We start from the raw sequence: 143,787 nt of genomic DNA, 5'->3' as shown, positions 1-143,787 counted from the left end.
CAACACCCACACCTCATGTTCACACAGGGACACTTACAGCACGATTCCAACAGTGGTTCCACCCAGAACTACATCACTGACATGGTTGTGGCCAAACCCCCCTCCCCCTCCACCAGCCAGGCTCAGCCCTGCACTCACTAGTGGTCCAGGACTGGAGCTCAAGCTTTCTTCCTCCTCTGCCATTGCATCAATGAACAGTCTTTCATTAAAGCCAAACTCCCTGTGCTTTCATCACATATTATTTAACTAGCTATTTCCCTAACAAACTGCCAAAGACATAGCTGACCAAAACATTTTTTTAAGACTCTGCAAATGTAGTGGGGGGGGGGGGGGGGGGGGGGGAAAGGAACACACTCACACACATGCCTCTCCAGCTGATGGAGGCCCCATGGGGACAACTACCAGTCTTTACCAAGCACCAGCCCATGGGCTAGGCTCAGGGCTTTGGAGGAAGATACTCTGCCTGGCTAAACTGTTGATAAGGGGCTGTGGTCTGAACATCATGAGCTGATGGCCAGGGGACTCAACCTTGAGGCAAAGCAATACTGGAGAAATGTACCAGTCCTTATACCAGTGATGTCACTGCAAAATTTTAGTTCTCTACCTCTGTCTGCTGGTAGGAGGTGCATACCACCCATTCATCTGGGTTGATCTAGCAGGATGATAAGGAAAGAGAAATGGCCAATGCAAGAAACAAAAATAGATATATCAAATACTGATAAGAGAAAGGGGAATGAAAAAGCAGTGGCAGTAAACTGTAGAAGAAACTGTGGTACCAGGATAATGAAGGAGCAATAGAACATAAGTGTTGCCATAATGAGACAGACCAAAGGTCCATCAAGCCCAGTATCATTTTTCCAACAGTGGCCAAGCCAGGTAAAAATAAATCTGAGCTTTCCAAACTGTGGGTTGGGGCCCCAAATGGGGTCAAAAACCCTCATTTGGGGAGTGTGACGTGGGTGAGCTCTCTACAGGTGCATCATTATTCTGTACCTCTGTGAGGGGGAGTCATGTAATTTTATTTGGCCAAGACCATGAGATCACAATCATAAAAAGATTGACAAGCACTGCAATAGTCAAATAAACTAACAAGGAAGGAGTGGGGACTGGAAGAAGAAATACAAAGGTAAAAACATGCCAACTCTGGTTCAAGGACTGACACCCTGTAATTTGTTTACCGTAGAGAACAGTTTACTTGCAGTTGTCTCACTATTAAACATATGTACACGTGGCTGCCTAATTATTCATGTGCGTGAATAATTTAAACACGTTATATACACAAAACAATGTCAAAGAAAATGCTATGAACTTTATTTTCAAAAAAGTGATGAGGTTTTTTATGCACCTTCATGACGTATGCATGTGTTATGTTTAATTCCATACTTGATATACCGCCTTTTCTGTAGATCGTGACATTATGAAATTATCAAAATATCCAAAACACGCCCATTAGCAAAAAAAAAAAAAAAAAAGTTGTGTTACCTGTAACTGAGCGTTATTGCTCATGTTGCCTCTCGCCTTTAATCTTGATGCAGTACACACTAACTGGCCTAAGCACTTGAGGAAACCTAAACAGAAACTGACAAGGTTCAATACTTTTTTCAAATACTATAGGGCTATTCTCTAGGATTGATTGCTAGCAATGGATTAACCTCTGATTCTTGGAAGGTTGGTTAACTTACTAGCAGCTCAAGGCAGGGAGGAGACAAAGAGAACAGCAGTAGCTCATCCTCACCCACATGTCCTCTCCTATTTACTTCCAACTTCACTTCCCAGTCTCTTGCCACACCGCCCTAAACGTCACATACATAACCTCCACCAATCACAGGTCAGCACACCAAACACTGACAGAGCAGAGCCAGTCACTACAAACAGTGTTGCCAGGTGGGCGGTTTTCCCGCCCAATTGGGCGGTTTTCCGCGACCCGCCGCGGGAAATTTTTGCCCGCGGCGGGTTGCGGTTTTTTGGGCTTCTTTTTCTTCTTTTCCGCGGTTTTTCGGGCGTTTTTTTTGCGGTTTTTTTCGGCCGCGGGGGGCGGGGTTAGTGACGTTGTGGGTGGGGTTAGTGACGTTTTGGGCGGGGTTACTGACGTTCTGGGCGGGGCCGGTGACGGGGGAGGCGGGGCCGATGACGGGGAGGCGGGGCCGATGACGGGGGAGGCAGGGCCGGTGACTGTGGAGGCGGGGCCGATGACGGCGGGGGCGGGGTTGATGACGGCGGGGGCGGGGGTGATGACGCGGGGGTGGGGGTGTCAGGGGCGGGGTTTGAGTTTGGGCGGGTTTTGGGCTGGTTTTTGGCCTGGATTGGGTGGGAAAAAAATTTTCCACCTGGCAACCCTGACTACAAACTGAACTGTGTCTTTCATCTTCCCATCAGGGTGCTGTGAATCACAAGAGTGGAGTGGAGTGGGGAAAATGATGGCCAATCACGATCCAGAAGCAGTCCGGCCTTTTCTTTTTATGTTTCAATCATTTTTATTCAAAACTTAAGAAGAAAAGTTAACATCATGATGTATGAACGTCTGATATTTTCCCCCCATGTGGCTAAACTAACACATAGTACTTCTACCCCAACAAATAGGACTTAACCTTCCCTCCCATTCCCTTCCCCTCCCACCCCCTTGTTTCCCTTGCTATGGCATCAAATGAACATAATAACGCAGGGTACAGGGCAATATCTAGAAGTTTAACAGTCTACTCCTGGCAGTTGGAGTCAGAGTATTCCAAAAGGGTCCAAGTGAGTTGGAAGCGCCCGGCCTTTTCTTTTAAAGAAACAGAGCTTAGTTACCTTATCAGACAGATAAATCAGTTTTCTACTACTACTACAGTGTTGTATCCATAAAGTGGAGAGCCAGACGTGTTTTAATTATTTAATACCACAGAGGTTAAAAATATGGAAGGAGACTTTATAAAAAAGAAGGGATACTAAGACAAAATTCGTCATAATATTTGAATTGTAGAATACTGTGAGGAAACTTATTTAACATATTTTGCTAAGTCAGAAATAGCAAAGTCCGGTCATGAGTCAGTCAAGTGATGACAAACTCAATCTTTATCTTTGGTAAGAAAAATAAACAAAAGTTCTTAGGAGAAACCTGAACAACCCAGAAACAAAGAGGGTATTGTGCTGTGCTGTGCTGCTTACACCTGGACTTTAAACCCTGCCTGATAGTCCCCCCTTCCCCTCCCCCCGCCCCACGTAAAGTTTAACTCATTCATTACATTTCCAGTACGCTCACTGGCAGCCACTGAAATAACTGAATTTTTCTGGAGACGTCTCCAGTACTTGTAGTCCTTTCATTCTCCATTTTGCTTGAATCTCCTTTAGTAGTTTCAGCCTGTGCTGCAGATTCAAGTAGAAAATATTCTTACCATCAGAAAACTTCCCCGATTGTGGCAGTAACAAAAGAGCGGGATTCAGATAGGACTCAAGTTAAAAATACAATCCAGGACCTTTGTGGCTTTTGTCTCCCTCGTCTGGACTTTGTTCTTGTTTACCAAACATAGAAAATACATAACTTTATCTTGGTGTTTTTACAGTAAGATGGCCTTGGGACAATCTGCAGAGACATTTTGACCAAGAAGCTGAAAAGGTAAGACAGCCTACATAGTGCTGAATTTAAAATTTTGCCCTGGGGCAAATGGAATAATGAGAATGGACATGATTTTAATAATCCCTTACTTAAAAAACCCTTTAGTGTCCAGTGTTCCCGTATCTGTTCCCATGTGGCTTATTAAGGGTTAAGACATACTTTAATAACATAATTATACATAAAACAAGTGTAAAATATTAATCGTGTGAAAATTAATAATTTTGCTAAATATATACATTTGTTTATTTTTCTTCTGCACGTTCAGGAACAGTACGTTAAGAAAATAACACAAAATCTTTACTATATTAACTTGAGAAAATTGTGCCAGGAGAAAAATATATAGTGACAGGTATCAAATGTAGCTTCAATTCTGTTTCTGTTCACCCTACTAACTGAAAAGACAATTATTAGGAAGAAGGGGAAAGCTAGAGAACAATTTTGAAAACCTATTTAGCAGGATGAATGGTCATTTATCTGTCTGGAGTTTGTCCACCCTTTCCACAGGTACAGATACAGGTGGGGCTCAACAGCATATGAATAAAGTAGGAAGGCTCAGAGAAGGGTTTGGTTGGTTGAGGGCTTGAGGCAATAATAGTGCATGTATTTTGCATTTTCAAAACTATGTATGTTATTTTAAACGATAAATATTTATTTTTTTTAAGTATTTATATACCGCCTATGCATATGTGGTTGCCAATTTCTTTACAGGTACTGGCACTGTCCCTAACGGGCTCACAATCTAAGTAGTATTAGTACCCATAGAAATACTTGGTGTGAATTCTGTAGGCAAGAGCAGTGCAACACTTTTGTTACTGATTCTCCAAGCTACCTATTTGTTGATGCTGTGTGGGGCAAAACATTGTCCTAGTGGCTTATCCCATTCTGCTGCCTATGTAAGAGTCTTTTATCCAGGTGGTTTTCAAATGGAAAGTATGCTAATGCTTTCTTCAGAACTGGTGCAAAGTTCATGGGTACAGGTACCTGCAGACTTTGCAGCTATGGGGACTGTTTTGAAAATTGCACACTTAAGCATGAAACCCCAGATTCTGTAAATCTGGGTGCCCAAATTTCCGACTAGCACTCAAATGTGAGTGCACAAGTTATAGAATAGTGCCAGTTATGCATTTAACTTAATTGTTAAATTAGGTGCCAATTGATTGGCCTTAAGTACCAATACTACTACTACTACTACTATTTAGCATTTCTATAGCGCTACAAGGCATACGCAGCGCTGTACAAACATAGAAGAAAGACAGTCCCTGCTCAAAGAGCTTACAATCTAATAGACAAAAAAAATAAATAAAGTAAGCAAATCAAATCAATTAATGTGAACGGGAAGGAAGAGAGGAGGGTAGGTGGAGGCGAGTGGTTACGAGTCAAAAGCAATGTTAAAGAGGTGGGTTTTCAGTCTAGATTTAAAGGTGGCCAAGGATGGGGCAAGACGTAGGGGCTCAGGAAGTTTATTCCAGGCGTAGGGTGCAGCGAGACAGAAGGCGCGAAGTCTGGAGTTGGCAGTAGTGGAGAAGGGAACAGATAAGAAGGATTTATCCATGGAGCGGAGTGCACGGGAAGGGGTGTAGGGAAGGACGAGTGTGGAGAGATACTGGGGAGCAGCAGAGTGAATACATTTATAGGTTAGTAGAAGAAGTTTGAACAGGATGCGAAAACGGATAGGGAGCCAGTGAAGGGTCTTGAGGAGAGGGGTAGTATGAGTAAAGCGACCCTGGCGGAAGATGAGACGGGCAGCAGAGTTTTGAACCGACTGGAGAGGGGAGAGGTGACTAAGTGGGAGGCCAGCAAGAAGCAGATTGCAGTAGTCTAAACGAGAGGTGACAAGGGTGTGGATGAGGGTTTTGGTAGAGTGCTCGGAAAGAAAGGGGCGGATTTTACGGATGTTGTAAAGAAAGAAACGACAGGTCTTGGCGGTCTGCTGGATATGAGCAGAGAAGGAGAGAGAAGAGTCAAAGATGACCCCAAGGTTTCGAGCTGAGGAGACAGGGAGAATGAGAGAGCCATCAACAGAAATAGAAAACGGGGGGAGCGGGGAGGTGGGTTTGGGGGGGAAAATGAGAAGCTCGGTTTTGGTCATATTTAATTTCAGGTGGCGTTGAGACATCCAGGCAGCAATGTCAGACAAGCACGCTGAAACTTTGGTTTGGATGCAAGGTGAGATATCAGGGGTAGAAAGGTAGATTTGGGAGTCATCAGCATAGAGGTGGTAGGAAAAGCCATGGGATGAGATTAATGAACCAAGGGAAGAAGTGTAGATAGAAAAGAGGAGGGGACCAAGAACAGAACCCTGAGGTACGCCGACAGGCAGAGGGATAGAAGTAGAAGAGGATCCACCAGAGTGAACACTAAAGGTGCGGAGGGAGAGGTAGGAAGAGAACCAGGAAAGGACAGAGCCCTGGAATCCAAGTGAGGACAGCGTATCGAGAAGTATGCTGTGATCGACAGTGTCAAAAGCAGCGGAAAGATCAAGAAGAATGAGGATGGAATATTGACCTCTGGATTTAGCCAGTAATAGGTCATTGGAGACTTTAGTAAGCGCAGTTTCGGTTGAGTGGAGAGGGCGAAAACCAGATTGTAATGGGTCAAGAATAGCATGTGAGGAGAGAAAATCAAGGCAGCGGCGGTGAACAGCACGCTCAAGTAATTTGGAGAGAAAAGGAAGGAGGGAGATGGGTCGGTAATTAGAGGGACAAGTAGGGTCAAGTGAAGGCTTCTTAAGGAGAGGTGTTACCACAGCATGTTTAAAGGCAGCAGGGACAGTCGCAGTGGAAAGTGAGAGGTTGAGAATGTGACAGATAAAAGGAATAAGAGTAGGAGAGATGGCATTAAGAAGGTGGGTGGGAATGGGATCAGAGGAACAGGTGGTACATTTTGAGGAAGAAAGGAGAAGTGTAGTTTCCTCAATAGTAACTTCAGGAAAGGAGGAAAGGGAATGAGGGGAAGGAGAGAGAGGGGAACGGACTAGTGGAGGGAGAGCTGGTGAGGTAGAGAAAGCAAGGTTTATCTTTTGAACCTTGTTGTGAAAGAATTCAGCAAGGGTCTGAGGAGATAATGAAGGTGGAGTTGGGGGGGGGCACCTTGAGGAGAGAGTTCAATGTGGTGAAGAGAAGTCGAGGATTAGAGCCAAGAGAGTTGGTCAGTTGGATATAATAATCCTGTTTGGCACGTAAAAGAGCAGATTGGAAGTCATAGTCATAGTAACATAGTAGATGACTGCAGAAAAAGACCTGCATGGTCCATCCAGTCTGCCCAACAAGATAAACTCATATGTACTACTTTATGTGTATACCTGACCTTGATTTGTATCTGCCATTTTCAGGGCACAGACCGTAGAAGTCTGCCCAGCACTAGCCCTGCCTCCCACCACCGGCTCTGCCACCCAATCTCCGCTAAGCTTCTGAGGATCCATTTCTTCTGAACAGGATTCCTTTATGTTTATCCCACGCATTTTTTAATTCTGTTACCCCTTAAGTATTTCTAATTGACATTAATGTGTAGCTACATGTGTCACTGCAGTACATAGTGCCTATATGATGTCTTGCACAACTACAAAGGGGGCATGCCCATGGGCAGTCAGGGGTGTATTTTGCAGTTGCGCATAGGTGATAGCATTTTTTAACTTGCATGTGCAACTGCCACCTTTAACCTTTGACATGGCATAAGCGCTCACGCCTAAATTTAGGCACGCGCATACCGACTTATAATCTATAAGAATTTCACTTCCAATTTCCAATACAGAATTGGTGCATAGCACCCATATTTTTTGCGCCCTTTGTAGAATCTACTCCATAATGGACATCTTCCAATCAATGATGAGAAAATAGAATACCGGTACTACTGTTATTGCTCTTAACTGAGGTTGTTTTATAATTCAAATAGAGGCCAACCAAATTTCGGTTTCAGACAGGCCCGAAATGCTTTGGTTGCATTTTCAGCTGAAACTGAAACTCCCCTTGTCATACTCTCTGCCTACCAATGCCAGAGCGAATCCTCCCGGGCTGGCTGCCAACCCCCTCCCCCTCAGGAGAGAGTGGGTCCCGCTGGGCCGGCCACCCCCTGCCCCGACCACAACCCCTTTGCCCTCTGTAAGGGGTCTGGGAAAGAGCCGACTGAAAGAGTGCTGAGCCAGGGGCTTGAGGAGCAGGTATTCTTAAGGAAGAGAAAGGTTCACTCTCAGGTTCCTAGTACACATGAGATTCGCCCCCTAGTGGCTAAGAGACCGATCAGAATATTGAGTAGGGGAAGGAACTACCATTCCCAGGATGCATCACACCCTAGGCAAAACTTGCAGGAACTGGAGGGTGGGGAGGATGATTGGGAAATGGTATTTGTCTGTCCTAATTAGATTGTAAGCTCTGTTGAGCAGGGACTGTCTCTTCATGTTCAAGTGTACAGCGCTGCGTACGTCTAGTAGCGCTATAGAAATGATAAGTAGTAGTAGTAGTAGTAAATGGTCTCTGATCAGGGTGATGAGGCGCAGCTGTGGAAACCCTGTGGGGAAGATGGAGGCAGCAGAGGGGCTTTGAGAGGAGTGTATGGAGATTTCAGCTCTAGCACGGACCCAAGGGGTTAAAGTAAAAGGTTTCCTGTCTGCTACACTACCAAAACTGTTTAGGACTGGGGAAAGAAGGTTGATGCAGTGGGGAAGAAGCCTGTGGAGGATGTTAGCCTGATGTATTACCTATGAGGAAAAGGAGCATTATGGAAGAAGGGGAGGTGGGGAGAAGCGAAATTAAAACTGTTCTTGTTGAATGATTTGGGACTGTGAGAGGGAATGCACAGAGGGTGAAAATCTGGTGGAACTGACAAACTGCTGAGGAGTTAAGTAGCGTCAGAAGTAGCTGGACACTTATTAAGACTTCCTAAGGAAGTGAGCTGGACTATGTTAGGAAAGGGGAACCTATAAGGGTGTGCCCTGTGTGACCAAGGATTAAACATAATAAACCTCTAAATTATAAGAAGCCTTGCAGTTGCTGTGCATTTTGTTGGAGCTTGCTGTAAAATACTGAAGGGTGACTGCCATTCCGAAAGGGTGCCAGAGCCAGCAAGTACAAAGCAAGGACCAGACGGTGGTTGGCGCCTTCTAGCCAATGGTGAAGCCAGGAAAGCTAAGCAGGAGCAGCCCAGGCCTACTGCTGGAAGGGAGACCTGGTGACACCTCCCACCACCAAAAGCCCATCCCTAGGCCTACCTTTAAATTCCCTAGTTGTCTAGTGGCCTCTTCGGGGCAAGAGCGATCCTAGGGTTGCCAACTAGCCAATTTTTAAATGGCCAGGCCGGTTTCCAGAGCACTAAAACTGGCATCAGAAAAACTGTTTGTGTTTCTTCTGCCTCAGTCTCCCTGCCCCCACAGTCTGGCAACTATTTCTCTCTTCCCTCCCTCTCTCCCTTGAATCCAACAGCTCAGTGTACCTATCTCTTCATCCCCAGGGTCCCACAATTTCAGAAGCATCTCTCCCTCCTCTCTTCTACCCTGTGGTCCTTCAATAGCAATGAGTCACTGGCATCCAGAAAAAACAAATACTTCCTGCTGCCCAGGACTGCTCTCTGCTGCTGTCCCTCCTCCTCTGATGCAATTCCTGTGGATGGGCCGGTTTCCAGAGCACTAAAACTGGCATCAGAAAAACTTTGTGTTTGTTCTGCCTCAGTCTCCCTGCCCCCACAGTCTGGCAACTATTTCTCTTTTCCCTCCCTCTCTCCCTTGAATCCAACAGCTCAGTGTACCTATCTCTTCACCCCCAGGGTCCCACAATTTCAGAAGCATCTCTCCCTCCTCTCTTCTACCCTGTGGTCCTTCAAAAGCAATGAGTCACTGGCATCCAGAAAGACAACTACTTCCTGCTGCATAGGACTGCTCTCTGCTACTGTCCCTCCTCCTCCTCTGATGCAATTCCTGTGGATGGGGCAGCAGCAGAGAGAAGCCCCCGGCAGCAGGAAATAGTGTGTCTTCCTAGCAGGGCCACTGAGAGGGTTGGGTTGGGGGAATTCCCTGGGTCCAGACTCCAAGGCAGGCCCGGTACCGGCAAGCTTCTTCTTGCTGCCTTTTTCTGGGTCTGTCCTTCCCTGCTCCTGTGTGCTGCCCAGGACCTAGATGATTTCATTAGCATGATATTGTGTTAATGCAATAGTCTGGGTCCTGACTCCTGGCATAGACAGGAGCAGGAGAGGACAGACTGTGGAGCAGGCACGCAGGAAGCAGCTTGCTGGCGCCGGGCCCGGGCCCCTCCTTGGAGGCAAAGACAGAAAGATAAGGGGGTGTGTGGGTGGGGGGCCAGCATGAGTGGGGGGGGGGGGGGGGGCGGCATGCAGTGGTCCGGATCTGCCCTGGGCCCCCTATGTCTCTCAGCAGCCCTACTTCCTGGATGCCGGTGACTCACTGCTTTTGGAGAACTGTAAGCAGAAGCAGGAGAGGGAGGGGTGCCAGATGTCAGGGGAGAGAAAATGAGATGGCAGATGTGGGGGGGGGGGGGGGGGGGAAGAGGAGAGAGGCATCTCTCCCTCTGTCTCCCCATACATGTGTGGCAACGTGTGGGGGGGGGGGGAGGGTGGTGAGAATCCAGACATATGAAAGGGGAGAGAGGGGATGAAACCAGACATGCAGAAGAGGAGAGAGGGGGAGAACCCAAACTCAGGGGGGAAATCCTCTATGAAGAAATGCCAGACCTCCAGGAGGGGAGGGGGAGGGAGAGATGCCAGACTGGGGGGGAGGAGTTTGAGAGTAAGGGGTGGAGATACTGGACCAGTGTGGGGAGGGAGAAGAAAGGGGGAGAGGTGCTGGACTCCAGGAGGGGAGAGTACAGGCAGGAAGAGAGAGTGAGACAGGACCAGGGAATCAGGGAAGAGAGAGGGAGAGATGCAAAACTGGGGGAGAAGGAGGCAGGGGAGAGAGAAGGAGAGATTCTGGCCCCATATTGGGGTGTGTGTGTGAGAAGGGGAATAGAGGATAAACTGGACAATGGATGGACCAGGGACATAGAGAAAAGATGTTAGGCATGGAGGGAGCATAGGGACAGGGATACAGAGGGACTGCTGGACACAGAAAGAGGGATACTCTGAGAGGGCAGATGGTGAACATTGGGGGAGGATAGAGACAGGGACATGGGAGACGCTGGACAGGACGCAGTAGGGACATAGAGGGAAGATGGATGGTGCACATGGAAATGGATGAAATGGACAGGAGACCCCTGACAAGAAAAAAGCAGGAAAGAGACATTGGGAGGGACCAAAGCAAATGCAAAAATAAAATGCTCAGACAACAGAAGTGAAAAAAACAAAATATATATATATTTATTGTGACTTTATTAATTGGAATATGTCAATTTTGGCAAATGTGCTTCTCTGATATCTTACATTTCAGTTTCTATTTCTCTAGTATTGCTGTAACATAGTAACATAGTAGATGACGGCAGAAAAAGACCTGCACGGTCCATCTAGTCTGCCCACGATAAACTCATATGTGTATACCTTACCTTGATTTGTACCTGTCTTTTTCAGGGCACAGACCGTATAAGTCTGTCCAGCAGTATTTCCCGCCTCCCAACCACCAGTCCCGCCTCCCAACACTGGCTCTGGCACAGACCCCGTATAAGTCTGCCCTCCCCCATCCTAGCCTCTCAACCACCAACCCCTCTTCCCCCCGCCACCCAATTTCAGCTAAGCTTCTGTGGATCCATTCCTTCTGCACAGGATTCTTTTATGCCTGTCCCACGCATGTTTGAATTCCGTTACCGTTTTCATCTCCACCACCTCCCGCGGGAGGGCATTCCAAGCGTTCACCACCCTCTCAGTGAAGAAATACTTCCTGACATCTTTCCTGAGTCTGCCCCCCTTCAATCTCATTTCATGTCCTCTCGTTCTACCGCCTTCCCATCTCCGGAAAAGATTTGTTTGCGGATTAATACCTTTCAAATATTTGAACGTCTGTATCATATCACCCCTGTTCCTCCTTTCCTCCAGAGTATACATGTTCAGGTCAGCAAGTCTCTCTACATACGTCTTGGAACGCAACTCCCATACCATCCTCGTAGCTTTTCTTTGCACCGCTTCCATTTTTTTAACATCCTTCGCAAGGTACGGCCTCCAAAACTGAACACAATACTCCAGGTGGGGCCTCACCAACGTCTTATACAGGGGCATTAAAACCTCCTTTCTTCTGCTGGTCACACCTCTCTCTATACAGCCTAGCAACCTTCTCGCTATGGCCACTGCCTTGTCACACTGTTTCATCGCCTTCAGGTCCTCAAATACTATCACCCCAAGATCCCTCTCCCCGTCCGTGTCTATCAGGCTCTCCCCACCTAACACATACGCCTCCCTTGGATTTCTACTCCCTAAGTGCATCACTTTGCATTTCTTCGCATTGAATTTTAATTGCCAAACGTTAGACCATTTTTCCAGCTTCTTCAGATCTTTTTTCATGTTTTCCACTCCCTCCGGGGTGTCCACTCTGTTGCAAATCTTGGTGTCATCCGCAAAAAGGCAAACTTTACCTTGTAACCCTTCGGCAATGTCACTCACAAATATATTGAACAGAATGGGCCCCAGCATCGATCCCTGAGGCACTCCACTACTCACCTTTCCCTCCTCCGAGCGAACTCCATTCACTACCACCCTCTGGCGTCTGCCCGTCAACCAGTTCCTAATCCAGTTCACCACTTCGGGTCCTATCTTCAGCCCTTCTAGTTTATTCAAGAGCCTCCTGTGGGGAACCGTGTCAAAAGCCTTGCTGAAATCTAAGTAGATGACGTCCATAGCACGTCCTTGAATTATTCTCCTGTCACCCAGTCAAAGAATTCAATGAGATTCGTTTGGCACGATTTCCCTTTGGTGAAACCATGTTGTCTCGGATCTTGCAACTTATTGGCTTCCAGGAAATTCACTATCCTTTCCTTCAGCATGGCTTCCATTACTTTTCCAATAACCGAAGTGAGGCTTACCGGCCTGTAGTTTCCAGCTTCTTCCCTATCACCACTTTTGTGAAGAGGGACCACCTCCGCCATTCTCCAATCCCTCGGAACCTCTCCCGTCTCCAAGGATTTATTAAACAAATCTTTAAGAGGACCCGCCAGAACCTCTCTGAGTTCCCTCAGTATTCTGGGGTGGATCCCGTCCGGCCCCATGGCTTTGTCCACCTTTAGCTTTCCAAGTTGTTCATACACACTCTCTTCCGTGAACGGTGCTCTATCCACTTCATTTTCAGGTGTACTTTTGCCAGTCCCTCTTGGTCCTTCCCCAGGATTTTCTTCAGTAAAAACAGAACAAAAGTATCTATTTAGCAAATTGGCTTTTTCTTCATCATTTTCTACATAGCGTTTTGCTGTATCTTTTAGTCTCACAATCCCCTTTTTAGTCTTTCTCCTTTCACTAATATACCTGAAGAAGTTTTTGTCTCCCCTCCGTACATTTCTAGCCATTTGTTCTTCCGCTTGCGCCTTCGCCAGACGTACCTCTCTCTTGGCTTCTTTCAGTTTCATCCGGTATTCCTCCCCGTGTTCCTCTACTTGAGATTTTTTGTATTTCTGGAACGCTAACTCTTTAGCCTTTATTTTCTCAGCCACTTGCTTTGAAAACCATATCGGTTTCCTTTTTCTCTTGCTTTTATTTACCCTCCTTACATAAAGGTCTGTGGCCCTGTTTATTACTTCTTTCAGCTTGGACCACTGTCCTTCCACGTGTTGTGCGTTCTCGCAGCCCATCAGCTCCTTCCTCAGGTATTCCCCCATTTTGTTAAAGTCAGTTCGCTTGAAGTCCAGGACTTTGAGTTTAGAGTGGCTGCTAACCACATGAGCCGTTATATCAAAACAAACCATTTGATGGTCACTGCTTCCCATGTGCGCAGCCACTCGGACATTTGACACACTATCCCCATTCGTGAGCACCAGATCCAGCGTCGCTCCCTCCCTCGTGGGTTCCGTCACCATTTGTCTGAGCAGAGCACTTTGGAAAGCATCCACAATCTCTCTACTTCTTTCCGATTTTGCAGAAGGAACCTTCCAATCTACATCCGGCAGATTAAAATCTCCCAACAACAGAACCTCTCTTTTCTTCCCCAACTTCTGAATATCAGCGATCAGATCTTTATCCAGTTCCTCCAATTGTGTCGGGGGTCTGTAGACAACACCCACGTGGACCAAGGTTCTATCCTCTCTTTTTAAGGTGATCCATATCGCTTCTTCCTTTCCCCACTTCCCTGTCATTTCAGTTGCTGCGATATCATCTCTCACATACAAAGCTACTCCTCCACCTTTACGTCCCTCTCTATCCTTCCTAAAAAGATTATAGCCTGGTATGTTTACATCCCATTCATGGGAACCATTGAGCCATGTCTCTGTGACTGCAACTATGTCCAAGTCAGTCTCCAACATCAGGGCTTGAAGGTCATGAATTTTATTGCTTAGACTGTGAGCATTTGTGGTCATTGCTTTCCAACTACATTTCCTAGTATGTGTTTTGGGTTTAGTGATTTGTGAGTGTCTTTTCTCTTTGGGTACCTTCTCCTCTTTTTGTTCCCTCTTCCTTGCTTTTTCTTTTTCTTCTGCTTCAATTTTAGTTTCAGGAACAGCACAGTGCTGTAGTGGAGCAAAAGAATTTTGTAGTGGCAACACTTGTGTGGGCGGATGCTTCTGTGTCACATGACGAATTCTGCCTGAGCCTACTGTGAGCCATCTGTTCCTTTGTGGTTTTATTCTCTGAGGCAGTGGTGAGAAGTTATGATTCTGCACAGTCCTATAAGTTGCTTTAATTGCATCTAATTCTTGCATTACTTTATAGAGCTCTTGTTTTAAAGTAGATAGCTGAAGACAGATAGGACAAGCTTTAAGTTTCCAGATGATTTGCCTTGAAACTAAAGCAGCACAATTATTGTACATTCAGCACCTGACTTTTAGAGATTTCCAGTTCAGTCTTTTTGTCTTCATATCACTATTACTGATGTGTGGTCTCTTGTTTCATATTTGTTGAGAGCCTATCTGTGTTTTGTACATGTGACCAAGGTGTGGTATTCTGCTAGTGTTTATTTTCTGTGTAGAGATCTGTATTAGTCTGATTTGTTCTGTATTTTCAGTAGGAAGTATATTGGTATTCTAGGGTGCTACCTTTTAATAGGTGGAGTTGTTACTATTTGAGTTCTGGACATTCTCTCTTTCGAGTCTCTGCTGCCAACAGGGAGCAAGCTGTGAAATACTTTTGGGGCCACTGTAAGTGTGATGGTTGACAGACCCTGAATGGGGTGAGGTTGCCAGTGCCATCCCAGGCCATTCCAAGGCAGTGGAGGGTTAAGTGGCTTAACTAAGGCCAGAAGGGGTTGTGATGCAATTACGATCTTATGCCCTCTGATTCCCAGTTTGTTGCTCTAACCATTAGGCTAGAAAAGATGCCCTTCCCAGGACATTAGTGCTGCTTTATTATGACAGGTTTCCTACAATATATAAGTCCGGAATGTGTTTGGTTTTTGCAGAGTTTGGTTACTGGAACTCTGTTTCTGTTATATAACTTTTGTGAAATAAATAATCATAGAACATATGTACATGTGGCAGTTTTTTCTCTTGAGATGCCAACCCTAGTGTGGACAGTTGGTTGTAGAAGGGCGGGAGAAGGGTACAACAGTAGGTGTTGCAAGGGACTTGGGGCATGGCATGAGGGTGGGACAAGGGAGGAGCATGGGCAGAGAATGGAGCGGGGCAGGTGTCGTGTTTTTCTTTGGCAAAAATTTGACAACCCTAAGTGATCCCCAGTCCCTCTTGCCCCCGCTGGTTCCTCAGTTAAAATGGCTGCTAAAGTGGTTACCATGACAGCTTCACAATACTGCCGCAGGAAATCCCAGAAGTCATTTTCGATTGGAACCAGCCTGGCCAGGAGCAATCCTCAGTTGCTCCTTCCCATGCCAGTTCCAATCATAAAATGGCTGCCGGGATCTCCTATGGCAGTCTCTGTCATGGGAAGTTCTGGCAGCTGTTTTGGCTGAGGAACCAGCAGAGGCAAGTGCCTAGGAATCGCTCTTATTTATTTTTTATTTTATTTATTAGGATTTATTTACCGCCTTTTTGAAGGAATTCACTCAAGGCGGTGCACAGTAAAAATAGATCAAACATGAGCAATAGGCAATTACAGCAGTAAAAATATTCAAGTAACAATACAAAGTATGGCATGGTATACTACTTTCAATGACTACACAATACGTAATAAAACATTATAATTGGTAGTGAAGGGTAAGGCAAAGTTGTAACATATAGATGAGTAAGAAAGTAGGAAGAATTACAAAGTAAGGTGACTGATTTGAAGAAAGTTGCACATGAGGTCAGAGAGATTGTTAAATATCATCTCAGCTAGGGTAGGAGTGGATAAACCAGTGGCATAGCTACGTGGGGCCAGGGGGGACCAGGGCCCCTGTAGATTTGGCCCTGTACCCCCCGCAGACGACACGCCTGACCCCCCCTCCTGCCACCAACCCGCCGTTGCCTGCCTTTGCTGGTGGGGGACCCCAACCCCCGCCAGCCGAGGTCCTCTTCTGCTCGCAAAAGGCTTCCTTCTGTTTCTGACGTCCTAGCAAAGGTAGGTGACGGTGGGTTGGCGGCGGGAGGGGGGGGTCGAGAGGGTCGGCGGCAGGGGGGGCAAAGTCAGCAATGGCGGGGGGGGGGGGGCGGCGGTGCTGAGGGGGACTAAAATGTGCCCCCTCTCCTCGGCTCTGGACCCCCCTCCCGCTGAAGTCTGGCTACGCCCCTGGGATAAACATGTCCCGCTGCAGTATGTGCAGCCCGAGTCAATCCTTGTGTGTGTGAGTGAGACTAACAAGTTAGTTACTTCTTCCATTAAAGGCTTGGTTGAAGAGCCAAGCTTTCACCTGCTTCCTGAAGTAGAGGTAGTCTTGTCTTAAGCGGAGACTTTCAGGCAATGCATTCCAGAGTGTGGGGGCTACTCCGGAGAAGGCTCGCTTGCAGGTATCTTGCCAGGAAGAGGCCACTAGGCATTTAAAGGTAGGTCCGGGGAGGACCTTTCGAGTGATGGGAGGGTGGAGGGGTTGTGGTTGGGGGGGGGGGGGGGTGGATGGCCGGCCGGCCCAGTAAGACGGGTGGCCCTGAAGGACCCACTCTCTGCTGACGGGGTGGCAGCCCAGGAGCACTTACTGTTTGCTAGGGGAGGGGGGAGACACTGTTTCCGGTTTTGTTTTTGTTTTCGGCCAAAACTGAATGGCAAGTTTCAGCTGCTGATTTGGTTTGGTTGAAACTAGGAACCCCAGTTTCGGTCACACTCTAAACTCCAAAACTAATAACTCTGCCCTCCAAAGATGGAAATTATTGCCCCAGCTAAGGCATGATTTAATGCACAGGAAGCAAAGTTTTGATTTGCGAGACCAAACTAGCATCTCAGACAGACTAAATTGTAGAAATTATGATGCCTTTAGTTGATCCTGCCTCCTGCCATTTGTAGATGCTAATATACTTTTCTTTAGGCATTGGCATTACAAAGGCTGGCAAAATGTTTTGTTAATCTTTAAGTATATTAGCTGAACCTTCAGCGATTGAAAACTCCAGAGGAGAATCCAGCAAAATGCAGAATACAGGAACTGAAAAGCCTAAAGAATACCTGGGGGCAAGATAGGAAATGATAGGGTTTTGGGGGTTTTTTGTGTCAATACATTTTGTTATTGAAAAAGTTAAGATGTATAAACTGAACAATAAGAAAGTAATAATGAACCAATTGCATGGCAAATGTTCACCAACACTTATGGTGGGAAAATGTGGGATACAAATGCAATAAATAAAATAAAAATTATGGCACTAACAAATAGAATTATAGTTTATGAAAAAAAAAAATACCTCAACCATACCTTATAAAACTCCCCCCCCCCCCCCTATCCTTCTCTAATTAAATACAAAAGAACTCCTTCTAAGGGCACTTTCTGTTATTCATTCAGGATGTACTGGAATTAATAACTCCCACCCCTCCAGAACCCCCCTCCCCCCTCCACACACACTTCCCAACTATGGTCTTCAAATGAGTCCATTCTTCAGCTGAAGGGTCATAGCAACTCTTATGTTTATCTGTAAGTTGGTGCATTCTGCAATCAATTTCAAAAGGATAATCCAATCTTGCAATATGGGTCCTACAGGTTGCTTCCAATGGGCTGCAATCTCACACTTAAAGGATGCCAAGCCTGTTTGCCTCAACCTACACTGCCAGTTAAGTCCTCTAACCAAGTCCTAGCCCCAGTAGGCAGAACTTGGGGTCTTTCTGGATTGTGGCCCCCAATCTAGTTTTGTGAACTACTGCTTCCCAAAATTGTTGTATCTGATCATAGGTCCACCAGATATGATAAAAAGTCACTTGTTCTCTTCTACACCTCCAGCATAGGTCTGTAGCAGAAATTGGAAACATCACCTTCAACTTATCAGGAGTGAGATACCAGCAAGTGACTGTTTTCTCTAATTAAAAAGGAATGGGACTTGATATACCACCTTTCCTGTGGCTTTTTGCAACTACATTCAAAGTGGTTTACTTATACAAATACTTATTTGTACCTGGGACAATGGAGGGTTAAGTGATTTGCCCAGAGTCACAAGGAGCTGCAGTGGGAATTGAACCCAGTTCCCCAGGATCCTACTGCACTAATCACTATGCTACTCCTCCACTTCACACATATAGAGGCCTTCTGTATTTCCCTAAGGATATATTTCCACTTTCCAGCACTCAATTCTTTCCCCAAATATGTTTCCCAAGCAAGCAATATAGATAAAGGACCTTTTAGCTTACCTAACACTAACCACAAGTTTTCTAAATTCTTTGTGTTCTAAGGATCCCCTTTCAGCCCATCCCTTGGTAATTATGTAAATGCTTAAGCTGCAAGAAAGGAAAAAGATTCCAGCATAATGATAGGGTATTATTAACCATTTTGATCTAATTTGCTCTTTTTGAACACAACAGGGACTGAAATGCATGTATAACTTGGATACTGACTTATGCTTTTCAGTTTGCAGTACCCATGGCCTCCACCAGAGAACTGTGCCATGTCCTTCACCCTGTGGCTTTGAAGAAGCTGGCTCAGGACTGGCTCCAGGAGGACACACCTGGCTTTGATCATGCAGGATATGTGGTTGGTGACAAGGAGAAGACTGCAGTCCTGCTCTGCAAGTCCACTGGGGTGTTGGCAGGGGTCCCGTTCTTCAATGCAGTTTTTGAGGAGCTAGACTGCCGTGTGGAGTGGCTGCAATCTGAGGGGGTATGGCTGGAACCTGTGATCACTGTGGCCCGAGTGATGGGTCCAGCACGACGACTGCTGCTTGGGGAGCGGGTGGCGCTGAACTGCCTGGCTCGCTGCAGTGGGATTGCTACAGCCTCTCGCAGGGTGGCAGAGATGGCCCAAGCAGCTGGATGGAATGGGGAGGTTGCTGGGACTAGGAAGACGACACCTGGGTTCCGGCTGGTGGAAAAGTATGGCATGCTGGTGGGTGGAGTTTCCACACACCGTTTCAACCTCAGTGGGATGGTGATGTTGAAAGACAACCACATCTGCTGCACTGGGAATATAACTCAGGTGAGGAAAGCCCAGAAGGATGCAGTCCACACTGGGTAAGGAAAACTGTGCAAGCAGGAGGGGAACACAGTATGGTGGAAAGGGATCAGTATCGAGACAGTGTGATACAGTCACAGTGGAAGGCTCCCTGTCACATAGCCCTACAGCAAGGAGGAGAGCGTGGGGGTTAGGAGTCTCTTTCAGCTCTAATGAGGGAAAAAGAAATCTCTTTTAGCTCCCTTGGAGACAGAAGGGTAGAGAGATTCTTAAGACTTGGGGAAAATCCACTGTTTATTTCTGGGATAAGCAGCATAAAATGTATCGAACTTTTTCAGGATCTTGCCAGGTATTTGTGACTTGCATTGGCCAATGTTGGAAACAGAATGCTAGGCTTGATGGACCTTTGATCTGGCCCAGTGTGGCAATACTTATGTACTTATGTAATTAAGAGACTTTTTAACACTTCTGCTTCCCTCTGGTCTCATCATAGGCAGTCCAGGATGCCAAGAAGGTAGGAGGCTTCCCCCTAAAGATAGAAGTGGAGTGCTGCTCACTGGAGGAGGCTCGAGAGGCGGCACAAGCTGGAGCTGACATTGTAATGTTAGATAACTTCTGTCCACAGGTGAGTATCCAGCTTATAATCGAAAGTGATCGCCGGCCATCTTCCGACATAAATCGGGAGATGGCCGGCGATTTCTTAAAAGTGGCGAAATCGGTATAATCAAAAGCGGCATTTTTGACAGCATCGCCGCTTTCCCGTCGCTTCGCCGGTGAAAGTTCAAGGGGGCGTGTCAGTAGATTAGCGAAGGCGGGGCATGGGCGTGGCTACCAGATGGCCGGCTTTCGCCGATAATGGAAAAAAAAAAGCGGCGTTAAGCAGTATTTCGCCGGCTTTACTTGGTCCTTTTATTTTCACGACCAAGCCTCAAAAAGGTGCCCCAACTGACCAGATGACCACTGGAGGGAATGGGTTATGACCTCCCCATACTCCCCCAGTGGTCAACTGGAAACCTCAAGAAGTCAGACTCTGCATATACAACACAATAAATACTTTACTAGAGAAACAGAAACTGAAATGCAAGATATCAGATCCACATTTCCAAAAACTGACATATTCCAAATAAAATACCTTTTTCTACCTTTGTTGTCTGAGCATTACATTTTTTATTTCAAATAATTTGTTACAAGAACAATAAAGAAAAATGTTAAAGCAAAAAATACAAACTAAGCATTGTCCTCTTCCATTCACTTTGGTACCAGTGTCTCTTTTTTTTTTTTTTACTAAACCGCTTTCCAGGATCTCTGGTCCATTTGACATTTTTTTCTCTTGTCCACCATCCATCTTCCCTCTGTACCCCTATCTGTCCTGTGCAGCATCCCCCCCCTCTGTGTTCCTGACCCTATCCCTATCCTCCCCCCATCTTCAGCATTTGGCCTCTGTGTCTCTATCCTGCCTCATGTTCAGCATATACTCTCAATGTCCCTATCCTTCCCCTTTATCCAGCATCTTCCCCATATACTAATGTCACCCTTTTCCAGCATTGTCCCTCCTGTATCCCTTTCCCTGTACTCTCGCCATGCCCAGCATCTCTCCCCTGAGTCCCTGTTCCACCTTACTCCTGCACATCCCACCCTGGAGCCAGAGTATCTCCTTCTCTCTCCCCTGCCCACCTCCTTATAGTCTGTTATTGCTTCTTCCCTCCATGGATCCAATGTCTCTCACCCTCTCTAACACCCCCCCCCCCCCCCCCCAAACCAGTCTATTTATCTTTCTCTCCTCCTGTCTCACTCCCCCAGATCAACTATTCGGAAATTTTTTAATTTGTCTGTTTTTAGATTGTTGGTTCAGGTTTTGATACTTTCAAAACTAGACTATTACAACTCTATATTAATTGCACAAAGTTGCTGAAGTCTAAATGACAACAAGTACAGAATGCAGGAGCAACAACTATTTTTGCATCAGACAAATATGATCACATTACTCCTTTGTTATTCTGTCTGCATTCACTACCATTAGAAGCAAGATTTCAATGACCTATCAAGCATTGTATGGATCTACCCCTGCTTATTTAGGCATTAATCTTGCTTTTATAAATGATTTTATTTTTAGATCTACTATAAATCAATTTTTATTAAAGTTTCTCTCATTTCACCGTGTAAAGGCAAACAGGATTTTTTTTCAATCCACTTTTCCGTATAAGGCTGCACAGTTTTGGAATTCTCTTCCTTCTTTTAAGAATTTGTGATTACCTTCAGTTTAAGAAAGCCTTTAAGACATTCCTTTTTAAGAAATGTTAATAATTTGTGGTAACTGAGGTTTTTTTTTTTTTTTTTTGGGGGGGGGGGGGGGTTGGAAAGTATTGTATAATTTGGTTTAAATAATATTGTAATTCCTGATGTTTCTTCAGTTTTTCTCTGTTGTTACCCGCAGTGAACTTTGTGGTGTTTTGTGGGGTTATAAGACTGTAGTAATAATAATAATAATAATCCCTCCTCTGCTCTTCCCCTTCCCCTGTCTGGTTTCTCTTCTCCACCCCCCAACCAGCAGATCTAGCATCTTTCCCTCTCCCTCCTCTGCCCTTGGCAGATCCAATATCTTTTTCTCTCACTCAGCAAATCCAGCATCTCTCCTGCTCCCTGGTGATTCCAGCATCATTTGGGTCCCTCTCCCCCCTCCCTCAAACCGATACAGCATCTTTCCTTCTCCCTTCCTCTAGGAAGACACAGCATCTCTTCCTCTCCTTAGCCTGATTCAGCCTTTCTCCCTCTCTCTCCCCCCCCCCCCCCCCATGAGTTCAGCTTTTCTTAAGCCCCTCCCTCTCCTAGGTTCATCCAACATTTCTCCTGCTGCCTCTCCCTCTCACCCCCGCAGGGCCATCCACTGTCCATGGGGCAATCTAGCATTTCTCCTGCTGTCTCTCCTTTTCTCTCTCCCTCCCCTGCGTCCATCCTGCATCTCTCCCACTGTCTCTCCCTCTGTTCCCTGGGTCCATCCAGCATATCTGCCTCTTCCCCCCCACCACCCTGGAGCTAAAATGATGCCTTGACATGCAGCAGCTTGCTGAATATGAAGGCATTGTTTCAGCACGGGAGGGGGGAGGAGGCGAGGGAGAGATGCTAAATGGACCCAGGGAAGTGAGAGAGAGGCAGTGGGAGAGATGCTGGATGGACCCGGGGAAGTGAGGGAGAGGCAGCGGGAGAGATAATAAATGGACCTGGAGAATGGAGGGAGAGATGTTGGCAGTTTTGGGGACAAAAAACTAGCTTTTCTATTGCCAGTTTTGAGGGTCTACTAGCAGCTGGCCTGGCTGTTGAAATACCAGCCAGGCCAGCTGAAAACCAGCCAGTGGGCACCCTATCAGGCTTTCACGCCCTCTACTGCCTTGCATTTTGGAATCCATATTTCTCTATTAACCCCTCTTTAATATTATATTTTGATATATGAAAATGAAAGAAACCTTCTTCTGTCCTTGGTCACCGGCCTGTGGCATCCCTCAGGGCTCTCCACTATCACCCATATTTAATGTAATGATGTCACCACTGGGTAACAGACTAGAAACAGCAGGATTCAAAACATTCATATATGCTGATGATGTTACCATATACATAACCTTAAAAAGAACATTTAAGACATCTTACAAAAGGCAAAACATGGCTTAAATTTGATGGAAACCTGGACCTCAGAATCCAAACTAAAGCTAAATAAAGAAAAAACTAGATTCATGGTCATTACCAACCTATTTGACCAAAATGACTACAACAGTTTCACAATTGACAACACTTTATTCCCCATTTACAGTAATTTGAAAATTCTAGGTATAATTATAGACAAACATTTAACATTTGATACTCAAGTTTCCTCAGTAATTACAAAATCTTTTAGGTCTCTTTGGAAACTAAAAAGGATCAGACCCTATTTCTCATCAGAAGCATTCAGACTATTGGTACAATCATTAACGTTGTCCCAATTTGATTATTGTAATGCCATATATGCTGGCTGTAAGGAGTACCTGTTGAAAAAAACTCCAAACAGCTCAAAACACTGTAGCCAGGTTTTATATACAAAATCTCTCGTTTTGAAAGTGCCTCCCCTTTATTAATCAAATTACACTGGCTTCCCATCAAAGTGAGAATTGCCTTCAAATTATGTACCTTTATCTTTCAAATCCTAAATGGCACAGCTCCAGACTATATGGTACCATTAATAAACTTACCTCAAAGAGGCAAGAAACTATCCCAGATTATACCTCCCAAATTGCAAAAAGGTGATCTACAAAACTGTCCACTCTGCAGACTTCACTTACCTAGCAACTAAATGGTGGAACTCCTTACCACTCAAAGTAAGAAATATATAGGAACATACTTGATTCCGCAAAATCCTCAAAACGTTCTTATTCAATCAAACCTTCACAAAGAACAACCATATCTCAAACAATTAATTATTACCTGAATTGGTTATTACTCTATTTACCATTAACCTCTTTGCTTCATGTACAATTTCTCATTCATAATAGATTGTCTAAATGTTAAACATCCATAGCTATCCCAGTGCATTTATGACACTGTATTGTAAAATTGGATTCTTACAACAAATTACTTTCTTATGCATTATTCTTTTTTTATGTGTCCTATACTGTTTATTGTAAGCTACATTGAACTCAGACTTGTTTGGGATACTATCCAGCTTATTTTCGAAAGAGAAAAACGCCTATAGTGCGACCTAAATCGGGAAATAGACGTTTGTCTCGCAAAGGCGCCCAAATCGGTATAATCGAAAGCCGATTTTGGGCGTTTCCAACTGCACTCCATCGCGGAAATGAATAGAGTTGACGGGGGCGTGGTGGAGGCGGAACTGGGGCGTGGTTATCAGCCGAGGAGAGATGGGCGTCTTTAGCTGATAATCGAAAAAAAAAGACGTTTTTACCGTAATTTTGGGTCACTTTTTTTGGACCCTTTTTGTTTCACGAACAAGTCCCAAAAAAGTGCCCCAACTGCCCAGATGACCACTGGAGGGAATCGGGGATGACCTCCACGGACTCCCCCAGTGGTCACTAACCCCCTCCCACCAAAAAAACCCACTATAAAAACTTTTTTCCCAGCCTGTATGCCAGCCTCAAATGCCGTACCCACCTCCATGACAGCAGAATGTGTTCGATCCTGTCACAGCCTTTCCCTGGGTCAGATGTGGCTCTCGGGTGCACTACAGGGTCACATCAGCATTGCATTGTGGTGGGTGTAGGGTATTGGGCTCCGTGATTTCATTAGCTTGTGTTACAGGCTCACAATGTTGGTAGTTGGTAGGCTCTTCTCCCATGGTGCTTTTCCCCCGCCTACTAGGTCAGAGTGTGCCCTGTTGTGTTTCCTGTTGTAGTCCATGCGGTAGTGGCCATTTTTGTAAGCCAGTTTTAGTTCCCTTTCCTGTGTTAGCCAGGTTAGACAACTTAGTTCTTCCCTGAATAAGGCTGAATGAGGGCGTTGTACAGCATTCTGCCAGTTCTGACCTACTGCTCATCTCAGTACCAGGGAGACTCGTTGCCAGTGGGGCACAACCTCTGATCTGCAGTTAACTGTGAGTAAAGGCGGTTATTCCAATAAAGGACGTTTTCGTAGAGATTAGTCTTCAGGTGTCAACTGGTGTGCCAAGGTTATATAGCAGCAACCAGTCCTAGAGGCCTGCGTGTATGCAGGTCTCTGGAGCACTTTTAGTGGGTACCGCAGTGCACTTCAGCCAGGTGGCCCCAGGCCCATCCCCCCCCCCCCCCCCCACCTGTAACACTTGTGCTGGTAAATGGAAGGCCTCCAAAACCCACTGTACCCACATTTAGATGCCCCCTTCACCCCTAAGAGCTATGGTAGTGTTGTACATTTGTGGGTTTTGGGGGAGGGGGGTTGGGTGTTCAGCACCCTTGGTAAGGGAGTTATGCTTGTAGGGGTGTTTTCTGACGTAGGGTGCCCAGTTGGTGTCCTGGCATATAAGGGGGGTGAGTGTACTATGAATCGTGGCCCCTCCCACGACCAAATGGCTCGGATTAGAACGTTTTTGAGCTGGGCGTTTTTAGTTTCCATTATCGCTAAAAAAAACCCAAATGCCCAGCTCAAAAACGTCCATTTTTTCGAAAATACGGTTCGGCCCGCCCCTTCACGGACCTGTTCTCGGAGATAAACGCCCATGGAGATAGGCGTCTCCGTTCGATTATGCCCCTCCATGGGATATAAATGTCATAAATAAATAAGATGATATCAAATATGACTGTAAGACTGATTCCTTTCTGACTATTTCTCTTTTTGTTCTATGTTCCTCTGTCACTTTCTCTGGTGCAGGCTCTTCATACCGTGGCGCAGGCTCTGAAATTGGCATTCCCTCGGTTGGTGGTGGAGGCCAGTGGAGGGGTGACAGAGAAGAATGTTTCACAGTTCTTTGGCCCCCACATAGATGTAGTCTCGCTTGGTTCCCTCACCCAATCCTTCAGTGCGGTGGATTATTCCCTGAAGATTTTCAGGGGCTCCAGGGATGCCAACAATTTCAATAACAACAACAATGTCAGCACCAGTTCAACAGCAGGGGCCATGTCCTCATCTTCTGCTACTGGCACCTCCTTTGCTCCAGGCAGGCATAACTTTGCATTCTGATACTGGAGCTTGTGCAGCTGACTCTGAGAGCTGTCCAGAGATGATTTTCTTGGGGCAGGTTTTTGATGTGTAGGGAACAGTGTGTCTCCTCCTTTAGTGAAGAGGTGTGAATAAGCACAAGGACTTTTGTGGCTGAAGTACAGTGAGGGGTATTGTTGATCTTTTCTTCATTTTGCATAAATGAAATCTTCCCCTTTCATTTTTGAGAATCACTCTCTTCATCTTCATTTCTTTATCTGTCTCTCTCTCTCACTCTCACTCTTTATCCATTTTTTTCTTTATCTCTGAGGGCCCTGTATACTAAGCCACGCTGTAGGCACTTTTTAAGCACATGTTAATGCTAGAGACACCCATAGGAATAGAGTGGGTGTCTCTATCGTTAGTGCACGCTACAGCGTGGCTTAGTAAACAGGGCCCTGAATCTCTCTCATTCTGTTTTTAACTGTTATTTTTTTCTGCTCTGATTGAATAAATGGAAAAGAGCACAAGGGTTGTCTATTAAATAAAATATTTTTGTTGTTCTTACTCCTGAATAAATGGAGACATAACTCGGGAGCAGTGAAATAAGTACCAGGCATTTATGATTACAGGGGCGGCCTGACCATCTGAGCAGGGCCCAGAGGATCTGTCCAGTTGCCCGCTGCCACACACTGCAACCCCCCCCCCCCCCCCCCACGGTCCTACCTTGAAGGGATCTGGTGGTCTAGGGACCTCTGTGGGGGGGGGGGGCAGGGAAAAACAACATTCTTTTCTGCGTCGCTGTGTTTTAAAAATGACTGCCGAGACTCCCAAGACCCGCGAGACTACTGTGGAAAGTCTTGGCCGCCATTTTGAAAACACGGCAGTGCTGGGTAGAATAGTGGTAGTGAGCAGGAAAGAGTGGGGTGTTTTCCTGCTCCCGAAGAAGCCACTAGACCACCAGGGCCCTTCAAAGTAGGACCAGGAAGGGCCCACTGAGGCTCAGGGGACTGTGGTTTGTGTGGGGGAAGCAGCGTGGTTGTGGGGGGGGGGGGGGGGGTCCAGATCACTCTCAGTCCACGCCTGTATGATTGTTATCTGTTTAAAAAGATGTTAAATTAGTGCCTGGTACGGCTATGTAGGGCTCGACAAGTCATCAGACTGTGATGGTTTTGAGCACCTAGCCACATTCTCCTGAAGGTGTTTTAGTGGTATCAGAGCACATCTTGACCATCAGAGGCAGGCTATAAAAAAATCAATAATACAAATTAATCATAGACAAGATTTATCCCCCTATTTACTAAGTCACGTGGCAGTGCTGACACAGCTCATTCAAAGTGAATGGACTGTATCGGCATTAGCGCGCGGCTTAGTAAATGGGGGGTTATATTGCAAATTAAGGGGACCTTTTACTAAGCTGTAATAAAAATAGGCCTTAGCAACCCATACATGTTTTTTTCCACTCGCTAAGGCCATTTTTACTGCAGCCATAAAAATGCCTTTTTGCTATTTTTTGCATTAATGGCCATTTGTTAATGTTGTCTGTAGCGCGCAGTATTTTTTAAATTACCACAAGAGCACTTACCTATTTAAGAGCTCTTAAGTTATCCATACACTAACCAGTCAGCATGTGGTAATGTAGATGCGCTAATTGGTTAGTTCAGGAATGCCCTCTCTCTGCCCATGACGTGTCCCTCAAAAAAAACTTTTGAAAATTTTTTTAGTGCTTGAATAGTGCACGTAGTTTTCAATGTTACCACAGAATGAGTGCGTTCCGCAGTAAACCATTTTTTTTGCTGTGTTAGGCACATCTAACTAAGCTTAGTAAAGGAACCCCTAACTATAAAAACAGTAATGCTTATAACACAATGCAATTAAGAAATGATAACATGTGGAGGTAAATACTTCTTGCTGTTTTGCCACTGCTGCTTGTCGGGAGAAGCAGAGAAGTAGTGGTGGTGTGATGGTGGCACTGGTTGAGTGAATTTTCTTCTTTTGCGGGAGTGCGGGAGATGACCTGTCAAAGTGGAGTCTCCCACTGAATATGGAAGACTTGCCAGGTCTGGCAGCATGGATTTAGATGGGCAGAATCAGGGACTACACTGGATCTGAAAATACCAGAGAAGGTTCCTGCAAAACAAAGAAACATAAGAACAGCCATACTGGGTCAGACCAGTGGTGCATCCAGCCCAGTGTCCTGCTTCTAGTAGTGGCCAATCCAGGTCACAAGTACCTGGCAGAAACACAATTAGTAGCACCATTCCACGCTACCAATCCCAGGGCAAGCAGTGGCTTCCCCCATGTCCATCTCAATAACAGGCTATAGACTTTTCCTCCAGGAACTTGTCCAGCTGGATATGAATATACCACAGCTGCCAGCTTCCCCAATTCCCATAGGGATATTTTAGGCATTGTAAATTATGGGACAGACAGCACTAATTTCCATGGGCACCATCAGGAACTACAAATACCACACAGCACCACAAATGTGAACTGAAAACCAAGGCTGGCATAAAATATCCCAACTGGAACAGGATAAGTTTCCAAACAAAAGTCTTATTTTTTTTTTTAGGCTGTGACTGGCAACATTTTAATAAATTGTCATAAAACCTTAATTTGGACAGTAGCTAGGAAGGACTAAATGCCTGATGCACAAAGCTTACTATACTCCATATGGACCCCACTGAGATTTTTTTTAGGTGTAGGGGAGGGGGTCTTCTGGACGACCATGGATATTTTTAGGTGGGGGGGGGGGTCAGGAGGGGGTCCACTGCATTGCCAGGGAATTTTTTAGGTGGAGGGGGGCCAGACATTAATAACAGCAAAGGGGCGCCTCTGTCAATCTATAACAAAAACTGAAGTTAGCATAAGGTTGTCAACTGGATCCAGATTCGCAGGACAGGGTTGATACAGTCCTGGGTTTACCCCAGTGCATGCTGGAACTTGAAGTCTTTCTTTTCTTAGGGCATGCAATGAGGAAAATCAGAACTACAAGTCCCTTCATGCAATGGGGCAAACTCAGGACTGGATCAAACCTGCCCTGCAAATCTGGATCCAGTAAGCAGCCTTAAGGGTTGCAATTGCATCCTCATTTCTGGACCAGGATCAGCCTGTTTGGTTTGGTTGCTCTACGGCAGAGGTTCTCAACCCTCGGGACCTAGCCAGTCAGGATTACAGGATACCCACAATGAATATGGATGGATAAATTTGCATGCACTACCTCCACTGTATTCAACATCAGTGCAGAGCAGAGGTTCTCAACCCAGTCCAGTCCTCGGGACATACCCAGTCAGTCAGGTTTTAAGGAGTGTCCCCAGGCAGGCCTGGGTAAGGTTGAGAACCTCTGTTCTGCACAGCAACTGAGGTTGTCCGGGCCTAGCAGCACTAACACAGCCTTAAAGAGGGGCAGGGAAAAACTACAACTCCCAGAATACTTGACCAACAGAGATTGTACAAGTGGGATTAAATACAATGTTTGAGGGAACATATTTTGTTATTGGTACTCAGGGATCTTTAGTGTTCAACTTTTTTTCTGAGCGGTCCTGTTACTGCAGTCAGAGGATCTGTCAATGTGTTCATCAGCATGCTGGGAGTTGTAGTCCAAAATCCAGGCTCAGACCTGCACAAACAGTCCATGTTCAAAGAGGAATGACTAGCATACGGTATGTGCTTGTTTGTTTTTCTCCTTACGCAGGAGATGGGGGAGGGACAGGGAGTTCAGTGAGGGAAAAGAATACAGCATAGCCCTCGTGTTTTGAATATAGATACAATTTGGGTGTTCTGTTCATGTCGTGATTTTATTGCTGCATTGTGCTGCAGCTGTTGTAATCCGGGCCAGTCCCAGAGCAAATAACATCCACGGAGGCTGGGCCCTGGGCCAAGAGATCTAGAAGGACAACAGGGTGACAGCCAGGGCAGGATTAACCCTTTGACGGGCTATAGGTAAACAAGCGTTTTGGGCACCCTTCTTAATACAAATGCATAAAACTTACACACTCTGCCTGATTCTGAGAACAGAGGAAGCAGCAGCTAAGAAGCACTGCTCACTGGAAAACATTGCACAGGGGGTGGGGGGGATAACAGTCAGGCCTCCCATATTCTTCTTCCTGCCAGGTTGCTGAATTAACCAGGACAAACTTATGCATTGGAAACCATTGAATTAGCACATTTGAAAGGAACCCTTAAGTATTCAGGCACATGCCTAGTTTGCCTGTTTCTTAATCCTACTCTGCAGGGTGCACTGCAAGTGACTGCAAGAAGACAGAGGGACACAACTCACCACCAGCTTTACTACATTCTTGGCTACACCCTTATTTATCATAGAATAATTTAACAAAAGGTTTTAATGGCACCACATCGCTACAGAAAAAGATGGGATGACCAGAAGAACACTATATACACCTTGTATATAAATATCTATTAGTAGTAACCTTAGAGAGAAAGATAAATTAGGTGACAGTGCGATATGGGAGGAGATACAGGAGGGAGAGAAATAGCTCTTATTCTCCCTATTTCTTCACAATGGCATCTATCTCACCTCTCTGCAGCATCAGTGATGGCAATAAGTCCTGCTGTCCTTGAGGTGGAGCGAAAGTTCACCTACAAATCAGATGTGGAGGATGTACTGCAGGCCCTGGGAGCTACGCTGCAGGGCCAACTCCTTTTCCGTGACACCTACTATGACACAATGGACCTGCGCCTCACCCTATGTGACCACTGGCTTCGTAATCGTCAAGGATCCTGGGAGTTCAAACTCCCCTTCTCCCCGCATGAAAGTGGTAGATCCAGCAATCCGGTCACCCAGTACCAAGAGCTGACACAGAAGAAAGAGATCATAGCAGCCGTGGGCGAACTGCTAGGATGCACGCCACTCAGTGAGGGCATGGAAGCACTGGTGGCAGAATTAGGGCTGCAGGCATTTGCCTCATATGTAACAGATAGAAGGAGCTATGTGGTGCCCAGAGAGGGGCTTCATGTGGATCTTGATGAAGCTGATTTCGGCTTCGCTGTTGGGGAGGTGGAGAAGGTTGTGGCCACAGCAGAGGAAGTACCTGAAGCCCTGGAAAGGATCAACCACTTCTGTGTACAGTTAGGTGAGTTTCTAGCAGGGACTGTCTTTCTGTGTATGGTGTACAGTGCTGCGTATGCCTTGTAGCGCTATAGAAATGATAAGTAGTAGTAGTAATTCTTGGCTCTGCTTTTCTCTGTGTGTGACCGGTGTCACTTGATCTCCCTATGCCTCATTTCTAATCCATGACTCTGTCACTGACTCTCAATCACTTCGGAAGTTCAGGGGAATCATTTGTATCTCCCTGGGCCTTGATTTTAACCCCAGGTTTTGTCACTGATGCTCTGAATATGAGACCCTGGGGGCAATGTTCCCTCTAAACTGAGTAGATGTCCTCCATCTGCATTCCTGCCAGTTGGGGTGGTGCAGTAATACCATGGTTTCAATAGCGAGAAACAAGTAGGTTCCAACTATCCTCACATTTGAAAACACAATATCACTCCAAAAGGTATGAACGTAGGTAAAAACAAACAAACAAAAACCTATGCAGTTTAGAAGGAGCATTGCTGAGTGGTGAGTGTGGGGAGCCTGCCCTGCGCAAAATGAACCTCATATGGTGCTTAGCCCTACCTAGTGCAACCCAGAATGTACCAGGTAGGGGCTGGGTGCCGCAATTTTGAAAAGTTAGATGTTAGATTGCACTGGGTGAGGCATAACTAGCAGAAAAAGGAGGTGATGGGGTTGGTTAGAACTCAACTAGACTAATTTGTCCAATTCTGGAAGTTTACCTCTGGAAGGACATAGGAAGATAAAGATGGTCCAGAGAAAGGCAGCCAAAAATGACGCAAGGCTTTATACCCCAGAGGAGAGGTGACACAGTAGGGATAGGAAACATTCAAATACAGCAAAAGTACAAATAATGTGCAAGAAACAAATCTCTTGCAGAGAAAAAAAAAAGCACTATAAGATGTCAAAGTATGAGGATCCAAGAGGGTAGACTCAGGAGCAACATCAGAAAATATGTCCTCAAGGAAAGAGCAGTGGAAACTTGGAACAAGGAAAGTGGTAGAGACAAAACCAGTAACAGAATTTGAGAGAGACTGTAATAAGCACAGAGGATCCCTAGTTGTGAAAGCAAAGCCAGAGACTATTGGGGGGGGGGGGGGGGGAATTAATCAGCCAGCATTAGGGAATTAATGCATGCTAAATGCTAAGAAGCCCATTTTATACCTATGGGTTTCTTAGCATTTAAACACGTTAAGGCCCTAACACTGCTTGATGAATTCCCCCTAAATGCCTCTGTATCATTTAACAGCAAGTAAATTGATCAGAATAGATGAACCATAAGGTCATCATGATCTACTTTTTAAGTCACTCTATTTAAATGGAGGTCTCAGATCAAGTACTTAATGCCTGCAGCTTGCCCCAGACTCTTCTCTCTGCCATGTCCAGTTCTCCCCCCTCCCCCTCCCCGATGTAACTTCCTGTTGTGCATAGGCAGGATGCATATTAAAATTGCTACCACTTCTGGCACCTTCTATAGGGGAAGACACATTTAAGGTACACCATAGGGGTGGGGGAGAGAGATGGGGTGATGCTAGGTTTGGGATTGGAATGACGGGGGAGAGAGATGCTGGACAAGTGGAGGGGAAGCACTAGGCTGGTGGGGGAGAGAGGGGACACAGGGGCTCCTAAAATGGTGACATCAGCAGAGCATTTTGGCACCTTTTATGCAGCACATCCCAAACCAGTGTCTCACTGTGCCCTGCCCATTCTTCTTAGTGCTGGGAGGCAAGGAATTAAAAACACTCTTCCATTTTTCTTGGCCCTGCTACTGACACACAGGAAGAAAGAACAAAGGATATGAAGGCTGTTCACTGTGTTGCATTGTTATGGCATTTTGGCTCAGTCTTGAAACATCCTGTATATCCTTCGCGTTCTATTAAAAACACATCTCTTTCAACAGGCTTTTTCTGTTTAGAGATGTCAATCCTGAGATGAGAAACCAAGACTGGTAGATGAAAGTTGAGTGAATTATTTAAGTTGGATTTTATTGTGATTTTTGTCTCTGTATGTATGTCTCTTTTCTGGTATGAACAGTAAGTAGCTAGTTCTTTCCTATCATAAATTGGCGTTCTTTCCTGTTTTTATTTTAATTGCTTATTGCTTTTAATTGAAACTACTTTAATTTGCTTGCAACAAAAGCGGTATAGCAAATTTAATAAGCTATAAATGATTAACAACTAGTTTTAAGTGAGCAGTCCCAGGTAGGGCAGCAATCCTGATGTGTATCTGGATAGGTGAGGGTCCCGGGCAAGGCAGAATGCCCTTTGGTGTAGCTGTCCAGGCGAGACCCCCTGGTAGAGCAGAATACACAGAGGTGTATATATGCAGGCTAGAGAGCTAGGCAGTTTGGAAGGCTCTGTGGTATACCTGTAGAAGTTAAGAGCCACAGGAAGGGAGAAATGCCTGGAAGTATACATCCAATAACAAAAACACTCAAAATGCACTACACTGAAAATATTGACAGTATAACTAATTTTTTAAATAATTTTTTGAGACCATCAGTATAACCAACATAAGCCAGTCACGTAAAGAACTGCTCTTGTGTCCATAGCACTTGCACCATTACTAAAATGTGATCACTGGTGTTACTCAAAAGACCATGCCTAGAAAGTGTTAAGTGTGGTGATTGCACTCATGGTTTGTGCACAGCTTAGGTTTCTTATAAAGTCCTGTGAAAATGGTGTAGTACTAAAAATGTCTTTACAAATCCCAAAAAGTGACAATATCACATTTGTTCAAATTCCAGTTCAAAATCAGACTAGGGGCCCTGTTTACTAAGCTGCATTGTAGACATGTTAACGTTTTTAGCGCACGCTAAAAGTAGACACCCATAGGAATATATGGGTGTCCCTAGCACACGCTAAAAACGCTAGCGAGCCTTAGTAAACAGGGCCCTTAGCTTTGAGCTGAAAGGACTTCAGCTTCCTCAGACTTGAAATGGTGCTTTTTGAGTCATTTAGATTTGAGAAATGTTTTTGTTATTGGTTTCAAACAATCTCTTCTCTCAAGATTTTTCTTGTGTGTGGAAGTATAACCTTTGCAGGTTAAATTCTTAGGCTGGTTGAAAGGCTCTGACACTCTACTGGGGACTTTTCTTATGCATGGAACCAGCAACAAACTTTCAATACCATCTTCTTTCCACAGGGGTGACCGGTGTGAAAAAGGTTCCAGGCAAAATGACCACCTACCTGCGTCAGTACCGGCCGGAGCACTACCAGAAGCTCAAAGAGGCACATGTGCTTTGATCAGGGTGAACTAGGTCTCGTGACACAACGGAAAGGATTCTGAGATAGATGGGGGATATAACCATTCTAACCAGAGGCATCATTAAACTAAGCTTCTGACCTCTGTGAGGCCCATCTTCCAATCCCACTGCTGTCCCAAACTTATTCAGAGACCCATCTTACAGTGCTGCTTCTGCCACTAATCTCATCTTTACCAAAAAGTAGCACATATGATTTTATCTTGTTGGGCAGACTGGATGGACCATGCAGGTCTTTTTCTGCCGTCATCTACTATGTTACTATGAACTTAAGACACAGAGTCGTATTTTCAAAGCACTTAGATTTACAATAATAATAATATTTATTCTTCTGTATATTCCAAAAAATATTTAATTCAACCTATGGAACTTTGTAAGTCTAACTGCTTTGAAAATGAGCCCCATACTATAGCTCTCAGGGTACGGCTGTAAGAGATGCCAGCTGCTTGAAACCTGGACCTTGTAATCATGAGTGATTTTGAATGATGCTGTACTGATACAGTAATAATAATAATAAAGAAAGCTTCTTATTTAATGGTTCAAAAGACTAGCTCCTTCCTAAATTTCTGTCTTACTTATAGGAGATAAATTTATTTACTCTTATCTACAAATCTCAGCAGTTAAATTATCTACACCATCAAAACATATCAAGCAAACATTAAATACAAAACCAAGCACATAAACCTGGACATGGACACTGTCTCAATAGACATGGGAACAGCACTGCCAAGAAACCTGCAGTGCCCTTGAATCTTTCCTTTCCTGTTGCAGTCTCCTTTCTTGATGCCTGTCTTGCTCAGGTGTCATGTCACTCTTTCCTGTCCTCCACCTCTTTATCTAATCTTGGGCAAGTCACTTAACCCTCCATTACCTCAAGTGCAAACTCAGATTGTGAATCCTCCAGCAAGGGCCACCAAGAGGGGGGGTGCAGGGGGGACAAAATTCCCCGGGCCTGGCGACAAGCATAACAACCTAGACGTGCTCTGCATGGTCTGATAGCACTGTTATCTTTCCCTCCTCCCCTTCAGCGGTCCTCCATCATTTCTGCGGACTGCTGGCAGTGTCAATCAGGAGAGCAAGCTGCCTTTGGCTGGCCCTGGAAGCTTCCCTCTGCTGTGGGCTCCTCTGACACAACTTCCTGTGTTCGTGTAGGTGAAACACAGCAGAAGAAACGCTTCCAGAGCCAGCCAGAGGCAGCTTGCTCTCCTTGTGGATGCTGTCGGCAGCCTGCAGAAACGATGGAGGCCCGCCGAAGGGAAGGACGACAGCGATACTGAACTGAAGGGGGGGGGGGGGTGTCAGTCTGTGTGTAGGGAAGGAGAAAGGTGCCAGTAAGCAGGCAAGGGGGAGAAGAACAAAGATGGTGGGGCGGGGCCCAACTTTGTCTCTCAGGCCCAGATGCATTAAAGTCGTCGGTAATTCCCGTTCCCTACCGATTCCATAGCGAATCGGTAGGTAAGGAAAGGGAATGCAAATGAGCTACTCGTTGTAGCTCTGTTTCATTCACCATTACCTAGGTAGCCAGTCGGAGAATCGGGACATCCCATTCGGTTATGCTCTTCTTCCAGGTCTCTTCAGCCAAAGCGCGTCTAGCTTGCTGGTGTCAGCAACCTGGAAGAGGAGCATAACCGAATGGGACGTCCCGATCGACTCGCACGTCCCCGATTCCCTTCTCCTCGCACAGCTACAGAAGGTACATAAGTACATAAGTAATGCCACACTGGGAAAAGAGCAAGGGTCCATCGAGCCCAGCATCCTGTCCACGACAGCAGCCAATCCAGGCCAAGGGCACCTGGCAAGCTTCCCAAACGTGCATTCTATACATGTTATTTCTGGAATTGTGGATTTTTCCCAAGTCCATTTAGTAGCGGTTTACGGACTTGTCCTTTAGGAAACCGTCTAACCCCTTTTTAAACTCTGCCAAGCTAACCGCCTTCACTACGTTCTCCGGCAACAAATTCCAGAGTTTAATTATGCGTTGGGTGAAGAAATATTTTCTCCGATTTGTTTTAAATTTACTACACTGTAGTTTCATTGCATTCCCCCTAGTCCTAGTATTTTTGGAAAGCGTGAACAGACGCTTCACATCCACCTGTTCCACTCCACTCATTATTTTATATACCTCTATCATGTCCCCCCTCAGCCATTTCTTCTCCAAGCTGAAAAGCCCTAGCCTCCTTAGTCTTTCTTCATAGGGAAGTCGTCCCATCCCAGCTATCATTTTAGTTGCCCTTCGCTGCACCTTTTCCAATTCTGCTATATCTTTCTTGAGATGCGATGACCAGAATTTAACACAATACTCAAGGTGCAGTCGCACCATGGAGCGATATAACGGCATTATAACATCCTCACACCTGTTTTCCATACCTTTCCTAATAATACCCAACATTCTATTCGCTTTCCTAGCCGCAGCAGTACACTGAGCAGAAGGTTACAGTGTATTATCGACGACGACACCCAGATCCCTTTCTAGGTCCGTAACTCCTAACGTGGAACCTTGCATGACGTAGCTATAATTCGGGTTCTTTTTTCCCCCATGCATCACCTTGCACTTGCTCACATTAAACATCATCTGCCATTTAGCCGCCCAGTCTCGTAAGGTCCTTCTGTAATTTTTTACAATCCTGTCGCGAGTTAACAACTTTGAATAACTTTATGTCATCAGCAAATTTAATTACCTCGCTAGTCACTCCCATCTCTAAATCATTTATAAATATATTAAAAAGCAGCGGTCCTAGCACAAACCCCTGGGAAACCCCACTAACTACCCTTCTCCATTGTGAATACTGCCCATTTAACCCCACTCTCTGTTTCCTATCCTTCAACCAGTTTTTAATCCACAATATGACTTTTCCTCCTATCCCATGACCCTCCAATTTCCTCTGTAGCCTTTCATGAGGTACCTTGTCAAACGCCTTTTGAAAATCCAGATACACAATATCAACCGGCTCCCCTTTGTCCACATGTTTGTTTATCCTTCAAAGAATTGAAGTAAATTGGTCAGGCAAGATTTCCCCACACAAAAGCCATGCTGACTTGGTCTCAGTAATCCATGTACTCGGATGTGCTCTGTAATTTTGTTTTTAATAATAGCCTCTACCATTTTCCCCGGCACTGACGTCAGACTCACTGGTCTATAATTTCCCGGATCTCCCCTGGAACCTTTTTAAAAGATGGGTGTTACATTGGCCACCCTCCAATCTTCTGGTACCACGCTTGATTTTAAGGATAAATTGCATATCACTAGCAGTAGCTCCGCAAGCTCATTTTTCAGTTCTATCAGTACTCTGGGATGAATACCATCCGGTCCAGGAGATTTGCTACTCTTCAGTTTGCTGAACTGCCCCATTACGTCCTCCAGGTTTACCGTGAAGTCAGTAAGTTTCTCCGACTCATCCGCTTGAAATATCATTTCCGACTCCGGTATCCCACCCAAATCTTCCTCGGTGAAGACCGAAGCAAAGAATTCATTCAATCTCTCTGCTACATCTTTGTCTTCCTTGATCGCCCCTTTTACCCCTCGGTCATCCAGCGGCCCAACTGATTCTTTTGCCAGCTTCCTGCTTTTAATATACCGAAAAAATTTTTACTATGTTTTTTTGCCTCTAATGCTATCTTTTTCTCGTAATCCCTCTTGGCCTTCTTTATCTGCGCCTTGCATTTGCTTTGACACTCCTTATGCTGCTTGTTATTTTCAGACGGTTCCTTCTTCCATTTTCTGAAGGCATTTCTTTTAGCCCAAATAGCTTCCTTCACCTCACTTTTCAACCAGGCCCGGCTGTCTTTTGGAGTTCCGTCTTTCTTTTCTAATTTGCGGAATATGTTTGGCCTGGGCCTCCAGGATGGTATTTTTGAACAGCGTCCATGCCTGTTGTACAGTTTTTAACCTCTCAGTTGTCCCCCTAAGTTTTTTTTCCACCGTTCTCATTTTATCATAGTCTCCTTTTTTAAAGTTAAACGCTAACGTATTTGACTTCTTGTGTATAGTTACTTCAAGGTTGATATTAAAACTGATCATATTATTATCACTGTTATCAAGCGGTCCCAGTACCATAATGTCCCTCACCAGATCATGCGCTCCACTAAGGACCAAGTCTAGAATATTTCCTTCTCTCGTCGGCTCCTGCACCAGCTGCTCTATAAAGCTGTCCTTGATTTCATCAAGGAATTGTACCTCTTTAGCGTGTCCTGATGTTACATTTACCCAGTCTATATTTGGATAATTGAAGTCACCCATTATTATCACATTGCCCATTTTGTTTGCATCTCTGATTTCTTTTATCATTTCTGCGTCTACCTGCTCATCCTGGCGAGGCGGATGGTAGTACACTCCTATCACTGTCCTTTTCCCTTTTATACATGGAATTTCAACCCACAATGATTCAAAGGTGTGATTTGTGTCCTGCTGAATTTGTAATCTATCTGAGTCAAGGCTCTCATTAATATACAATGCTACCCCTCCACCAGTCCGGTCCACCCTATCACTACGATATACTTTGTACCCCGGTATGACAGTGCCCCACTGGTTATCCTCCTTCCACCAGGTCTCAGTAATTACTACTACTATTAAACATTTCTATAGCGCTACTAGACTTACGCAGCGCTGTACAAATTAACATGAAAAGACAGTCCCTGCTCAACAGAGCTTACAATCTAAATTGGACAGACGAACAGACAGTTAGGGGTGGGGAAATTGCAGTGGTAGGGGTGATAAGTGAGGGTGTTGAGTAAGAGAGTCATGGTTAGGAGTCAAAAGCAGTAGCAAAGAGGTGGGCTTTAAGCCTAGACTTGAAGACAGCCAGAGACTGAGCCTGACGTACTGGCTCAGGGAGTCTATTCCAGGCATAGGGAGCAGCGAGATAGAAGGAACGGAGCCGGGAGTTAGCAGTGGGGGAGAAGGGGGACGACAGGAGACATTTACCCAGTGAACGGAGTTCACGGGGAGGAGTGTAGGGAGAGATGAGAGCGGAAAGGTACTGAGTAGCTGCGGAGTGGATGCACTTGTAGGTCAAAAGGAGAAGTTTGAACCGTATGCGGAAGCGGATAGGGAGCCAGTGAAGCGAATTGAGGAGAGGGCTAACGTGAGTATAGCGACTCTGGCGGAATATAAGATGGGCAGCAGAGTTTTGGACAGATTGAAGAGGAGATAGATGGCTGAGCGGGAGACCAGCGAGAAGCAAATTGCAGTAGTCTAGGCGAGAGGTAAGGGTGTGGGTAAGGGTTTTGGTAGCGTCCTCGGAGAGGAAAGGGCAAATTTTGTTAATATTATAGAGAAAGAAATGACAGGTTTTGGCAATCTGCTGAATATGAGCAGAGAAGGAGAGAGCGGAGTCAAATTTGACTCCAAGGTTGCGCGCAGACGGGACAGGGAGGATGAGAGTGTTATCTACCAAAATAGAGAACAGGGGGAGAGGCGAGGCAGGTTTAGGGGGAAAGAGGAGAAGCTCGGTTTTGGTCATGTTTAGTTTCAGGTGGCGGCGAGACATCCAGGCAGCGATGTCAGACAGGCAGGTCGATACTTTGGTCTGGATTTCAGCTGAGATATCCGGTGCAGAGAGGTAGATCTGGATATCATCAGCATAAAGGTGGTATTGAAAGCCATGGAATGAGATCAGAGCACCAAGGGAAGAGGTATAGATGGAGAAGAGGAGAGGTCCTAGGACAGATCCTTGGGGTACATCGACTGTTAGTGGGATAGATGTGGAGGAGGAACCACCAGAGTACATTGGGAGAGATAGGAAGAGAACCAGGAAAGAACAGGGCCCCGGAATCCAAGAGAGGATAATGTATAAAGGAGTAAGGTGTGATCAACAGTATCAAAAGCAGCAGATAGGTCGAGGAGGATGAGAATAGAGTAGAGACCTTTAGATTTGGCCAGTAACAGGTCATTGGAGACTTTGGCAAGTGCCGTTTCAGTCGAGTGAAGAGAGCGAAAGCCAGATTGGAGCGGGTCAAGAATAGCTCGAGATGAAAGGAAGTTGAAGCAGCAGCGGTGAACAGCACGTTCAAGTATCTTGGAGAGGAAAGGGAGGAGGGAGATGGGCCGATAGCTAGAGGGGCAGGTAGGGTCCAGTGAAGGTTTTTTAAGGAGCAGTGTGACTACAGCATGTATGAAGGCATCAGGAACAATCGCAGTGGAAAGCGAAAGATTGAGGATATGACGGATAAAAGGGATGACAGTGGGGGAGATAGTGTTAAGTAGGTGAGTGGGAATGGGATCAGAGGGGCAGGTGGTACGTTTGGACAAGGAAAGAAGATGTGCAGTTTCCTCATCAGTGACATCAGAGAAGGTGGAAAAGGAGGGAGTAATGCCTATTATATCCAATTTTTCATTTAGTGCAATATATTCCAACTCTCCCATCTTATTTCTTAGACTTCTAGCATTTGCATATAGACATTTCAGAGTACGTTTGTTGTTCCTATTTGCATGATGCTTAGTACTTGACACTACTGATTTGCCATCTTTTGTCTGATCTTCAGTTGTATTTAAGGGCATCTAGCCTACCACGGTCTGTTGTGCAACCTCACTATCCAGAAACCCTATCTTCCCTGTCTGTGAGGTATCTTTGCAAGATACCTTATCCCGAATCATTCGCTTTTGAGCGACTGTTGGCCTTCCCCCCGTTTCTAGTTTAAAAGCTGCTCTATCTCCTTTTTTAAATGCCAACGGTGAGCAGCGCCAGGAAGACAAAACTTTAAAAAAATGGCGAAAAGACAAATAAAAGACGTCCCTCACAAGCGCAGGCAGAGTACGTCCATAAAGGACGCCCCTCATGTTTTTACCTTTTTTTAGGGCCCTTTTCCTTTCCAATTCCCTCACAGGAGCCCTAACAAGAGGTGCAGACTCCCGTTAGGGTTCCCACGTTAAAAGAATCGGAAAATGGTAGTGCATCTCATTATAATGAGCTGCAACGGTAGTGCAGCTCATTATAATAGCCTTTGGATAATTTGCATTCCGTTTCCATTGCCTGCTACCGTGACAGGGAAAATGCCCTTAGTGCATGCCCAAGGTAAACTACTTCTGTTTTAAACTGGCTGGAACCAGTTTAAAACGCAATTTGTGGGCTCCTTAGGTTTAGTGCATCTGGCCCTGCCTCCAGGGATATAGAAGTACTTACTGTGCCCAACTGCACTGCTTTGATAGCTTTGGGGCTTTCAGGTGGTACATAAGAAATTAAGGGCCTCTTTTACAAAGCCGTGCTAGTGATTTCTGTGTGGTAAATGAGAGGAAGCCCATTCAATTCTATAGGCTTCCTCTCATTTGCCACACAGCTTTGTAAAAGAAGCCCTAACCAAATAACATATATCTATATGTCTTTCCTGGATAAAGTAGTGAGGTTGCCATACACAAATATATAAAATAAAGGATAAAATCAATTAAAAAAATAAATAAGTAAAAAAAGAACACGACCAACTGAATACATTCAACTTTCAAGAGCTAAAATTCCCTTCCTGACAGGATCAAATCCTAGGGTTTTAGCTCCTGAAAGCTGGTCAAAAATGTATATTAGTCCTATAACAAGGTTTCTTTGTTGTTGTTTTTATTAACCTTTATTTATATGTTCTTCAGTCATTTCATTTTATGTAAGCCACTTTTTTCTCTCCCTGCCTCCTGAGCTTCCCTGTCACTGTCTTTTTTTCACTTTCAGCTCTATCCATTCCCTTCACTCTTCATAGCAAAACAAATACAAGCAGTTAGCAATTGAGGATCACTTAGCTCACCTGGAGCCAGATGCACTAACTCCATGGAAAGAGTTACCTTACCAATCCCTTAGCGAATCAGTAAAAAATGGGCATGCTTGAAGGAAATTGCATGCAAATGAGCTGCTCGCTGTTAGCTAATTTGCAAGCGATTTCCTTCCTAAGAAGTTGGCCAGCTGAGCATGTGCAGAGCAGCCAAGCATTATGCTGCCTGCTCTGCACATGCCAAAGACGGCTTCATACACGTCCTTCACTCAAAAAAAAAAAAAAAGGACATCCCTGACAAGCACTTGGACATTTTTTTCTCAGATTTTGTTATGGGCGCCCTTCTCTTGGACGTGCTTTTCTTACGTGCCCGAAATGACCACGCCGGAGAGAATCGGGACGTGCGAGGCCGTCCAGATCAGAACTATTTGGACGTCCCTTTCGATTATGCCCCTCCAGGTCTCTGTCAGCCAATCACAGCGCATTTAGCTGTCACTGGTGTCAGCTAAACGTGCTGTGATTGGCTGACAGAGACCTGGAGGGGCATAATCGAAAGGGACGTCCAAATAATTTTGATTTGGGCGTCCTCGCACGTCCTGATTCTTGGCGGTGGTCATTTCAGGCACGTAAGAAAATCACATCCAAGAGAAGGACGCCCATCACAAAATCTGAAGGGAAAAATGTCAAGTGCTCGTCAGGGATGTCCTTTTTTTTTTTTTTTTTTTTGAGTGAAAGACGTCCAAATGTTAATCACTTGAAAGGACGTCCCTGTCGAGCACTTGGACGTTTTTTTTCTTCCGATTTTTGCGATGGGCGTCCTGCTCCGCATGGGTCCTGCGCAGCCCCAACAAGAGGTGCAGACCTCCCGTTAGGTTTTCCACGGTGCATGGGGGTCGGAAAACGGCTGTGCATCTGCCTTGCATGCGCATTATAATACTAATAAGCTTATTATAATAACCAGTAGATCATTTGCATTCCGTTTTCGTTAGCTGCTACTGTGACAGGAAAATGGCTCAGAGAACCCTTTTATGCATGTCTTGTTTTACTACTTGCGCGCTAGACTGGCTAGAACTGGTTTAAAAGGTGAAATTAGATCTTACCTGCTAATTTTCTTTCCTCTAGACCCTCCAGACCGGTCAAGACGCGTGGGTTATGTCCTCCTACCAGCAGAGGGAGACTGAGAAAACACTAAGCTTTTGAAGCCTGTATATATAACCTGTGCAGAACCTCCACTAGCCAGTATAACCCTGACAAAGCAGAGAAACAAAAAACACTAACAACAACTAGCAACCCTGTACGTGGTCACAGTAAACTGCAAAAACAAGAAACATCTTCCGCTTGCTCTTACGGAAACATGTTCCTTTGCCTTTGATAAAACAGTTGGGCTTCTACAGGTGGACTATCAAAGAAGAGCCTCACCTGTCCCAGACTCCTATCACAAAACAGAAATAAACAGAGTCTGCAATTAGAGAAACAACAATCTACAGCAGCCAAGAATTATCCAACAAACACACCTCCTGGCCTCCAATACAGACAGGGCGGGCTCTTGACCGGTCTGGAGGGTCTAGAGGAAAGAAAATTAGCAGGTAAGATCTAATTTCACCTTCCTCAGCGACCCTCCAGACCGGTCAAGACGCGTGGGACGTACCAGAGCAGTAACTAACTTACGGGAGGGACCTACTAAGGCCAGAGGTCAAAACTGCTGCCCCAAAGCGCACCTCGTCCTTCGCATGCACAGGAATCCTATAATGCTTCACAAAGGAATGCAACGAAAACCAAACCGCAGCCCGACAAATATCTAATGGAGAAATCATACTATTCTCCGCCCACGAGGCTGCCATTCCCCTAGTGGAATGAGCAGACCAGCCCCTAGGCACCACAGGACCCTTCACCAAGTAAGCAGATGCAACCGCCTCCTTCAACCACCGTGCTATGGTCACCTTAGGAGCCGCTGCACCCTTCTTTGGGCCACCATGAAGAACGAACAAACGGTCAGAGGCTCTGAAGTCCTGAGTTCCAGAGAGATAACAACTCAAAACTCTCCTGACATCCAGCTTGGCAATACCACGTTGCTCCGAATCTCCAGCCATATCACTGAACACTGGCAGAGAGATGACCTGATTAACATGGAACTCGGAAACCACCATGGGCAAAAAAAGGAAAGCACCGTCCGCAACGAAACCTTCCCTCAGAAAGGACAAAAATGGTTCCCTACAAGACAAAGCCTGAAGCTCTGAAACCCTCCGTGCTGAAGTAATCGCCACCAACAAGACCATCTTTAAAGATAAATCCTTACAAGATGCCGATACCAGAGGCCCAAACGGAGGCCTGATCAAAGCATTCAAAACTAGCTTCAAATCCCACGGAGGCACCATCCGTCACTGAGGCGGACGCAGCAACTTAACACCCTTCAAAAAACGCACTACCTGAGGCACAGAAGCGAAGGACTTTCACTGAAGCTTCCCACGAAAACATGACAAAGCTGCCACCTGAACCTTCAGTGTAGACAAGGCCAGACCCCTATCAACACCATCATGCAAAAATTCCAAAACTTCCACCACCGAAGAGCGAAACGGCCGAACTCGATGGTCTTCACACAAGTGCTCAAAGATTCTCCAAACCCGGACCTACGCCAAGTGGATCGTCTACGGCAACTCAACATCGTAGCAAAGCCACTGGACGAAAGCCCCTTCTTCTTCAACTTGTGCCGCTCAAGAGCCAAGCCGTAAGCGAAAACCGAGCCGGATCCGGCTTGATTATCGGGCCTTGACACAGAACTGATCCCAACAAAGGCAGGGCCGCCGCCCCTGCCAACCGCACCAGGTCTCCGTACCATGGTCGACGCTGCCAATCCGGAGCCACCAGAATCACCCGACCGGAGTGATGTTCGATGCGCTATATTACTTGACCGAATAACAGCCACGGAGGAAACACATACAGCCACTCCCGAGGCCAAGGCAACAGAAGAGCGTCGATTCCCTCCGCTCGAGGGTCTCTTCAGCGACTGAAAAAAAAAAATCTCTGAACTTGCGCATAGCGAGCCGTTGCCCTAAGATCTATCACCGAAAGTCCCCAGACCGACACAACTCGCTGGAACATGACCGAAGAAAAGACCACTCTCTGGGATCTAGAGTGTGCCTGCTGAGATAATCTGCATCTATGTGACCTACCCCGGCCACATGCGCTGCCAAGAGAGCCTGAAGATGAGTTCAACTGCGCCGCCAAGGCTCTTCGTCCCCCCTTGACGGTTGACATACGCTACTGCCATGGCGTTGTCGCAGAGCACTCGGACTGCCTTGTGGCGAACCACCGACGGCAAGGCCTGGAGCGCCACCCGAATGGCCCGAGTTCCAGCCGGTTTGATGGACCACTCTGCTTCTGCCCGAGACCACCGGCCTTGAGCTACCTGACTGAGACAATGTGGCCCCCCAACCTTGCAGACTGGCATCCGTGACCATTACCAGCCCCTGTGGGGACTCCCAAATTGCGCGGGTTGAGCCACCATCGGAGACTGAGACGAGGGGCCACCGACAGCGGACAACACCTCTCCAAGTCCTGCGACAGAGGGGACCAACGACTGAGCCGAGCTGACTGTACCTGACGCATGTGCGCCCTGGCCCACGGAACTACCTCTATGGTCGCCGCCATCAGGCCCAGGACCTGACGATAAGTATGGGCCGTCGGCGCCTTCTCTGCAAGGAACCGACGAATCGGACCCTGTAACTTGGAACCAAAAGGCCGCACGAAGGAAAGTGAAGATAAGCTTCCGTCAAATCCAGGGAAGTGAGAAACTCTCCTTTCCAGACCGCACCAGTGACCGACCGCAACGTCTCCATTCGGAAAGAGGGCACCTTGAGTGCCGCATTGACCCTTTTGAGATCTAAAATGGGACGAAAAGTGTCCTCTTTCTTGTGGGCCACAAAATAGATCAAATAGCACCCTGAGAGGTGCTGATCTGAAGGAACAGGAACCACGGCTCCCAACGCGAGCAGCCACCGCAGAGTGTCCCTCACTGCTGCCCTCTTGCTCCAAGACCGACAGAGGGATTCCAGAAACACTTCGGGAGAACAGCTTTCGAATTACAGCGCATATCCGCCTCGAAACACCTTGAGAACGCACTGATCTGACCTGATTTGGGCCCAGCTCTGGTAAAACAGACTCAGCCAAGCCCCAACATGCAACAGAGCCTAAGCCGCCACACCTTCATTGGGAATTGCGGCCTGAATACTAACCTCCCGCGGAAAAGCCACGCCCTCCGCGACGACTCTCACGAAAGAACTGTGTGCGCTGGAAAAACCGACCCCTAGAGGTCCTACTACTACTACTATTAAACATTTCTATAGCGCTACTAGACTTACGCAGCGCTGTACAAATTAACATGAAAAGACAGTCCCTGCTCAACAGAGCTTACAATCTAAATTGGACAGACGAACAGACAGCTAGGGGTAGGTCCCACTCGATCTGCCCGGCCTATACCGCTGAGCCTCCCTAAACCGTCCCCGAGAGGAACTAGTTCTGGCCCCTGCCTTGAACCGAAAATCTGGAAGCCATAGAACCTTGGTATCACTAAGACCTCACACTAACTTGTCCAAATCTTCTCCAAAGAGCATAGCTCCCTTAAGTGGCAGAGACCCACAACCATAGCCATATTTTTTGTCTGAAGTACGCAACAAATCATAAAAGCCTCAGACAAAAAGGATGAAGCAACATCTACCGAATCATCCAGGAGCTTCTCGGCCCAACGAAAACATGCCCGAGCTACCAGACCCCCACAAACCAAGGCCTGCAGGGCTAGAGCCGACAAAACAAAACTACGCTTGAGAAAAGATCCCAACCTGCTATCCTGAGGATCACGGAGGGCCGTTCCTCCATCAACCAGGATAGCCGTAGCTATAATTACTGCCGTCACTACTGCATCTACCATGGGAGCCTTAAAGGAATCCCTATCGTCCTGAGGGAGGGGATAAAGCCTCGCCATTGCCTTTGCCACCTTACACGGCAAATCCCATTCCTGACAAATCATCTCCCGGAGATCCTTGTTCATAGGGAAGGATCACGCCTGACGTTGAATGCCCTTCACCAACGGATCCTGGACAGTTTCCCCCAAAGCCACCTCAGGACCAAACTGAAGGGTGGACGACACCTGATCTATGAGTTCTGACAGCTCATCTTTATGGAAAATCCGCACTACTGAAGGATCCTCTCCAGGAATCCAACAATCCTGCTCCTGAGAGCCGTCAATTCCATCTGACTCCCCCAGATCACTAAGCGCAGCTTCTGCAGCTACAGGAGAAAAACATTGCCTGTCCTCTGACCACTCTAACCGTGGTCTCTCAGCCAAGCAGAAAACAGCCCCCTCTTCCAATTGGGGGGGGGGAGGGGGTCCTGATCTCCAGGCCTGATACCGCGTCCAGACAAAATCTGGAGGAAAGCCCACCATTCCTGGACCGTCATTAGGCCCTTTTGTGCCAAAAACGGAGGCCGCAGGCCCAAAAACAGCTGGCTCCACGGGCCGCGTCGGACTCAAGATGGCGGCTGTTCCCGCCGAAACTGTTCCCGCTGACAGCGGCCCTGCCTACGCTCCCGCTGACCCGGAGACTCCCGACACCATCGATCCCTCCGCGGTCAAGTCGGGGGGAGCCACAGCCACTTTTATAGGTGCACCGCAAAGCTACACTGAGCGCCCGGTGCCTCTACCCCTCGCCACGAGCACGCGCGACATCGGAGGAGCTGGGCCGCCATAAACCATGAGGGACGGGAAAAGCTGTTCAGCAAACGCGCCAAACCAAAATCTCACTCACACTGCAAAAGCACTGAAGAAAGCGCTGCTCCCTCGTTCCAGCAAGGAATCTAAACCCCCGTTCGGTCCGCTGAAAATAAAGAAATAAATGCCCTTAAAGGCACAGTACTCCAACTCTGGCAGCTGGAAATTGTAAGGCACTCAAGGCTACAATACTGAGAAAGCAGCCGAGGCACAAAGCTGCCAAGCAAAACGAAATAGAATAACTGACCTTAAAGGCACAGTACTCTAATTCTGGCATCTGGAAATTGTAAGGCACTCAAGGCTACAATACTGAGAAAGCAGCCGAGGCACAAAGCTGCCAAGCAAAACGAAATAGAATAACTGACCTTAAAGGCACAGTACTCTAATTCTGGCATCTGGAAATTGTAAGGCACTCAAGGCTACAATACTGAGAAAGCAGCCGAGGCACAAAGCTGGCAAGCAAAATGAAATACAATAACTGACCTTAAAGGCACAGTACTCTAACTCTGGCATCTGGAAATTGTAAGGCACTCAAGGCTACAATACTGAGAAAGCAGCCGAGGCACAAAGCTGCCAAGCAAACAGAAATAGAGAGCAGCACAGGGGGAGGGACCCAAACATAGGTGTAACACCCCAGGGGGAAAAAACTGGGCCCCACCAGACCCAGGGCCCCAAAGCACTTTTTTTTTTTTTTTTTTTACACACACGTACAGGGTACTGCAACAGAATAAAGTTTGGAAGGAAAAAATCCTACGACCCAATGACAAACTACCTCACCAGATTATTGGAGACTGCACAGGCTGTCAACTGCTACCTCTGCTGAGACTGAGAAAATACTGGCTAGTGGAGGTTCTGCACAGGTTATATATACAGGCTTCAAAAGCTTAGTGTTTTCTCAGTCTCCCTCTGCTGGTAGGAGGACATAACCCACGCGTCTTGACCGGTCTGGAGGGTCGCTGAGGAAACCAGGTTGCTGGCTCTGTTTAGTGTATCGGGCCCCTGGTCTGCCCATTTGTGCCTGCTACTGTGCTTTCTTGATGAAGGGGTGGTTAGAGGACTGGGTTACAAACCAGGAAAGTCAGGGTTCAAATCCCACACCTCCCACTGACACCTTTTTGTGATCCCCCTGAGCAAGTCATGTTACTGCTGCCTGTTCTACAACTTGACCAGGGGCCCTTACCCCAGACCAGTCTGGTTTTCAAGATAGTTCATGTATGTTCATTGTGGCTATCTCCATTGTATGGTAATCTATCTCATGCATATTCATTGCATACAAATATCTACACAACTATAACCAATTACAAAAACTGTTTTATTCATATTCCAAAATGATAAATCTGGTGATAGGGCTATAGCAGTGGCGTTCCTAGGGAGGCTGACACCCGGGGCACGCCGCTGGGGGGGGGGGGGGGTGCCGCGCGCCTGCCGGCTCTTCGTTTTCATGCTCTCTCTGCCCCGGAACAGGAAGTAACCTGTTCCGGGGCAAAGGGAGCATGAAAACGAAGAGCCGGCAGGCGCGCGGCACCCCCCCCAGCGGTGTGCACCCGGGGCGGACCGCCCCACCCCCTTGGTACGCCACTGGGCTATAGCCCTACTTCAAATTACACACACACTCAAACTAATCTTTTGGATCACTATTCAGCTGCCATAGTGGGGCTTTTTTGTTTTTTAAACACTGGCTGTGGCAGTCAAAAAATATATAGATAGTGGCTAGTGCTGAGTCTCTGGATAAGGCAGTCTGCACTAGAACTTATGCGGATAGTGACAATAACTTGTCTGGATAATCTAGGACTGCTTCTTTTCTGTCCTAAGTTATCTGGACAACAGACTGAATCTTGCCATTATCCAGATACGCTCCAGAACTGCCCTGGCTTCAGCCCAGCACTATCCGGACAGTGCCTCTGAATATTCCAGACAGCAGTACTTATCTGCTCAACAGGTATGCTTAAAATGACTACATGGTTTGGAAGACTGACCTCTCTTAATACTAGCAAAGTAAAATAAAATTACAGAAAGTCTTGGGCTGAATTTTCGCTGTTCTTGTTATATTTCTGGGCCAGTGACAGGATCCCACAGCTTTTGCTGCTGTTTCTTCTCTTTCCCCACAGCTAGACAGATTTTTTGGCTCATTCTTTTGGGGGGGAAATCTTTGATTTTCTCTCAGGTCTTTGAGAAATGTGTGACTCCACTCTGGCTTTTGCCCATAACATTTCTGTTTCCACTTTTGCCCTAACTCTGGTGTCGCACTGAATGCAGACTCTTGGTTTTCGGGACTTTTGGTTCAGATTTTCACTGTATCATTCTGTTTCTAAGTTGTGGTCCCTATTCTTGTATTTGGTGAGGATCTGTCCATGTTCTACACGTATGACTAAAATGTGGGATTCTCCTACCCTATATTTTTCTTTCTAGGGATCTGTAGCAATCTGGCTTGTTCTCTTTTCCCAGTAGGAAGTGTACTGTGAATCTAGAGCCCAGTATAATATTTTGCAGTGCTGCATTTTCCTAGCTGGGGTTATTGCCATGGGAATCCTTGCGATTAGCACTGTACTCACATGGCTAGTTTGCTACACAGATGGCAAGTACTTTTTGCCATCACTACTTTTTCTCTCTGTGAGAGTTACGTTGGCTCCAGCAGGGAAGTTATTCTCTGTCAAGTATTAGGGAAGTCATGATAGTGGTTTGTGTTGTTTGGAGAAATGCCATAAGTCCCTGTGCTGTTTCTGATGAAAGAGTGTGTCTCTGTGTCATTGTCTGTCTCTATCTTATTCCCTCTCTTGGTGTATTAAGGAGAATGGGAGAGGGGGGAAGCAAGAATTGCCATGCTAGTGTCTCTGCATGAATCCCCTGCTCACTATGTCCCCTCTTCCCTCACTGCCAGGCTCCTCTCCTCAGCCTGCGCTGTAGCATGGTCCTCCTTTCTTCAGAGAACAGTCCATACAGGATGGGAATAATGCACAAGGCCAGAGTAAGGACCACCTGCTCTCTGTCTCTCTAGGGCCTGTACAGTGGACAAGGACAACAGTCCACACTGAACCATGATGTCCAGCAGCTGGTGTACCAAGGCAGGGAAGAGGTGGAGAGGGACCTGTAGGATTGTGGACTGGGCTTCCAGTTTCAGCTGCCACTGTGCTCCATTTGTGGAAAATACTGGTGGAGGAAAAAGGGACAGCACCTAGGCAGGCTGCATTGAACTCCACCAGTGACTTGCAGAAGGTGAAGGACCCAGAGGGGGCATCAGCAGTTCTTTACAACTAGTAGAAAGTTCCAGTGCTGGAGGGAGAATAGTGACACACCATAAGCCATCATTAGAAGCCCCATCATGCCCTAGATCCCTAGGATATTGGTGGTCACCTGGTGGGAATAGCAAGAACTGGATAGGACAAGCAGCAACAGATGGCCAGGAACCAATACAATGGCATAGCAGTTATAGTGAGCCAGGTAACCTGGAAAAAAGCTAAGGGCATGGAAGATCAGAGGCATTCCACCTGTGCAGAAAACTCCCAGCCCATCTGCTGTGGAGGCACTGAGGAAAACTTGTCAGTTAGCTCTCGGGAGGCAAGGAGTAGAAAGTGGGACTTCTCTCACAGAACTGACTCTTGCAGGATGAAGACTGTCATCTGCCACCAGAAAAAAAATCTGCAAAACACTGGAGTGAAATACTGCCAAAGAAGTTCAAATCTGAAGCCCAGATTACCAGGAAACTCTCCCTTATAGTATCCTACACAAAGGTCTGGCAGAGCACAGCTGTGCTCAAGCTTGCTTCCACCAACAGAGTCAGCAGGAATAACATGAATGACATCCAGAGGTGCCTGGTGCTGCTCCTTGGGCAATTCACTTAACCCTCCATTGCCTCAGGTGCAAAATTAGATTGTGAGCCCTCCAGGGACAGGGAAATACCCAGTGAACCTGAATGTAACTCGAACTACTACTGGAAAAGGTGTGAGCACAATCTAAATAAAATAAAAATAAGGAGGTGACAAACAGAAATGGACAACCACAACCCTGTAAAACCTCAAGGCCTGCTAATTAGGTAATTATTTATTTATTTTTGTTACATTTGTACCAGGCCAGAATCTGAAAGAATCGTCCTTTTATGGACTGAGGATTTAAAAAACAAACAAAAACAGACCGTAGGAGGTGTGCACATCTGAGAGTTTCCAGGCCACTGGTCTGCTGGTGAAATTGAATGAAATGAAAGTAGGGAGGAGGAGCTTAACCCTTCAGACTGTGAGATGGAGAGATCACAGTGACTAAGGGACACATCAGTCACACTCATTCTTCTCTACCGTTTTATTGAAATCACAAACAGCTTTTTGAATAAAGAGAACCAAATGGACTTCCAGGCCCAGCCTGAAGTGTATACCGCATTAGCAGTCCTCCACACTCAGCCCCTATTCTTCACAATAAAAGTGAATGAGGAAGGAACGGAGCATCACCTCCGTCTCCGAAAACCTGCAGGCAAAACACAATGAAAAACGACAGTGAAGAGACAAAGTGGCAAACATTGTGAAAGAGAAACAAAGAGGGAAAGTGAGTGGAGGAGTGGCCTAATGGTTAGGGTGGTGGACTTTGGTCCTGGGGAACTGAGTTCGATTCCCGGCACAGGCAGCTCCTTGTGACTCTGGGCAAGTCACTTAACCCTCCATTGCCCACCGCATTGAGCCTGCCATGAGTGGGAAAGCGCGGGGTATAAATGTAACAAAATTAAAAATAAGAAGGAACAACCAACACTTAAGGGAGACAGAGAAGGCTGGAAAACAAGGCAGAGAAATGTCCCTTGCCCAATTCATCTAGAACTCCCATGGGGAATGTGACACAGACTCTGCCGACTACATTTCCCTCACCTTTCTTTTTCTTTCTTTGCTTCAGTGTTTTCTTTGATCGCTTTACAGGCGGTACAAAGTCCTGGTGAAACAGAGATAAAAATGAGCTTTCCAGAGTTGCACAAGAAAAACCTATCCACCCATCACCAATACCCAGATGATTTCATCACCTGCATACTGACTACTAACTAGCTGCAGTTGATTCCTGTACTAAGCACAGAATCCAGAGTCCCAGGGACAGGATGGACTAGAGAATCCCACAGACACAACATGCATGTAACACTTGGGGGCCCCAGTACAAAAAGGCCACAAATCCCAGAATCACAGCACTAAAAAGCAGAGAAATCTTCTTGTGCTCCCTATGCAGAATACAGTTGTCTGTGCTTCTAGTGTATTGCAGCCTGACCCGATACAGTCCATGGTCTAGAGTGACCATGCACAGCTTCATAAAAAAAGTACAGGAAGGTGTAGGATGTCAGACATTTTCAGATATCCAGCAGCTACAAAAACTTCCTGCTGTTTGCTTAGGTCCCTCCTTCTTGTCTCATTGAGACATATGCCCTTCTCACCTCACCAGGGTTCCCAGCTCCTCCCATCAAGGCACTGATGTCACCAAAATGCGTCAGTGACTGCAACTGTGATGTCATTGCCATGGATCTCTTCTTCTGGGCCTTCTCTTTCCGGGTCAGGTTCAGTCGTACCATCATGGATTCCTCATAGCTAGTTCTGCAAATAATGAGGGCACATAGGATAAATGAGTGCTATCCTCTTTCTGCCCTAAAGACATCTCCCTGGTTCTGCCAAGGACTGCGAGAGCCACTTCACTGCAGCTCCCCATCCCACAGACCTGCGCTGTTCCTCTTGGCTCTGCCGCATCATATGGAAACCACGCCCCTCCCGGATCTCCTCCGGTGCATCTGAGTACTGCTCCTTCAGCTCCCGGATGACAGAACTGCTCAGGGCTCGCTTCTTAGCCCGCTCCAAGATCTTGCGCTCCCGTTCTGCTTCTGTCTCATCTATAGGAAGGGAGAGAGAAAGAGGAAGGTAACTAAAAGTGATTTCTCCTCAGAGCCAGCATCTATGGGACACTGATCATGCCAAAAGGTGAATAAGGAATCAGTATCCAAGTGCTGGGAATGCTAAGAAGACATCATCACCATGATCTCACCAAAATGCACTGGGGCAAGTCGTGGGGGCACATATTTCCTGATCTTTCCAGGGTTCTTCTTTCCAGAATCCTTTGCTCCACCACTTTCAACTTTCTCTTCCTCCTCAGATTCACTCAGCTATAGAAAAAAAATATCTTTTCCAGAAAAACACATCCTTTGTGTCTAAACACACTGTACCCTTACAAGCGTCAAATTCATAAAACAAGTGGTATGCTGCCCCTTGCCCTGAATTAGCACAAGAGTTCCTATAGCTATTAGCAAGCTAGTCTCTGAAATGCTTTGACTGTGAGGTTGCACAAAAAAAACAGAAGAAACCAGTCTTCGCAAGAAACAACAACAAACAAAACAGCGAAGATGACTAAAAAAACATCAAATGAAAAAAAAAAATCAAAATAAAACCATGAAAAAAATAATAATAGAAATCTTCAGATTTCTGTATTAAAAAATATATATAAAAAGGCGACTCTTTGGTTGTGGAAATTAAAAAATAAACTTTATTCGTCAATGGATAGCAGGGAGAAAAAGACTCGACCCAGCTGTGTTTCGGCCATACCGGCCTTCATCAGCAGTCTTCTCACTGTATGCTGACTTCTTATACTATCCAAATTGTAGAAGGAATCTATGTGTCTCTTTGCTGATGTTATAGCGTTAAAGAATACTTCAAACAAAGTCAAGCAGAAAGATCATAGAAGTGTCTCGTTTGTTCTGATAGAGACGAGTCGCTTCTATGATCTTTCTGCTTGACTTTGTTTCAAGTATTCTTTAACGCTATAACATCAGCAAAGAGACACATAGATTCCTTCTTCAATTTGGATAGTATAGGAAATCAGCATACAGTAAGAAGACTCCTGATGAAGGCCGGTATGGCCGAAACACAGCTGGGTCGAGTCTTTTTCTCCCTGCTATCCATCGACGAGTAAAGTTTATTTTTTAATTTCCACAACCAAAGAGTCGCCTTTTTATATATATTTTTTAATACAGAAATCTGAAGATTTCTATTATTATTTTTTTCATGGTTTTATTTTGAATTTTTTTTCATTTGATGTTTTTTTAGTCATCTTCGCTGTGAGGTTCCCACCATAGTGTTAAACTGGAAATCTCTCTCTCCACTGATAAGCTGGTGTTTGCATTTGTTCGAATTTAGTCTCTCAATCAAGGTAACATATGCCCTTGAGGAAAAAGCAGACAGACCGATATGAGTTTATTTGAGGAAGTTTTTGGGCTACATGCCATCCTTCATGAGGTTCTTCTAGGATGTAGATAACAAGAAAGAATATTATCTCCTTCCCTAATACTAGCGCTCTGAGCTTCTAAAAGCCTCTAAGCCGAGCACTGTAGATCAGATAATCCTCTTCCAAGCCTCTCATTTTATATTCTGACTAGTAAAAAAGGCCCGTTTCGGACTGAAATGAAACGGGCACTAGGAAGGTTTTCCTCGTAGTGTGTATGTTTGAGAGAGTGTGTGTGTGTGTGAGAGTGACTGTGTGATAGAGAGCAAATGGGTGTGTGTGACAGAGAGAGTGAGACTGGGTGCAAGAGTATGTGTGTGAGAATGAGAGTGTGTGCCAGGGCCTCCCCTCCCCTGCCTCCCCTCCCACCCAGTTCGTGGGTTTTCCCTCACCCTGCCTCCCTCCCAGTTCCAGGGTCCTCTCCCCCCCCTCCCTGTATAAGTTTCCAGGTGTTCTCCACGGCCCTGTGGTCGGCCGCCACCTGCTTCTGTTGGCTCTCCGCCTTCAGGTCGTGTTGTGGCTTGTTGTCGTTAGTGAAGGGTTTTTGTGTGTGTGATATTGTGTTTTTGTTTTCAGAATGTTGTTTGAGGGGTGGGTGATGGATCGTGAACTGTGAGGGAGTGGCAAGGGGGTTTTGAAGTGGGGGTCTGCGTTCCTGTGGTGATGGGTTGAAAGTGAGGGATCCTTCAGGTTGTGTTTTTGTTGGCTATCAGTTTGTTTGTGTTTTTGTGTGTGCTGGAGAGTGTGTGTTTGTGAAGGTTTGGGGGGGGGGGGGGGGGGGCGGATGGCGAACTGTGAGGGAGTGGCTGTTGGCTTGGAGGGGGGTCCAAATGAAACAGCTTTATAGTTGTTACAGATGGACCAATATCATACATTTGCTTGCTTTATTTTGAGTGTATAGCAATGAGGGCTGCACGGGAGAGTGGAAATACAGATCAACCAAATTGGCTTCCTTGCTTACAGGGAACTAAATAGGGGGTGGGAAAGGGAGAGGTGGGCAGGGTTGTCTAGTTTGGAGGGTGTGATGGTGTGCGTGAGTGAGAATGTTAGGGGGAGGGGGGGGGGTGATGGATGGTGAACTGTGAGGGAGTGGTAAGGGGGTTTTGAAGTGGGGGTCTGCGTTCCTGTGGTGATGGGTTGAAAGTGAGGGATCCTTCAGGTTGTGTTTTTGTTGGCTATCAGTTTGTGTGTGCTGGAGAGTGTGTGTTTGTGAAGGTTTGGGGGAGGGGGTGCGGATGGCGAACTGTGAGGGAGTGGCTGTTGGCTTGGAGGGCGATCCAAATGAAACAGCTTTACAGTTGTTACAGATGGACCAATAATAAAGAACGACAACCTGGATGCAGCAGCTCATACATTTGCTTGCTTTGAGTGTATAGCAATGAGGGCTGCGCGGGAGAGTGGAAATAGAGATCAACCAAATTGGCTTCCTTGCTTACAGGGAACTAAATAGGCTCACCTCTTCTTTCTGGTGGGAGGAGCTGTGAACATGCTCGGTTGCTTTTGATTTGTTTGTGTAGTACTCAGGAGGACTCGGCAGGGGCGGGGTGGGAGGTGCAGCGAAGGTGGGGCTTGGAGGGGGTTCAGGGGCTTTGAGGGGGGGTCAGTGTTGCTTGGGGGGGGGGGGGGGGGGGGTCAGCCCCTCACAGCGCCTCTCACCTCCGTTGAAGGCGCTGCAGCAGAGGCAACAGGTGATCGTTTGCCTTCGTGCCTCCCTCCTTCCCTCCCTCGTCTGAGTAAATTCTGTGAGTGCGGGACACAGGGAGGGAAGGAGGGAGGGCCGAAGGGAAATGATCATCTGTTGCCTGCTGCAGCACCTTCACTCTGAGGTGAGAGGCGCTGTGAGGGGCCGGGCGCCGGGCCGGTAGCAGACGGAGGGGGGGCAGTGAAGGGGGTAACGATGGCAACTGCAAGGTGGATGGGGCCGTTGCCACCTCATGCTTGTGACGCGTCATTCGTCCGCCCTCAACATCATCACGTTGTGACGCGAGGGCGGGGCAAAGAGACATGGTCTGTTTGATGGCTTCACCACCACGAACCCTTCATGAAGTAAGTGATGTCAGAGGGCTTCAGAACGTTGAGGGTGCGTTTTATTATAGCAGATATCATATTGAATAGTTGACAATTGTACTTTTATGCCTTGACCTGTATGTACATATCTATCTTTGGAATTTTTGTTAATTTTGTTTATAAGCAGATCAAGTGGTACAGAGTTAAAAATAATATACTGAGTGGTGTGCTCCTAGCAAAAGGACAAGATCCCAATCTCCTCCTCTAGTATGCTGCTGGTTCATTCAGGAACTGAAAGCACTTTCTCAGCTGGTTCTTCTTAAAGTAGTGCTAAATCAATGTGCTGCTGTTGCACTCATCATCAGGAACCCATAACAGCAGCATTCTGTGATCACCAACATATGAATATAGCAGGGAGAGCTAAAACGAAACCCTAATGTATAAGAGATGAAGTTGTAGAATTCTTACCTTACTGATCAGGTTATCTGGATTTGGCTTGAAGCGCAGAGGATCACTCTCATCTGTATGATATAAAGGAAGAGAACAAGAGCATCCCTTACTGCTACAAGATACAGAAAAAGTTTGGTCCTTCCCGTGCATGTTCACCCAGACTGCAAGAGCCCCTTTCCTCCCTCACACTCACCTAAACTGCCAGTGACAGCTGCTTTTACCAGCTTGTCAATTTGATACTTCAGTTTCTGGTCAATGGGACGCATTTTTTCCAAAACCTATGGCAAGGAAAGGGGAGATGGTCAGCAGAAAACCAAGTCCAATGAGATAAGAGACAAACAGCAGAGAAGAGAAGATGGGAAGTGCTCCAATTCCTCCTCCTTCCCCATACCGTACGAGTCTCCACCAGGCGCAAGAGAGATGAATGCTCCTTCAAGGACTTTCCTGATGTCTTCTCCAATATCAGATAAGCAATATCCATCAGGTACATGAGTAGAAGCTGATCCTTCAGCTCCAGGAAGCTGAGGCCCTGCATGCAGAAGAGAATTGAGAAAGAAACAACAATAGGAGAGCAATAAAAAGGGGAAAGAGATACACAAACAGAACACCGTAGAAGGAAAACAATTAATTGTGATATTAAGAGAAACCCACATCTCAGCACTGACATAATTTAAAGAAACACTGCTCCCTTTCCCATGAAGTGGGCCCTCACCCACTCTATTCTGCATACCTTCTCTGTGGGGAAGACACCTGCCCGAACCTTCTGTAATAAACTCTGCACATGAGCTGTTGTTCCTACCACCTGCAAAAACCCAGAGACGGAAGAATAAGACTTTAGAAGAAGATGGAATAACAGGGATTTCAATGCACATGAGGGGCCAATTATATTTCATTTCCATCTACCGACATTCTACTGGATAGCATGGCATGAAAAGACTCTGCTCAAAAGGAATATTAATGTTCAAGAAAACAGGCCTGTCTCTCTCAAATCAGACATTTCCAAGAATCCTAGTTCCCAGAGAGTGTAAGGGCCAGGATAAACTTTCATTCTAAAGCCACGCCCCAGGGATTACTAGTGATCTCCCCAACTTCAGGGACTGTAGTGAGTCAAGAATTTACTTTAGGCTTCTTACAGTGTTAAAATTTACACTATTTTCTCTGTGTATTTTTTTTTTAACTGTTCCTGAACATACAGAAGTTAAAGCCGCGGGTAAAAGACCGACAGGCAGGCTTCTGCACTTTTTAATTTTGTTGTGTACTGAAAGCCCGATCTCAGATATGAGAAAAGGTCCAGTCCAGAGCACTGAAAGATAAGAACATAAGAAGCCATACTGGGTCAGACCAATGGTTCATCCAGCCCAGTATCCTGGCAAAATCCCAAACAGTAGCAAGATTCGTTTTTATTGAACCTAGGGACTTATGTCACATGGTAATGTCCACTCCCAGGGTCCTCTGAGTGCACAGGAAAACTGAAATCAAAGCACAGACCTCACGCTGGAACCAACAAACATCACCTGGTCTTGCAAAATGCTCAATAGCTTTAGGGTTGCTGGGAGATCCTCCACCACTCTCTCCTGCAAGAAAAAAAGTAGGTAACTTGTTGGGATTTTACTTGGTGGAGTTTTTGCACACTGTGTTATTAGAATTTTGAACAAGGTCATTCTTGTATGTTATATTTGCTTCACAATCAATAAAAAGTTTTTCAAGTTAAAAAAAAAAAGGTAGATAAACAAGATAGCAAAGATTTACCTCACAGCACCCTCCCATCACTAGAGAGTGAAACAGCCAAAGAAATCAAAGTGCCTTCCCCAACCTTCACCCTGCAGCAGTAATGCAGCCAAAGACATCACAGCACCATCCTTGAGTTGGTAATGCCTCCCCCAAAATATCATCTCCCGTTCCCTTGTTCTGAGGCAGGGATACACCCAAAGATGTCACAGTGCCTTATCCACCCCCCCCCCCCCCCCCACACTTCTACATAATGATGCACCTGAACATGAAGAGCATCTTGCCCTCTACTATCCTGAGACAACAATGCACTCAAGCATGTCATAGTGCCTCCTCTACCCCAAAGTAGTAATTCCCCCACAAACATCACAGTTCCCCCTTCTTCCAGAAACACCCCCAAAGATAGCATGGTATCCTCAGCCTACAGTTGTCTAATGTCACAATGCCCACACTAAGTCTGATGCACCCAAAGATGTCAGATCTAGGGCTACCATCAGACTAGACCTTGTTTTTATTTTGCCCCCATTGCAGGGCTGAAGCCTCTAAATAACTTCATATGATAGGTGATGTAGGTGATGATGCAGTTTCTCTAGGAAACTCAATTAAATGACATGGAAATACTTAAAAAATAGGAGGAAATATTTTTCACTCAAAAGAATAGTTAAGCTCTGGAACTTGTTGCCAGAGGATGTGGTAACAGTGGTTAGCGAATCTGGGGTTTAAAAAAGGTTTGGACAAGTTCCTGGAGAAAAAGTCCATAGTCTGTTATTGAGATGGACATGGGGGAAGCCACTGCTTGCCCTGGGATTGGCAGCATGGAATGTTGCTGCTGTATGAGTTTCTGCCACGTACTTGTGACTTGGATTGGCCATTGCTGGAAACAGGTACAGGGCTAGATGAACCATTGGTCTGACCCAGTATGGCTATTCTTATGTTGTTATTATTATAATTAGCATTTGTATAGCGCTACCAGACGCACACAGCTCTGAACATTTGACAGAGAGAGAGACAGTCCCTGCTCAATAGAGCTTACAATCTGAAAATACAGACAGACAGACAGACAAGACAATTAAAGGCAAGGGAAGTACTGGGTGAGAAGGAACAAGGGGAGGGCAATTGAGTAGTGGCTAGGAGCCAAAAGCAGTGGTGAAAAGGTGGGTTTTCACCATAGATTTGTAAACAGGTAGAGATGGAGCTAGAAAACAAGGAACTACAGCTTCCGAGATGCATAAAACTAGAACTTGACACAAATAACCATTAGGAAATGAAAGGCAACTTCACACTCACGCTCACTTACTCAATACCATCCCTAATGACACATCTTGTGGGTTCCCAGCATCCCCCTCCAATCAGACCATGGTCTTCCCTGATGTCCCAAGCACATGTGCTGGGAAACTGACCAAGCAGATGTAAGAATCTTTTACCTTCTAGGTTACGACCTATCAGATTCTTCGGCCCATGAAAATGTAACAAACAGCTAGCCAAACAAATATCAACATCCCCTACCCCTGTCCCATAGGCTGGCCAGAGATGGCTGGCTTAAATCAGTCAGGACACAGCTTCTATTGTGGGAGCGGGGCAGGATTTGTACAGAACAGGGAGGTTTAAAAAGACAGTAGATGGCATGAGTCTATCTGGCCCATTATATGAGCTGAAGCTCACATTCACAGACACTATTGAAAACAATAGCAAATGTGTGATGTTTATATTGTTTTATTAAACCTTCTTGGTTTTGCATTCCTTCTGTTAGGAGGGGAGGGGTTTGTTTTGGGTATAGTGACTGATGGAAAACCAGCTTCAACTTTTTGACATCATGCCGTCTCCTTATTAAAAACCTCCTTAGTACAGAATGATGTTTTTTTTAAACCTGAGGAACCATTTCCTAGGTTCTGTTTGGAGGCCTTGGGAGGGTTTAGCATTGCTCCACAGCTGGGACTGTATTTGGATGTGGATTGAGCAGAATTGTCTTTCTGGCTCTTGTTGCTCATCCTCAAAGAGAAAAGCAATTCTCTGGCTGCTTTCCAATTCTTTTATCCAATATAGTCTCTCTGATTGCCCTTGCCTATGTAGCCCTTTATTGTATCTTGTATCCAATGCAATTGAAGTGGACAGGAGTCCAGTCGTGCTCGGGAAGCCAGCCGCTGATATATCAGTGGCAATTAATCAGGCAATGCCGCTGAATTTTGGCTCTAACGGGCCATCTTGAATCCGGGCAGTTGAGGTGTGGTCTGACGGCAGAATCAGAGAGGAGCTGGCAGTTATGCAAGTACCTGATGAAATTCATTGATGGTGCCCACATAGCAAAGCATGCAAACAGGACTGAACAAAATGCAGGCCTATGCTCACTTAGCTATGCAGGTGCCAGCACAGATTCCCTGAAGCTCATCCTTGGGCCCCTGCTTCAAAACCACTGGTCTATGTCTTTGACTAGCTGGATCCACGTTTTTCTCTTTACCATATCATCCACTGGCCGCAATTACTTTTTACTTTTCCTCTGGGTCCATATGTCTTTACTATACCAATCCTATCTTCAGTAGGTTCTTTTTTTGAGTAGAGGTATCCACTTTTACATACTTGATTGTAGTTTATTATTGTAAACCACCCAAAAAGGCTTTTTGCCCAAAGAGTGGTGAAACAAATTTTGTAAGTAAATAAAACTGTCAAATATTTTTGCAAATTATAATACATTAAACATCAGTCAAGATAAAATATTAAAACACAAAGGACAAATAAATCGGCCGGCACCCACACAGTTTCCTGGTATTGACCCCCTCCAACCTGCTCAGAATCCCCCCCCCCCCATTTCAACCCTCCCTCACTTCCGAAGAGCAAGGTCTCTCCCAACATGGACCCTTCACTTCCCCACTGCCCATAGGTACCTATCCCCCCCTACCTTGAAAAACCTTGGTGGTCTAGGGTCCAAAGGGCAAAAGCAATCCTTACTTGCTTCTGTCCATTGTGGCTCCAGCTCAAAATGGCTACTGTGACCTGTAGCGGCAGCCTTGTGGTATTACTCTCGTGGTACTTAGACCATGAGAGATTTAAAAGTAGGCCCATGGGGCATCTTGCTTTTGATGAGGGAGGGAAGGGGGATCGGGATAGGTACCTTGCTTTTGCAGAAAGGGAAGAATAATCAGCCAGGACCCGCATAAGAGCCAGTAGCCAGCACAAGCCCAAATAGCCCCGGATAGCTCTTTGTTAAATTGTACAGCGCTGCATAACCCTAGTAGCGCTCTAGAAATGTTAAGTAGTAGTAGTAGTAGTATATTCAGCAACTTTGCATGGACATGGCCTGGTATTGAATATTCGGGCTAAATTAGCTACCAATGGTCAGTGCTTAAAAAAAATGTTAATTGTTGCCAACTGAATGTTAGGGGTTGATTTTAATACTTGATGGCACTGGTGATCAAGGAGGCACTTCTCATTTTGTCCCTACTGCAATTACGGACTGGTGGGCAGTGTTCATCTCAAACTAACATGAGTTTGTTGCAGGGTTGGGGAAAGAAGGCTCTACCAGAAAAGGCAAGAAAAACCTGGTGTAGAAAATCATTTCAAAAAATATCCAAAAGGGAAACAGAATCTAGAAGGGTTTCTTAGTACTGTAGAAGTATGAAAAGTCCTTTGTGTTTTAATATTTTATCTTGACTGATGTTTAATGTATTATAATTTGCAAAAATATTTGACAGTTTTATTTACTTACAAAATTTGTTTCACCACTCTTTGGGCAAAAAGCCTTTTTGGGTGGTTTACAATAATAAACTACAATCAAGTATGTAAAAGTGGATACCTCCACTCAAAAAAAGAACCTACTGAAGATAGGATTGGTATAGTAAAGACATATGGACCCAGAGGAAAAGTAAAAAGTAATTGCGGCCAGTGGATGATATGGTAAAGAGAAAAACGTGGATCCAGCTAGTCAAAGACATAGACCAGTGGTTTTGAAGCAGGGGCCCAAGGATGAGCTTCAGGGAATCTGTGAAGTAGGTGCAAAAAATGTTTTCTTCAATTTCCTTGCTATTACTTAAACAATTGTCTCTTATTGTTTTGGGGTTTTTAAAAATGTCATATTGTGTTTTTAAGGTATAGTTTCACGTGAAACCAGAGTAGTATGATATGGGTTATTAATATACACGGTCAGATAACATATAATCATCACCATGACAGGATGTCTAAAATAGTTTCCTATTAATAGCAAATCTCTCTCGTGAATATTCATTGAAGAAATCCCAACAACCCGACTGATTGGGGTGCCTCCAGGACCTTTGGGAACCACTGTTGAATCTATAAAATATCCTCAGTGCAAAAAACAGTAAAATAAATGTTTATTGGCTAAACACAGAAACCAACTTTTCCAAGTAATTTTCTTCCTTCCCCTTTCTTCACATGAATTCTCTGCAGCTGCATAAATACTGTATGTGTGTGATTCTGATGGAAAATAAATTTAGAAGTGGCACTGGCACTGCAGATATACTGATAAACTGAATTGTTATAATCTCAAACAATCCCTAATTATTTGGAAAATAACCAACTGTTCAAAAACACCCAAGAATAGAGACCCTAGGTATAACTAATACTCTTATTAAGTTAACTAATGTTTTACAGGATAAGGATAGTGTAACAAAAGAAGCTTTGTAGTTCCCAAATGTGTTTATCCAGTAAAGTATATGTAAGGATCATCCTCTTCCAGTGATGGCTGCAGTGGTACTGCCTAGTGAGCATGTGTAGTGGCAATGGCGCTGTACGGAGTTCAACGGCCCAGCTCCTGGGTCTCAGTTTTGTTTTTTTAAGGTATAATTTCATTCCAGACAAGTGTGGTCTGGGAGTAAATGAGTAGCATGTGTGAAGGCTCCCTTGCATCCAGTGTGACAGGCCAGAGGTTCTACCCATTCCTCTGTCTGCTGTTTGACTGAGGAGTGAAGCAGAATACAGACCTTCAATCAGAAAGGACCAGGCCTGAGAAGCTTCACTGTAGAGATGGACCGCAAAGAAAGTACTGTGAATGAGATTGTTCCAAATTGGAAGGATATGTGTGTGAAAGTGGATCACTGGAAAGAGAGTGTGTGTATGGAACCGGAAGGGAATAAGTTAACTTCAGACCCAAAAAGACCTATTGCCCTGAAAGACTATATTCTGGAGAGAGCTGGTTTGCCCCCAGAACCCTGAAAGCCAATTATTCTATCAACTGGTTATTGTAAAGGGATCATAGACACAAAATAAAGTATGGAGTTTACTGTGTTATCCAATGATGGTATATAATATTGGGATTGAAAGACTACCTCAGAATTCTAATTATTTTGCACTTGTGTTTAGTAAATAGAGTTGGAAAACCCCACTTCAGTTTCTGGGTTGTGTTTTGGAGGTACTTCTTTACCAAGGCCTTGAAGGGAAATCTTTATATACGCCCCCACCCCCACCCCCACCCCCACCCCCACGAAGAACCTGCTCCCTTAGAGAAGAGTGTGTGTATGTACTGACAGCTATTAGGGGAGAGGACCAGGATGATATGTGTTCTGTGCCAATCCAGTGATGGATCAAACCAAGACCTTACAAATTTATTTTAAAATGCTCAGTTATGACTTTAGATGCATGAAATAAATTGAATACAGAAAGATTTTTGTATGCATACTTTAAACATCTGGATTTTCAGACACCTAAAGCATGACTATAACTTTGCAGACATAAACAAATGATAGTCCGCAAAGATGCGGGGTACTTAGAATATAGCAAGCTGTTATAGCTTTGTGAAAAGTTATAAGTTTATACCATGTTTTGAAAAGAATAAAGATATTCAAACACAGGACCACCTATTTTGACATGAAAATATGGAAGGTTCATATATTTGAAAATCAAGTGGGTTGAAACCCCTAGTTACACACATTAGTGAAAATTTGGCCTTAAATGCATAATTAAGTCTCCCACTTTGCTAGTTTTCTTTATCACAACGTTCAACATTCTCTTCAATTTCAGTCCATCTCTAGTAAGTACACTAGACAAGGAAAAGTTACCTGATCAGGCATTGCACTTTGTTTTGTGAGAAATCACTTAAATCCTAGTAAATTTACTGTAGATAAACCTTTGTTTCCTCATGTACAGAGGCCTATATGGGGGGAAAAAAAAAGCATCAGATAAGAGAGAGTTGTTCACAATGCCTCACTGCTCATCACACCACTACTCTAGTTTCATTTAAGAACCAATAAATAATGCCTGGAGAGTGAAGGGCTCCTGCACAATTCAAAGATCCTAATGTTCAGCATTGTCATAGCTTTTTAGGCCACTTAAACTAAAAGCAAGTTTAAACAATTCACTCCTAAACTGAGTACTATTAACATGGCACAGGGTTACCTTACTCTTGTTTTCATCCCCCTTGGTACAGAAGAAATGCTGCTCAGCTCCTACTATTACGAAAACCAGCCTGTGTCTGAGATATCCTCTCTCACATGCATTGCTCAGCAAAGAGACGGCTCAGGGCCGCCCCCTGCGCTGCACAGCATGCTGGGCAACAGTCTTCACATTTGCAGCAGCTGATTCATTTCCATCAATCCAGGGGAGCTGGGCTGCTAGGTGGTTCCTCTGTTTTGTGTTGTCATTGTTAAAAAATATACCTTGCCGTGTTTTTAAATGTCACGCTGCTGCCCTCGGATACTTTGCAGTTCATAAAGCAGGATGCCTGCTGAGTCTATTATTATTTGCAGAAACGCCAGGTGATCCATCCCAAAGCTGAAGATTAACCACTGCTATGCTGGAGATTTAAAGCCAATGAGTAAGATTTCTCTTGTGGGTCCCAGCCATGTCTTAAACCAGAACTACCATACGTACATTCCAAAAACTGACATATTCTAATCCATAAATAGAAAATAAAATTCCTTTACTACCTTTATTGGCTGATCATTTTATTTTTCTAATTGTACTGATCATAGTCTCTGGTTTCTGCTTTCCTCTGTCTTTTCATTAAATTTTAACTTTCGTATGATGAGGTTTTAGAGTGGGATTGAATAGTCTTGACGTGATTGTTCTGTCCTATGTAATTAATGGAGTTATTTTCCTTGGTTTTTTTAAATTTTAAACTTTAACTCTCCTGTTTACTGAGCCGTGCTAGTGGCTGTCCTGGCGCTAATGCCGGCAGAGCTCATGAGCTCTGCCGGCATTAGTGCTGGGACAGCCGCCAGCTTAGTAAATAGACCCCTAAATATTGTAAACTGCTGTGATCGCTGTTGTGGATAAGCGGTATACCTTACCAGGTTTTCCTTGTCCATGTGGCATTTCTTCTATCTCTAAGTCAGACATGTCAAGTCTATGCATTAGGTATGTGATGCATGCATTTGGTCCCCTTCTCCAGCTCACAAACCAAAGTGCCCTTCCCTCCAGCATTGGTGCCTTGTTCCTCACCCTCAAGGTAAAGCAGTTCTCACCCTTCCTTTGCACATTGCCCCTCCCCGGTTCAGCATCTCTCTTACTCACTCATTCACCCCTCCCCCTCCCCCCCACACTCCTTTAAACTTCTTACCCTAGGTTGCTGGCAGCAGCAGTGCTGAAAATAGGTTGCCTCTGTTAGTCCCTGGGACCTTCCCTCTGCTGGACTTGCTGGCAGAGACAGTCTATTTTCAGTGCTGCTGCTGGCGATCTATGGTAAAGGATCTGGATGGGGGGATGAGTGAGAGAGAGACACCAAATCTGGTGGAAAGGTGGGATGGGGTACAAGGGAAGGGAGAGAGCTATTTTACAGCGAGGGAAGAGGTAAGGAGAGAAGAGAGAGTTAAATGATGCCAGGATCTGTGGGAAGAGAGAAATAATGGACTCATGGGGTGGGGGAGTAAAAGATGCTAGGACCTTTCTAGGGGGTGAAAAAGAGGGAGAGATCCTGGACCCATAAGTGTGTGTGTGTGTTGGGGGGGGGCAACAGCAAAAGAGAGAGGGAGCAGCCTGGCGTGTAGCACAGTGGACTGAGAACCTGGGAAAATGTGTTCAATTCTCACCGCAACCCATTAGAACATAGGAATAGCCATACTGGTTCAGACCAATGGTCCATCTAGCCCAGTATTCTGCTTCCAACAGTGGCCAATCTAGGTCACAAGTACCTGGCAGAAACCCAATTAGTAGCAACATTCCATGCTACCAATCCCAGGGCAAGCAGTGGCTTCCTCCTTGTCCATCTCAAAAACAGACTATGGACTTTTCCTCCATGAACTTGTCCAAATCTTTTTTTAAACATAAATACACTTCTTGTGACCCTGGGCAAGTCACTTAACCCTCCATTGCCCCAGTTAAAAAAAAACTTAGATTGTGATCCCACTAGGGACAGAGAACGTACTTGCTTATAAATGTAAACCACTTTGGTTGTACCACAGAAAGGCAATACATCAAATCCATGACCCATCTGCTGAATTCCCAGGGAGGAGGGCAGCAGGAAGAGAAAAGAGAGGGAGAGATTTTGGACCCTGAGGAGGGGGAGTAGGAAGAATGAGAGAGATATTCTGGACGGGGGGGAGGGGGGGATAGTGACACAGGGAGGTACTGCCACACATGCTGGGGGGGGTGGGGTGATAGAGGGACAATACTTGACACTTGGGGAGGGAGGGACACAGAGGGATGATGATAGTCATCCAAGAAGGGATACAGACACAGAAAGGTGATGCTAGATATGGCAAAAATATGGACACAGAGAAAATATGGACTCAGCGTGGTGGAAGGATAGGAGCAGGGACACAGGGAAAAAAATGGACAGGGCAGATAGTGGCACAAAAGGAAGATGGATTGTAGACATGGAAATTCCAAGTGGAAAAAAAGACCCTGGCAAGAGAGTTAAAAGAGTAAAGCAAAAAAAAAAAAAAAAAAAACAGAGACTGGGACCAATGTGATTAGAAAAATAAAATGACCAGACCACAAAGGTAGAAAAAAAGAACTTTATCTTCTATTTATCGATTAGAATATGTCAGTTTTTGGAATGTACATCTGCCAGAACTGGTGTTAGGGCTGATGCACTGTGAGGAAAACCTCCAGCATAGCAGTGTTAATTTGGTGCCATATTTCAACATTAAAGCATGCTCTTTTATGATAAAGGGGAGGAGAGGAGCACAGAAGAGTCAATAGTAAAGGAGACAGCTAAGATTGTATCTGTTTAGCAATGCAGGAACATTAAGAGCTCATTTTCAAAGTACTTAGACTTACAAAGTTCCATAGGTTACTATAATTTACCACTGCCTCCTACAGAGAGGAACAAAGGATAAAGAAGTGCTGCACAATGCAGAAAGAAGAGACTAGGGAGAATCCCAGAAGATCAGCCAAGCCTGATAAAGCTTCCAACACCAGACATTCCTCTGGGGAGAAGCAGATTTATAAGAATAGAGGATTAGAGAAAAAAATATACGAGATTATGGGGCTTATTTTCAAAAGAAAAGAATGTGCAAAAAGTTACACGAGGGGCAGTCTCTCTGTGTGCCTGAAGGAAGGGGGGTATCTGTATGTAATGTGTGTTTTCTGAAGGGTTTCACTATGCAGACACAGTCTAATATGTCTATCTTATAGTGGTATACTGTGAATCACTTGGGGGGGGGGGGGGGGGGCTGACCTCTACAAACAAATATTCTCTCACTTTTCAAACTCAGAAAAATGTGATATTTTTAGTCACTAGGGTCACAGTATGAATCCAACCCAGTTTCCCTGGCTCTTAGTTCACTGTTCTAACCATTAGACTACTCTTCAACTCCATAAAGACCTGTGAAGGGTTTTACATATTTTTTTTATTACATTTTTACCCCATGCTTTCCCACTCATAGCAGGTTCAATGTGGCTTACATATTATATACAGGTACTTATGTGTACCTGGGGCAATGGAGGGTTAGGTGACTTGCCCAGAGTCACAAGGAGCTGCCTGTGCCTGCAGTGGGAATCGAACCCAGTTCCCCAAGTCCACCACTCGGCCACTCCTCCACTCTATATCTAGGTACTTTCTCCACTATTGCTAGTGGACAAACCATCTAAGTTTTGTTCCTGGGGTAATGGAAGGCTAACTGACTTACCCAGGGTCATGAAGACCTGTAGTGGGAATTGAACCCAGTTCTTCAGGTGCTTATTCCACAGCATAACCTTTAAGCTATTCCTCTAACATAAGGAGTAGCCTAGTGGTTAGCAAAGCAGACTATAAACCAAGAAACACAGGTTCAATCCCCACTATAACTCCATTTTAAAGAGGTTAGGCTCTTCAGATTAGAAAAGAGACAGCTGAGGGGAGATATGATTGAGGTTTACAAAATCCTGAGTAGTATAGATCAGGTAAAAGTGAATTAATTGTTTACTCTTTCAAAAAGTATAAGGACTAGGAGACACCTGAAGTTACATGGAAATACTTTTAAAACAAATAAGAGGAAGTATTTTTTCACTCAACGAATAGCTAAATTCTGGAACTCATTGCTAGAGGATGAGGTAACAGTGATTAGCATATCTAGGTTACAAAAGGTAAAATTATGTATAATCATACCTGATAATTTTCTTTCCATTAATCATAGCTGATCAATCCATAGACTGGTGGGTTGTGTCCATCTACCAGCAGGTGGAGATAGAGAGCAAACTTTTGCCTCCCTATATGTGGTCATGTGCTGCCGGAAACTCCTCAGTATGTCGATATCAAAGCTCCATCCGCAGGACTCAGCACTTAGAGAATTACACCCACGAAGGGACACTCTGCCCAGCTCACCACCGCCAAAACGGGGGAGGGGAATTAACCCAGCTCATCCCCACACAAGTGGGGGAGGGGAATCCGTCCAGCTCATCCCCACGGAGCGGGGGAGGGACACCACACCCGCCGATGCGGGGGGATCTGGCTTATCCTGCAACCGCAACCGCGGGAGGAGCTGACTGACCCTAACACCGCCGAAGCGGGAGGGGTACAAAGCTGCCCTACAGCCGCACGAAGCGGGAGGGAGTGCCGGCAGAATTTATGTCTCAATCCAGCCCCGTAAAACGGAGGGGAGAGGAATGCAGCAGCTCACTGTAACACAAACTCGTCTCAACTCTTGAAGAATCCAAGTGAAAGAACTTGAACACGAAGTCTTTCTGAAATAACTGAAGACTAAACTTGAACCTGAAATGCAACCAGAATAAAAACAGAACAGATATCTGGGAGGGGCTATGGATTGATCAGCTATGATTAATGGAAAGAAAATTATCAGGTATGATTATACATAATTTTACCTTCCATATCATCAAGCTGATCAATCCATAGACTGGTGGGATGTACCGAAGCAGTACTCACCCAGGGCGGGACATTGAAATCCCTGACCTCAACACTGAAGCTCCAAACCGGGCCTCCGCCCGTGCAGCCACAGTCAAACGGTAATGCTTGGAGAATGTATGAGCCGAAGCCCAAGTTGCCGCCTTGCATATCTCTTCCAAGGAGACGGATCCGGCCTCTGCCATCGAGGCCGCCTGAGCTCTCGTGGAGTGAGCCTTCAGCTGGATAGGCGGCACCTTCCCCGCGGCCACATAAGCCGCTGCAATGGCTTCCTTGACCCATCTTGCCACTGTAGGCTTAGCAGCCTGCAGACCCTTACGAGGACCTGCAAACAGAACAAACAGATGATCCGATTTCCGGAAATCATTGGTCACTTCCAAGTATCTGAAGATGACTCGTCTCACATCCAGATATTTAAGAGCAGAGTACTCCTCTGGGTAGTCCTCCCTACGAAAGGAAGGGAGACAGAGCTGCTGATTCACATGGAAGCGAGAAACAATCTTGGGCAGGAAGGAAGGCACTGTGCGAATAGTCACTCCTGCCTCAGTGAACTGCAGAAAAGGCTCTCGACATGAGAGCGCCTGGAGCTCGGAAACTCTTCTGGCTGAAGTGATAGCCACCAAAAAGACTGCTTTTAACGTCAGGTCTTTCAGAGATGCCCTCGACAAGGGTTCAAAAGGCGGCTTCTGCAATGCTCTTAGCACCAGGTTGAGATTCCACGCAGGCACCACTGAGTGCAGAGGAGGGCGCAGGTGATTAACTCCCTTGAGAAAGCGCACCACATCTGGCTGCGAAGCCAGGGAAGCACCCTTCAGGCGGCCCCTGAAGCAAGCCAGAGCCGCTACCTGGACTTTAAGGGAACTGAGCGACAGGCCTTTCTCCAGACCTTCTTGCAGGAACGCCAACACTGAAGAAATTGGAGCAGTGAAGGGAGAAAGTGAGCCTGCTTCACACCATGCTGCAAAGATACGCCAAACCCTGGCGTAAGCAGTAGAAGTAGAGCGCTTCCTCGCTCTCAGCATAGTGGCGATGACCTTGTCTGAGAAGCCCTTCTTCCTCAGACGCTGCCGCTCAATAGCCAGGCCGTAAGACCAAAGGGAGAGGGATCCTCCATCACCACGGGACCCTGATGTAACAGGCCCCGCTCCACTGACAGCCGCAGAGGATCGTCGACTGAGAGCCTGATCAAGTCCGCATACCAGGGACGTCTGGGCCAATCCGGACCCACCAGGATTACCCTGCCGGGATGCTTTGCCACCCGGTCTAGCACCCTGCCCAACATGGGCCAGGGCGGGAACACATAGAGGAGCTCTTGTGTCGGCCACTGTTGGAGAAGAGCATCTACTCCCAGGGATCGAGGGTCCCGTCCTCTGCTGAAAAAGCGCGGCACTTGGCAATTGGCCGATGACGCCATCAGATCTAGGCTCGGCTGGCCCCAGCGCTTCGTGATGTCCAAGAACGCCTGAGCAGATAGTTGCCACTCTCCGGGCTCCAAGGTATGGCGACTGAGAAAGTCCGCCTTGACATTCATGACTCCGGCAATGTGGGCCGCTGAAAGCTGCTCCAGGTTCGCTTCCGCCCACTGGCAAAGACTCATAGCCTCCTTGGCTAGAGGGGCGCTCTTGGTACCTCCCTGGCGGTTGATATAGGCCACAGCCGTGGCATTGTCCGACAGGACCCGTACAGGCTACAACACCAGTACCGGGATGAACTCCAATAACACCAACCGAATGGCTCTGAGTTCCAGGAGGTTGATAGACCACTTGCCTCTGCAGGAGACTAGAGCCCCTGCGCTGTCCTTCCCAAGCAGTGGGCTCCCCAGCACATCAAAGAGGCGTCTGTCGTGACGACAATCCACTCCGGGGTCACCAGAGGCAATCCTGCAGACAACTTGTCTGTCTGCGTCCACCAGCTCAGCGCCTTGCGCACTGCTGGGTCCACGGGAAGGCGCACAGCATAATCCTCCGACATCGGAGTCCAGCGCAGCAGCAGAGATAGCTGTAGTGGTCTCATATGAGCCCTGGCCCAGGGCACTACTTCCATCGTGGCCGTCATAGAGCCCAACAGCTGCACGTAGTCCCAAGCCCGAATAGGAGAGGCTACTAGGAACTAGTCCACCTGAGCCTGAAGCTTGACAATCCGATTGTCTGGCAGGAACACTCTGCCCACTTGGGTGTCGAATCGAACTCCCAGATACTCCAGGGACTGAGTCGGGCGCAGCTGGCTCTTCTTCCAGTTGATGATCCATCCCAGGGAGCTCACAAGAGCAACTACCCGGTCCATAGCTTTGCCGCACTCTGCATAAGAGGGGGCTCGGATCAACCAGTCGTCCAGATAAGGATGGACTTGTACTCCTTCCTTTAGCAGGAAGGCCGCTATGACCCCCATTACTTTGGAAAAGGTCCGCGGAGCAGTAGCCAACCCGAAAGGGAGGGCTCTGAACTGGAAGTGTTGTCTCAGGACTGTAAAACGCAGAAAGCGTTGGAGAGGAGGCCAGATGGGAATATGCAGGTACGCTTCCTTGATGTCCAAGGAAGCCAAGAACTCTCCTGCCTTCACTGCCGCTATAACAGAGCGGAGAGTCTCCATGCGAAAGTGCCTCACTTTCCAGGCCCGATTGACCACTTTGAGGTCGAGGATAGGCCGGACAGAACCTCCTTTCTTTGGAACCACAAAGTAAATGGAGTAACGTCCCTTGCCAATCTGATTTTTTGGCACCGGAACGACCGCACCCAGGCGGATCAGGTTGTCCAAGGTCTGCTGCACTGCCACAGCTTGACCGGAGACTTGCAGGGAGAGAGTACAAACCCGTCTCTTAAGGGTTGGCAGAACTCTAGCTTGTAGCCGTCTCTGATGACTTCCAGCACCCACGCGTCTGAAGTTATAGTGGTCCACTCGCCCAGAAACGAGGACAGCCGTCCTCCAATCTGCACTGGGGCGTGGACCAAGGCCCCGTCATTGGGTACGAGACCCTGGGGGAGGACCGGAGGGAGCACCTCCGGGACGGCGGTCTCTGCGAAAGGAATGCTGCTTGGGGGAGAAATTCCTCTTGAAGGAAGAGGGGGCAGAGGAACCCGACTTGCCCGGGCGGTACCGACGGGCTTCCAGCAACCGTCCTCTGGAGGTACCGGGACGAGTACTAGCCCGAGCCCTGACCTCTGGTAATTTCTTGCCCTTAGACGTGCCGAGATCGGTCACGATTTTGTCCAGCTCGACCCCAAAGAGCAGCTTGCCTTTAAAAGGCAATCTAGCCAGGCGGGATTTAGAGGCGTGGTCAGCAGACCAATGTTTCAGCCGAAGCCACCGCCGCGCAGAGACTGTCTGAGCCATGCCTTTAGCTGAGGCTCTCAAGACATCATACAGCAAGTCTGCCAAATAGGCTAAGCCCGATTCCAGGGCCGGCCAATCAGCCCTCAAGGAAAGATCCGAGGGGGAAGCCCGCTGCACCATAGTCAGGCACGCCCTGGCCACATAGGAGCCGCAAACTGAGGCCTGCAAACTTAAAGCAGCTGCCTCAAAGGACGACCTTAAGGCCGCCTCCAATCTTCTGTCTTGGGCGTCCTTTAGGGCCGTGCCACCTTCCACCGGCAACGCCGTTTTCTTAGTCACCGCAGTGATTAAAGAATCCACGGTAGGCCACAGATAGGCCTCACGTTCACTCACAGCCAAAGGATAGAGGCGGGACATAGCCCTAGCCACTTTAAGGCTCGTTTCCGGGACATCCCATTGAGCCGCAATTAAGGTGTGCACGGCATCATGCACGTGGAAGGATCTAGGCGGGCGCTTCGTCCCCAGCATAATGGCAGAGCCAACAGGGGCTGAGGGAGAGACGTCCTCCGGAGAGGAAATCTTCAAAGTGTCCATGGCCTGTAAAAACAGGTTGGGCAAATCCTCTGGGCTAAAAAGCCGCGCTGCACAGGGGTCATCCGCTCCATCCGAGCGGGGATCTATCTCCTCCAAGGAATCCGCAAAGGACCGTTGGGAGACCTCAGACACGCTGCCCTCATCTACATCGGAGGAGACAAAGTCCTCCAAGGCCTGGAAATCCACCCGAGGGCGTTTACCTCTGAGAACCTCAACCTCTTTATCAGAAGAGGGAGCAGGGGCAGCGTTTTGCATGAGGAAAGCCTGATGCAGCAGCAAAACAAACTCGGGGGAGAAACCCCCCAGACTGTGCACTTCCGCAGCCTGGGCAACAGCCCTAGACGCACTCTCAACCGGCGCTCGCAATAGCGGGGGAGAGACATGCTGCGCATCCAAAATGGCGTCCGGCGCGAAACTCCGCCAAGGAGCCGCGCGGGAAGAACGGCGCTTAACTTTAGCCGCTTGTGCCGTCGCCCAAATTAAGGGCGTTCATGGCATTAATGTCTCCAACCTCAAGGGCGGCCCACGAAGAAGCCGTCCGAGCCGCGTGGCCGGCCAAGATGGCGGAGGCGAGGAGCGGGGGATGGGCGTTTATGGCGGGAAAAAACCGCCACGCCGGAGGAACGACCGGAGTTTCCGGCAGCACATGACCACATATAGGGAGGCAAAAGTTTGCTCTCTATCTCCACCTGCTGGTAGATGGACACAACCCACCAGTCTATGGATTGATCAGCTTGATGATATGGAAAAAAGGTTTGGACAAGTTCCTGGAGGAAAAGTCCATAGACTACTAATGAGATAGACATGTTGCTACTATTTGGGTTTCTGTTAGGTACTTGTGACCTGGATTGGCTACTGCTGGAAACAGGATACTGAGTTAGGTGGACCATTGGTCTGACCCAGTATGGCTGTTCTTATATATTACATATAACTACAGTACTTGGCATGCTGCACTTCTTCTACACAAAAGGGTCCCCTCCCAAAGGAAATATGTAGTATATCAAGAAATAGAAAAGGTATACATTAAAGATATCACATGTACTTTCTTCCATGTTATAAAGTCCTACCTGCTTACCTCATCAGAATGCCACATATCCTATATAATAATTCTCACCTCCAACATTCTATGCATCTGCCTGCCTGTACCCGTAACTTTCTTCACAGATGGGCTACGACGCCCTAGCTGATGTCACTAGACCCATTATGACGCGTCCTATATAATTCTCACCTCCAACTTTCTATGCGTCTGCCTGCCTGTGTCCGTAACTTTCTTCACAGATGGGCTACGAAGCCCGGAGGGTTGGCAGCGGGAAGTGGGGCTCGAGAGGGTCACGGCAGGGGGGGTCCAGGGGTCAGGAACTCTGAGGGGGGTTGGGAAATTGTAGGAAGGGGGGTCTGCAAATTGGAGGGAGGGGGCAGGGAGGTGGGGTCTGGAACTCGGAGAGAGGGAGGGGGGTCTGCAAATCTGAGGGAGGGAGGCAGGGAGGTGGGGTCTGGAACTCGCAGGGGGGTCTGGAATTCGGAGGGAGGGAGGGGGTCTGGAACTGGGGAGAGAGGGGTTTGGAACTCGGGGGGAGGGAGGGGGTCTGGAACTTGGAGGAGGGGACGAGAGGGGAGGAGGGAGGGCAATGCACCACCTGTACAAAAACGAAAAAACAAAAACGGGGGGATGACCCTGGAACTCGGAGGGAGGGAGGGGGAACGAAGACCCTGGAACACGGAGGAAGGGGGGACACTGGAACTAGGTGGGAGGGAGGGGCCCCAGGCACACACACTCTCTCTCACAGACACACTCGCACCCAGTCTCACTCTCTGTCACACACACACTCAGATTCACTCTCTCTCTCACACACAGTCACTCTCACACACACTCTCTCAAACATACACACGCCGAGGAAAAAAGGAAATAAAGGAAAAACAACAATTGCTTCAACAAGTTTAATCTATTTTGGTTTCACCCTTGTTAACAAAGTGACTAAAACAGAAGCAACAATTCTTCACAACCCATAAAATAAAATCACATAAAATCTTCAACTAATACACATTGTTTATGTAAGACATAGTTTTAACTCTCAAAAAAGATTAGAGGCTCCACTGGTTGCTCACAGCAAGATTATTCCACATGTATTTGAGGACTTTAAATGTATTGTAATCGACCATATAGTACAATCCATGAGAGGAGGGGATAGAGATTGTAAACTCCATCAGATTGAACAATGCTGGATATACAGGCTGAAATCTCTATCCCCTTCCGGATTGAACAATCGAATTGAATGGAATACCTTTATTTAAGAGGCTTCCCTTGCTCCTTTGTGTTTCCTATTAAATTAGTCAACTAAGTGCTATCACTTTAAGAATTCAGATTTCACTATGATAGGTTGAGAACGGAAGGCGTCAGTTTAAAAACCGGCGGCCATCTTTTCAAACATTACTCATTGAAAAGGAAGGCAGGATAGAAATCGGTAAGTGACAATCTATAAAATAAAGTTGCCAGCTTCTGTACTTTTCTCTAACTCATAGTTGTATGTATTTACTGTTTTTAGGGCTTCACTATGGCCGTGGACTCCGCTCCTTTAGAAGCTTGAAGCGAAACAGACATTTTCTGTAGAGAGCTCCCAGCTGCAGTTGTTGCTAAAGCCCAGATAAGTGCTGCCGATAAAAACATAAATATGTATAAAAACATCTAATATAATAAAACGCACCGTGAACGTTCTGAAGACAACGTTCTGTGAAGCCGGAAGTTTGAAGCCGGAAGCTTCAAGCTGAAGCCTTGAAGCCTTGAAGCCATCTGACGTCACTCCCAGTGAAGCCTTCAAGCCAGCCAGCCGTCTCTGCCCCGCCCTCGCCTCAAACCAAACAAATCGGGAAGCGAAGCGTCAGGGAAGGAGGCGGCGCTCCCGACGTCTAGCTTTACGTCGGGAGCGCCGCCTCCTTCCCTGACGCTTCGCTGCACGAACCGCCACGGAGGTAAAGTTAAAACGAAGAAGAAAAAAAAAAAAGGAAGCATGGATGCGAACGGGGGGGGGGGGATGCATGGATGCGAAGGGGGGGCATGGATGCGAGGCATGGATGCGAAGGGGGGGGGGGGGAAAAGAGGGCGGGCCAGGCTGGGACATGGGAGAGAGAGTAGCATGGATGCGAGGGGGGGGTCATGGAAGGGCAAGGAAAAGGATGAATGGAGGCGGCAGGGGACAGAGGAGCATGGATGGGCATGGATTGGGAGGGCACGACTCAGGGACAGAGGGGAATTGCTGGAAAAGGATGAATGGAGGCGGCAGGGGACAGAGGAGCATGGATGGGTATGGATTAGGAGGGCAGGGCACAGGGAGAGAGGGGAATTACTAGAAATGGATGAATGGAGGGGGCAGGGGAAAGAGGGGCATGGATTGGGAGGGCAGGACTCAGGGAGAGAGGGAAATTGCTGGATAGGGAAAAATGGAGGGGCCAGGTGACAGATGAGCATGGATGGGCATGGATTGGAAGGGGCAGGACACAGGGAGAGGGGAATTGCTGGATAGGGATGAATGGATGGGACAGATGGGCATGGATGGATATGGATTGCACAGCAGGCCTCAGGCATAGAGGGGAAATGCAGGATAGGGAAAAATGGAGGGGCCAGGTGACAGAGGAGCATGGATGGGCATGGATTGGAAGGGCAGGACTCAGGAGAGGGGAATTGCTGGATAGGGATGAATGGAGGGGACAGATGGGCATGGATGGATATGGATTGCACAGCAGGCCTCAGGCAGAGAGGGGAAATGCTGGATAGGAAAAAATGGAGGGGCCAGGTGACAGATGAGCATGGATGGGCATGGATTGGAAGGGCAGGACTCAGGGAGAGGGGAATTGCTGGATAGGGATGAATGGAGGGGACAGATGGGCATGGATGGATATGGATTGCAGAGCAGGCCTCAGGCAGAGAGGGGAAATGCTGGATAGGGAAAAATGGAGGGGCCAGGTGACAGAGGAGCATGGATGGGCATGGATTGGAAGGGCAGGACTCAGGGAGAGGGGAATTGCTGCATAGGGATGAATGGAGGGCACAGATGGGCATGGATGGATATGGATTGCAGGGCAGGCCTCAGGCAGAGAGGGGAAATGCTGGATAGGGATGAATGGAGGGGGCAGGTGACAGACAAACATGGATGGCCATGGATTGGGAGGGCACGACTCAGGGACAGAGGGGAATTGCTGGAAAAGGATGAATGGAGGGGGCAGGGGACAGATGGCCATGGATTGGGAGGGCACGGCTCACACACACACTCGCTTGGTGTCATACACTCACTCTCACAGAGAATCTGTGTCTCACACACACACTCTCTCTCTTGCCCACACACACACACTCTCTCACACTGTGTCTCACATACAGACTTGCACACACTCTCATTCTCACACACACTCTCTCACAAACACACTCACACCCAGACTCTCTCTCACACACTCACACTTTCACTCTGACTCTCAAACAGTCACTCTCACATACACTCTCCCAAACATACACACTCCAAGGAAAACCTTGCTAGCGCCCGTTTCATTTGTGTCAGAAACGGGCCTTTTTTACTAGTATAATAATAAAAACAAAAGTATAATAAATATATAATATATACAGATAAACTTGGAGGTCTTTATAAACTAATGAGGAGCTCATGCACTATCCACATTGGAAAACATTTCTGTCAATAGTGGATATAAGCATTCAATCATTCACTGTTTAGGTGTTTTAAGACAGAATGTTGAGCATCTGAAGTCTTTTCCCTCCAAAACATAAATCAATCTGTGAATCAGAGAGATACACTTGCTTTTTTGAGAGTTAAAACTTTAGTTTATTAGCTTCAACCCCCAATGCTAAGGAAGTGAAGATCTGTTTCAAAAGCTGCTCTACCTTCTGATCATTTGCATCTTTCAAGGAAGCACCATCATCTGCTGGGATGGTTGTCTGGGATGTTGACAGACTTAGTAAATGATCCTGCTCCACACAGGGGAGTGGATAAAGCCTTCCCAAGAGTGTGGAACCCCAGAGGGCCCCCCTCTGTGGCCTTCCATTCAGACAAGACTATTTGAGAAAAGGCTCTATGAAGCAGAAATGCCTTGGGGGGCCCACAGAGACCCTCCAGGATAGGATCTCCATCCAAGGGCTCCACTATGTGCAGAGTTGGAATATGGAGAGCTTCAGCCACTGAGTCAATCAGCTGACCCAACTTTTCATGAAAGAACAACTGCAGACTTCCGGACACTACCGGAGAATCCTCTTCTTCAAATGGTGAGAGGTCCTTGGGTCCTGGAGATCCCCTACCAATGAAGAACTCTCACAGTTCAATGACCGAGACCCAGCCCTTGGGCTGTAGCTTGAGGCTATGGCAGGCAAAGCCAGCTCCACACTCAACTGGAGGTAAGGACGCCACTAGCCCAAGAACTTACCCTCAGGGGCGTAAACCGTGACCTGCACTCTGAGAAGTCAGGCCTTGGTGAAGGACCTGCTGCACCAGCCCAGACCTACATATCTGCTGGAGATAGAAAAAATACTGGAGAATTCCAGACTGCAGCCTACCTTATACTGGTGAGGTCACTGGAATATTCAGTTTTTCTCTCTCCATCTGTTGGTGGGAAGGGGTGACAACCTGTTTATCTGGACTGGTCTAGCAGAGAAGATAAAGAAATGAACATTTGCTGGCTCTGTCCTGTTTGTTAAATTTTCTATAATCCACTTTGGTCTTTTTATTTCTCCTAAAAAATTAAAACATTATAAAACTATACTAGGCTGAAAGTAAAACCCCATCAAGTTTGTAGCTTATGAGCTGGATGGGGGATATTCATTACAGGTCTTAATAAACATATGAAACCTGCGCGCGCTAATTGTAGGCGCGTTACAAACGCTAATGCACCTTAGTAATCAGGGCCCTTAGTGACAACTGTCTAAAAGGATCACTCTACACCATGAATTTTAACTCCAAACTTAAATCACTGTAGGATTTGTTATATGAAAACCAAGAATACAAATTTCAGCGTGTGTTCTGCTGAGAGTACCATCAGGTCTAGGTCAGGCTTGCTTCTGCACTGAAGTGACAGTACATGGTTACACATGCGTGTGCTGGAAAAGGAATTTCTATCTTAATACTATAGAAATCTCCCTAGAAATGAAAACGGTTTTTGTTGAAAAGTTTCTATGTTGTGAAACTGAAACAATTATGGGAGAGTTTTCTAATCCTTTGTGTTCGAAATGCTGCAAAACCAATAAAGAACATTTACTAGAAAATATAACCAGCTAACAAAAGGGTCTGCATTAGAGCTTCTAAACATTAAAGATGAACAGAGAAAGACACTTAAAGACAGTAAAAACATTTTTGTGGATCAGCTTCCATTAGTGTTCTTGCATGTGCCATTAGCTCCCTCTGCTGGAAGTAAGCTAGAAAATCCACTTCACTCTTCTGTGGAAGGCAAATCCATCTTTGTAGATCCAACAAATAAATGGCAAATAGTGAAGTACCTAAAAACTGCAAAGTCCAAAAGTCACTTATAACATAAGTAAGCCATGCAGACGCAGGCCATGGTCCATCAAGCCCAGCATCCTGTCTCTGAAACTGACCAGTCTAGGTCACAAATACTCTCAAAAATGATTTTAACGTTCACCAGAGTTTGCAAGTCACATCACACAGGTGTGGAATGACAGAATAGGATTCCAACAATTTCTGCTGTTCCTCTAGCTTTACATATCACCTGTGGAATTTGTTTCAAGACTCTACCAAAATACCGAGTTAGGACTTGAGGTCTGGTAGAATAATATCTTCGGAAGGTGAAAAAAAATCAACTTATTTATGCTCACAAAAGACAAATTTGGAAGCGAGAGGATTTTTTCTGATCCTTTTCCTAAACCTGACTGGTTTTGGAGCACATTGGATGATCTCAGTGGCAAGTGCTAATGTCACACTTTGGTCACACTAATTTCCTCCTCTACCCATTTCTGGGAAGCAGCTAATGTGACCAGTGGAGTCTGAGGACTACAAACAAAATCAGCCTTCGAAGGAAAGGAGTGGTATATTTTCCTCCCCCCCCCCCCCCCCACCAAGTCTTCTCAGATGTTAATATATTGCCTCATCCATGTTATCATCGCTGTCACCACCAAAGTCTTCTCCATTATCAAAGTAGGACATAATATAATCTGTCTCCTAAGAACAGAAAGAAAAAAATTAATAAAGAGACACAATGAGGGCTCACAGAAGTTTCCATTATATCACAAATTCTTGCCTCTAATCTGGTGTTACCTATTGATTGCTTTTAGGAGAAGAGAGTCTATAAAAGCTTATCAGCCACTCTATTCCCCAATGGTAAGTACCACAATGAAAGCCTAAGGCACCCAGGAAAGCTTGAGAGCATGCACAAAGACACACAGCTTTCTTCCATCTAACAAAAGGTACAACATTAGCATCCCAGTTCTTATCAAGGAATCTGCAAGGGCCCTGGCTCCTGAGATTACATATAACCACCACAGACTTTATTCAGCATAGATAGGATTACCATATTTGCCTTGACAAAAGAGGACACCAATAGCCATGACCCTCCCCACCTTACCACACTCTGCATGCCCATCTTCACCCCCATACCTCCCTACCCCCTACCCACATTCCATCCATGATCAACATCCCCTCCTCTACCTTACTTTATCGTGCCCTGGTGGTCTAGTGGTCTCTTCGGGGGAAGGAAAGGAGTCCACTTTTTCCTGCCCGGCAATACCACTGCCCGTTCGCTGCTGGCGCTGCTTCAAAAAGACTTCTGTGGAAGTCTCGCAAGACCGCCATTTGAAGTCTCGGCAGCCATTTTGAAATGGAGATGGCAGCGAGCAGGCAGCAACATCACAGGGCAGGAAAAAGTGGAATAATTTCCTGCCACAAAGAGGCCACTAGACCCACCAGGGCACGATAAGGTAAGGGAGAGGAAGACACCCTGAGGCCCTCCAGTGCCAGCCTGCCCACTTGCCCACAAACCCGGACAAACGGGCAGGCTGGAAAAACCCGCCCGAACGTCCCCCAGTGTCCTCAAAAAGAGGACATGTCAGGTTAAAACTGGATATATGGTAACCCTAAGCATAGATCACAGCTTTACACTGAATTGAATACATTCTGTACGCAAATTTCCAAAGATGAACTTGGCTGCTTTGACTTCCTGGCACTGCAGTTAAGATTTACTTTCAACACTTGACATCATTACAATTCTAAAACTACAATGTGCAAGTGGCCTTTGGCAAATAGGGTTACCATATGGCTCCAGAAAAAGGAGGACGGATTGAGCCAGCCGGGTTTTACTTCCATTGCTTTTGGACTTGGTTCATTGCCCACAGACTTTGTTGTTTCTCCAGTGGGACATTTTTCTAGCTGCTCTGTCTCATTGCATCTCAACTTGTGCAAAGTTATAATGGCATGAAGGAGAAAAAAAATCTCAGTTCTGACTACAGCAACTGAAAATGTATGCAAAATAACACAAAATAAACTTTACTTTGAATGGGCTGTGTCAGCATTGTGGCACAGCAGCCACTAAACAGGGGGATTAGCCTAGAGAGCATTGGCCTCTTGACTGACTGTACATTTGTCCTTTAGATTGTAAGCTCTTCAAGCAGGGACTGTTCTTCCATGTTAAATTGTACAGCGCTGCGTAACCCTAGTAGCGCTTTAAAATGTTAAGTAGTAGTAGTAGTAAAAAAAGATATTAAGCTAGTTTTTAACTCTATTATGCATTCTTGTTTTGCAAGTCACCATGACTATTGTTTTGGAAGGATAGCGAGAAATGCAAGCAAATAAACAAAACTGAAGTACTTTAAAACTCAATTATAAGCATGATACACAGCCCTTAAATATAATGCAAATTAATTTGTTAGTGACCATTTATTAAATCCCCAGACTAGATTACCTCTTCATGTTCCTCATCGTACTCTTCCTCTTCTTCTTTTTCTTCCTCCTCTTCCTGTTTCTCATCTTCCTCTGATGTCACTTCCTCTTCCTTCTTTTCAAGTGTCTACAATTTACACATTTTATGGTAAAAGACCTCAGCTACATCTCCAGAAGACTTGTAGATGTGTTACAAAACAAAGCCAAATTAAGAAAATATAATGAAAAGTTATAAAAAGAAAGCAGCTATATGTTGCTCAAAATTTTATTCTAATTTAAAATTATCCTTAAAAATGTCTACTTAAGGCACAGTGTAACAATATGCAGTATTCTAATTTTATTCCACCTGAAGTACCAAATTTTTATGCATATACCCTTGGATTTTATATATGGCGCTCAAAACTGCGCATTCAAAATTGCACATGTGCCCATTTGTGGGCACAATTTAATTGAGTAACGAGCCAATTAGCACCATTAATTGACGCTAACAATTGATTATTGTGCTAACTGGCAATAATTAGAATTTACGTGCGCATCTTGCTAGGCATTATTCTAAAAAGATGTGTGCATAAATTCTTATGCGCAGATCTGAAAAGGGGGTATGGCCATGGGAAGGGCACACACTGTTACAGAATATGGCAGACCCACGCCTAATTTAAGCATGAGGATTTAAACAAGGTTTTAGTTGGTTTAAATCTTTGTGCCCATATTGAGTGTGGATCCTGGTGCTAAGTTATTCTATAAATGGTGCCCAACTTGGAGCACTGTTTATAGAATAGTGCTTAGCGCTAATATTTTCTAGAGCCATATATAGAATCTAGCCCATAACACGCCCACATGCATAAAACATGCAAATTACATGTCTATGTAAAAATAAACTCGTATAATGTGCCCGTGCATATAACACACACCATACCAGTTTATTTTTCTAAAACACGCTAACAGCTAAATTAATGTGTTTGTTTTTTAAGGGGGTTTCTTTTTAAATTCTTGCAGGCATTATTAGCATACGAAACTTGCAAAAAAAACCCAAAACTTAAAAGAAAAAGCCTTAAAAACAAATGCACAAATTTAACAATTAGTGCATCTTAGTAAAAATACACCAGGAAAGCATGGTCACGCATATAGCTCACAGGGGGTTATCATGGTTTGTAAAAATGTGTATAACATGCATGTTATTCTCCGGATTCTATATAGTGCGACTGGAGTTGTGCGTGCAAATCAAGTCATATTCTGATTTGTGCATGCACTTAAATATCTTAACAAGTCAATCAGCGCCGATAATTGCCAATTCACAGGAAATTATTGACACTAATTGGCATGAATTAGGATTTATGTGCAGAACCTGCTAAGCATATTCTGTAAAGGTCTCCACGTAAATTCTAAGATGCAGAACTGAAAAGGGGGTATGGCCATGGGTGTGGAATGGGTGGGTCATGGGCGTTTCTAAAATCTATGTGTGCCGATATAGAATACACCTGCTCCGTGCCTTAGTCGCCTGCATTTACACCAAGTTTTACTTGGCGTAAATACCTGCAACTAAATTTAGTCAAATGGATGGGCTCTAGACGCATTCTATAAACCATGTAGTTTACAGAATACGCCTAGGTGTGTTTTTGTTTGGCGCCGATATTTACTGCACCATATACAGAATCTGGCCCTATGCTTATAAAGAAGGTAATGAAATTGTAGGAATCAACACTCTTTGGAAGGATCTGATTTTAAAGTAGGTTCTGCAGTTTTTCAAAGCTCCCACATCAATTCTTTGCAGGAAAAATCACTTGTTGGAAATGGCACAAGGCAATTGATGTCCATTACTGAGTTTAAACTTAAGATAATTAATGGCATATTAGCTAGGCTCCTCACTTTTGGTCCTCTCAAGGAGTTAAAAGAAGCATTTAGACCCAAAGCCACCTGTTTTAGCCCTATTTTATAAAAGCAACATAGTCATCTATGTGCCTTTACAAAATAAGCATCCAGAATTAGCCCCCAGTAGCATGCAAATTCAAACACACAAATCTACAGCTGCTCTGAAGATGCTGTGTGCACCTATATTGAGCATGTGTAGCTGTATATTTGATAAAATATGCACATCCATGTAAAAATAAGTGCAATCTTTCGGTGCGTGTACGTTTTATGTGCGAACACGGATCTGCAATTCTATTATAAAGACCTGTACCACATGTAAAACAGGTTTTACACATAGAACAAGGTTTATAAAATTAACCCCCCAAAGAAGACAGCTTCTGTTCCATTTCTCCATGCCATGCAGAATCAGACCAAAGGTCCATTGACTCAAACATACTCTCTCCAACAGTGACAAATCCTGATCCCTAGATGTATCCAGCAGATCCTGAGAAGTAAATTCATTCCTTCTTGCTTCTGTATCTCACCATATTTATTAACAGCAAGATGGTTTGTGGTTTATAGAATTTTATTTGGGGGGTGGAGGGTGGGGCAGGAAGAAGTTACCTCCAGTTTCTTGATGATCTCCTCCTTATCCACTGGGATCCTCTGTTTACGTTTGGGAAGGATAACACTGGCTTCTGTAAAACAAGCAAGGAGAAAACATACTCGCATCTCCTGCCGCAGCATGCCTTCTCATGATTTAGCCACTGCAAGAGTATGCATGAATGAAGGGGACAGTTGTGCCAGGCAGGGAGACCAAAGCACAGCTCTTCTAATACCATCCTTAGTAGCTCTTGTTCCACTGTCTCTTCTCTTTCAACCTACCCTTGATTTAGATTAAAACAAACAAACAAACTGTAGCAACCTTCTTTGGCTAAGGAGGTGGAAGTGGAAATATAGTCCAGAGCATTACCACATTAGATACTGGTGTCTGGAAAATAATCCTCATAAGAGTTTCTGAATGCTGCCTCGAGAGCCATATTAGGTTGTTTTTTTTTTTAACAAATTACAGAAACTGAAAAGGTTTCTTTCCAACATTCATGTTAGTTAAACAGTAGTTACAGAAAGTTAGATACTGACTCTCTTTCTGTAATTTTCGCACCCTGATCCTGAGCTCCCGGGGAAGCATCTGCCAATCTGTAAAAACAAAATTGTGATTAGTGGATCAACATACCTCTGTTTTCCCTGCTCTACTCTAATAACATTATTCTGAAAGACTGATTTTTACAGTAAACATAAGCAGTGCAAGGTAGCAAGAGTTCCATCCTCTCTGTATTAATAAGTATAATGGGAGAGAGAAACTGAATTTTTCTGGTATGCAAGAAAAATCTGTTTTTCCATTTATATCAAATGCTCTAAATAAAAAAATAGATAAATAAAATTACTTGGCCCTTTTACTAAGCTGCGCTAAAAAGTGGCCAGTGCTATAACTAGTGCAAGGGTTTCCCTGTGCGCTAAGGCGACCTTAAGCACAGCTCTAAAATGGCCGAGTTTTCATTTCCTCAATTAATAGCCATGTGCTAATTTCTCAATTAGCACGTGGCCATTATCATGTGAGCCCTTACCGACACCTATTTAGGGCTCATGTGCTAATTGGTAAGTGTGCGGCAATGTAGCTGCGCTAACCAATTAGCACTGGGCACATCTACTTTCTGCTCCCCTAAACATGCCCCAGTGCTAAAAACTAAAAAGTATTTTTTAGCACCTGGGAAGTGTGCACAGATACCAACACTACCACAGGACAACTGAGCGTGCCCCATGGTAGTGCACTTTCCCGTATGGTAAGCAAGCGTTAGTGCTTACTGCTGCTTAGTAAAAGGACCCCATAATAAATAAGAAAACAAATTATAAGACAAAATACACACTAATAAAAAAGAAACAGATAATAAAAGATTTTTTTAAATTGAAGGAATTATAAACTTACCACATCAAATACATACATGAAAACCCTTAAAGAGCATTTCCTGAGTAGGCGGTATTTGCATCCACTCTTAAAATGAGATCATCTCCCCCAAGCAAACCCTCATGCAGAATCCTAACAATTAAACAAGATAGGCATTCATGGTTAGCAGTCAACCAAATGTGTACCTACAGAAGATACAACTGTGTCCTTCATTGTCACAAGGATCCTCTAAAGAATCAAGTGATCCTAAAATATATATGTTAAGAAACATATTTTGATGAATCAGTGAGCTTAAAGAGGGGGCTGAATGTACCCTTGAATAAAAAAAACAAAAGATGAATAGTAGGTGATATGTCACTCTTATGGTGTCTGGACAGTGTCACTTTTAGGAAAATCCAAACCAATGTGCAAAACCAGAGTAAATGAGTACGTACCTGGGCTCCAGTCTATGGCATTGTCAATGGGTCCTGAAGTCTGATACTTATCAGAATATCGTTCAACATCTTAAAAGGGGAACAAACAGAAGTCAGAGAACAGGAAAAATAAATTACTGATTTAAGAACTAAGACAAAAGTGAAATTATTCTTACCTGTTAATTTCCTTTCCTTAAGTCCTGATAGACCACTCTAGACCAATGGATTGTGTCCCATACCAGCAGATGGACGGTAGAGACATTTGCCATTGACATCAGCGCTATAAGTAGTGGTGCAACATGGAACTCTTTGTCCAATGCCAAGGCAACCAGATCAAGAAATACCAGAAATCAGAACAAGAAAAAGAGAAGGAACCCTAGGATCAATCCAGGGAACTCTAATAATTACCATACTCAAGTTCTAATTATATATACACAGTCAAAGAATGAACGAGGGAATGCTCAGACGGAAATCCTGGGCTGAAGTGTACCAGAGGAGGGGGGGACCCAGGATAGCAGGACTCAAGGAAAGGAAATTAACAGGTAAGAATATGTTCACCTTCCTTATGATTTGGTTAGGCCAGTCCAGACCAATGGGATGTACTAAAGCTTTACCCTACAGGGTGGGAGGAATACAAGACAAGGCTCTTTACATGAATGCCCTGCCAAAGGCACTATCTCCCTGAGCCAAAACATCAATCCTGTAATGTTTTACAAAGGACTGGAACAATGACCACTTCATTGCCTTGCAGCTATCTTCCAGGGAGACTGCTTTGGCCTCCGCCCAGGAAGCCGTTAGTGATCTTGTCAAATGCACTCTAAGTCCTTCCAGTATCTGCTTGTGGATGGAAAAGTATGCAGCTTTAATTCATCGCGCAATGGTCTATCTGGACACTGCTTGTCCCTTATGTGGGCTCCAAAACAGAACAAATCATCTGATCTGCTGAAATTGTTGGTGACTTCCAAATAACAAAGAAAAGCTCAACAGACATCCAATTTAGGAACAGATTGATTCACATGGAAGGGAGAAACCACCTTTGGCAAAATGAAGGTACAGTACAGATCAAAACCAAATTGTCAGAGAAATGTAAGAAAGGGTTCCCAACAGGAAACAGCCTACAACTCTGAGACCCAGTGGATTTAACAAATCACTACCAGGAACACTGTTTTTCAGGGAGAGATCCTGCACCAAAAATCTTTGCAATTGCTTGAAAGGCAGCTGTGCTAAACCTCTCAAAACCAGGTAGAGGACCCATGCAGGAATCTGACCCCTTGACAAAAGTGGACTATATTCATATGGAAACCCAAAGGCATCCCTTTCAGTTTACCATGAAAACATGCTAGAGCTGCTACCTGAAATCTAAGACAGCCTGGGGGCCAACCCTTCATCCAGTCCTTGTAAAAAAGCTAAGATTAGGGACAGATCAACCCCGTGGGGCTTGCCACTCCTGCTCTTGCATCAATGCTTAAACTGTCTCCAAACTCACAAATAAGTAAAAAATGTGAAGGCTTAAATGCCTTAAGCAGAGTAGCTACCACCATGTGGACATAACTCCTGCAAGCTAAGCGTTAATTCACTAGAGCTATGCTGTAAGCCAAAATCTAGCCCTCTGGGAAGGAGGGGCAACTCCACCAGACGTTTTACTATATGGCCAATTAAAATCACTAGCAAGGAAAGTTTCACAATCCTGCGGACCACACAACCAATCAGCGGCCATAGGGGAAAGACATGCAGAGGCTCCTGTGAGGGCAAGATTGGATCAACACATAGATCCCCATTACTCCTTCTATTTTTCTTAGTCTGAAGAAGGCAAGGGCACTTGGTATTTTGACACTCAACCATGAGATCAAACAGTGGCTTCTCCCAGTGATTCACCAGCATCAGAAACACTGGGTCCAGAGTCTACTGACTGAGGAAGTCTGCTTGCATGTTCTACATCCCTACCATGTGTGCTCCGGAGAGAGCCAGGAGACTGACAACTCAAGAAGTAGGGCTACCTCTTGAGCTACTGTTACACTTCTGGTACTCTCTTACTTGCCAACATACGCTACCACTATGGTATTGTCCGACATTACTCGAACTGCTTTTCCTTTCAGCAGGGGAAGAAAGTGAAGGAGAGCCAAATGAATGGTCCCTGCTTCTAGCTGACTGATCAAGTATGATGCATCCAGTTGAGACTAATGTTCCTGAGCCTCCTGATTCAGACAGTGAGCCTCCGGTGGGTCCAGGGAAACTCCACAGAAGCAGTGATCTGGCTGATCCCATCACTTGGTCCCTGGGCTGACTCAGAAGGAGAAACCTCACCTTGAACACCTGTGACTTGGGGGACCAACGAGAAGGAAAAGCCTGTTTGATGTCTCATTTTATGTTATTGTGTTTATGATATAATGCTTAAATCAACATTATAAACTGTTCTGATTAGTGTTGTCAGATAGGACGGTTTATCAAATTCAATAGATAATAAACTACCTCTAGGGTAGCTATCATGAACCCAACAGCTGAGAGTTCCAAGTGCACCACTCCTTATAGCGCTGATGTCAGCAGAATATTCAAATTTCTCTGCCTCCCATCAGCTGGTACAGGGACATAATCCATTGGTCTAGATTGGTCTAGCAGGATAAGAACTCAAACCAAGATCATAATCTGAAGTGGAATAATGTTTAGAAAACTTGGGCACCAGACAAAATTTGTAAGATCAAGAGGAATAAACTGTCCACAAAGTCACAGGGTATGCGTTCATAAACTCTGATTGCTTTCCTTTGTTTACACAATGTATACAATGGGTCACAGAACTTGAATAAGATCCACCTGTATATATAATATCAGATATGCACACTGTGATTACTTTCTCTACACAATGAGAAGTGGGAAGGGTACATGAGCTAGAAGAATGATTCACATTGCTACACAAAGATGTGACAGATACCCTTTTTTGGTGCAGCTGGTTTCACATAGTAAGGTAAGCTTTTCATAGCTCCTCTCAGCTCCTGCTTCAAGGCCAGCATATATTCCACTTCCTCTCCTGTGAGCAGAGGGACTGGCTTATATTCCAAGACCTGCAGAAGAGGAACATATCAAAATACAACCAATACAAACCTCAAACACACCTCTGCTCTAAGACAAAGAAGAAATGTATTTATCATTCGATTTATAATTCTGCCTTTCCAGTCAAAGCTGCAAGACAGAAACCTCAGTTTTATGCAATGATCACCCCTCCAAAATGTGCAGTGAAACAATCCCCTATATGACTAACCAGGCAGAAACCTTTCTGGTTTGTTCAAGACTCAAGCACAAGACATAAAAGGATTCATCTCTGAAAAGTACAGTCTCCAGGAATAAATCTCCCAAAATAGTCAAAATCATAATGGTGTAAATGGTAAAGGTCAACTGGCCATTAAGTCTACCCAAACTAAGATATTCTCTCTGGTCTACCGCCACTTGCATAGATGAGCAAATGAATCCCTACTGCCTAAACCAACACAGGCTCCTTCATCCACATCTTCTACCCAACCTCTCAACCCTACTCTGAGAACTACCTTCAACAACTATCTCAAGTATACCCCTATCTTTCATATATTTTACCTGTTCTATCTGACCTGCCCTTTACCTTTGGGCTCGATACCTGTTCAAATATTTTTAAATTCCACCACCATTTTTGATAGCTACTAGCTCTGGCATTAGATTGTTCTAGGTATCAGTTACCCTTTCAACATATAAATGTTTTTATATAGTCTCAACGAGCAACAAACGTGAACAAAAAAGAGAAGGACCCCCAAACGCACCAACTAAACAAGGAAAAAACAAAGAATGGGGGAAAACCAATTGGATTCCAACACAAAGGTAAACATTTATTAAAATATACAATAGACTCATAGACTCGACGCATTCCTGCATTTCGGCGCTAAAGGCACCTGTTTCAGGAGTCAAACAATTCAAGTCAATGGACAATTAGGGAGAAAAGTTCAATAGTCCAAAAGAATGACTGCCAATATAACACCATCAAAAATTTTCAGTCTATGAGTTTATTGTATATTTTAATAAATGTTTGCCCTTGCATTGGAATCTGATTAATCTTCTCCCATTCTTTTGTTTTTTCCTTTATATAGTCTTTACATCTTCTTCACTGTAACTTCACATCATGGCCCTTTGTCATTGATGTTTTATGGAACATTTCACCTTTCTACGCTTTAATTGTAGCTTGTCAAGATTTGAAAGTTTATTATATTCTCCATCTCTTCTTTCCTCCAGTAAGTACCCTTTCAGCTTCTTAACTCAGGGCTTCACGAACTCTGGGTGCCAGGTCACCTACAAATTTAATTGCTTCCCCAATCAGCAACAGCCATACAGCCAAAAGAAGAGCTGTCTTCATAACTGAGAGCTGGAGAGAGAGAAGGGATCTGCTGAGGAAAAGTGGAGGAACTGAAGGAGAAAGATTGCTAGGAACAAGTGGGGGAGAGAGAGGAGGGAAGCTACTGGGGATGAGTGGAGGGCACTGCAAGAGAAGGGAAGGCAGCTGGGGAGAGGGGAGAAGTTGAATGTTCTCAGTCACTGGGCCTTTCTTGTCCCCTTTATCCCTTGTCTGGAGGCTACTAGATGTAAAGAAAATGTGTCTACCCTGTGTTATGTTTTTCTCTATACAGTTTGTGTTGAAGGTCCTGTAGCATTTTAATAACCCTTTTATGAACATGCTTCCATTTTCTCAATGTCTTTACTAAGATATGGTCTCTAGAATTAAACACAGTAGGCAAATTGGGGTCTTACAAGTGACTAATACCTCTACTTATGTACCTAAAGCAAGTGGGAAAACAGCTGCTTTGAGGTAATCCAAGATGCTCCTAGTTTTCTTTCCTGTTCAACAATTGCCTCTTCTTCCCCTAATTGACATATGAACAATAGATTGTTGCACCCCAAATACATGACTTTCTACTTTTTCAAACTGAAGTTTGTTTTACAAACACTTGAACATTCTTCTAATCTTATCTGCAAAGTTACACATTTTCCTAATAAAGGGGCCCTTCTACTTTAGTACGTATGTACACCCTAGAGGAAAGGAGGGATGGGTGGGGGGGTACGATACAGATCTTTAAATATTTAAAAGCTATTAATATGCAAACTAATCTTTTTCAGAGATGGGGAAACTATAGAAGTAGAAGTCATGAGTTGAGGTTGCAGGGTAAGAAACTTAGGAGCAATGTCTGGAAAACTGTTTCATAAAAAGGGTGGTGGATGCCTGGAACGCCCTCCCACAGGAGGTTGTGAAGAAAACATTGTTGATGGAATTCAAGAATGCATGGTATAAACACAGAAGAACACTATACAGAAAAAAAGATGGAATTCAATTAAAGCAAAACTTAAATGAGTTAGCTTTGACGGCAGCTTCAGAGGTTAGGAAACATGACCAATGCCCGGCAGACTTCTATGGTCTGGGTTCTGTAAACGGCAAAAACAGATCAGGATCAAGGCTGGAGTGGGCTTCAATGGCAACTCCAATAGTTGGGAAGTAGGACCATTGCTGGGCAGACTTCTACGGTTTGTACTCAAAAACTGGCCAGGAGAGATAGAGATTAAGTATGCCAGTTTTAAATCATGAAGAAGTGGAACCTGTGCAGAGTTCTAGATTCAACTCTGGCCACCTTGTTGGGCAGATTGCATGGACCGTGCAGGTTTTTATCTGCCAACATTTACTATGTTACTATGTTAAGATCTACAGTTACCGTGGCTTAACACAAGACTTTACCACCTGGTAGCTGCAAATCTAACATGGGCAACTAATGGAGATGTTTCTGAAATTTTTGTATTCAGTTTGTGCATTAATGTTCCTATTAGTGTGTGGTACCTGCTGACAATTAATGCGGGAGCATTTAACACTCCTATTTAAGAGGCGGAAAGTGGATCCCCGTTAGTGCATTAAGCAGTTAGTGTGATGTGAATACAGTGCACTACCTGGATAACATTTCTACACTCATTCCCCACCCACGCCACGTCCCCTGAACAATTAAGTAATGTGTGGTTTACTGCAAGGTAACAGGCAAATTACCAGAAAACCCCTTGATGCGGTTGTACAGTAACTGTTTCAGCATGATAACCACAAGTTAAGGGCTTACTGCACTTTCATAAAAGGGCCCCAAAGTAAATAAAGTCCAGGGGAACAGAAGGGTCATTTTAGCAATGAACCAATTCATCTCTATCATCCAAACATAACCTCCTAGAGCTGATCCAATTTTAGTCATTACAGGCCAGATTCTATATAAGGTGTGGCAAGTACCACGTGTTAAATTGTGTGCGCAGCCAATTTACGTGTACTAATCAACTGAGTAACGAGCCAATTACTCATGAAAATTGGCCAATAACAACCAATTATGGTCACTAATTGGCAATAATTGCAATTTAGGTGGACTTCTTTTTAGGCGTTTTCTAGAAAGAGGTGCATATAAATTCCAATGTGTGTAGCTGAAAAAGGGGTGTGGCCATGGAAGGAGTGTAGCGTGTCAGGGTGTCAATCAAATTTATGTGTGTTGTTATAGGAATCAGGGCAGCATGCATACCATTGAGGCGCGGGCATCTACAGCAGATTTTCAGTGACATAAATGGCCACTCCTAAATGTACACGCGTTCCCCCAGCCTATGTGCTATTCTATAAACTATACTTTACTATAGACTCGGTTTATAGAATACCACTATGTGCATTATTAAGACATGCCTACATTTTGGATGCTACATACAGAATCTGGCCCTATTTGCTTCCTATAAAATTTATTTAATTAGAATATTTATTAGTCATCCACTGTTCTACAAGAAAACAGAAGTTGAAGTATAATTTAAAACAGACAATATGAAAATGTCACAATAAGCAAATGTGGTAATCAGAAAGCCTCCTTACTCACCTTTCTGATCCCCAAACTTTGGACAAACATTCCTAGTTCTTACTCAGGATAATCTATCCTAATAACTTTATGCTTTACAAATTTCCCTGAATTGCACCTAACATCGGAGCTATATTTTAGATTAGGTTTTACTAGCTAGAAGACAAGCTTTCTCTGTGATTTCTTCTCTGCCACCATTAAAGTGACTCCATAGACTAGAAGGTATGGCCCCATCCATTAATGTTACTGTATACCTTTATATTAAGGGGGAAATGCTATAGATGACACTCAAAATTCAGTGTAAAATAAAATTAGCGCGAATGGTATTCTATAACTGGCATTCCAGGATCGATGCCCTTTATAGAATAGTGCGTAGCGCCATGATCCGCGCTCAACTTTTGAGTGTGAGGAGTTACACCAACTGAAACCTGGTATAAATCCCAGTGTGTATGGACCCCCCAAATTCTATAACACTGCATGCATTTTAAGGGAATGTTCCTGGCCCGCCCATGGCCATGCCCCCTTTGCAGATCCAAGAGGAAAAACTTAGGTGATATTCTATAAAATGATGTGTGTGTTTTTGCAAGGATCTGCTGTTTCTGCCTCGTTTTGGCACCTTAGAATGTTTTTTTGTGCTGAAAATTCAGCACGGAAGTAGCGCTTAACATTCGGTGCAACATATAGAATTTCCCCCCTAAGTCTGAACACCATCATATCAGAATAACATGAAATAGGACTCACAGGGAACAAAGGAGAAGGTTGCAGGGTTGGTGGGGGCAGGGTATCTCCTTTCCCAATTCCCACGGCCTCTACGTTAAAGGTCATCTGACCCCGCGCCCTTCCTCTGCCTCTTCCAGCCATTTCCAACTGCACAGGTGTTTCAGATCAGGAGCAGGTGGGGTCCTTCAATACTGGAATAAGAAGGGAACTTGAAAATAAATGATTAAAAGTCATAGAAGTCTATTAATGGGCCATTGTGGGAATCATTCTGCACTAATATGGATCTGTTTCAGAAGTTAAATTTGAAATGGTTACGGATGTGATTAATGATTCAACTGGTCATCTAGGGGGGAATTCTACAAATGCAGCTAAAAGTTAGGTGCCAAAAAACTGGGCACCAAGCTAGTATTCTATAACCAGCAGAGTTGAACATCAAATCTGTTATATAGGATACCAGCCCAAATCCACAGTAACGCACCAAACTTTAGGTGTGACCACTTAATTCATGTCTATGGCTGGTGTAAAGTGCGTGCAGGAATAGTCAGAATGCCTGACACACCCATGCCCTTCCCACACTAATGTCCTCTTTTGCAGCTGCACGTAATAGAACTTCAGCACTCAGGGCCTGGTATTCAGCCAGTGGCGGGCAGCGTATTTGCTGTCCGCTGCAGGCGTTAAATCTGGACATTTAATGCCAGGTCGTATCCGGCAACTGGCATTGAATACCTGGGTTTATTTTGGCTGATAAAAAGTTAATCAGCTATGCCAATATTCAGCGCTAACCAGTTAACTTTTTAGCATTCAAAGATAGGCCTGATATTTAAGCGGCCTATTTTGACCACTCAACATAGCCGGTCTAGCGCTCAATAGCCACGCCAAACTGGCTAGACGCTGACCGAGATATTTAGCAGGAAATAACTGGTTAGTCTGCGGTTAGGTGCTTAAATGCTATTTAACCACCCATGAGGTGTAAGTCAGTTACACACACAACTACTAATTAGAGCCAATTAGTGCTTGTTAACATCAATTATTGGTATTTGTCTCTAATTAAGTGCCAATTTAGCACCTAATTATGTTATGCACATAACTGATCCCATTTTGCATGCCTATAGAATTTGGGGGCTGCTGCATAGAGGAGAGTGGGCACTGTCCTGGTACAGTAGGACATGTGAGAACAAAGCTACTTCAACCTGAACTGATTTCTTGCATCTTCAGCAACTGTACATTGAAGATCAGCTCATTTATATTGTGAACTGCTTAGACTTTTTTTTTTTTTTTACTCAATTTGTGGGATATAAAAATAAATTGAATCTTGAACCTATACTACTAACAAAAACACTAGGGGCCAATTCTATAAAGGGGTGCTAAGATATAGGTGTCCTGATGCAGCACGGGAAGTCCCTATCCTATAATGGCAGCTGGGTACCCAGATTCCAATATAGAATATAGAATAAACCCGCCTCAGTGCGTCTAAACGTAGATATACCCATTTATGACAGGTCTATGGCGGGGTAAATGGGCACCTAAGTGTGACAAGCACTGCACGCAACTTACAGTATTCTATAACTTGTGTGCGTGTGAGACACACCCATGCCCGCCCATGCTCCACCTATGTGCATGCCTCCTTCCCATTACGCACTATGCCACTTACATATGCCTTTATAGAATAATGTGTAAGGTCCTTGTGCATGTAAGTGGCACTATTTCTTCAATTACATATGCAAGGCTTTTTAAAGTTGTGAAAGCATGTGTTTATAACAATATATGAAATTTTAAAGCAAAACAGGAGCATCCTAGTTTTAACAACATACACAATTTCCTTTCCTGAAACTACTAATTTCAAAGCAGTTTCTCCTTAGGTGGCTCGGTAGCAGCACTGTCCATTGCAACATGAAAGTTCCCCACAGAGCTGCTAAGTTACCCATTTCCAGGATGATTTTAGGCCAGGCCTGGATTTCTGACAGCCCTATCATGGTGCATTGGGGGACTGGTAGCATTTATTCAGACTTGCCATTTTACCCAGATTCAGGAGGGAGATTTTGAGCAGTCTTTGATTTCTACTATCCCCATCAGGACTCATTGTGGGGCCTGCAATACTGATTTCAATGGATAAAATCAAGGACTGCAAACTCCACAGTGCTTTGAGATATAAGCTCAAACCCATGTCTCCTGGGTAACTTAGCAAGTCAACTGGGGCTATGATTGCTGTGGAGATACTTTTTTTTAGCCCTTGTGAGAGAAGACAGTCACAGTCATTGCTTACATGTGATACCAAGCAGCTGGACTCAGGACCCAAGACTGGGCTTCTAAAGGTGCCCTGCTGCATAACCTCCCAGCTCAGGACCAATAACTAGGTTTGTTGGGGGTTGAAGCAAATATAATACAGGGAAAAAATGCCTGAGTTCCAGATCCCAGCCACAGTTCTGACTGAGCAGGAGGTAGAGAGAATTAGGAGGAAACAACCACTTCATAAAAAAACATGCTGCCTATCCTTAACAGCATGTGGGAATGTGGACGAGAGTGGCCCTGGACCCGATAAATGGAGCCACATACCAGGTTAAAGGTGAACATAAATTAATTTATTAATGTGCTGGGGTTGGGGAAAATCCTGGTTCACTTCAGGTATGAAGAAAATAAACACAAACAGCCAGTTCATAGACTCACAAATTCTCCTCCTGTGGGCTTGTTTTGGCAGGGCCATAGTGTACACCACTGTCTCTCAACAAAAACAATATATCCAACTTGCCTCAGGCCTGGGACCCAGAGAAAAAGTTCTGTCTCCTGCCAGATAGCAATCACCGGCTGGCTGCCAGTCAGGTTTTCACACACAGTTCTGCAAGGCTCAAGATGAACCTGAATGTAGCGTCAGTAAGCATGTGGGAGTCACATGTAGGTGGTGGAGGCATAGGCAGTAGGGCTTCGATTCTTCCCTCTGGGTCTCGTTGACCTACAGTAGCTGTACCTTGAGCTTTTATACTTCCTGGGCCACGCCCTCCTGGTTCCCCCTTTCCTGTGCCACCTCCCCTCTGGGCAGAAGTCTGAGGGTTAAGGTGGTTCAGCAACTGTGAGGGAGTATCAGCAGCTATAGCTGCAGCTTCCTATAGACTCCCTCATACAGCACTACAGAAGCAGTGTCCTGCAACCTGGGCATGGTGAGGTTTTATAGTAGAATTGCCACCTACAATACCACTTCCATGGGTGGGTGATGGTGGTGGTGGTGGGAACAGGGCTGAGGAATGCAGAAGAGGTAAGAACCAGGCCTGAGGGAGGTGCTTACTGTATCCACGTGGTGTAGCCTATTCTTCATCTTTGCATTGCTGGGTTTGGACTCTCCCTCCTCCTCTCCCCCCTCAGCCCTTCTGCAAAACATGGCAGCGGCATCAGCTCTACCTAGTCATGCACATACTCAGCCCTTCAACTGCAGTACAGGTTATACGTCACATGCTCATGGAGAATGATGCGGCATGTGGGCTCCTTGTCCAACTACACTGCATGTATGGCCTGGCATATGTTATTCTCAGAAGATAGCAGTGTGTGATACGGAGCCCCAGGTTTCACACCACCAACATCTCCTCCCTCAATCCTTGAGCTTCCTCACTTCTCCAGCCTGGCCTCAAGAAAATGCATGCGGCCTTCTCAGACTTACGGAAAACCCATGGGATCAGGGGAAGAGTGACTGGGTGATTTCTAATTCTTTTGGTGCACAGTGGCTCTTCCCACCTTATCTGTTTGCTTTCTATTCTGTGCTCTTATTATATGTCCATAGGCATAAGAGCTGCTGCTGTTCTCCTTGAATTAGGGTAATAAACAAATCCTGGTTTTATACCTAACGCATGCAGGGGCCTTCCAGACCCCTTCTGGTGATCCCATGGCCAGTCATGCTTTCAGGAAATCAATTTGAGTTTTTTATTCAGTTGTTCTCCCTCCCCACTCCAGACACAGATCGTGCATCTGGGGCTGTGCTGTTGTTTATTTTCCTATAGTTACGGTTTTGTAATTGACAAAAAAAGAAAACGTTAAAAATGTTAAAAAGGAAGTCTACTTGGTACATATGAGGTTGAGATATTAATGTGTACAAACAACGAGAAGGACTTTGAGATGATTGTGTCACTGATAAGGTAGTGGTGGCCACAATTAGAGGGGTCCTAAGGAATACAGAGAAAAGATATAACCAGCAGATAAAAGGAAGTGATAATGACTATGTATCAGTAGTGGAAACAGAAACATTAACCGAGTTTGAGAAAGTGTTTATATTTCCCGATGTATCCAGAGCAACTCAACTCAGGCGTAGAGTTTTTTTTAGCTCTGAAGTCCTGGGTTCTTACTCTGGCTGCTTCTTTTTTTTCTTAAACTTTCCATGTAATTGTATTCCTACTTTTCAAGGTAAAGAATTTAGGAGCAATTTCTTAAAGGATATGAGAAATAGACTTTTTCTTTGGGATATGTAGAGTACTTAGTGAAGGACAAAGTCTTTGAATTAAGTTATCCTAATTCTTTTTTCTTTATTGAATTTCATTTCTGTATGGCAAAACCATCTCCCTTGAGGGTTTAGTCTTTGGTTATGATGTAATATTGCTGAAATTCCATTCTTGTACATTTGTCGTCTTATTTGGTATTGTACTTAGAAAATTATGCTAAAAAAAGAAGGTGGAGACAAGTGTTGACCAGCAGGTGACTCTTATTCTGTTATCTGATATGACTAATGGAATTCAGAAGCTGGAAGAAGATGTTATTAAGACAGATTCCTTATGTTGCAAGAGATAATTCTACTATATTAGTGAAATGTGAGAATCTGGAAACTTTTCTTAGACGCTGTAATTTACAACTTATAAATTTTCCTAAGAAGCCTGGTGTATCGCCACATGATATGTTTACAAGGTGTATGTTGGAATATCTACAAGTACCATCCCAGTCTTTGCCTCCTATTGCTAGAATATACTATTTTCCTCCATATAAGAAGACTGATGGTGGTGGTGATGAAGGACTAGCGGGCACACAATGAAACTACTAAGTAGTAAATTTAAAACAAACCGGAGAAAATATTTCGTCACTCAATGTGTAATTAAACTCTGGAATTCATTGCCAGAGAATGTGATAAATGCAGGTAGCTTAGCAGGGTTTAAAAAAGGTTTGGATAATTTCTGAAAGGAAAAGTCTATAAGCCATTATTTTTTTAACTTCTTTTTTATTGACACCATAAAGAAATAACACACAAACTAGGAGAACACATACCAAACAGAACATCACTGCCAGTATGCAAGCTAAAGCAAAACCACAGGTGTCATTACATTTTTTACATAAACTAGGTCAAACCGTCCCCAGTCCTTCCCAACCAACTCCCACTAAAACCCTTCAAGCATTCAAGATTCTACTGAATGCAAATGGAGTCAGAATATCCCAAAAGGATGCCCAGGTCTTAGAGAAAAAGTCTCCTTTGGCCGAGGTTAGATCTGGAATTCCCGTTCCAGGGAACAAAGCAGAATCATGGCCTAATGCTAAAGTGCCACTGTTGGACTCTCCACACTCAACCAGTATTGCACAATTATTTTTTTCACCATCAGCAGAGAGTGCTTCAAGAAGGCTCTCAATCCAGCAGGAGTCGCTCCTCAGATACAAAACACAACAAAGAGCTGTGTCCAGTGAGTCTTCCAGCACTGAGACACATGTCCATTAATTTGAGATCAAAAGATTTGGATAGAAGGACACGCCCAAAACATATGGCCCAAATGCGCCCCTGCCCCAGAGCATTTGGGGCACTTGTCATTCTCCTGTAAAGTACCTCAGTAGGCCCGATGCGGGGATACATATAATCTTAATATGCATTTATACTGACGTTCCCACCAGACAGCATTCTGTTAAGTGGTACACATTCAAGAGGCAGGATTTCAGCTGCTGATCCTGTAACTCAACTGCCAACTCCACCGATCACTGCTGGGTCAAGAAGACATAATCATAGTCCCCTAAAGTATCTCGTAAATGACTATGATAATATTTTAGGGGAATAGACAGCTGAGCATCCATGCCATGTTAAAGAGGCAGCTGGTAATGTTCACACATAATGCTTTAATTGAAGATACGCAAACTGGTCTAAAAAGCTCAACTGATATTCCCCTCGTAAAGTATCAAAAGATTTCAAGGTCCACTCCTCTGTAAGTACATGGTGGAGATAGCAGATCCCTCGAGTAGACCGCCTCTAAAAATCCAGGGAGGTACCACCCATGGGGAAAGTCGCATTCCCCACCAAAGGTAACAAAGGGGAGACTTCACAGGAGGGCCCGTAAACTTTACAGAGGCAGCGATCCATAAGCCATTATTAAGATGGATTTTGGAAAATCCACTGCTTATTTCTAGGATAAGCAGCATAAAATCTGTTTTACTGTTCTGAGATCTTGCCAGAAACTTGTAACCTGGATTGGCCACTGTTGGAAACAAGATACTGGGCTTGATGGACCTTTAGTCTCTCTCAGTATGGCAACGCTTATGTTTTCATTTAAGGACAAGATGTCTCATCATCGATTTCCCAGGATAATTTGGACTTGACTGTTTTTCTGGAATAATTAAGAGAGGAACTTGTTACACCCTCCACACTGGTAGTGACACTGGCTTTGGATCCAGATAGGGACTGGCTCTTATGCCTGTACTTGTGTCATAAAAATTCTCCATTTTTTTCCTTAATGTGAGAATGTTGCCTGATGTGGCGAAAGCTATTCAGAGGCGCCGTAAGTAATATTTGCTTCAGCGCCACAGAGTGGTTGATTTGGGAGCTTTCTGCTTAAATTTCCATGTAAATGTTTGATTAAGTATGAAGGTAAGACTTACATATTTTTTGAACCATCTCAGTTAGCAATGTTATTCAGTAATAAAACTGTTGAGGTGGGACGCTTGGCTCAGCCAGTGTGTGATGATTTGGGGTAGTGAGCCCTTGGACCACAGTCGAAGGTCTGACTGTGGCAGACAGGTCATCTCTAAGGCCAAAGCAAAGGAGAGAAAGCAGGTCTCAACTGCTAAGAGGGACTGGGCCTCAGGCCTTGGCATGTCAGGAACAGGTGAGACTGGAACTCAGCAACAGGCAAGACTGGAACTCAGGAGCAGCAAGACTGGAACTCAGGAGATGCAAAGGCACAGGAAGAGAAAATGGTGGGTGGGCGACATAATTGAAGCCCCAGCAGTACGCTGCAAGGCTGGATTGTTGATCTTGATCCAAAAGGATTACAAGTTCTGGTTCATCAGGTTTGGGCAGACCCTACAGGTCGATATGTCATAGCTAAAATTACCTTAGACTGTAAAATGTTAATCTTGTGCAATATATCATCACACACTTGCTTAAACCTTCACTATCCCAGCTGCAGAGGACTTAAATACAAATCTATACATACATCTGCACACAACTGTGGAATGAATTACCGATCAACATAAAAACAACACACGACTTGACAACCTTCCGAAAATTACTGAAGACTTACTTATTCATAAAGACATACAAAAAAGATTCCCCATAACGATTTGACTCCCAAATTACTCCAAAAACAACTATTATGGAATTCTCCTAATATGTTTATTTCATTACATCCTCATTACTCAATATTATATCTTGTCCTGATATCATTATGTTATGTTTTATCTGTTTATCCACTTCCAATCCTACATGATATACCTATGCACCTTTATTTGTATTAATTCTGAAATTATTATTCCGTTAAGATGATTGCTATGATATTCTTTTGCACCTTATCTGCTTTATATTGTGAAATTCTTATTCTATTAATGTGAATGTCATTGTAACATTTTGTAAGCCACATTGAGCCTGCAAATAGGTGGGAAAATGTGGGATACAAGTGCAGCAAATAAATAAAATAAATAAATAAACATATGCTCCCAATGTTTTGGATAAACATTTTTTTTGTTCTCTTACAAATATTTTACTTACCCAGCAGAACCTTCCCATTCTCATGAGAGTGAACGTTAATATGGTCCATAACCCTGCAATAGATAAATCACATTCTCTGCCCCGTGAGAAACTTATAGAGGGTCTTTTACTAAGGCACGCTCACGTTTTTAGTGCACGCTAAACATCAGAGGTACCAATGCATTCCTATGGGCGTCTCTAATGTTTAGCGTGCACCCAATTTTAGCATGCGCTAAAAACTTGAGCGTGCCTTAGTAAAAGACCTCCATAGTGTCTTAATGGTTGCCTTGGCTTTATAATACTCTAGACCTATTGACATCTGGAGAACATTATACCCAGACGAGAGAGATTATACGCACCTGTTGATGGCGCATGCGTCGTAGTCTCACACTGATTACTAGTTAGTCTCAAAAGATTTTTTTCTAGTATTATCACAGTGGAAATAGGCCCCTATAATGTCTCAGATCATGCAATGTTTTGGATTTTGCTAGAGATTGGGGCGGGGTTACAGAGATCTTTTCAATGGAAATTCCCTCCTCAGTTGTATTGGGATCAAGGCTTTACTACTACTACTACTATTTAGCATTTCTATAGCGCTACGAGGCATACGCAGCGCTGCACAAACATAGAAGAAAGACAGTCCCTGCTCAAAGAGCTTACAATCTAATAGACAAAAAATAAATAAAGTAAGCAAATCAATTAATGTGAACGGGAAGGAAGAGAGGAGGGTAGGTGGAGGCGAGTGGTTACAAGTGGTTACGAGTCAAAAGCAATGTTAAAGAGGTGGGTTTTCAGTCTAGATTTAAAGGTGGCCAAGGATGGGGCAAGACGTAGGGGCTCAGGAAGTTTATTCCAGGCGTAGGGTGCAGCGAGACAGAAGGCGCGAAGTCTGGAGTTGGCAGAAGTGGAGAAGGGAACAGATAAGAAGGATTTATCCATGGAGCGGAGTGCACGGGAAGGGGTGTAGGGAAGGACGAGTGTGGAGAGATACTGGGGAGCAGCAGAGTGAGTACATTTATAGGTTACTACTACTATTTAGCATTTCTATAGCGCTACGAGGCATACGCAGCGCTGCACAAACATAGAAGAAAGACAGTCCCTGCTCAAAGAGCTTACAATCTAATAGACAAAAATAAATAAAGTAAGCAAATCAAATCAATTAATGTGAACGGGAAGGAAGAGAGGAGGGTAGGTGGAGGCGAGTGGTTACGAGTCAAAAGCAATGTTAAAGACGTGGGCTTTCAGTCTAGATTTAAAGGTGGCCAAGGATGGGGCAAGACGTAGGGGCTCAGGAAGTTTATTCCAGGCGTAGGGTGCAGCGAGACAGAAGGCGCGAAGTCTGGAGTTGGCAGTAGTGGAGAAGGGAACAGATAAGAAGGATTTATCCATGGAGCGGAGTGTACGGGAAGGGGTGTAGGGAAGGACGAGTGTGGAGAGATACTGGGGAGCAGCAGAGTGAGTACATTTATAGGTTACTACTACTATTTAGCATTTCTATAGCGCTACGAGGCATACGCAGCGCTGCACAAACATAGAAGAAAGACAGTCCCTGCTCAAAGAGCTTACAAGAGTTTTTGCTTAAAAAATGGGCAGAATATAAAATGCACAACATTGAACATGGGCTAATCCTATATTATTCTGGGAAGCAGCTAAAGCTGTCTTGAGAGGAGATATAGCTTTCACAAGCTTCAAAAGGAAAAGCAATGGATCAGGAGATTTTACGTCTCGAGAAACAAATTAGAATGGATTGCTTGCTATATAGGGTGCACCCCACACCCCAGTGTAGGGCTGTCCTTTTAACTTCTCAGACAGCTCTTAATGAAATGGTGGATGCTCGTGCTGTGAAACCTATCACTTATTATAAGTTTCAGCTGCATCTCCATGGTAATAAGAACGGTACACTTTTAGCAAACTGGCGCAAAATTCTAGACGGCCAACTGCAGTTGTACAATTAGATGATGGTAAGGGTAAGCTAGTAAGAACTGATAAAGAGGTGAATGATACTTTTTACAAATTATTATCAATGTCTCTATGCTAGGCCTCCTGATAATAAGTAGTGAAACTTATCTGGAGAGTGTGTCACTATCTTGCATTTCAGATTCTGATAGGACTAAGTTGAATGCACCAATTTCTACAGATGAGGTGGTGACTGCCATACAGCAGAGCGATTTTTTTAAAACTCCAGGTCCTGATGGGCTTAGGGCCGAGTTTTATAAGCTATTATAACCGGCTATCACTCTCACCTTGACATCTTTGTTTAATTTGTTTGTGACAAAAGAAGAGCTGTCTGCTTCACTTCGATTAGCTCAAATAATAGTCCTTTTAAAACCAGGGAAGGATCTAGTGCAACCCGCTTCTTACCGTCCAATCTCCTTATTGAATGTAGAAGTGAAATTGTTTGCCAAAATATTGGCTAACCGTTTAACTCAGATTCTATTGCCTTTAGTAGATGACTCTCAAGTAGGTTTTGTAAAAGGAAGAACAGCAACCAAAACATACAGTTGATTTTAACATCTTTGGAACAGGTTGCACAATGTGAGCATTCTTCACTGTTAGTCAGTTTTGACGTGGAGAAGGCTTTTGACTGTGTGTCCTGGGACATTTTGTTCAGTACACTTAGGAAATATGGATTTGAAGGCTTTTTCTTGCATACCATATACTCATCTCCTCAGGCCATGCTTTAGGTGAACAGGGTGCTTTCTCAACCATTCTCCATACATTTCTTGGAACACGTTATGCATGAGAATCAGTCTTTGTTTTCTTGGCAAGACTTCCAGTGTCGTTATCAGGAGATTTCTTTGCATTTGGGCAGCTGCAGCATTATGTTAAGTTTTTGAACTCAGTTGATTTACAATTTCGTATGGGGATCTACTTGAGGGAATTTTGGGGGAGATTCCCAGAGGATGAGTTTTCTGTACCTACACTGCGATGCCTTGTATTCTCATTGGTGTGTGGATTTGGGACTTCCCACGGAGGCACTGGATTTGACTAGACTAGTAAAATGAATCCCAGAAATTTTAGTCTGCGCAGAATTAAGAGAATGTCAGTTTCGGGTGCTTTATAGGGCTTACTTTACCCAAGAACAGGTCTATAAATCTGGTAGGATACATACCCTCACCTATGTAAAATGCACGCAGGGTGTCAATTCAGGGTGTCAAACATTTTCTGGTGAGCCCTAACAAGGTACTTAGAAAGACTTTTAGGCCAAGTTATCCCATTCTTGCTATCTGGGTTCCTCCTGGACAAATATGAGGCATTTAGAATTCAGGATGGAGGTTATCACCTCTTACTTCGAAAGGTGGTGGCCTTGGGTAAAACGGTCATACTTGGGATGTGGATAGGAGACAAGGGTCCCTCATTTTGGACTTGGTAGAATAGATTCCATGGGCTAATGTTTCTAGAACAGTGGAAAGCTAAATCCTTTATTAAACAAAGAAAGCTTTTGCTGTCCATTTGGTGCACATATTTACACTCTACCCCATAGTACATGAATTCACTCTCATTGAATTAAGTGGAGGTGGGGATGGAGCTTCCGTGCTACACTTCCTTTAAGCGTCTACTTTTTTTTTTTTTGTTAGTAGGTCTGTATTATTTTGTTTTGAAATATGGAAAAGGAGGGTTCATTTTAAGTTATAGTGGGACAAGGACTCTGCTATATTGGCTTGTTTGTTTACCAATTTTCACGGTTGACAGAGGGCATATGAGTGTAGCCTCTTATATTAACTTGTTTTTTCTTTGATTGTATTTCAGAGATCATTGCGTTTACAATATTTGTTCCCTGTTCTCTTTTCTTGTTGGCATGATGGGTGAGTGGTAACAGGTTGGATGGAGAGGGTTACGTGTGAGAAGAGTGCCTGTTACCACCAGACGTTGAAAGAGGGGGATTTATATAAGTCTTTGTCTGCATAACTGTTGAACTGCTTGCATTATGATGTCGGTACTTTTATAAACTCATTGTTCCATACATCTTATTTCTAAATATCTTAGCAGATCAACTTGTTAGAGGGGTGAAGAGGGGGGTTCAACATGTCAAAACTGGTAAGGTTTATAATGCATTGTTCATCTTTGACGTAGGTAATAGCATTGTTTTGCTACTCATTGTTCAACTTGACTCAGTGTAATGTTTTATGCTTATGGTTCTTTGCTCAACAATAAAATTGTTTAAAACTAAAATGCAATAAAAAACCCCAAACTTACGCATAACACATCATATTATACATTGCAGCCGTTCTTATCTACTATATTTTCACTGTGGAATTATTTTATTTTTACTTCAGATTTCATTTGCATGATTTTAACAATTATAAGTTTTCTATGTATATGTAAGTACTGCTTTACTTTATTTCATTGTATTTTAATGTATTTTAGATCCCTGATGCAAGCAATACACTGAAACACGAGCCATGTCGTGTCCCTCAATAAAACCTGCTTCCTCTGATTTTGGTCTTTGTTTCTGTTTTATCTGTGGGTCACTGCTCTGTTTCCTTGTGCATATTCTGCTTGTGTTGCTATTTCCCTCTGGTCTGCTTGCAGTGTGTGATGGAGCCAAAAAAGCAAACAGAATGTTAGAAATTGTAAGGAAAGGAACAGAAAATAAAACAAAGAATATTGTAATGCTTCTGTATTGCTCCAAGGTGCAACTTCCACTTCAGCTTGAGTACTGTGTGCAATTAGGGTTGCGCTATCTCAAAAAACATATAGCAGAATTAGAAAAGGTACAAAAAAGGGTGATCAAAATGATTAGGGGGATGGAAATCCTTTCATATGAGGAAAGGCTAAAAATCTTTAGGGCTCTTCAGCTTGGAGAAGAAACAGGTGCCGGAGGGGGGATAGATTGAGGTCTACAAAATCTTGAGTGAAGTAAAATGGGTAAATGTGAATCCAGTGCCGTAGCGAGGGCGGCTGACACCCGAGGCTGGTCGCTGCTGCGAACCCCCCCCCCCCCGGGTGCAGCACAGCGCGCACCCCCCCCCCCCCTGGAGCGCATTCTTACTTGCGGAGGACGGGCGGGAGGGCCGATCCGCCAGCGAGTGCACGTTGCTCGGAGCTGCGTCGGCTCCGCTGGTTCCCTGCTCTCTCTGCTCCGGAACAGGAAGTAACCTATTCCGGGGCAGAGGGAGCAGGGAACCAGCGGGGCCGACACCCCTCCAGCGCGTGCACCCAGGGCGGACCGCCCCTCCCGTCCCCCCTTCCTATGCCACTGTGTGAATCGATTGTTTACTCTTTCAAAAAGTACAAAGACTAGGGGACACTCCATGAAGTTACATGGTAATACTTTTTAAAACAAATAGAAGGAAATATTTTTTCATTCATCGAATAGTTAAGCTCTGGAACTCGTTGCCAGAGTATGTGATATCAGTGGTTAGTGTATCTGGGTTTAAAAAACGGTTTGGACAAGTTCCCGGAGGAAAAGTCCAAAGTCTGCTATGAGATAGACATGGGGAAGCCACTGCTTGTCCCTGGGATTAGTAATATGAATCTTGTTTGGGATTCTGTCAGGTACTTGTGATCTAATTGGCCATTACTGGAAGCAGCACGGTCCACTTCCCACTTCCTGTCTTGTCCTAGATGGACCATTGGTCTGTTCCAGTATAGCTATTCGTATGCCCTTATGATGTCTAGTCTTGGTAGACTGGCTCATCATGATCACCCAAATTTCTATCCTCTATTTATATTTGAGTCAACTGTTGCCCCCCTTTTTTTTGGGGGGGGGGGGGGTTATCTCAGTTTATATTCAGATGGGTTTATATTTGAGTATATACAGTATTTTTACATCCTTCCCCTTGCTTCCCTTGAATTTTCCACTCTGTTTATGTGTCTTTTCTGCACTGTTGACAAGCTGTATAAACGTATGCATTTAATCTGGATGGAGAAAGAATTGAAAATGGCACCTGCACTACTGGAACACTGATTTTTGTACTCTCAAATAATCCCTAATTAGAAGGAAAATAACCACCTAAATGTATTAACACCTAAGAATAGAAACCCTAGTTATAACTAATACTCTTATTAAGTTAACAAATGTTTTACAACATAAGGAAAGCATGACAAAAGCCACCTTAGTAATCCCCAAATGTGTTTATCCAGTAAAGAAAAGTACAAAAGGAATGGGAAAGACCAAACAGATAACCCAGGACCAGCACTACAGGCCGCTTGGGTCTACTATTGTTGATTTGAGCATTTTTAAATAAAAGTCTTCTTCTCATTTGGTCTTTTCCACTCCTTTTGTGCTCTTATGATTAAAATCTTGTGGGACTGTTTTGGTTTTCTATCCAGTAAAGAATGTACTCTAAAAATCTTACTTGCAACTTAGATTGGGATGTGAAGTTTCACTGCATGCATATTTTAGGCGTATGGGTTTTCAGAGATACTGTAACCCCCTCCCCCTGTTCCGAAGAGGATTTTCTTTAGACAACCGGTGATGTAGAACTCTCTCTATCAGTAGACGGGCCAAGAGAGCTATCACCAACTCCGAAGCAGGGGAAGACAGGTCACATAACACTAACCTCGTCCCAAACCTGAAGCAGGAATGGGAGGAAAAGAAACTAATTTTCGGATTTGCTCTAATTAGGAAGAACCAAACTTCACTTTTTAGAATAAAATTTGTTTATTCAAATATATATTAATTAAGTAGGATAGATTTAACTGCTGTAAAATTTAGATAACAGTTCCCGTGTTTACATGCATTAAGATAAATATTCAATTGGTCCCACTTTTAAAAGAAATTTCTTTTCTTGGCAAACTATATCAACAATAAGTAACCTTGTAACCTCCTGTCTGATTTACTTTTACTTACAGAACCTTTTCCTGCAATCAGCTAACGAGACATTTATCAGATAAGTATAGATTTTTCATAAAACATAACATTCAATGTTTTTCTTTCTTTTCCAGACTGTGAGATTTAATTAACTCTGCAAGAAAATGATTCTTTGTGTCTACTTTTGTATTTTGCAGGTACTACGGATCAGCTGTCAAATCAGGTAAGTATTTCTATTTTATTTATTTATTTTATTTATTGCATTTGTATCCCACATTTTCCCACCTCTTTGCAGGCTCAATGTGGTTTACAATAGTCATGAATAGTGGACATATATTAGAAAATATACGGAACAAGATGGCGTCCAGGGATGATGTTAGTCGCTGAGCTCCTGACACTTGCTAAGCTTTCGGCGGAATTTAGCCTTACCCGACGACATCATGGGGAAAAGGAAGGGGAAAACAGGGTCGCAAGCCTCCTCTGCTCCCGTTTGCTCCACTCCCCGTCAGCTGACGCTTGAGAGTTTTGGAGTACAGCGACTTGAGCCGCAGACGCCTACGAAGGTCAGCTCCGACTGCGGTACGCCGGACTGCAGTATCGAAGGAGCTTCGCTAAGCCCGCCTTCAGTTGCTGTGCCTCCACGACCCGGAAACATTATACCTGCAGTGGGATTACAGCCGGCTGAGCTGACCGGTGAGTCAAGCCAGCAAGCAGTCACAGGAGGACCTGCAACAGTGGAGACCCCAGCTGCCTGGAAAGGTGGGGTGGAAAACCCTACCTCCGCCAGGGGATTAGGGCCGGTTTCCGTGGATATACATGGAGCAATAAAACCAACGGCAATTACTCTCGAGAGCCTATGGGACGCCATTCAGGCTATGAACAGGAACCTAGTCCAGGTAACGGATATATTAAAAGAAGATCTGTGTTCTCTTAAAACATCACAAACTCTTGTCACTTCTCAAGCTCAAAAAAATGAGGAGAAAATAGGGACTTTGGACAAGGAAGTTAAAGCCTTACATAATGTAACAACGCTAATAATGAAAGATAAAGACATTCTGGTTAAAAAAAGTTGAATATCTAGACAACCAGGCCAGAAGGAACAATTTAAGACTTCTCAATTTTCCTAAAGTTTCCTTAATACCTCCGGTAGATATGTTTAAGAGATATTTGGGAGAGGTCTTGAATATGCCTAAAGAAGCCTTTCCACCAGTTGTCAAGGCACAATATATTTTTGGAGCAAAATCAGCTTTACCAGAACCATTGCCTGATTTAAATGTAACGGCTTTTTTGGAGAATTCCTTAGAGATAGTAACCCAAAGATTGACTTTGTTAGTTTCCTTCGCTTTTGAAGTCGATAGGAATAATGTTTTTCGATTGTACTTTAAAAACATGCAAGCCAAATTCTTTGGTGAGAAAATACAAATTTACCCAGATTTAAATAGGGACACCCAGAAAAGAAGGCGAGAGTTCTTGGCCTTAAAACCAAGGACTCTCGCCTTGGGTGGAATGTACATTCTGAAATACCCCTCCAGATGCCTAATAACAATTAATAATGTTAGCTATGTGTTCTTGGATCCAAGGAAATTGGCCGAATTTCTAAAAGCCAAGGAAGAGGGAACTGCTCAAGCATGAATGATCACATAGGATAGGATACTGTTTGTACCTTCTAGTGGGCGAATAACGCTCTCCACTCTGATTGATAATTTGATTTATTTCTTTCATAATTTCTTATATCTTGTTCCAAAATTATGGTGGTCAATATGTATAAATTCTTTTTTTTTCCTCCCTATTTTCTATGTTGTTGTGAGAAATGTCGAGATGATATATTTTCCTTAATTGTCTATTCTAAATCCTGCATTTATAGTGATATGAATATATTATTGTGAAAATTATAAATAAATAAATAAATAAATAAGAAAATATACAATTAGTGTTACAGAAGGATCTTGGGCACGTGATAAAGATAAAACAAACACGATAGTAGTGAACAAGCAGATATTTTGAGATAGTTCTGAATATATCTGGAGGAGTTATGTATATTCACATTGGTAGATCTTTGTGGTATGCCTTGTTGAAGAGATGGGTCTTCAGTAGTTTGCGGAAGTTCATTAATTCGTAAGTCGTTTTTAAGTTACGCGGCAATGCGTTCCATATCTGTGTACTCAAGTAGGTAAAGTTTGACGTGTGTGTTAGTTTGTATTTCAGACCTTTGCAGTTAGGGACGTGCAGATTAAGGAATGTGCGGGATGATCTTTTGGCATTCCTGGGTGGTAAATCTATCAGGTCTGACATGCAGGCTGGTGCATCTCCGTGAATGATTTTGTGAACTAAGGAGCATATTTTGAACGTGATGCGTTCTTTGAGTGGGAGACGGTGTAGTTTTTCTCGTAAGGGTTTAGCACTTTCATATTTTGTTTTACCGAATATGAGTCTAGCTGCAGTGTTCTGGGCTGTCTGAAGTTTTTTGATTATTTGCTCTTTACAGCCGGCATAGAGTGCATTGCAGTAGTCTAGATGACTGAGCACCATTGAATGTACCAGGTTGCGGAAGACAGTCCTTGGGAAGAAAGGTCTTACTCTTTTTAATTTCTACATGGAGTGGAACATCTTCTTGGTTGTGTTTTTCGCGTGGTTTTCGAGTGTTAGATGTCGATCAATGGTAACTCCGAGAATCTTTAGGTTGTCCGAGATTGGAAGATTTAGATTTGGTGTGTTGATGGCGGTGAATTTGTTGTTGTTATGCTGAGAGGTGAGTATTAGGCATTGGGTTTTCTCTGCATTAAGTTTCAGCCGAAATGCATCCGCCCATGAATGCATGATATGGAGACTTTGATTGATGTCATTTGAAATTTCCTTTAGATCTTGTTTGAATGGGATGTAGATCATTACGTCGTCTGCGTATATGTATGGGTTGAAGTTTTGGTTTGATAATAGTTTGGCCAAGGTTATCATCATTAAGTTGAATAGTGTTGGTGAGAGGGGGGATCCCTGTGAGACTCCGCATTCTGATATCCATGCGGCTGAAGTAGTCGAGTTAGATGTGACTTGGTATGATCGTGTGGTTAGGAATCCCTTGAACCAATTGAGGACATTTCCTCCGATTCCGAAGTACTCAAGGATATGTAGTAGTATTCCGTGATCGACCATATCGAAAGCGCTTGACATGTCAAATTGTAGAAGTAGTATATTCTTTCCTGATGCAATTATTTGTTTGAATTTGGTCATGAGAGTGACTAGTACTGTTTCAGTACTGTGGTTTGACCGAAATCCTGACTGGGAGTCGTGGAGTATTGAGAATTTATTTAAATAGTTTGTGAGTTGTTTGGTCACTAGTCCTGCCATTAATTTGGTTATTAAGGGAATAGATGCTACTGGCCTGTAGGTTATTTCACTGGCACTTTTCTTTGTGTCTTTGGGTATGGGGGTAAGTAGAATGTTTCCTTTCTCCTTCGGGAAGATTCCATTTTGTAACATATAATTCAGGTGTTTCATTATGTCTGTTATAAATTGTTGCGGAGCGGATGACATGAGATTGTTTGGACATATGTCCAGTTTGCAATGGGATTTGGCAAATCTTTTGAGCGTTTGGGAGATGATATCCTCTGATAGTGTCTCGAATTGGGTCCAGATTCTATCTGCTGGGTAAGTGCCAGGGTCTGGGTCTAGACAGTCAAGGAGTTCGGCATAGTCGATGGTACTGGCAGGTATTTTAAGTCGCAACTGTACAATTTTCTCGTTGAAGTATTTCGCGAGATTATCTGCTCCTGGTGTGTCTTTGTTATTGGTTGTGACTGGAGTAGTGTCTATTAGTGTATTCACGAGTTGGAAAAGTTTATGTGTGTCCTTGTAGTTTGGTCCAATTACAGTTTTGTAATATAATCTTTTAGTTTGTCTTATGGTATATTTATATTTTCTTTCGAGTTGTTTCCAGGCGTTAAGTGTGGGGTCGTCTTTCTTTTTATTCCATGAACGTTCCAGCCTTCTAACTTGTGTTTTTAGTTTTTTCAGCTCTTCGTTGAACCATGGTATTGAATTCTTTCTGTGTGAGGTTCTGGTTTGGGTTGGAGCAATATTGTCTAATATGGATCTAAATCTGTCGTTCCATTCTAAGAGGAATTGGATTGAATCTGTTTTTGTTATCCATTCGTTGTAGTAGATCTGTTGCCAGAATGTTACTGGGTCTATTTTTCCTCTCGTGGTATACTGTAGGTTTTTCGATTTTGTTTATTTGGTGAATCTTTCGTTCGCCATTGGAGGGAGATGTTTGCTTTATAGTGGTCGGACCACGGTACGGGTGTCCATTTTGTGTCTGTTAGTGTAATGTTTGAGTTGGGATCAAATTTGTGTGTGACAATGTCTAGTGTTTGTCCTTTGATGTGAGTTGGCTGCGTGTTTGTTCTGTGAAGATCCCATAGTTGTAGGAACTCTTCGTATTCTTGGGTACTTGTTGAGTTGTGATCTTCAAGGTGCAGGTTGATATCTCCTATTATGATAAGATTTGAGGTGTGGACACAAGTGTTCAAGATAAAGTCCATGAAGTGTGTTTGGGAGTCTTGCCAGTTGCCTGGTGGTCTGTAGAGCAGGACTGCGTTAAAGTGTTCCTGCAAGTTAGGGTGATTAATTCTTACTGAGGCAATTTCAAGTTGTGGCAAGATGGATTCGGCTGTGGTTGTGATGGTGAACTTGGATTTGTATATTATGGCTATTCCTCCTCCTCTTTTTTCCGTTTCTTGTCCAGTGGGTAATTTTGTATCCTGGTGGGCATAAATCTAAGATTATAGGGTATTTAAGGTCATGAATCCAGGTTTCAATGATGAATAATAGCTTAAGATTGTCTGTAGTGATTCAATCTGTTATAGTCTCTGTTTTATTTACTACTGATCTGGTGTTTACATATCCCATTTGGATTTGTCAGTAAGGTTCAGTTTGGGACATGGTTGTGTTGATTTTTATTATTTGCCTGTTTTCTTGGTATATGTTTTTGTTGTGTCCTTTCTTCCCTCTCTGTTGATTATTTCCGAATGTATTTGTTTTTCCTTTTAGTTGGTTATTGTTCTTTTGGACTGGTGAGCTGTAATTGGGTTGTCTGTGGGGTTTGTTTGCTGTGGGTAGATTGTTGTTTATGTTGGGGGTGGTCCATGCGTGGTAGATTAGGGGGAGGAAGTAGATTATCATAAACAATTTGTTGATCTTCATGTTGGCTGTGTTTGGTGGTGTTTGGTAATGCTTGGTGGTGTTATTGGATGAATTTTTGTGTGGGCCTCAAGCAGTATCAACATTAAGCATATGTAAGCGTATATTAAGCAATTTTGTGTGAACATCATGCCGTATTGGCATTAAGCATATATAGGCATATACTGTATAAGCAGTTTTGTGTGAACATCATTCAGAATTGTCACCACTTAGCTGAAATTGTAACTTTGTGTTCTTTTTCCTTGTCATCTGTCTTGCGTGGGGGCCCAGGAGATGCGTTGAATTCCGAATCCTCTTTTGTTTTCCCAGGTTTCTTCACCCTTCACCTCACACTTAAATAAATGAACCGGAAGGAAAACCCTGACTCCTTGATCCTGAAACCACCCTCTTACTAAGTGTCATTAATAAATTCTCTTTAAATATACTGGGCCACAATAAACTATTTAAATAAAAATAATCAAACCCTCACTTTAAAAACCTGGTCTAGTTTTTGGCTCCCGTGGAGGTTACATTGAATATCATCTGGAAGGCGCTCCAGGACCTAACGGTGGTAGTAAATAAGTTTGCTTCCGATATAATCTTATTAGTGAGCCACATGGATAATCTAATTGAATCCTTTGAGAATGAAAAATTGATACAGCAAATTAAGTTCTACAGGAATAGGAAATGGTTAAGATTTTGAAGATGATAATAGACCAGAAAAATTTGAACAAAATGAATATTATTACAGATGATTAATATCGAGATTGTTGTTTTCCCAGAGTTCCGGGTATGACTCCTAAAGTTTTTTCCTCTGAAATGATTCCTCTTAGTATATTTATTCAAAAGGAGTGAAGCCTGTGAAACTGAGATTACCTTAATCAGTGGGAATTGGATTAGAGACGCAAGTGTTTGTATTGTTAAATAATTTCTGGTTTTAAAAGAGAAAAAAATGAAATCAGTTGTATTATTTCCACTAATATTGGACAATAAGTATGTTTCCAACGAAATAAATTGACTATACACCGTTTTGGGTTTGAAGAAGCCAACCAGACGATCAATGTGGAATAATGATTCAGATAATAAATAACTGGGGATAATCAGGTTAATACCACGTTTTCTTTGTTTACTGTTGTTCAATTGATCTCCTTGTCTTGTTTCACTCTCCCTATTTTGTGGTCTAAGGAAGAGTTTATAATTACCTGATTGAAATAATTCTTGTATTATTTTGTCTGTATTTCTGGCAAGTTATTTTAGTGCTTGTAAAATTAAATTATTATAAATAAAAAAAAAACCTGGTCTTTACTTGAGCTTCCCTATACTATTAGAACCATACACCATGTATATACTGTTGCATTCCAATTACCTAGTCACATATACTGAGTTTGGTGTGATATAAAGGTTGGAAGTGGCTGATTGGATGAGTTTGGAGGCAGAGAAGATATTGTACGGAGAGTGGATGCTTGTAAAGGGCGACTGGGGGGTGTCAGTGTCAGTGGAGTAAAAACTGAGTTTGGTGTGCTATAAAGGTTGGAAGTGGCTGATTGGATGAGTTTGGAGGCAGAGGAGATATTGTACGGAGAGTGGATGCTTGTAAAGGGTGATTGGTGGTGGTGGTGGGGGGGGAGTTAGTGAAAGCTGCAGGAAGTATTTTACTCCACTGACACTGACACACAGCAAAAACACCTCCTCTCTCCTTCACAGTCACCCAGCACTCTGCCACTGACTCACGCTGCCGTTACCAAGTCAACGGAAGCTTAGCCTGGCATTCCAAAGCCCCTCAGCCAATCATTGGACACCCTCAAAATTCCGTCTTCTCTTGCTGACCCACGGAATTTTGCTGAGCCCAACTGAAACTCCATTTTAATTTAAAATTTCCATAGAAAATAATGGAAAAATAAAATAACTTTAAATAACCTAAACAAATTTTACTCAAACTTCACCAAAATCACTACTTCTATAAAACCCCTTACCCCCTACTAAACTGTATTTTTAATTTTCAAAAATAAACATTTTAAAGTCTGCCCCAACAATTATTCTCCTAAAACCCCTTTTAAAATCCCAAATTGAATCAAACACATATCAAAAATTAACCTACCTCTTCCTTAACCTACCATGTCGAATAAAAATTTTTAACCCTTTCTTTACCCCATAAAATTAACCCCCTTCAAAAACACCCCCTTAAAAAATTAAAATTCAAAATCTAACCCCCTAGAAAAATCCACAAAAATTCCCCGATCCCAAATCTGCAAAAATAATTCAAATAACTTTAACCCCTTAATTTTTAAAAATAAAAAACCAAAGGAAAAAAGAAAAAAAGCAACACTGGGCCTTCAAGACTAGGACAACAGGAATACTTTATTAGCCAAAGACCCGACACGGGCCGTGTTTCGGCGCCAGCAAGGCGCCTGCCTCAGGGGTCAAATCGTAGATATAATGGCGTACAGATGTTGAGGCACAGATGCCTTAAGGACAATCAAGATAACTTGCATAGATTCCGCTATAGCGCGAAAGATCGCCAAGGGCGCTGGCTCCAGCAGAGAGCCTTCTCCTGTGTAATCCGAAAAAGTAAATGCTTGTTGGATGTCCGGTCCTCTATATATAAAATAAGATAAAAAGCGCCAAGAATTTTATTTTATCTTATTTTATATGTAGAGGACCGGACATCCAACAAGCATTTACTTTTTCGGATTACACAGGAGAAGGCTCTCTGCTGGAGCCAGCGCCCTTGGCGATCTTTCGCGCTATAGCGGAATCTATGCAAGTTATCTTGATTGTCCTTAAGGCATCTGCGCCTCAACATCTGTACGCCATTATATCTACGATTTGACCCCTGAGGCAGGCGCCTTGCTGGCGCCGAAACACGGCCCGTGTCGGGTCTTTAGTTAATAAAGTACTCCTGTTGCCCTAGTCTTGAAGGCCCAGTGTTGCTTTTTTTCTTTTGGTTTCTCTAACTGTATACTGTATTACCCTCTCTGTCTGTATTAAAAATAAAAAACCCAATATACATTTTAAAAATAAACTAATTAAAATTTTGGGTTTAAAAACCCCTTACCTTAAACTAGAATTTCTCCTCACCAAACGCCTGCCATCCAATCCGGTCCCACTGGTCTGTGTCCAAAAACGGAGATAAAATAAAAAACGCCCCACGAAAATCGCCATTTTGTCTGGAGCTCCGGTTCAAAATTGAGGCCCAGGCTTCTAGGCCTCACCGGAGCTCCAACAAAACGGGTTGGTGCGCGCCCCCGATTCATTCATGAGGCACGCACTCTCACGTGCATGTGCGCGCACGTCGTACAACATCCTTCTTCTTTCTGTAGCCAGGCCGGCCATTTTCTGGCTTCCGGCGTCCCTGCAGCACTGCCCTAAACGGAGTCTCCTCTTCTTGCGTCCCCACTGGAGCGCACACCCCCTCTGATGACTCCTCCTCGCCTCTCTCTCGGCAGCTAGGCCACGGACAGGCCCTTCCTCTGCCGGCATGCCGCCACTCAACATCCTCGCTCACAATCGCAGTCAGAAGTGCTACCAACGTGCTTCCCCTTCCGAACTCCCGAAACCTCCCAGGCCATCCCCCCAGTTCGGCCCCCGCAACCCCAGCTCCTTCCTGAACACCGGAGCCTCCTCCCCTCACGTTCCCACGTTACAACAGTGGACGCGGATCCGCAGGCCTCTTCTTCCTCCGCCTCTTTCCCCCTCCAAACTGGCCCAAAACAATTGCAGACAGCCTCACCTCGCTGCGCTGTCCCACTGCGCCTTCCCCACCGGCCCAATCTGACCCGAAAGCCCTCCAGACTCGGCGACCCACGAAATCTGCCCCGATCCTCCACACCACACCTGGGAAGATCCCAAAACGTCTCTGGACCCCAAAAATCACGGCGCTGCCTCCCACAGCGCCCTCCACCACCACCACCCTTCCCCCGGTGGCGTCCCGCTCCTTACCCGGTTTCCTTGCCAGGCCTCATCACCCCTCCATCATCCCAACACGAACCGGAGCTCTCAAAGCCCCCCCCCCCCCCCCTCCCCAGATAAGTATAAAAATTATTCTCTTTAACCCCCTGTTACAATACTTTAGGAAGCATTTAAAGGTGTGGGATGCTTGGAACATAACTTTTCACAAAGCTATAGCAGCATGCCATGCAAGCACATAACTTTATGTTATGTTTTCAAACAAGTAAAGATATTCAGGCACATGACCACCTAATTTTGAAGTGAAAATATGTACCTTGTATTTGAAAATCAAAAGGGAATAAGTTTGCAGTTACACAAACCAGTGAAATTTTGGGCCTGAATGTATAATTAAGCCTTACACTTTGCTGGTTTTCTTAAGCACTGTTTTGACATTCCCTTCGCTTTAAGTCCATCTCTAGCAAATACATCAAAATAGGGATGGGATGGGGATTACCTGATCAGGCATTATGCTTTGTTTTAAGTGATGCGGCTGAAGTTCTGGTAAATTTACTGTTGACAGACTCCTGTTTCCTCCTGTGCTGAGGTCTACATGGAAAAAGAAAAGCATCAGATATACTCGGAAAAAGGGTTATATTCACAATGCCTCACTGCACATCGGAGTTTAAACACCAGAACCAGCAATGCCACAGCCCAAAGAGTGAAGGGCTCCTGCACAATTCAAACATCCTAATGTCTGGCACCTTCATAGCTTTCTCAGCTACTTAAATTAAAAGCAAGCTTAAACAACTCCCCCTTCCCCAGAGTACTAGTGCAGCTGCATGGCACAGCATCACCTTACTTTTTTCTCTTGGCAGAGAAGAAAACTCCTGGCTCCTGCTGTTATAAACAACCAGCAGTATTGACAGAGCTGAATAATCTATCTGTTCCATAAGTGCAGTAAGGAGAGGCTAAGGCTTAAAGAGCCGCCTCCTGTGCTGCACAGCATGCTGGGTAACAAGCTTCAGATCTGCTTCAGCTGATTCCAACAACCCAGACCATCTGGTCGATTCCTTGATTTGTTAACTTCTCTTATGATCTTATTTATAAATCCTCGATTTTTTATTATTTTTGAAAAATATACCTTTCTTTGTTTTGAATACGTTTCTATTGAAAAGATGTGTACTATGATGATTATTATTATTATTTGTTACATTTGTATCCCATATTTTCCCACCTATTTGTAGGCTCAGTGTGGCTTACATAGTACCGGAGAGGCATTTGCAGACTCCGGTGAGAACAAATACAAAGTGATGTTATGGTAAGATTAAGTTCATGTGGCACGGCCACATTGGGGAAACGTACATTGGAAGGGTTGAGTTTTGGGGGGTTTTAAATTTTTTTTATTTATAACCATTTAAATTGTTACAAGCGATAAAACAACTTGCCGGAAATACAGAGAAAGTAATATATAGGAATTATTTCAGTCAGGTAATTCTATTCTTTTCCTTAGACCAGTAAATAGGGAGAGTGAAACAAGCCAAGGAGATCAATTAAACAGTAAACAGAAAAAAACCCCATGGTATTAACCTGATTATCCCCAGATATTACTCGTCAAATTCATTATTCCACATTGATCATCTGGTTGGCTTCTTCAAGGCCAATACGGTGTATAGTCAAATCATTTCATTGAAAACATACTTATTGTCCAATATTAGTTAGAAATAATACATCTGATTACATTCTTTCTCTTGTAAAAACCAGAAGTTATTTAACAATACATATACTTAAGCCTCTAATTCAAATCCCCCACTGATTAAAGTAATCCCAGTTTTCACAGACTTCACTCCTTTTAAAGTAATAATTGAGGAAATATTTCTGAGGAAAACTTTAGGAGTCATACCCGGAATTCTGGGGAAAACAATAATCTCGATATTAATCATCTATAATAATATTCATTTTGTTATTCAAAGTTTCTGGTCTATTATCATTTTCAAAATCATAACCACTTCTTGCTCATGTAGAATCATTTGTTATATCAATTTTTCACTCTCAAAGGGTTCAGTTAAATTGTCCATGTCACTCTCTAATAAAATTATATCTGAAACAAAATTATTTACTGCCACCGTTAGGTCCCGAAGCGCCTTCCAGATGGTATTCAATGTAACCTCCACGGGAGCCAAAAACTCCAAGTTGATTTCTCTTAGGTGTTTAGCAGTGGTTCCGCCGATTCGGGTTCTGCTGTAAATGTCCTCCGTTTCAGCATATGCCTCTAACTCACTCCTCGACTCCTTTGGACATGGTGGTTGAATAATTCGAGAGCGATGGAGTTGTTTTTTCCAGGTCCAAGAGCATCGACGCTCCTTTGCCGGCGCTAATCAAAGGACTCGCCATCCCTTTTATCTGTGGGCAGTTCGTCGCGCAGCGGTCCCGCACTTGCTGCTCAGGGGACAAAACGCTGGCCATCGGCGGCTGACTGCCGGTTGTCCCCTTCCTCTCAGTTACGGTAACTGCAATTGCAGAGAGGAAATTTACCTAAAGAAGACGAAACTTCAGAGGGCAGCTGGGCCGTTGGGCATACGAACTTCAGGCCGCCATCTTACCACTCTCCCAGTTTGGGACACTCTTTGTCTGGTTTCTCCTCAGAGGCCTGTCTGATATGGGTAACCCTTCAGCATAGCCCTCTGAGTCATTGAAACACAGAAGCCCCTCCACCACTACAAGGTGGTGTCCCTTCGGTGGGGCGGAAGAGTTGAGTTTTGTCCATTTCGTACTTTAGTTTTGTTGTGTTGCAATTCTGCCCTCGGATACTTTTCAGTTTATAAGGCGGACCATCTGCTTTATATATTACTAGTAAAAGAGGCCCGTTTCGTAGAGGAATGAAACGGGCGCTAGCAAAGTTCCACGCCCCCTCCCTACCTCCCTCTCTCCCTCCCTCTCTCCCTGTCTGTCGTCCGAGTTCCAGCCCCCCTCCCCTCTGAGTTCCATGGCCCCCTCCCTCCCTCTGTCCCTCTCTGTCGTCCGAGTTCCAGCCCCCCTCCCTCCATCCCTTTCTCCGTCTCCTCTGAGTTCCAGGCCCCCCTCCCCTTTGAGTTGCAGGACCACCCTCCCGTGCCCTTCGAGTTCCACGGCCCCCTCCAAGCTGCAGGACAGCCCCCCTCCCCTCCAAGCTGCAGGACAGCCCCCCTCCCCTTCAAGTTGCAGGACGCCCCCCCTCCCCTTCAAGTTGCAGATGCCCCCTCCCTCCACTCCCCTCCGAGTTCCACGCCTCCCCCTCTCCTCTGAGTTCAATGCCCCCGCGCCTCCCTCCCTCGAAGTGCAAGCAGGACCTGTCCTCTGGCTGTCCTCCGGCTGCGTGCCGGCTGTAATTTAAAAATTGTTACCTCGGGGTCCAGCATCAGCATTGAAGGCGAGTGGCGCTACAGACTGCCTTCCCATCTGTTTGTGCTCTGCCTCTGGTCCTGCCCTCAATTCCTGTTTCCGGAAATATAGTAGATTATTTACATAGGGTACTATAGGGAATGAAAATGGAGAGGCTAAACACAAGGGTGAAAGGAAGGAGGTGGGGGCTAAACACTTGAAGGGTAATCTAGGGCAACCTGCACCCTGCCTTTGAATTTTATGCAGCCCCCAAGACCATGGAAAGTATACATAGAAAATGTCATTAACTATAGTTTTGGTGATTTTAAATACAAATATTTTCAGAATAGCCAACCTAGCAGTTATTTAATTATTTATCTAGAAGGTCTATAGAGGTCTGTGCATTTCCAATTCCAAAGTTACATAATGTTACGGCCCTTTAGGGGTAGTACTGATATTTGTGAGGCCTTCTAGGGGTAGCACTAACATTCATGCAGCCCTCTGTGTATAAAGCTTGCCCGCCCCTAATCTAGGGTGTCAGATACACTTGGCTGGCACTGGGTAGGGGTTTGTTTGGTTTGAGGCCTTCTGAGTGTCTTAGAACTATGTCCAGCATCACTCCTCTGTATCCCTATGCCCCTCCCAAGTCCAGCATTCTCCCGTGTTCCTATTCTCCCCCATATCTAGCATCTTCCCTCTGTGTCCATATACCCTCTCCCATGTTCAGCATTGCTGCTCTGTGTCCTTATACCATCCCCATGCAGCATCTCCCCTATGCTCCTCTCCATGCCCATCCTCTCCCCTCTGTTTCTGTATACCTCCTTGTAAGCAGCATCTCCCCTCTCTTCCTCCTGCACACCAATGTGTCTCTCTCCTCTCCAACCCCAACCCATCCAGCTTCTCTCCCTCTTCTTTCCTTCCCCCAGCATCTGGCTTACCTGCCTTCCCTTTCTCCCTTCCACTGTGTGTTCAGTATTTGACAACCTTTCTTCATCCTCTTGGTTTGGTATCTCTCTTTTCCTTCCATTGCTTTCTCTCCCCTCCCCCTGCAGGTCCAGCATTTCTATCCCTTCCATCAAGCCCCCTCCTGTAAGTCCAGCACCTCTCTCCCTTTCCTTCAGTCCCCCCATGGGTCTACCACCTCTCTGCCTTCCCTCTAGCCCCCCTCCCGTGCATTCAGCCCTACCATTCACAGGGTTACATACTGACATCTTCACAAGAAATTAACCTTTCTACATAATAGGAAAGCACAGACGCCCAGCAGGTAGCAAAAGCCAGCAGTAGTAAATCTATGCACAAGTCTTGTAGGAGCATATTGGCTTCACCAAAAAACAGCAGTTATGTAAAGTGACCAGCATACACTGATTACAGTGCAGTACAGACTGCAGAGGTGCTACAACCTGGTAGTGTCATACATTTCTCCACCATTTTCCACATGGCAATACCTGGCCAGAGGGGGTACATGTTCATGCCAGGCACCAATTGCCCTCTTCCCCTTTTGGAAGGCTAACACAATTCCTAGGAGTACCCACATGACAAGATAAGATGTACCTTATACCACTACATTCCCTTTCCCACAAAGCATTACAACATGAAATGGTGGGTCTCCATGAATCCTTAAAAGCTATACTACATTTATACCCTTGTAACATCCATCCTTGATACTATGACATACCATGGGGGTTTGTGTACCATATATATCCTATAAGTATAACCCCCTCCACACACACATACACACACACACACACACACACTTATGCTATTTTTATAAGGGTGGCCTCCCTGTCTAACACCATAACTATCTATTGATTAGCACCCCTATTCAGTAGCCCCCCCCCCCCCCCCCCCCCCCCCCCCCCCCCAATGAGGGAGACAGCTGAGTATAGCCTGGGAATTACATGGCTTCCTGGACATACAACACATAGGAAATTAGCAATTTCAAACCTCATTTGTGAGATGGCAGGCAGGATCAGGACAAACATTAGTCTAGAATAGACGTTCGCCTAGGGCAGCAGCTTCTGGGGGTCACAAATAGCCAGCTGGCATCAAAGCAAACCTGTAGGTCCACAAACACACAATATGAAAGATCCATCAGCATGTGTTGTTGCATACATAACAAAGTATGGTCCTAAAATCCATTATGTCCAATAATACATTTTTACAGTTCTGTTGTAGAGGATTATGATAGCAGTGTTCCATTAACCATAGCTTGGAAGGGGGAGCCCACAGTCCCATTTTGGGGACTTCTAATGCTGAAGCTTCACCTAAGACACCCAATTTTCTGGCACCAGACCTAATGGTAGGTGACATATAGTGTATGCATATCTTGCCTCATGCAAAATCAGAGGCTGGAAAGTCTTTGCCCACAGCAACACTGATGACCAAATTGGCAAAATGTGCTAGGTATACATAAAAACCCAATCAACATGACCAGTTGCTGCTCAATTTGAAAGGAAAAATGTCCACTCAGAAGTTTGATTTTCCATCAGCGACTATCCTTTGGAGGTTGTAGGAGGAGTATGGTGCTACCCAGTGATGCCATCACTGGGCAACATAAAGGAACGCTGGCTCCTGAGGTGTGTGTGAAGCAGCCATTACCCACTCTGTGTGTTTCTGAGATGGATTTCTGCTACTTTACTCAAGTTTACCACCTAACTTGCTCTGAAGTGCGATTTTCCATCGGTGTCTATCCTTTGGAGGTTACCCAGTGACGTCATCACCGGGTGACATAAAGGAATGTCAACTTCAGAGGCATTGCGCTGAAGGGGCATGCCAAAGGGGCACATTCTGCCTCTTTGAATGCAACTTTGGATATTACTTCGAACTGAACTATTGTTAGATTTGTGGTATTGTTATTTGCCTTTTTAGGGTTAATTTTTACATTTTGTTTTAATTTTAATTCTGATTAAATATGCTTTGGTTATGCTTTCTTATGTATGACCTTTTAATAGTGGGTGGGTGTGATGGATTTTCATGCCTTTAAGGGTGGAGGGGTGGTTCTATCCAGCCTTCCATCCGAAGGGTTGGGTTTTTTTGATGATGCCTGAATGAGATTTTAGGCACAGATATTTAATCGATTGCTCAGAAGATTTACAGCACTCTTTTTTCATCCATTTCATATAGAAGTAATTACAGGAGAGGTAAATTTAGTAGACAAAAATTTAAAAAATTGAGTTTTGGCATCCAGGCTGTAAATAACAATAATATCTTCTACTTATTTGCCAGGTCATTGCATCTATGTGAATGTGAGGTCAATGAGTAACAAACCAGCTTATAATCGAAAGTAATCGCCGGCTATTTCCCGACACAAATCGGGATATGGCCGGCGATTTCGCAAAAGCGGCGAAAAGCGTATAATCGAAAGCTACATTTGTGATAGCTTCACCGCTTTCCCTTCGGCGTGTTGGTTAGGAGTCGAAAACATTAGCAAAGAGGTGGGCTTTAAGCCTAGATTTGAAGACAGCCAGAGACTGAGCCTGATGTACCGGCTCTGCCTCTTCCCCTATCTCCTCTGCCTTCCTAGCTGTGGGAGTCCTACAACCCCTCCCACCTTTGAGTGGCTGCTAGAAAATTTGGAGTAACTGGAACCTCCTCTTGTGGTGCCTTCCCTGATCCTAAGAGACACCACAACTCCTTCCAGCCACTGGGATTCCAGTCCATGTTTTCCTCCCTTCTGAGCCGTTATTCCCTCCTGAGGCTCCCTTATGTCATTCTAAAATGGAGGACAGGGGATTCTAAGTGCCCTGAGACCATGGTCTAAACACCACAATATCCAACACTGCTAAAACTTGTAATTTCTTTATTTTTAAAATCACCAAAATCTGTCCCTACCTTTCTGTATACACTACCAAAATACTTTTCCGCATTCTCATCATCTCCCACAGGTCTTTCATAGACCCATCTCTTTCTACTTCAAAATTCTGTTGAACAACTTATTTTCAAGCTGTGTGTCTACACTCACATAACACTTTTTAAAAGTCACTTCATTAGCTTCCTATTCATTTCTACATTCAGTTCAAACTTCTCTGACTCATCTGCAAATGCATTCATTCTGTAGCATCTTATTACCTTTCCTCTCTTCTCTCCTTATACCCCTCCTTGGAAGTTCTGCTCATCAGGTATGTCACTCTCATCTGTGCCCTTCTCCATCCACAAATCCAGGCTTCATTTTTTCCACCTTGCTGTGCCATAAACCTGGAATAAATTTCCCAAGTCTGTGTCATGCTCCCTCTGGCCTAGTCAAATCCAGGCTAAAAATCCAGCGTTTTTAGGCTGCTTTAAATTTTAACCCTATTTCCCTATTCATACCCATGTTTTAACCATTACCCATAACAGATATACTCCCTAATCTCTTACTTATCCTGTTTGTCTTAAATAAATTATAAACTCTATGGAGTGGGGACTGTCTCTTATGTGCATATGTTGCATACATCCAGTAGTGCTACAGAAATGATAAATAGTAGTGGTAGTAATAAGAAACCTATAAACTCTAAAGCACTTTCATTTCTTGTTCTTGGACTTATAGATAGCTTTCTAAGTGTGAGGGGAATGATGTGAATGATAAAGAAGCCCCTTCCCCAAAAAAGGAACTGAAGGCCTTGATATTTCATGAAGGGTCCTGTTTACTAAGGTGCTCTAGCGTTTTTAGCACATGCTAAAAATTAGCACATGCTAACCATGTAGACGCTCATAGGAATATTATGGGCATCTACATGGTTAGTGCGCGCTAATGCTTATTGCGTGCTAAAAACCCTAGCATGCCTCTAGCGCGGCTTAATAAACAGGGCTCTATGTCCAGTTCTGAACCTACCATCTCTTCTACTAATCCCCCTGTTTACTAAGTCATGCTAACAGCTGCCATGCACTAATGCCGACACTGCTCATTCACTTATGCAACCAGAGTTAGCCTTCTCTTAATGTTTCAAGACATCTTCGGCTCGAGAGGGAGAAGCTGGGTTATGTAATGCCTTTTATAAAGGAAGAGAAAGATGCTAGTTCTGCTGGGATGATCCTCTAAGGTGGCACTGGTTGTTAAAAATGAGAGGCACAAACAATTTGTAAGTAGTAGGGATGTAGAAAGTAGAGCAGAACAAACCTGGATACTCAATAATGGATCTTTATTAAAATATCACATCAAATATCCAATGTGGCTACGTTTTGCCCTGAAAAGGGCTGCGTCAGGGTATACTGTAACTGGTCAGAAAGATCAAATTAGCACAATATATAACCAAATTATAAGTAACTTGCTTAACATTAACATAGAGATTACATTCAAAAATACCTAAAGACAAATGAAAACACTTAAAAATGTACTTTAAAATTTGTATACAAACATGTATATAGTCAGAGGATACTCTAACATGTCAGAAAGATCAAATCAGCACAATACCCCCTGGATTCCATATAAGGCATGGTGAATAGCGTGCAATAAATTGGGCATGTGCCCAATTTATGCACGTACCTTAATTGAGTAATGAGCCAATTGATGATGATAATTAGCTGATAACAACCAATTGTCATCACTAATTGGCAATAATTGGAATTTATGTGTGCTTCTTTTTAGGTGGATTCTAAAAAGAGGTGTGCATAAATCCCAACGTGGGTAGCTGAAAAGGGGGCATGGCCATAATAGGAGTATGGGGATGTTACTCAAATTTATGTGCGTTGTTATAGAATTCAGGGGAACATGCCTACATTTAGGTGCGGGTGTCTACATCAGGTTTCAGTAACATAAATGGCCGTGCCTAAATGTAGGTGCATTCCCCAGCCCTATGCGCTATTCTATAAACCACACCTAACTATTTTAGGCATGGTTTATAGAATAGCATTAAACGCTTTTTCTGGGTGTGTCTAGATTTTAGACGTCATTTACATAATCTGGCCGTCTGTGACCAAATTATAATAAATAACATTAACATGAAGATTACATTAAAAATATCAAATAGCAAATCAAAACACTTTAAAATATGCTTATAAGTTTTTAAAACACAAACATGTATAGCAGTGGCATAGCCAGACCTGAGATTTTGGGTGGGCCCAGAGCTAATATGGGTGGGCACGCATTGTAAGTATGAGCAGTGTCTCTTGGGATCCTACAAAATAATGCCTTAGAATTCACTTGATGATGGATTTCTAAGTAGTCTGCCCAAAAGCTGCCCTGCATCAGTATAACCACATACATACTTAATGGAAATATTGATATTTTTAAATATAATTATATTATCCCACAATCGCTCCACTGCAAAATGCTATACACAAACTTGTGCAAAAACACACTCATATCCTTACTAAACCATAACAGCACTAATTCCAAGGACAGGACGAGCTACAACCTTATGCTTCAAAAGGCAGAACTGTAATTACACTAGGCTCTAAAACACCAATACACTACCTCGTGAAAAAAAAGAGCAAAACAAAAAGGGCTGCAAATACTACATGCTATCAGAATACTGCACCTTGATCACACATGAACAACACATGACACAACGGACATAACACAAGGAACTAGAAATAAAAAAATATGAAGACAAAATACTGAACTGGAAAGTTAACTCAAGAAGTCAGACTCAGCATGCAGCAATACCAGAAAAATTGAAACTTACATGCAAAATATCACAGATGTACATTTCCAAAAGCTGACATATTCCAATTAATAAATTCTGAATAAAATACTTTTTTCTACCTTTGTTGTCTGATCTATTCGCTTTGGTCCCAGTGTCTTCTGTTTCATGCAGTGTCTTCTTTCCATCTGATATTTTTTCTCTCACCATGTCCACCATCCTCTTGTGTCCTTATGTGTCCTGTCTACCATCTGTAACCCTGTCCCTATCCTTCCTCAACTCAGCAGTTTCCCCTCCATCCATGTCCAGCATTTCTCCTCACTCCCCTCCATCCATGTGCATCTACTTCCTCTGTCTTCCCTCCCCTCCATCCATGAGCATCTCCTTCCTTTGTCTTTCCTTCCCTCCATCCTTGTCCAACATTTTTCCTCTCTTCCCTGCCCTCCACTCCATCCACGTCCAGCATTTCTCCTCTCTTCCCTCCCCTCCATCCATGCGCATCTCCTCCATGACTTCTCTCCCCTCCCTCTATCCAGCAACTCTCCATTCTCCCCTGCCCTCTCCTCCATCCACCCATATCCAGCAAATGTCCTCTGTCCCTTGCCCCCTCCATTCATCCATTCATGTTCAGCAAGTCTCCTCTTTCCTTTCCCCTGCCCTCCCCTCCATCCATCCATGTCCAGCAACTCTCCATTCTCTCCTGCCCTCTCCTCCATCCATCCATATCCAGCAAATTTCCTCTCCTGCCCTCTCCTCCATCCACCCATATCCAGCAAATTTCCTCTCTCCCCTTTCCCCTCCATCCATGCATGCCCAGCAATTCTCCTCCTTCCCCTGCCCTCCGCTCTATGTCCAGCAACTCTCCATTCCCCTGCCTTCTCCTCCATCCAACTCCAGCAAATTTCCTCTCTCCCCTTTCCCCTCCATCCATGCATGCCCAGCAATTCTCCTCCTTCCCCTGCCCTCCGCCATGTCCAGCAACTCTCCATTCCCCTGCCTTCTCCTCCATCCATCTCCAGCAAATTTCCTCTCCCCTTTCCCCTCCATCCATGCATGCCCAGCAATTCTCCTCCTTCCCCTGCCCTCCGCTCCATGTCCAGCAACTCTCCATTCCCCTGCCTTCTCCTCTATCCAACTCCAGCAAATTTCCTTTGTCCCCTTTCCCCTCCATGCATGCCCAGCAATTCTCCTGCTTCCTCTGCCCTCCGCCATGTCCAGCAACTCTCCATTCCCCTGCCTTCTCCTCCATCCAACTCCAGCAAATTTCCTCTCTCCCCTTTCCCCTCCATCCATGCCCAGCAATTCTCCTCCTTCCCCTGCCCTCCACCATGTCCAGCAACTCTCCATTCCCCTGCCTTCTCCTCCATCCATCTCCAGCAAATTTCCTCTCCCCTTTCCCCTCCATCCATGCATGCCCAGCAATTCTCCTCCTTCCCCTGCCCTCCACTCCATGTCCAGCAACTCTCCATTCCCCTGCCTTCTCCTCCATCCATCTTCAGCAAATTTCCTCTCTCCCCTGTCCCCTCTAGCAATCCCTGTTGTCCAGCAATTCTCCTCTCTCCCCTGCCCATCCTGTTTCCATCCATCCCCTTCCCCATTCTATCCAGCATCTCCCTCCCCCTCTCTCCCCCTTCACAGCATCTCCCATCTATCTCAATAAAGAACGACAACGTGGATGCAGCTTGCAGCAGCTCACAGGTTTGCCTGCTTTGTTTAACTTTCCTGAATGGCGACGGCTGCGCGGGGGAGTGGAATAGATAGGCTGCTGGCTCACTTCCACTCCACTCCCCAAGTTGCAGCGGCGAACGGGCGGCCCTAAAAGCAGCAAGCAACCAGGCTCGTCGACTCCGTCCTTCCTTCGCTTCCTGCCCTCTCTGCGTGCGTCCCGCCTTCCTCTGATGTCATTTCCTTTCGAGCGGGCGGGACGCTGAGAGGGCAGGAAGTGAAGGAAGGATAGAGTCGATGAGCCTGGCTGCTTGCTGCTTATAGGGCCGCCCGTTCGCCGCTGCGGGTAAGAAAAAAAATAACATCAGAGCTGCGATTGGCTCGCAGACTAGGACTGGGTGGGCCTGAGCCAAGAATGGGTGGGCCTGGGCCCACCCAGGCCCACCCGTAGCTACGCCCTAGATGTATAGTCAGACAAAATAAAAAGGCTATCAGAGTAGTAACGAGGAGTAAAAGACACACAAAAACTCCATTCCTTAATGAATCAAAAACTGGTCAGCTAAAAGACAAAACTGAATGTTCATAAAAATGGAGATGGATTTGTCAGGAACTGGTCAGCACTCTGGGGAAGGGAGAGCCTATTCCGATCTGATGGGCTTCACTTTAACCAGGGTGGGACCAGGCTGCTGGCGTCAACTTTCAAAAAGGAAATAGAGCAGCTTTTAAACTAGAAACGGGGGGAAGGCCAACAGTCGCTCAAAAGCGCATGGTTCGGGAGAAGGTATCTTTTGAGGATATCACCCAGATAGGGAAAAAAGGGTTACTTGTGAGTAAGGACGACAAAGAAATCATAGAGGATCAGATGGACTTAAATAAAATTAATAATGACCAGACGGAAGACAACATATTAATAATGCCATGTATTAAACGTAATAAAAATCAGAACAACAAGCATACATTGAAATGTCTATACGCAAATGCTAGGAGCCTGAGGCATAAGATGGGTGAACTGGAGTACATTGCACACAATGAAAAACTGGATATTATAGGCATCTCTGAGACCTGGTGGAAGGAAGATAACCAATGGGACACGGTCATACAGGGCTACAAATTATATCGCAGCGATAGGGTGGATAGGATTGGAGGAGGAGTAGCACTGTATGTAAATGAGAACCTTGACTCAGATAGGCTGCAAATATTGCAGGAAACAAAACCCCGATTGGAATCCTTGTGGATTAAAATTCCACGTGAAAAGGGAAAAGGGATGGTGATAGGAGTGTACTACCGTCCGCCTGGCCAAGACGAGCAGACGGACGCAGCAATGTCAAGGGAAATTAGGGAAGCGAATAAAAAGGGCAATGTAATATTAATAGGTGACTTCAATTATCCGGATATAGACTGGGTGAATGAAACGTCGGTGAGGGGGTAAGCAAACATGTGGACAATGGGGAGCCGGTTGATATTGTATATCTGGATTTTCAGAAGGCGTTTGACAAAGTGCCGCACGAAAGACTCCTGAAGAAATTGCAGAGTCATGGAATCGGAGGTAGGGTATTATTATGGATTAAGAACTGGTTGAAAGATAGGAAGCAGAGAGTAGGATTGCTTGGCCAGTATTCTCAGTGGAGGAGGGTAGTTAGTGGGGTCCCGCAGGGGTCTGTGCTGGGTCCGTTGCTTTTTAATGTATTTATAAATGACCTAGAGATGGGAATAACTAGTGAGGTAATTAAATTCGCCGATGACACAAAATTATTCAGGGTCGTCAAGTCGCAGGAGGAATGTGAACGATTACAGGAGGACCTTGCGAGACTGGGAGAATGGGCGTGCAAGTGGCAGATGAAGTTCAATGTTGACAAGTGCAAAGTGATGCATGTGGGTAAGAGGAACCCGAATTATAGCTACGTCTTGCAAGGTTCCGCGTTAGGAGTTACGGATCAAGAAAGGGATCTGGGTGTCGTCGTCGATGATACGCTGAAACCTTCTGCTCAGTGTGCTGCTGCGGCTAGGAAAGCGAATAGAATGTTGGGTGTTATTAGGAAGGGTATGGAGTCCAGGTGTGCGGATGTTATAATGCCGTTGTATCGCTCCATGGTGCGACCGCACCTGGAGTATTGTGTTCAGTACTGGTCTCCGTATCTCAAAAAAGATATAGTAGAATTGGAAAAGGTACAGCGAAGGGCGACGAAAATGATAGTGGGGATGGGACGACTTTCCTACGAAGAGAGGCTGAGAAGGCTAGGGCTTTTCAGCTTGGAGAAGAGACGGCTGAGGGGAGATATGATAGAAGTGTATAAAATAATGAGTGGAATGGATCGGGTGGATGTGAAGCGACTGTTCACGCTATCCAAAAATACTAGGACTAGAGGGCATGAGTTGAAGCTACAGTGTGGTAAATTTAAAACGAATCGGAGAAAATTTTTCTTCACCCAACGTGTAATTAGACTCTGGAATTCGTTGCCGGAGAACGTGGTACGGGCGGTTAGCTTGACGGAGTTTAAAAAGGGGTTAGATAGATTCCTAAAGGACAAGTCCATAGACCGCTATTAAATGGACTTGGAAAAATTCCGCATTTTTAGGTATAACTTGTCTGGAATGTTTTTACGTTTGGGGAGCGTGCCAGGTGCCCTTGACCTGGATTGACCACTGTCGGTGACAGGATGCTGGGCTAGATGGACCTTTGGTCTTTCCCAGTATGGCACTACTTATGTACTTATGTACACCCAAGGGAGGTGAAATTTCTTGATGAAATCAAGGACGGCTTCATGGAACAGCTGGTTCAGGAGCCGACGAGAGAAGGGAAAATACTAGACTTAATCATTAGTGGAGCTCATGATCTGGTTCGGGGGGTAACGGTGTGAGGGCCGCTTGATAACAGTGATCATAATATGATCGGTTTTGATATTGGCTACGAAGTAAGTGAACTCAGGAAATCAAATGCACTAGTGCTTAACTTTAGAAACGGAGACTACGATAAAATGAGGAGAATGGTGAAAAAAAGACTGAAGGGAGCAGCTGAAAGGGTAAAAAACTTGAATCAGGCTTGGATTCTGTTAAAAAACACCATCCTAGAAGTACAGGACAAATATATTCTGCGTATTAGAAAAAGAGGAAAAAAGACCAAACGTCAGCCTGCGTGGCTAAATGGTAAGGTAAAGGAAGCTATTAGAGCCAAAAAACAATCCTTCAGAAAACGGAGAAGGGAACCGACTGAAGACAATAAGATAAAGCATAAGGAGTGTCAAGCCAAATGCAAAAAGGAGATAAGGAGGGCTAAGAAGGACTTTGAAAAAAGTTAGCGTTAGAAGCGAAAACACATAGCAAAATTTTTTTTAGGTATATTAAAAGCAGAAAGACGGCTAAAGAATCGGTAGGGCCGCTGGACGATGGTGGTGTTAAAGGGGCGATCAGGGAAGACAAAGCTGTAGTGGAGAAATTAAATGAGTTCTTTGCTTCGGTCTTCACCGAGGAGGATTTGGGAGGGATACCGGTGCCGGAAAAGGTATTTGAAGCGGACGAGTCAGAAAGACTAAATGATTTCTCTGTAAACTTGGAGGATCTAATGGGGCAGTTCTGCAAACTAAAAAGTAGTAAATTACTGAGACCGGATGGTATTCATCCCAGAGTATTAATAGAGCTGAAAAATGAACTTGTGGAGCTACTGTTAGTAATATGCAATTTATCCCTAAAATCAGGTGTGGTACCGGAAGATTGGAGGGTGGCCAATGGTAACGCCGATTTTTAAAAAGGGTTCCAGAGGAGATCTGGGAAATTATAGACCGGTGAGTCTGACGTCGGTGCCAGGGAAAATGGTGGAGGCTATTATTAAAAATAAAATTACAGAGCACATACAAAAGCATGGGTTACTGAGACAAAGTCAGCACGGATTTAGTGAAGGGAAGTCTTGCCTCACAAATCTACTGCATTTTTTCGAGGGGGTGAACAAACATGTGGACAAAGGGGAGTCGGTGGATATTGTATATCTAGATCTTCAGAAGGCGTTTGACAAAGTGCCTCATGAAAGACTCCAAAGGAAACTGGAGAGTCATGGGATCAGAGGCAGTGTATTATTATGGATTAAGAGCTGGTTAAAAGATAGGAAGCAGAGAGTAGGGTTGAATGGTCATTATTCTCGATGGAGAAGGGTAGTTAGTGGGGTCCCTCAGGGGTCTGTGCTGGGACCGCTGCTTTTTAACATATTTATAAATGACCTTGAGATGGTAGTAACTAGTGAGGAAATTAAATTCGCAGATGACACAAAGTTATCCAGGGTCGTCTTGTCGCGGGAGGAGTGTGAAAGATTACAAGAGGACCTCGTGAGACTGGGGGATTGGGCGTCCAAATGGCAGATGAAGTTCAACGTTGACAAGTGCAAAGTGATGCACGTAGGAAGGAGGAACCCGAATTACGGCTATGTCATGCAAGGTTCCTCTTTAGGAGTTACGGACCGAGAAAGGGATCTGGGAGTCATCATGGATAGGACGTTGAAATCTTCAGCTCAATGTGCTGCGGCGGCTAAGAAGATGAACAGAATGTTGAGTATTATTAGAAAAGGGATGGAAAACAAGCATGAGGACGTTATAATGCCGTTATATTGCTCCATGGTGCGACCGCACCTGGAGTATTGTGTTCAGTTCTGGTCGCCTCATCTCAAAAAAGATATAAAGGAATTGGTGAAGGTGCAGAGAAGGGCGACGAAAATGATAAAAGGGATGGGACGACTACCTTATGAGGAGAGGTTAAGAAGGCTAGGACTCTTTAGTCTGGAGAAAAGGCGGCTGAGGGGTGATATGATAGAGGTCTACAAAATAATGAGTGGGGTAGAGCAGACAGATGTGAAGCGTTTGTTTACGCTTCCTAACAATAATAGGACCAGGGGACACAAGATGAAATTAGAATGTGGTAGGTTTAAAACAAATCGGAGAAAGTTTTTCTTTACTCAGCGCGTAGTTAGACTTTGGAACTTGTTGCCGGAGAAGGTAGTGACGGCAGCTAGCCTTGCTGAGTTTAAAGGGGGTCTGGACAGATTCCTGAAGGAAAAGTCCATTGATCGTTATTAAATTTTGGGTTTTTGCCAGGTTCTTGGGGCCTGGATTGGCCGCTGTCACAAACAGAGTGCTGGGCTTGATGGACCTTTGGTCTTTTCCCAGCGTGGCAGTGCTTATGTACTTATGTACTAAACACCCTAATGAAATATACAGGCTCATTTTCAAAGCACATAGACTTACAAAGTTACATAGGTCACCACGGGGCTCATTTGGACCTTTTTTTCCCCAAAATGTCCAAATCGCTATTTTCAAAACCTATTTTAAGATGTTTTTCTATGCAGTTCATCTGAAGTGCATCCAAATCATAAGGAGGTAGGATTTGGGCGTTTCTAGCACTTGGACGTTTTTCTGCCATAATGGACGTTTTGAGCTAGATCTGTTTTAATAATGACTATGTCACAAAAAGGTGCCCCAAATGATCACTGGAGGGATTAAGGCATAACCCGCTTCCTCCCCCAGTGGTCACTGACCCTTCCTCCCACCCCACCCCTAAAGATGTAAAAGAAACAGTACATACCAGGCTCTATGACAGCTTCAGATGTTATAGCCAGTCCTATTAGAGAAGCAAGCAGGTTCCTGCAGTAGCCTAGTGGTCAGTGCAGTGCACTATAGAGAAGTGGACCCAAGCCCATAATCCACTTTAACTGTTACACTTCTGGTGGAAAGTGTAAGCCGTCCAACACCCACATCTAGGTGACACTTGTAGACATAAGGGGGGGGGGGGGAGGGAATTGATATATCACCTTTCTGTGCTTTTTGCAACTATATCCAAAGCGGTTTACATAGTATATACAGGTACTTATTTGTACCTGGGGCAATGGAGGGTTAAATGACTCACCCAGAGTCACAAGGAGCTGAGTAAGAATCAAACTCAGTACTCCAGGATCAAAGTCCACTTCACTAACCACTAGTCTACTCCTCCACTAGCTATTGTAGTGGTTTTTGGTGGGTTTTGGAGAGCTTACCATACAATATAAGGGGGTTATGGTGAGATGTGTACCTGGGGCATTTAATGTGATGTCCACTGCAGTGCCCCCAGGGTGCCCCACTGCTATGCTGGGATGTCTGTGTGGCCTGTCTGCTAAGAATACTGGCTCGTCCTACATCCCAATGGCTTGATTTTGTGCATTTTTCTCTTGGATTTTTTTTTTTTAATGGTCCAAAAAGAAAGACCACTGAGTACAACAAAGTTTAGGAAATCTTTATGTTCGCTACTGGATTTTTTCGACGTTTCAGCAAAATGTCTAAAGTTGGATTTAGATGTCAAAGCAAAAATGCCCCTCCAAGTAACTTTGTAAGTCTATGTGCTTTGAAAATGAACACCTTTATAAAGTGAATTATATAAAGAACAGTGCCACAAAAAACTCATAGGTGGTTGAGAAGTGCACTGTTAAACAGCAGCTATTAGAAAAGGACATTTATATATATCTAAAATGAAAAATTGATTGAAAAAGTAAAATGAATAAAAGATAACAATACCAACTGCACACTCATCACATAGAAGGACAGTGATTCCTCCAGACCTGGAAGTGATTGTCCACATCATAAAAGTGACTCTTTTATACTATAGCATAAGTCATGTGATTTTCAAAAAATATGTTCAAAATGTAAAATAAACAACCAATCAACTTCTACTGACCGAAGGGTTCAATTAATCAGAACAAGAAAAGTATAATGATTTAGGAACAGGTTGTTTTTCACATTCTGTTTAAAATTTTTTCAGTGATTTTGTGACAATTCGAAAACTCGTCCTTTCACTGCATCATTCTTTTTTATCCTTTGCAGCTTTAAATTATGTGGCATTTCTCTCTTAGCAATTGTTAATTGGAAGATGGCATTTTTTACTTGCTTATCCTTCAGTCATCCCAGTCCCACTCACTCAGACCCCACAGCACCTCCAATGCTCTCACTCGCTGCTTCCCTCCTCTTCCCCAAACAGCGAACAGCTCCTTCCCATTATTGTTTCCCCAAAGTCCTCTCATTCATTCTTTCTCTCTACTTCTCCTCCCTTATTTTCATGCCACCTCCCTCCAATTCCTTCTCTTTCTATCCCCCCTTCGCTATGGTCACCAGGAATGGGGTAGTGTGGCTAAAATGCCAGCAGAATAAGCAGCAGCATGACCAGGGGATTAGGGGAAGAAACCACTTATGCGAGGCTGAACCTTGTAGGTCGCTTTAATTTGCTAACATTTCCCAATCATAAGGCTGTGTGTTATTGGAAATGATTTCAAACAGTGTCCTCTTATCAAGCAGCAACCCCTTGCTTATCATTTCCAGATAATATTAGATCTTTGCCTGATTTTGATTGTTTTAAAGGTAATCAATAGAAATAAAATAAAACAAAATAAGATGATACCTTTTTTTTATTGGACTAACAATACGTTTTTTTGATTAGCTTTCGAAGGTAACCCTTCTTCAGATCAGAAATAAGGACATATTGATAAATAACAGTATATACAAGTGAAACATCAAAGCATTCCAATGATAGTCTCACAGGAAGAGGGTGGGGTGGGTAAGGTGAGAAGCATGGGAGCTGGGTGGTGCGAGACAGGGAGATGCATGGTGATAAGAGGGTGACAAAGCAGTAGAATTTGTTTTAAGAAAGCGATCAAAACATATTCATTCCAGAAGTATGTTATGGGCACTGTTAATTAATTAAATATTCTTTTTTGGAAAATTTGAGCTCTATGATCCTTGATGTATGATCTAGTATTCTTAATGTGATCAGCTTAGAGCTATATTTGGTAACAGCGGAATATAAGACTTATAACTGTAACTCGATATGCATTCATTCCTTGTATTTTCAACCTTGTCCACTCTCCCCCATAGCCTCTTCAACTGTTCTAACTACTACTACTGATCAATTATATAGTGCTACAAGGCGTACGCAGTGCTGTACAGAGGAAATTGTGCAAAAAGTAAGGCCATGTGGCTGCTCACTTATCAGGGTGAGCAGTTTCCGTACTTCCAGCTCTGCTTTGCTTCCTCTGGAAGCTAGGAGGCCACAAATGTTCCATGCCCACCAGCAGCTGGAACTGATTTTATCATCAGTTCTGCTCAACTTCCATGGTTCAAGGAAAAAAGGTGGTGGTACACTGTTGCAGGTTGTTCTGCCTGAAATAAAATCCTGTGTAACACACAGAAAGGATTGAACTGGAACAAACTTGAAACTTGTGAGCAGAAAGGCTAATCGTGAAGGTCAGGGTTACAGTGTTCAAGACTAGCACATCTGCACACAAGTTTCACACTTATGCTAATTCATTCCCTGTTGCCCATGGCTTAATTTGCTTTGCAGTATATGTTTCAGGATTGACCCTCCTCTTCTCTTTTTTGCAGGCTGTGAAGAAGGGAGGAACTGCTCTAACACTGGAGTCTAAAATGAAGTGGAAGAACAGCATTCCAGGCCATTTCCACCAGAAATTGATTTGCAATACAATGAAAGCTTGCTCACCATCAAGGGCTTACTGCTCTAGATAAAAAGGACCTCTGTTAACATATCCATAGGCTGTTATTCTCATTATATATCACTGATACCATTTTACCTTTTCTTCCTTAAACTTGTTCATCAAGCTTCTCTCACTGTTGGCAGTACCATATTGGCAGGATAATCAAAAAATCATTATTAATCAGCTATACCCATAGATCTACCCTCTTTCCTTTCCTGCTTAGCTCTGATAAAGAATAGGCTTTTCTAACTGTTTCTGGTCCTGTAGCATTCTAACTTTGAGGAAAGGTTCTGCCAGTCCTAGTTATACTCTAGTGGAATTTGAAAGTTAAATCAACTGGAAATTCTTGATCAGACTGTATCAGTTCTGGTCATACCTAGAGAACTTTTTAATACAGCAGTTGGCTGACTCACTGGGACTAATAATCCCACCCACCCCAGGGTTTTCCAGTCATATATAAAGCCAAAACTTGTTGGCTTTACTCCTTGGTCACGCACAGGCAGTCTTGCAGACTGTTGACTCCATCATAGTACACCTGTTCATACCCATTTCAACCAATCAGGATGACTATTATTCTCTGTAATAATTGTGGTACTTTAATTTCAAGGCCAATCATCTGGAGACTTAAGGCTTGTCCTATCTGTCTTCAGCTTGCTAGTTTAAAACAAGAGCTCAGTAAAGTAAAGCAGGAACTGGATGCATTTAAAGCAACATCTAGGACTGCACAAAATCGTACTGCACAGAATCATACCAAATTCTCACCACTGCCTCAAAGGATAAAACCACCTAAGAATAGATGGATCACGGTAGGCTCAGGCAGACTTCGTTATGTGACACAAAAGCATCCACCCTCACAAGTGTTGCCCCTGCAGAATTCTTTTGCTCTATTACAGCATTGTAATGTTCCTGAAAATAGAACTGAAGCCGAAGAAAAAGCAATGAAGGTGAAACAAAAAGATATGAAGGTACCCAAAGAGAAAAGACACCCCCAAATCACTAATGTTGAAACACATACCAGAACATGTAGATGGAAAGTGATGACCACAAATGCTTGCAGTCTAAGCAATAAAGTTCATGACTTTCAAGCCCTGATGTTGGAGACAGACTTAGATGTTGTTGCAATCATGGAGACGTGGCTCAATGGTTCCCATGAATGGGATGCAAACGTACCAGGCTATAATCTATTTAGAAAGGATAGAGATGGTCGTAAAGGTGGAGGAGTAGCTCTGTATGTGAGAAATGATATCGCAGCGACTGAAATGACAGGGTCCTGGGGAAAGGAAGAAGCAATATGGATCACATTAAAAAGAGAGGATAGAACCTCTGTCCACGTGGGTGTTGTCTACAGACCCCCGACACAATTGGAGGAACTAGATAAAGATCTGATCGCAGATATTCAAAAGTTGGGAAAGAAGAGAGAGGTTCTGTTGATGGAAGACTTCAATCTGTTGGATGTAGATTGGAAGGTTCCGTCTGTGGAATCGGAAAGAAGTAGAGAGATCATGAATGCTTTTCAAAGTGCTCTCTTCAGACTAATGGTGACAGAACCCATGAGGGAGGGAGCGATGCTGGATCTGGTGCTCACAAATGGGGATAGTATGTCAAATGTCCAAGTGGGTGCCTACCTGGGCAGCAGTGACCATCAAACAGTTTGGTTTGATATGACGGCTGAAGTGGAGGGCAGCCACTCAAAACTCAAAGTCCTGGATTTCAAGCATGCTGACTTTAGTAAAATGGGGGAATACCTGTGGAAGGAGCTGATGGGCTGGGTGGACGAATGAGAAGTGGAAGGACAGTGGTCCAAGCTGAAAGAAGCTATAAATAGGGCCACAAATCTTTATGTAAGGAGAGTAAATAAAAGCAAGAGAAAAAGGAAACCGATATGGTTCTCAAAGCAAGTGGCCGAGAAAATAAAGGCCAAAGAGTTGGTGTTCCTGAAATACAGAAAAACTCAAGAAGAGGAACACAGAGAGGAATACCGGATGAAACTGAAAGAAGCCAAGAGAGAGATACATCTGGCGAAAGCGCAAGCGGAAGACAAAATGGCTAGAAATGCAAGGAGGGGTGACAAAAATTTCTTCAGGTATATTAGTGAAAGGAGGAAGACTAAAAAGGGAATTGTCAGACTGAAAGATGCTGCGAACCGCTATGTAGATAATGATGAAGAAAAAGCAAATTTGCTAAATAGATACTTTTGTTCTGTTTTCACAGAAGAAAATCCTGGAGAAGGACCGTGATTGACTAGCAAAAGTACAAATGAGAATGGAGTGGATATAGCACCGTTCACAGAAGAGAGTGTGTATGAACAACTTGAAAAGCTAAAGGTGGACAAAGCCGTGGGACAGGATATTGAAGAGCTCAGAGAGGTTCTGGCGGGTCCTCATAAAGATTTGTTTAATAAATCCTTTGAGACGGGAGAGGTTCCGTGGGATTGGAGAACGGCGGATGTGGTCCCTCTTCACAAAAGTGGTGATAGGGAAGAAGCTGGAAACTACAGGCCGGTAAGCCTCGCTTCGGTTATTGGAAAAGTAATGGAAGCGATGCTGAAGGAAAGGATAGTGAATTTCCTGGAAGCCAATAAGTTGCAAGATCCGAGACAACATGGTTTTACCAAAGGGAAATCATGCCAAATGAATTTCATTGAATTCTTTGACTGGGTGTCTGGAGAATTGAATCAGGGACGTGCTATAGATTTCCGTAAAGCTTTTGACACGGTTCCCCACAGGAGACTCTTGAATAAACTTGATGGGCTGAAGATAGGACCCGACGTGGTGAACTGGATTAGGAACTGGTTGACGGACAGAGGGTGGTGGTTAATGGAATTCGCTCGGAAGAGGGAAAGGTGAATATTGGAGTGCCTCAGGGATCGGTGCTGGGGCTGATTCTGTTCAATATATTTGTGAGTGACATTGCCGAAGGGTTAGAAGGTAAAGTTTGCCGTTTTGCGATGATACTAAGATTTGTAACAGAGTGGACACCCGTGAGGGAGTGGAAAACATGAAAAAGGATCTGCGAAAGCTAGAAGAATGGTCTAAGGTTTGGCAATTAAAATTCAATGCGAAGAAATGCAAGTGATGCACTTAGGGAGTAGAAACCCACGGGAGACGTATGTTTTAGGCGGTGAGAGTCTGATATGTACGGACGGGGAGAGGGATCTTGGGGTGATAGTATCTGAGGATCTGAAGGTGATGAAACAGTGTGACAAGGTAGTGGCCGTAGCTAGAAGGTTGCTAGGCTGTATACAGAGAGGTGTGACCAGCAGAAGAAAAGAGGTTTTAATGCCCCTGTATAAGTCGTTGGTGAGGCCTTACCTGGAGTATTGTTCAGTTTTGGAGGCCGTATCTTGCTAAGGATGTAAAAAGAATTGAAGCGGTGCAAAGAAAAGCTACGAGAATGGTATGGGATTTGTGTTACAAGACGTATGAGGAGAGACTTGCTGACCTGAACATGTATACCCTGGAGGAAAGGAGAAACAGGTGTGATATGATACAGACGTTCAAATATTTGAAAGGTATTAATCCGCAAACAAACCTTTTCCGGAGATGGGAAGGCAGTAGAACGAGAGGACATGTAATGAGATTGAAGGGGAGCAGACTCATGAAAAAAGTCAGGAAGTATTTTTTCATGGAGAGAGTGATGGATGCTTGGAATGCCCTCCCGCGGGAGGTGGTGGAGATGAAAAAGGTAACGGAATTCAAACATGCGTGGGATAAACATAAAGGAATCCTGTTCAGAAGGAATGGATCCTCAGAAGCTTAGCCAAGATTGGGTGGCAGAGCCGGTGGTGGGAGGCAGGGCTAGTGCTGGGCAGACTTCTACGGTCTGTGCCCTGAAAATGGCAGATACAAATCAAGGTAAGGTATATTCAAAAATAGCACATATGAGTTTATCTTCTTGGGCAGACTGGATGGACCATGCAGGTCTTTTTCTGCCGTCATCTACTATGTTACTATCCACCTTATAATCGCAAAAGCGGCGAAAAGCGTATAATCGAAAGCTGCCTTTTCAACAGCATCGTTGCTTTCCCGTTGCATCGCCGGCGAACGTTCAAAAGGGCGTGTCGGCGGCGAAGCGAAGGCGGGACATGGGCGGGCATGGGCGTGGCTACCAGATGGCCGGCTTTCACGGATAATGGGAAAAAAAACCCGGCGTTAAGCAGTATTTCGCTGAGTTTACTTGGTCCTTTTATTTTCACGACCAAGCCTCAAAAAGGTGCCCCAACTCACCAAATGACCACCGGAGGGAATGGGGGATGATCTTCCCATACTCCCCCAGTGGTCACCAACCCCCTCCCAAACTGAAAAAAATCAAACTAATAATCTTTTTTGCCAGCCTGTATGCCAACCTCAAATGCCATACCCACCTCCATGACAGCAGAATGTGTTCTATCCTCTGACAGCCTTTCCCTGGTTGTGATGTGGCTCTCGGGTGAGTGTGACACCTTTTCTGTTAGGTGCACTGCAGAGTCACATCAGCAATGCATTGTGGTGGGTGTAGGGTAGTGGGCTCTACTCCCATGGTGCATGGTAGTGACCATTTTTGTAAGCCAGTTTTAGATCCCTTTCCTGTGTTACCCACTTTAGAGAACTTAGTTCTTACCTTGAATATGGCTGAAAGAGGGCATTGTACAGCATTCTGCCAGCTCTGACCTACTGCTAATCTCAGTACCAGGGAGACTCTTTGCCAGTGGGGCACAACCTCTGATCTGCAGTTAAATGTGAGTAAACGTGCTTATTCTAATAAAATACTTTTTCAAAGAGATTAGTCTTCAGGTGTCAACTGGTGTGCCAAGGTTGTACAGCAGCAACAAGTCCTGGAGGCCTGCGTGTATGCAGGTCCCTGGAGCACTTTTAGTGGGTACCGCAGTGCACTTCAGGCAGCCGAACCCAGGCTCATCCCCCCCTACCTGTAACACTAGTGCTGGTAATGGTAGCCCTCCAAAACCCACTGTATCCACATGTAGTTGCCCCCTTCACCCCTAAGAGCTATGGTAGTGTTGTACATTTGTGGGTAGTGGGTTTTGGGGGGAGGTTGGGGGGCTCAGCACCTGTGGTAAGGGACCTTTTTCTGAAGTCCACCGCACTGACCTCTAGGGTGTCCAGTTGGTGATCTGGCATGTGAGGGGGACCAGTGCACTACAAATGCTGGCTCCTCCCACGGCCAAATGCCTTGGATTTCGCCGGGTTGGAGATCGCCGGCAGTTTTTTCCATTATCGCAGAAAAACATACCCGGCGATGTCAAACCCGGCGAAATTCAGGCCATTTCGCCGGGCCAAACCGTATTATCGAAAAAAAGATGGCCGGCCATCTTTTTCGATAATACGG

At 44.5% G+C, this 143,787-nt stretch overlaps 5 protein-coding genes across 8 annotated transcripts in view; 2 read left to right on the top strand and 3 right to left on the bottom strand.

Annotated features, from left to right (window-relative positions):
* Positions 1-1,709, bottom strand: part of LOC115474373 (dCTP pyrophosphatase 1-like) — an 8,819-nt gene extending 7,110 nt beyond the window's left edge. The window contains 1 exon segment of the mRNA XM_030209820.1: positions 1,483-1,709. Coding sequence (XP_030065680.1) covers positions 1,483-1,506 — 24 coding nt within the window. The 5' untranslated portion in view covers positions 1,507-1,709.
* Positions 1,710-3,259: 1,550 nt separating this feature from the next.
* LOC115474372 (nicotinate-nucleotide pyrophosphorylase [carboxylating]-like) lies at positions 3,260-26,055 on the top strand. The gene is made up of 4 exons (XM_030209819.1): positions 3,260-3,592; positions 18,570-19,133; positions 19,603-19,734; positions 25,434-26,055. The coding sequence occupies exons 2-4, from the start codon at positions 18,582-18,584 to the stop codon at positions 25,740-25,742; spliced, it is 993 nt and encodes a 330-aa protein (XP_030065679.1). The 5' UTR covers positions 3,260-3,592; positions 18,570-18,581; the 3' UTR covers positions 25,743-26,055.
* Positions 26,056-29,312: 3,257 nt separating this feature from the next.
* Positions 29,313-34,278, top strand: LOC115474239 (thiamine-triphosphatase-like). Of its 2 annotated transcripts, none has more exons than XM_030209624.1 (3): positions 29,313-29,362; positions 30,248-30,793; positions 33,919-34,278. In XM_030209624.1, exons 2-3 carry the CDS (start codon positions 30,256-30,258, stop codon positions 34,017-34,019), a joined length of 639 nt encoding a protein of 212 aa, XP_030065484.1. In that variant the 5' UTR covers positions 29,313-29,362; positions 30,248-30,255; the 3' UTR covers positions 34,020-34,278. The 2 variants fall into 2 exon arrangements, with proteins under 2 accessions (XP_030065484.1, XP_030065485.1); XM_030209625.1 differs by lacking the exon at positions 29,313-29,362 and adding an exon at positions 29,393-29,642.
* Positions 34,279-51,758: 17,480 nt separating this feature from the next.
* Positions 51,759-65,360, bottom strand: LOC115474719 (neuroguidin-like). Of its 2 annotated transcripts, XM_030210344.1 has the most exons (12): positions 65,235-65,359; positions 64,898-64,989; positions 58,679-58,738; positions 57,895-57,966; positions 57,556-57,693; positions 57,358-57,442; positions 57,183-57,235; positions 53,478-53,595; positions 53,157-53,325; positions 52,879-53,035; positions 52,331-52,391; positions 51,759-51,938 (listed from the first exon to the last, which is right to left on the bottom strand). In XM_030210344.1, exons 2-12 carry the CDS (start codon positions 64,907-64,909, stop codon positions 51,919-51,921), a joined length of 945 nt encoding a protein of 314 aa, XP_030066204.1. In that variant the 5' UTR covers positions 64,910-64,989; positions 65,235-65,359; the 3' UTR covers positions 51,759-51,918. The 2 variants fall into 2 exon arrangements, with proteins under 2 accessions (XP_030066204.1, XP_030066205.1); XM_030210345.1 differs by lacking the exon at positions 58,679-58,738 and having other exon boundaries at positions 65,235-65,360.
* A 13,193-nt stretch (positions 65,361-78,553) lies between these two features.
* Positions 78,554-119,351, bottom strand: LOC115474593 (DNA-directed RNA polymerase III subunit RPC7-like). 2 transcript variants are annotated; one of them, XM_030210120.1, is made up of 9 exons: positions 119,249-119,351; positions 118,904-118,995; positions 94,688-94,874; positions 90,010-90,139; positions 87,105-87,173; positions 85,848-85,904; positions 85,332-85,405; positions 82,882-82,986; positions 78,554-81,146 (listed from the first exon to the last, which is right to left on the bottom strand). In XM_030210120.1, the coding sequence occupies exons 3-9, from the start codon at positions 94,805-94,807 to the stop codon at positions 81,060-81,062; spliced, it is 642 nt and encodes a 213-aa protein (XP_030065980.1). In that variant the 5' UTR covers positions 94,808-94,874; positions 118,904-118,995; positions 119,249-119,351; the 3' UTR covers positions 78,554-81,059. The 2 variants fall into 2 exon arrangements, with proteins under 2 accessions (XP_030065980.1, XP_030065979.1); XM_030210119.1 differs by having other exon boundaries at positions 94,688-94,857.
* Between the last annotated feature and the right edge of the window lie 24,436 nt (positions 119,352-143,787).

The sequence above is a fragment of the Microcaecilia unicolor genome, chromosome 7 (assembly GCF_901765095.1).
Source record: "Microcaecilia unicolor chromosome 7, aMicUni1.1, whole genome shotgun sequence".
Lineage (NCBI taxonomy): Eukaryota > Metazoa > Chordata > Amphibia > Gymnophiona > Siphonopidae > Microcaecilia > Microcaecilia unicolor.
The sequence above is the reverse complement of the archived record's forward strand: the minus strand, read 5'-3'. Positions and strand labels throughout refer to the sequence as shown.

Bases quoted from the DNA above. Each gene is read 5' to 3' on its own strand.
- LOC115474239 (XM_030209624.1), top strand. From the start codon at position 30,256: ATGGCAATAAGTCCTGCTGTCCTTGAGGTGGAGCGAAAGTTCACCTAC. The intron at 30,794-33,918 runs GTGAGTTTCTAG...TTCTTTCCACAG, and splicing joins CCACTTCTGTGTACAGTTAG to GGGTGACCGGTGTGAAAAAG.
- LOC115474372 (XM_030209819.1), top strand. From the start codon at position 18,582: ATGGCCTCCACCAGAGAACTGTGCCATGTCCTTCACCCTGTGGCTTTG. The intron at 19,134-19,602 runs GTGAGGAAAGCC...GTCTCATCATAG, and splicing joins GCACTGGGAATATAACTCAG to GCAGTCCAGGATGCCAAGAA. The intron at 19,735-25,433 runs GTGAGTATCCAG...TCTCTGGTGCAG, and splicing joins TAGATAACTTCTGTCCACAG to GCTCTTCATACCGTGGCGCA.
- LOC115474593 (XM_030210120.1), bottom strand. From the start codon at position 94,807: ATGGCTGGAAGAGGCAGAGGAAGGGCGCGGGGTCAGATGACCTTTAAC. The intron at 90,140-94,687 runs GTGAGTCCTATT...CCTCTTCTGCAG, and splicing joins AACCTTCTCCTTTGTTCCCT to GTCTTGGAATATAAGCCAGT. The intron at 87,174-90,009 runs GTATCTGTCACA...TCCCCTTTTAAG, and splicing joins ACCAGCTGCACCAAAAAAGG to ATGTTGAACGATATTCTGAT.
- LOC115474719 (XM_030210344.1), bottom strand. The intron at 57,967-58,678 runs GTGATGTTTGTT...GGGTTTTTGCAG, and splicing joins TGAGCATTTTGCAAGACCAG to GTGGTAGGAACAACAGCTCA. The intron at 57,694-57,894 runs GTATGCAGAATA...TTCTGCATGCAG, and splicing joins GTGTCTTCCCCACAGAGAAG to GGCCTCAGCTTCCTGGAGCT.